Source organism: Punica granatum, chromosome 5 (genome assembly GCF_007655135.1).
Source record: "Punica granatum isolate Tunisia-2019 chromosome 5, ASM765513v2, whole genome shotgun sequence".
NCBI classification, from domain to species: domain Eukaryota; kingdom Viridiplantae; phylum Streptophyta; class Magnoliopsida; order Myrtales; family Lythraceae; genus Punica; species Punica granatum.
Window position 1 is genome coordinate 30287802 of NC_045131.1, and position 143138 is coordinate 30430939.

The 143138-nt window shown below is 37.3% G+C and overlaps 14 protein-coding genes, 2 long non-coding RNA genes and 1 pseudogene across 20 annotated transcripts; 10 read left to right on the forward strand and 7 right to left on the reverse strand.

Moving 5' to 3' along the window:
* The first annotated feature begins 2620 nt into the window (after positions 1 to 2620).
* Positions 2621 to 4593, forward strand: LOC116208855 (mavicyanin-like). The gene is made up of 2 exons (XM_031542419.1): positions 2621 to 2964; positions 3933 to 4593. The coding sequence occupies exons 1-2, from the start codon at positions 2781 to 2783 to the stop codon at positions 4310 to 4312; spliced, it is 564 nt and encodes a 187-aa protein (XP_031398279.1). The 5' UTR covers positions 2621 to 2780; the 3' UTR covers positions 4313 to 4593.
* A 15259-nt stretch (positions 4594 to 19852) lies between these two features.
* LOC116208711 (fumarylacetoacetase) lies at positions 19853 to 23827 on the forward strand. The gene is made up of 14 exons (XM_031542256.1): positions 19853 to 20168; positions 20533 to 20611; positions 20758 to 20816; positions 20895 to 21019; positions 21101 to 21175; positions 21498 to 21573; positions 21946 to 22045; positions 22126 to 22185; positions 22284 to 22354; positions 22455 to 22517; positions 22676 to 22740; positions 23021 to 23117; positions 23223 to 23348; positions 23532 to 23827. The coding sequence occupies exons 1-14, from the start codon at positions 19965 to 19967 to the stop codon at positions 23589 to 23591; spliced, it is 1260 nt and encodes a 419-aa protein (XP_031398116.1). The 5' UTR covers positions 19853 to 19964; the 3' UTR covers positions 23592 to 23827.
* A 522-nt stretch (positions 23828 to 24349) lies between these two features.
* Positions 24350 to 25557, forward strand: LOC116208712 (BAG family molecular chaperone regulator 5, mitochondrial). The gene has a single exon (XM_031542258.1). The coding sequence runs from the start codon at positions 24625 to 24627 to the stop codon at positions 25243 to 25245; it is 621 nt and encodes a 206-aa protein (XP_031398118.1). The 5' UTR covers positions 24350 to 24624; the 3' UTR covers positions 25246 to 25557.
* Positions 25558 to 36198: 10641 nt separating this feature from the next.
* Positions 36199 to 37761, reverse strand: LOC116207271 (acyl-CoA--sterol O-acyltransferase 1-like). The gene is made up of 2 exons (XM_031540175.1): positions 37068 to 37761; positions 36199 to 36866 (listed from the first exon to the last, which is right to left on the reverse strand). The coding sequence occupies exons 1-2, from the start codon at positions 37680 to 37682 to the stop codon at positions 36393 to 36395; spliced, it is 1089 nt and encodes a 362-aa protein (XP_031396035.1). The 5' UTR covers positions 37683 to 37761; the 3' UTR covers positions 36199 to 36392.
* A 620-nt stretch (positions 37762 to 38381) lies between these two features.
* On the reverse strand, positions 38382 to 39528 carry LOC116209153 (annotated as a pseudogene).
* Positions 39529 to 40518: 990 nt separating this feature from the next.
* LOC116208865 (acyl-CoA--sterol O-acyltransferase 1-like) lies at positions 40519 to 41992 on the reverse strand. Its single transcript, XM_031542431.1, has 2 exons — positions 41320 to 41992; positions 40519 to 41111 (listed from the first exon to the last, which is right to left on the reverse strand). The coding sequence occupies exons 1-2, from the start codon at positions 41932 to 41934 to the stop codon at positions 40626 to 40628; spliced, it is 1101 nt and encodes a 366-aa protein (XP_031398291.1). The 5' UTR covers positions 41935 to 41992; the 3' UTR covers positions 40519 to 40625.
* Positions 41993 to 47669: 5677 nt separating this feature from the next.
* Positions 47670 to 48838, reverse strand: LOC116208658. Of its 2 annotated transcripts, none has more exons than XR_004157108.1 (2): positions 48466 to 48838; positions 47670 to 48053 (listed from the first exon to the last, which is right to left on the reverse strand). It is a non-coding gene; the product is annotated as an uncharacterized LOC116208658 (long non-coding RNA). The 2 variants fall into 2 exon arrangements; XR_004157107.1 differs by having other exon boundaries at positions 47670 to 48094.
* Positions 48839 to 49444: 606 nt separating this feature from the next.
* LOC116209468 (rho GDP-dissociation inhibitor 1-like) lies at positions 49445 to 52873 on the reverse strand. The gene is made up of 5 exons (XM_031543112.1): positions 51844 to 52873; positions 51496 to 51562; positions 50740 to 50958; positions 50308 to 50432; positions 49445 to 49805 (listed from the first exon to the last, which is right to left on the reverse strand). Exons 1-5 carry the CDS (start codon positions 52111 to 52113, stop codon positions 49734 to 49736), a joined length of 753 nt encoding a protein of 250 aa, XP_031398972.1. The 5' UTR covers positions 52114 to 52873; the 3' UTR covers positions 49445 to 49733.
* A 12622-nt stretch (positions 52874 to 65495) lies between these two features.
* LOC116207338 lies at positions 65496 to 67414 on the reverse strand. Its single transcript, XM_031540247.1, has 5 exons — positions 66967 to 67414; positions 66746 to 66857; positions 66514 to 66595; positions 66368 to 66419; positions 65496 to 65789 (listed from the first exon to the last, which is right to left on the reverse strand). Exons 1-5 carry the CDS (start codon positions 67345 to 67347, stop codon positions 65655 to 65657), a joined length of 762 nt encoding a protein of 253 aa, XP_031396107.1. The 5' UTR covers positions 67348 to 67414; the 3' UTR covers positions 65496 to 65654.
* A 1001-nt stretch (positions 67415 to 68415) lies between these two features.
* LOC116209515 (ER membrane protein complex subunit 3) lies at positions 68416 to 70972 on the forward strand. The gene is made up of 8 exons (XM_031543169.1): positions 68416 to 68664; positions 68770 to 68863; positions 69378 to 69497; positions 69588 to 69636; positions 69798 to 69897; positions 70006 to 70067; positions 70265 to 70323; positions 70520 to 70972. The coding sequence occupies exons 1-8, from the start codon at positions 68513 to 68515 to the stop codon at positions 70622 to 70624; spliced, it is 741 nt and encodes a 246-aa protein (XP_031399029.1). The 5' UTR covers positions 68416 to 68512; the 3' UTR covers positions 70625 to 70972.
* Positions 70973 to 76442: 5470 nt separating this feature from the next.
* LOC116209194 (cytochrome c1-like) lies at positions 76443 to 77971 on the forward strand. Its single transcript, XM_031542775.1, has 2 exons — positions 76443 to 76607; positions 77257 to 77971. Exons 1-2 carry the CDS (start codon positions 76593 to 76595, stop codon positions 77737 to 77739), a joined length of 498 nt encoding a protein of 165 aa, XP_031398635.1. The 5' UTR covers positions 76443 to 76592; the 3' UTR covers positions 77740 to 77971.
* A 7370-nt stretch (positions 77972 to 85341) lies between these two features.
* Positions 85342 to 86855, forward strand: LOC116206852 (phosphatidylinositol transfer protein sfh5-like). Its single transcript, XM_031539672.1, has 2 exons — positions 85342 to 85493; positions 86144 to 86855. Exons 1-2 carry the CDS (start codon positions 85479 to 85481, stop codon positions 86624 to 86626), a joined length of 498 nt encoding a protein of 165 aa, XP_031395532.1. The 5' UTR covers positions 85342 to 85478; the 3' UTR covers positions 86627 to 86855.
* An 8847-nt stretch (positions 86856 to 95702) lies between these two features.
* LOC116207197 (cytochrome c1-like) lies at positions 95703 to 97183 on the forward strand. The gene is made up of 2 exons (XM_031540084.1): positions 95703 to 95828; positions 96504 to 97183. Exons 1-2 carry the CDS (start codon positions 95814 to 95816, stop codon positions 96990 to 96992), a joined length of 504 nt encoding a protein of 167 aa, XP_031395944.1. The 5' UTR covers positions 95703 to 95813; the 3' UTR covers positions 96993 to 97183.
* A 2680-nt stretch (positions 97184 to 99863) lies between these two features.
* Positions 99864 to 105516, reverse strand: LOC116207470 (E3 ubiquitin-protein ligase UPL5). 3 transcript variants are annotated; one of them, XM_031540426.1, is made up of 4 exons: positions 103339 to 105516; positions 101353 to 101439; positions 100850 to 101214; positions 99864 to 100609 (listed from the first exon to the last, which is right to left on the reverse strand). In XM_031540426.1, the coding sequence occupies exons 1-4, from the start codon at positions 105191 to 105193 to the stop codon at positions 100346 to 100348; spliced, it is 2571 nt and encodes an 856-aa protein (XP_031396286.1). In that variant the 5' UTR covers positions 105194 to 105516; the 3' UTR covers positions 99864 to 100345. The 3 variants fall into 3 exon arrangements, with proteins under 3 accessions (XP_031396286.1, XP_031396287.1, XP_031396285.1); XM_031540427.1 differs by lacking the exon at positions 101353 to 101439; XM_031540425.1 differs by having other exon boundaries at positions 100850 to 101439.
* Positions 105517 to 120453: 14937 nt separating this feature from the next.
* Positions 120454 to 125011, forward strand: LOC116208796 (putative MO25-like protein At5g47540). 2 transcript variants are annotated; one of them, XM_031542358.1, is made up of 12 exons: positions 120754 to 120873; positions 121599 to 121760; positions 121949 to 122067; positions 122411 to 122485; positions 122909 to 123002; positions 123122 to 123181; positions 123535 to 123603; positions 123943 to 124041; positions 124161 to 124205; positions 124288 to 124390; positions 124476 to 124558; positions 124677 to 125011. In XM_031542358.1, exons 1-11 carry the CDS (start codon positions 120754 to 120756, stop codon positions 124541 to 124543), a joined length of 1014 nt encoding a protein of 337 aa, XP_031398218.1. In that variant the 3' UTR covers positions 124544 to 124558; positions 124677 to 125011. The 2 variants fall into 2 exon arrangements, with proteins under 2 accessions (XP_031398217.1, XP_031398218.1); XM_031542357.1 differs by having other exon boundaries at positions 120454 to 120873; positions 124288 to 124558.
* A 10387-nt stretch (positions 125012 to 135398) lies between these two features.
* LOC116209367 (probable LRR receptor-like serine/threonine-protein kinase At3g47570) lies at positions 135399 to 139061 on the forward strand. Its single transcript, XM_031542985.1, has 2 exons — positions 135399 to 138306; positions 138399 to 139061. Exons 1-2 carry the CDS (start codon positions 136488 to 136490, stop codon positions 138821 to 138823), a joined length of 2244 nt encoding a protein of 747 aa, XP_031398845.1. The 5' UTR covers positions 135399 to 136487; the 3' UTR covers positions 138824 to 139061.
* Positions 139062 to 140859: 1798 nt separating this feature from the next.
* On the forward strand, positions 140860 to 142155 carry LOC116209399. The gene is made up of 3 exons (XR_004157216.1): positions 140860 to 141201; positions 141392 to 141511; positions 141980 to 142155. It is a non-coding gene; the product is annotated as an uncharacterized LOC116209399 (long non-coding RNA).
* The last annotated feature ends 983 nt before the right edge of the window (positions 142156 to 143138 follow it).

The window sequence follows — 143138 nt, forward strand, 5'->3', positions numbered from 1 at the left end:
AACATATGGTGCCATAAGTTTAAGGGGTTTTTACCTAAAATGACCCATGGTTTGTCCATTTTGTCAAATCTATCCTATGTTTTTTTTTGTCAAATCTATCCCATGGTTTACTTTTTGCATCAAATCTATTCCGGCATTATCTTTTCCGTCGACATCTAACGGCCGTACTGACGTGGCACGTGGAGAGATAGTGGGTCACACTTGCCACGTAGGCACCACGTCAGCACGTCCGTTAGATGTCGACGGAAAAGATAACGCCGGGATAGATTTGATGCAAAAAGTAAACCATGGGATAAATTTGACAAAAAAAATAGAATAGATTTGACAAAACGGAAAAACCATGGGTCATTTTAGATAAATACCCCTAAGTTTAAATTATATTGAGTTCACAACTGGGTCAACAAGAACTTATCATGTACCTTAAAAGAGATGTAATACACTAATATTGGCCTTTGTCGATAAAATTAAAAATATTTTGAGTTCAATTATCACAAAGATAGCTCTCCATAATCTTTACTAGGTTAGCATATAATTCTCTATATAACCGAAAGAAAAAAGGATGATCCGAGAGGTTCCATTACTGTCGGACCAGTGCCCCTCTTATTATCAATGGGTTCCTTGAAGGAATGATCCGACGGTAATAGGGCTCCTTGAAGGAGCAATCTAGAATGCTTTGAGAGGCAGAATGGGACCTTATCCCACGTTGGTTAAATAAAGAATATATATATATATATATATGTATGTATGTATATGAGACTAGTGTTAAACATAACACCTACTTTAAATTTTTAGGTTGAAAATAAATCTAACATGATATCAATGTAGAGTGGCCCCTGTGTTGAAACATATCACGCGCCTCTATTGGCTCATATCATGACGTCGAGGCAAGTGCAGAAAAAGACTATAAGTTGCTAAATAAGGGCGAGTCTTGAGAGGCAAAATGAGACCTTGTCCCACATCGATAGAAATTTAACAAATGACTGGTTGTTGTCGGATGACAAGCCTTTCTTTTAGATGGGGACCACGTTTTTCCGATCCGAAGGTTTAGAGCCCCTAGGGATTGTAAGGTTAAAGAAAGGGCAAAATTTGTCAGTGTGTTTTCTGATATTCAAAAGTCAAATATGTCTTAACTAATTCAGTTCGAATCAGGTTGATCCACCAATGATGTCATTCGGCCAAGAGGAGCACAAGGGGAATTACTAGCCTGAAATTCTTTGGAGAAAGGGACAAAAAGGCTATGAGAAAATCTTTAACTGAATTATTCCTTACATTAACGATGGTTGTTTTCACCCAGCACAATATCTTGCATACCGACAAATAACTTTGTTATTATCCATGGGTTTGTCGATATTGAGCCAGTGAATGTAGCTCTACACGGTCGTATATGAATGTTAATATATATGGGACTGATGTAGACAAATCCGCGTATGAAGTACACTTCTCGCACTCCCAGTTCGTTACTAGGAAAGTTTTTGGTCCTCTAGGAAAATTTTGGATCCCCCGAAGATAGTGATTAGCAATCCCATGAGCACCCGACATAATATGATTAACAACTTCCACAAAAATTTTGGTATGACAAAATTAATTATAGAACAAATTCTCCATAATTTGTCTGAACTCCCCGTCAATTTTCATACCGTTCTTGCAAAGAGCATCTCTCTCCCATTCGACTGTCATAACTTTCATCTGCCTAGTGCAAAATATTGTTGGCCCCATCCCTGCCTAACGATGGTAGTGGCAGTAAATTGTAGCAAATAGTCGATCAAAACAACACTTGACGTTGAGCCAGATATATATCACCGGGTTATATTCGTTGAACTCGACTTAAGATAACATTTGGAATATTGAATGGAGGCTCGAGAAAGACAGGTTTACCTAAGTTTCAACCAGGCAATTTTTTATTATGCCAAAAAGAACAAGGACAATTATCTTGGACCTCCAGTATTCTTTTTTTTTTCTTGGGGTGAGTAGGCATTCATTCAATTGGAAATGGACAAGTGGCCATTATCGAACTATGAACAGGCCAAAAACGTTGGGATATTATTTTTTACGCCAAAATATGGAAGGCCGCCTCGCTATTGCTGCACCGTAATGTCCGTACCAATGACTCGATTTTCGAACAATACAAAATTTACAAATTATTGAATTGGCCATATTATTGAGAAATGATATAACGCAGTGACGCACGTTCTAATTTGTTAATTTAAAATTCACAAGTTCGATACCTAGTGATACTAACGGTGTTCCTTTATTAATTATTTAGAATTTCTCTTTTATTATACTATGCATTGAACCTCATTTGTAATAGAAAAAAATTGGTTATATTAGTCCTAAAAAATGGACGTGACTGTTTTTTTAACTTTTTTTTACTTTCTCCTTTCTACTGCAAGAGGCGGGACCATTGGAGGAGCTAGTTGGCACGATCGAGACCGTACACCGTACCATCGCCGGACTAGAGATGGCGCCAGAGAAAGAGGCCGCATCCATCCACTATTGGGCCTATGGGCCCGTGGGCTGCCTAACTTCAACCACACAACCACCAATCAAACCTCTGAGAAACCAGTAGGTGTGGCCCACCAAAGGAAGCTACTAGGAAGAAGCCGTCGCCTTCGAGCATTTCTTTCCCTCTCTCTCCGCCTGTGGCATTGAAAAAGATCACAGGGTGTGAGTGTGAGTGACGCTACGTTCGCTCTGCTCCTTCCTCTTTACGTGACCCCTAGAGAGAAAAACCAAAGCAAGAGAGAGAGAGAGCTCCGGTCAGTCGGCGGCGACAAACGAGAATGGCCGCGGGATGGGAGGGGACGGTGGTGGCTGCTCTTCTTTCGGGGATCCTGATGGCGGCACTGGCCTCGCCGGCCGGGGCTCAGGTGCACCACGTTGTCGGAGGCGACGTCGGATGGGACCCCTCCTCCGACATTGCGTCGTGGGCCGCCGGCAGGATCTTCAGTGTCGGCGACAAAATCTGTAAGAAGGCCCTCCTCTTCCTGTCGTAGTTCTCTCTCTTTATCTTTCACTTTATCCCCTTACTTTTCTTTTAATTTTATCGTTAATTTTGGATATCAAAGCTCGGTATTCTACGTGTTGGTTCGGTATGTTATTACGTATCGTTCGACCCGAACTTGAGTTATATTATCAAAAGTTACCAAATAGGGAGAGATGGGAATCTTGTTTGAGTCCTGAAAAATATGAGAAATTTGCTGTTCTATTATCTTTTTACTATTTATAGTAAGTGCTCAGCTCTTCCTTTGCTGGATCTGTTCAATATCTAACTTACAGAATTAGATTCCCATATTTTCAGCTTATTTTTATTATAAAATTTTCAGATCGCTAGAATTTTTTTTATTTTAATTAATCTTTGTTTTTTTCCTTTGTAATATTTTTGCTTTGTTATTTTTGGAGTAGCAATATGATATTGCGGATTTGGTATTTCCAGAGTGGGATATACTCTACCGAACACTCGAATATTTGATGATTTTTTTATTTTTTTATTTTTATAGATAAGATGATAAGACAGTGAGATATACTGTACCTAGTACGGGGTTTTTTCCAAGGTATTTTCTTTTATATGAGATAATCAGCCTATTAATTGATTAAAACTAATTATTTTTTCAGTATCAGCTTGGTATTAAACATGAAGACTGTTTGGTCAATCGTTTCAGATGCACAGAAATTGAACATCATATATATATCTTTTCTTTTTCTTTGGAAACAATATAGGTTTGAGGAATAGAGAATGAAAACAAAATGTACAAAAACTCGATCAATCAGAGAATTGAATCTAGAACTTCATATTAACAACGGGTGTCAACACACTGAAATATCCTTTTGCAAAATCGTACCTTTTTTTTTCATGTGATTGATTATGTACAGCTTAATTAATATATGCGTGCATAAGATAAGTAGTCCTCAAATATTAATTGTCGTAAATGCAGGGTTCGCCTACTCCGCAGCGCAGGAGAGCATAGTGGAGCTGAGGAGCAAGGAGGAGTACGAGTCGTGCGATGTAGCTAACCCTATCAGGATGTACAAGGACGGCATAGATGCGGTCCTCCTCGAGGAAGAAGGGATCAGGTACTTTGCCAGCAGCAGGGCGGAGAACTGCAAGAGTGGGCTGAGGCTCCCTGTGGCGGTGCATCCACCGGGGAAGCACCAGCAGCCAGTGACAATGCAGATCGCCGCGTCCGAGCTCAGAACATTGGCAGGTGCTGCCGAGCCGACCTCGCCATCCGGTTCCCACCAGCCAAGTGGACCGTCGACTCTGTTGCTCTCCTCCTTATTCCTTGGAATTGGGCTTTGGTATTGGGCACTTTAGAGAAAGAGATATATTCCAAGCCCAATTACTATATATTCCTCTCTCTAAATGTGTGTACGTATTGTCTCAATTCCCGGTATGTAGGTAATTTATTTTATGTCTTTGGGAGACCCGGAAAACGAAGAATTTTGTTTTAGCATTGGAACTTCGAGGTGTGCTAAGTTCATTTTTGTTCCGTATTATGTTTGTATTTTTTATATTTATTTTTTTCTGAGTGTTCCGTATTATGTATTAGTATTCAATGGCAATTCCTCTCAGTTCACTTGTTTATTAAAATTTCATTAGGAACGTGTTCATCGTGAGATTGGGAGACTCTAAGATAAATTCGACTATTTTAAGGATAAATGTCGTTGTTTCTCATCGCACCACCTTATCCAACGTTGAATTCCTTCTGTTTACGCATCCAATCAACTAGTGCAATGCAATCGTATGCTTGTCTAATTGATACCACTGCAGCATCATCACCTTGAATTTTTAATAATAAGGTAAGGAATCTTTTGAATTAGGTCTTTTTTGTACTCATGACATTATATCAATCGTGTTTACAATTTCATAGGACATTTCAAATAATATATAACTTTCCACGTTTTAAATTTCAGTAGGCCGTTCTTGAAAAATATATTATTTTTTTTGCCTAGTTCCGTCATTGTTAGTCCCAAACCCTTCTGCTCATTGCAATTCATCAACATAGTAAGGAGGTGAGGTGCGCAAACTATAAAATAAAATATATTATATGATTTTTCCTTGCGGATTTCATTTAGCCCTAATCGTTGGGTAAAATACAATAACCTCCTGTGAGATTTGATAAAATAGTACATAACTCTATTCGTTATAAAAGTACGTATGTAACTCAATTTGACTTATTTGACCAAATCATTAATTTTTATTAAGATGCCAATCCGAGCAGTAACTTTTAGGTTCTTTATTATTAAGTCCACACACACATATATATATTTATATATTATACAGAATAACGGCACTGCATTAATCCCAACCGCCCCTTTTTCTCCGTTTGAAGTTTTCAGTTTTTTTTATGTATTTATAATTTTTTATTTCTTCAATTAAAGAAAATATTTCAAAATAAGAAAGGCCTTATACAAATATTTTATGCAATGTGCCTTATTTAATTACACAGAAAATATATAATAGTAAAAAGATCAAAATTTATGATCCCAATTATATTTTCTTCAAAAAGATTATTTGGTAAAATAAATCAAAAGGGGCTAAGTGTATAATTTTTTCAATGAATGTGGTTTCTTGCCATTTTCTCTAAATTACAAGGGAGGTAACTGTATTTTACTTTTAAACATCATTTTACCATGCTCGCAATATGAAAATCACAAACCAAATTACCTGTCCTTTTTTTAATAATAAGAATGTACATGCCAACTAATGTCACCCGTCATTGTATCACGACATAACCCGCCCTTTTGAAACCGTAATTTCGAAGACCTCCTAATGATAAATGAGACTAATCAATTTCCAAGACAAAAGGCTGGGATTCGAAACGGATTTGAAGTTAAAGCAACCCATTATGCATGTAAAGTCTATTTATTTGTCGAACAATTTTAATTAAAGAAAGTCATTTTACCACCTGTCGATCACAACCCTTGGCATAGTCCCAAGTCAGATTTCGACGGGAAGGTAGTAGAAATATCGCATCGGAGGCCAAGGTTTTGCCACGCTGTGGATGAGTAATTTAATGAGGTCATTAATTAAGTGGTTCATTCGACATCGAACTGGCAGTCTCCTCCTGCAACCTCCATCACACACATATATATATACATCAGAAAACACAACCAGTCACCTCCCACAACTTCTAATAAATATATTGACACGCCACGCCACAGCATTGGCCTTTCCAAAATCCCAAATCACGGCACCGTGGCAACATATCTTCCCATCACCTGCAATAGATAATCAAAATTTGTCCTTTTCTATCACTCTCTACCGCGCTTGGAAACCAAAAAACCACTCTCCATCGAGCCGGATCTGTATCATAAAGACATACTGAAATGTTTCTTTAGTGATCTGGACGACCTCCTTTCTGCGGGAAAAGGAGGTGCCTACTCACACAGGGGAGCACGCCATTAATTATATGCCTTAAAAGTCGATATATGCATTTCGATAATTTCTATTTATGATATTGATATTTATTCTTTTATTCATAAATCATTTATGTTTAATAGACTAAGTACATAAGATACTTGGTAGATGCTTTATTCTCAAATAATTGAGAATATGTGTGACTGAATATTCCGAAACAAGTTTCTTTAAATCGTTCGCGGTCGTAGAAATCTTAGCTGGGGCACTATTATTTTGGATAGACCGTTATCTCTATCTGTATACATGATTAATATATGGATACTAATGAAAATAGAGTAGTGAGTCTTATTCTATTTGATATCCGATATCGAGACAGACATGTGGATATTTATATAGATAATTGAGTCGAATTGTGATGCGCAAATAATATACACGTGGTGCTTTACTGTTGTCAATAAATATTATCTAGACCGTATTAGTACATATAGTCTTTAAACCCGAGTGGCACAATTATCTCATACATGAGTAATTAGGATTTGTTCATGCTTATATAGTGGTAAGCACGTGTATCCGCCAAACGGTGGTCCTAGTTAGTTGTGTATGGAGGTAGGTGTTCAATCGAGATGTGATTCATTAACCTGAGTAAACAGGAAAAGATCCTATGCATTTGAGTTCTAATCTTAATCAGGAAATCATTGGCCAAGGTGGATGGACTTGAGTAGAAAAAAGTTTCTAGTTTAAGTTCTATTATTCTATGAATAGAAGCTCAAAAGTTCCTTATGGTCAGCTATAAGGTTTGACATTAACTATGACCCTGGCTAGATTGGGATCTGCAATGAAAGGACTCGAGTGCATGATCTATATGGTCACAGGTTCATCTGAATGTCCTAATCGCACATTCATCACTAACTGGATTATCATGATATACTGTTAGGCGTTACTCATGATCTTTGGAAACCAATGGCATTTTGGAAAATGTGCTTTTTGTTGTGGAAAGAAGTTTCCAATAATGTCAAAGTGGTTGACATTGTAGTCTCATTGTCATTTAGTAATGAACCTTGTTAGTCACAAACAATAACACGTGTTTGAGTCGAGAACTATTTGATTCTAATTAAGGCAGTTAATTAGTAATCAATTATCAGATTATACTTACAATGTAGTTGTAGGAGTGCTAGCACATCCCGAAGTCGAATCCAACATTGAGGTAGACTTTTGAGGAGTTATTATATTCAATATAATAGTATCATTAAATGAAAAGTTACTATACATATAAAATGTCTATATATTAGTAAGTGCAATACGATTTTTCTCTTTTAGAATCTATGTGAGTAATGAGATAATTCATAGGTGGTTTTACAAACTACCTAAGTCTTTCAAACATATTTATGAATTGTAATTAATTCTAAATTAATTATAATTGCAAAATAACCCTAAGGAATCTTCGGCTCTTAACGAATAATGATAGGTAGGAGGAAGGTTTTTCTTGTGATGACCTAACCCTCGCTGCTTGAAGCGCATTGCGTTAAATGTGCGTATATTGCTCTGCTTTAGCAAATTTGTATACATGTATATCTTAGATATGTGTGTGATATACATACATGGATCGTCGTATCTATGAATCCATTCAAGGCCAGGAGAGAAAACTGGGGGGGAGGTGCACGGGTGAAAAAGGATAGCTCGTGTCCATCATTGCCCAAGTCGAATGAAAGAAATTGTTTCTTCCTTGGTCATCAGTTGCACGTGGAGTTCACTGCCCATTCTACCTATACTGGAGAGCGTGGTCTGATTGCGTGGGCGACCCATGGAGACTAGCTCGAGTCGAGGAGGAACAATCCATTGGCGAAGACGCGTTCGTATGGACAAGCTAAAGGCCGAACACTTGGGCGGCTTCATGCGATTATTCAAGAATGCGATTACTTGGCGATCTTGCAGGGATTTTGCAAACGATGTATTTTTCAATAAACCCTAATAAGATTGTCAAGTTAGCATTGTTTAATCATGGCAAAGTGATACCACGCATTAGGAATAAGATTCCGGATGCCGATCCTGCATGTATTAATGAATGAAATTTTAATTTATTGTTTATTCCATTACATTTTTTATAACGTTTTCTTTCAGTGGTATCAGAAACACCTTTGCCCTCACTGTTTCGTGGCTGCACACGATTGTTGAGCCATTATGTAATGCTGCTCGTGGCTATAGACATCCTTTAAGGATTGTTTGCGGTCACGACTCTAAATCACAAGCCAGGGAGGAGATACCCGAAGTGACCGTGCTGTTGTGGGAGGGAGCGACCTAGTTATGCACGGCCAAAATCAACCTCGGGTCGGCTGTTCTTCATGGCAATATAGAGGCTGGACGGGCGGCGGCAACTCGAGGTTGCTGAGGTCGTGCGATGGTGCTTTCGATATCTTTGAAAAATCTAGAAAATTAATATAGGTAAGAAGCCCAAGAAGGAAAGCCTTGAAGGCGGAGCTCAGTGAGAGCTTGAAGACTGTTAATATACGTAAGCTACCCAAAAAGCTCATACCTAATCCTTGTAGCTAGGATTGGGCCCATAAATAAGCCCATGATTAGACCTTTCATTTTTCTTGTTCATATATATATATATATATATATATTTTGTAGAATAAGAGAATTCATTAAGACTTAAACGTTCATGTGCGTAGCCCTTACAGTTCTAGGAAACGTAAGCCCCATAGCATCTTCAAATAAAAGCTTTCTTAAGGAAGGAGGCGAGTAAGTTAAACTAACAAGGCAATCGGGTAAATCAGCTCCAAGATTAGCTAGGTGATATGCACACTTGTTTGCTTCTCTGTAGGTGTGCTTGGGCAAGATAACATCAAATTGTTGGCATAGAGATCTGCAATCATCAATCAAGTTCGTTAGCACCCTATTGGTTTTGTTTCCCCATACCCAATCGAGGACTAGCTTTGCATCTAGCTCAACAATCAACTTGCTGGCTCCACATTCTGCTGCAATGATTAATCCTTGGCAAAGAGGTTTGAGCTCAGCTATAGGACTGGTGGTGCATCCAAGATTCATCTTGAAACCACTGACCCATCTACCCAAAGAGTCCCGAATGAAACCCCCTGCACCAGCTGAGCCTGGGCTACCTTTCGAACAACCATCGGAGTTAAGTTTGTGAAAGCCATCGGGTGGAGGATTCCAGCAAACTTGTATGGTTAAACTGGGCTTAGCAGTCGTTCTCACTTAGGTAGCATAGAATTCAGCAGCAATCTGGATGGTATACTCTACTAAACTGTGGTGTAGAGGTTTCGAGGAGAATATTAAGGAGTTCCTATTCTTCCAAAGGTGCCAAATAGCGAAAGGAAAGATTATTCCCCATGGGATTTGAAAGTGTGAAGTTTGGGATGATGAAACATTATATATGATCCAGTCCTTGACCGGGGCATTGAAGGAGCTCAACTCTGAAAGAGGGATCCCTATATGTTGCCAGAAAGACCAAGCTGTAAAACAGCTCTGGAGTATATGTTCGACTGATTCCAGCTCTGAGGGGCAGCTTAGACAGTAAGGCGAGATAGGTAGGCCACGCTGAGCAAGGAGGCTAGCAGTAGGAAGCCTCTCCTTATGGCACAGCCAGATGAAGTAATGAATACGTGGGATGGTTGAACACTTCCATAACCAGTCCCATTTGACTTCAGGTGTCTTTTGCTGGTCGCGGAGTAACTGATATGCAGACTTAGTGTTGTATCTGCCATCATGTGAGAGGTCCCATATAATGGAGTCCGGAATTTCATGCTCCAATCCCGTTGGAAGACCCTGAATGGAATCACGGATGTATGGAGGAAGGTCAAAAGGAAGGAGAGAGAAATCCCAAGTTTTGTTAGGGAGAATGATAGACCTAACAAGTCTATTATCTTCTTGGGCAGGAAAAGGGCCGTTGATAATGCTTCTAAGAGGAATTCCTCCCACCCAACGGTCCGACCAAAAGTTGGTTAAGGCTCCGTTGCCAATCAACCATTTTGCTCCTTTTTTCCCACACCTCCATACCTATTTTGATGGCTTTCCAATTGGTGGATGCTCGGCCTAGATCAGTGGGGTTGCGAGTATTGAGCTGAAGTCGCAATAGGCAAGCCCATGGCTCCCGAGAAGTTGATGCTTGAGAGACTAGACTCCCTAGCAGGGCCTTGTTACAAGAATTCATATTCGGAATGCCTAGGCCACCTGAGGCTTTTGGCATGGTTGCAACATCCCAAGAAACAAGGTGGATCTTCTTTTTTGCCGATGTAGTACCCCAGAGAAAGTCCCGGTTAATTCGATCAAGTGTGGAGAGCGTGGATTTAGGAAGATAAGAGCATTGCATGAAGTAAGACGGGATAACAGCACATGTTGTGTTGATGAGAAGGGCCCGACCCGCCATAGACAACATAGAAGCCTTCCATCCCGCAAGTTTTGCTTGAACCTTTTGCACGACAAAATTAAAATCTCGTTCCTTACAAGGGAAAATGCTTATTGGGAATCCAAGATATTACGAGGGAAAATGCTTATTGGGAATCCAAGATATTTCCCAAGGTCCTCGGTCTCACTGATATCAAACAGGGAGCAGGTCCGTTGGCGGTGAACTGACAAGGTGTTTCTGGAGAAGAGTAATTTTGACTTCTCTAGATTTACTCGCATGCCAGACTCTTTGCAGAAGGAGTGAAGAACCGATTTAACAGCATTTACCGTGGCGGTGGAGGTTGTGCCCATTAAGAGGATATCATCGGCAAAGAGAAGGTGAGTCAAGGGGAAACTGGTACGGGTAGGTTTGGTACCCTTCCAGACTTTTAGGTCAACATTGTCCTGAATAAGATTTACCAGATACTCCATGCACATAATGAAGATGTATGGGGATATCGGGTCCCCTTGTCTGATGCCCCGAGAAGGGATGAAAGGCTCAAGGCAATTTCCATTAAGGAGGACGGAGGTCGAGGTAGAAGATACACAGGACATTATCCATTGACTCCACTGTTCCGGCAGTCCAAAGTGATGCAGGACTTTGCGAATAACATTCCATTTGAGGCGATCAAAAGCTTTCTCAAGGTCTAGTTTGAGGACAAAGCTGCGTTGCTTCCCTTTTTGTCTTCGAAAAGAATGGATAATTTCGCGGAGTAAGATGACATTATCAGATGCTCTTCGACCAGGAATGAAGCTGCACTGGAAAGGGGAGATAAGGTCACTGAGGTGGGGCCGTAACCTTCTCACCAAGATCTTTGAAATAATCTTGTAGATGGTATTACAGAGGCTAATAGGACGATACTGGAATATAGTTTCAGGAGAGCTGGTTTTCAGAATGAGTGTGATAAGAGTGTTGTTGGCTCCTTCGGGCAATACGAAGGACTCAAAGAACTGAAGTACGGCCTGTTGGACAGAGGTTCCAATAATGTCCCAGCAGCTTTGATAGAAGCAGGCGTGGAGGCCATCAGGGCCTGGAGATTTATATGGCTTGAGGGTGAAGAACGCATCAGTGATTTCATCAGGTAGGATAGGGTGGAGAAAGGACGCCGATTGTGAGGAATCTAAAGTCCTTCTCCAACTTGAAAAGGAAGGGGGTGCCCGCGAGCATGACGATACCTCGGTGCAGAACAATTGCTGGAAGTGTGCTTGGATCATATTTGAGAATGAGGCCGGGTCAGTGATCCACTCACCAACTGTGTTACGGAGGACCAAGATTTTATTGCGTCGACGGTGGACGATTGTCGACATATGAAAGTACTTGGTATTTCTATCGCCCTCCGTTGACCAGTTTGTTCTTGCTTTGAAAGCCTAGAGCTCCTCTTCTTGCGCTAGTATTGTGGAGTACTCTCCCCGAAGATCCTTTTCTAATTCAACTAGGAATTGATTAGGTCTGAGGGCAAGAGAACGTTGGATCCCAGCAAGCCGCGCCAAGCAAGTCCTTTTTCTTCTAAAGATGTTTCCAAAAGTGTTTTTGTTCCAACGTTGAACTCTCTCTTTAAATACAGGAACCGCAAGGCTGTGATTGAAGCTAGCTTGTTCCCACGAGTGACGAACCGGCCCTTTGAATTCATTGTGGGAAAGCCACATAGTTTCAAAGCGAAAAGGACGGTTTATACGGGGTGACATGGTGGGGTTTAATTGGAGCAGGAGAGGGCAATGATCGGAGTAAGTATGTGGGAGGTGGTGAATTATAGCGTTCGGGAAGAGAAGATGCCAGGTTGGGTTGGCAATTGCCCGGTCAACTCGTTCCATAATGAGGCTTTGAGGTGAGCGTAAATTGGTCCAAGTATATCGAGGACCCGTAAAACCTAGATCTGTGAGGGAACAATGGCTCATCATGTCATTAAAGGCCGATACTCTATTCACATTCACTGCGTGGCCTCTAAACTTTTCTGTACCGCTAGCGACTTCATTAAAGTCTCCCAGTACTATCCAAGGCATATTTACGGATTCAGAAATCGTGCAAAGATTATTCCATAGAGTTGTTTGGAGGGCGGGGACTAGCATAGATAGCAGATAATAGCCAAGGAGTGAAAGGAGAGTGTTGCACCTGGGCCACAGCGTGGATTTCCTGGTTCGTGGAGCCTGGGATATCAAGCTGTACTCGATCGGTCTTCCACATGATTTAGATTCCACCAAAAGGGCCTCTGGTTTCAGTGCAGTAGAATCCATCAAAGGGGAAGGAGGAGGCTGTACGAGCAGCTCTGTCCCCCGAGAAGCGAGTCTCAATAAGGACCACTATATCTGGGTGATGATTGCTAATCAAATCTCGAAGAGCACGCCTAAAGTTTGCATTGCCAGCTCCCCTACAATTCCATGCCAACATATTCATATGATAGAGGTTTGGATGGGTCATGTTCGTGGTGTGATCGTTGCGCGCCTCCATTAGCATGTAAGGAAAACTGTATATGGGATCAGTTACAGGGGTGACTTGGAGGGATGTTTCCACTCCCCCTACATCAATGGCCATGTCGTAGCTGAGATTGGTAGCGTGTGGACATGTTGTCTGGGTAGTATCATCATGATGTTCGCTTCTGTGCTGGAGGTGGCTGTCATGACCGGGACATTGGAGAGTCTCCTGGTGAGCGGGATTAGCTGAGTCTGTGCTATTTCCGTTGGTGCTGGAGTCGGGGTTGCATTCCTTCTGAGTTGGGGGCACTCCAGGTCCAGCATGATTTCCCTCCTTAGAGCTGACCACCAAAGCTGCGATGCATTTTGTCGGAGGAAGCAGTGAGCCGGAGCAGTTACTTGTAGCATGTACTCCACGTGTAGGCGATCTACTTCGACATCTCGTGAGTTTATCCGACGAATCCCCATCCAAGCATCACTCAAGTTGAGGTCCACTGGTCGCCTGCGTCTGTTTGCTTGCCCCGGGACGTACGCGATCAGGTCTTCTTCGACTCTCAACTGGAGGTCTGGTTCTTGCATCCACCATTGTTGCGTCGGCCTCCGAAGTATGCGTTCCCAGTAACTGCGGGGGTTATTCCTCATTCTTTTTAGGGTGTTGTCCCTGCTGTTGTTCATGGGAGTGGCTCTGGTGTTCCTTGGAGAGGCGCTCCTCCTAGTAATCTGTCCTGAATTCCTTTTTGTTGCCATTAATTGTTATGGAGGGGTTTGGCAGCACGCTAGCCAGAGTAAGAGTTATGGGAAGTTGAGGGGAGGGTGAAGGTTGAGTGAGGGTCGTAATAGGGACCTCTACATACCCATAATCCGTACACTGCGTTTGGTCGGAGGAGCTGTCTGGAATATGCTCGACAGAAGGGTCAAAATTGGCAGGACATGCTAACAGGTGCTGGCTGGCAGACAAAATGGAGATTCCATTTTTTGAAACCTTGACCTCTCCTTGAATGACAGGTGTAGGGGTCAATACTATTCCTTTGCCAGTGTCTTTGCTGCTGTCGTACCCTGCATGGTGGCGGGGTATTCGAAGACGGGTCTGTCGGGAGCCGCCCATCGGAGTAGCTTTCCCGGCTAGGTGAGGTTGATTTCCAGCCACCTGTAATGACATGCCCTGTTTTTGAACCTCTTTAGCAAAGGCTCCATTATTCGGTGTTGTAGTGCTGTCCACGTCTGTAGGGTTGTTGGAAGTGGACGCGTGGGAGGGATGAACAAGCTGATTACGAAGGGCGGATGGTGAGGTTCTCTTTTTGCGATTCTGAACCATGAGCCAAGGCCCATAGGCAGACTCTTCAGGAGTAATAGACGGAGCATGTGCAGGTTGCGTTGGGGTGGGATTGGGGGGCATGAGAACTGGACATTTTTGGATAATGTGCCCAACAACACCGCAGTGGAAGCAAAGTTGATTGATGCCTTCGTATTGTAGAGGTTGCTCGAAATCACCAATCCAAATGGTAGTGGGCAGGGGACGAGTGAGGTCAACCTGGACACAAAGGCAGGCATACTTACCTCTTACACCTAGGCATGTTCGACTGTCAATACGGAGCAAAGGCCCTATCCTGTTTCCTATCTTGCTAAGCAGTTTTTCGGAATAAAATTCAATAGGAAGTTTAGGAAGGCGGGCCCAAACAACAACTGCAGAGAAAGAGGCTTTGGATGGCTGGAAGGATGGTTCCCAGAGTCGTATGGTGAGGAACTGACGGCCAACGAACCAGGGGCTATCTCTGATAACCCTTACGAAGTCAGTTCTGGTGTTGAAGGTGATGAGGAAGAAACCATGGCCAAGGTCAACACATTCCATGTTCCCAGATGGGTTCCACAATGATTGGAGCCGCCTGGTAAAGTATTGAAGCTCGAAGGATTTACCAAATAGCTTGACGATAAGAGAAGAGCGCCATGGTTGTCATAAGAGTTGCTTCTCTCCTCTAGTGAAAAGGACGCGAAGTTGGCCTTCTTTAGAGGAGTCCATATCCTCAGCAACATCGTCATCAGTCATCATCATCGAGACCTCGTTCATAGGCTAAAGACGTTTTCATAGGCACCCAGGATGTGGCCTACAAGTTTGGAGAGGTAATATTGAGAGCTGGCTTCTTTAAGAGCAGGGGATCCTCGGAGGAAGACATGGGAGGGTCCTTGGACGGAGGAAGGGCGGAAGGGCGGAAGGCAGAGGGGTCATGCTCTGAAAGACTTAGGGGAAAAGGGCGAGAGAGCTAGAGAGAACCCTCATATTTCCCTCATCACAGGGGAGACTTCACGCTTCATAAAATTAACTTCTCGTGTTCATATATTGAATGCATGTTATGTGTGATATATATCGAATACTGTTGACGAGGTACAGTGTAATTACCGTGTCTTAATTCCAATTTTTTGCTCTATATAAAAAGGATTTACAATCCTACGTACAAATGAGAGTGAATTAATGTCTTATATTTTACTCTTTTGAGATTTTCTATTATTATGCTCTTCGTATTTTCCTAAGGTTGGATATTATTCTCGGGGGAATCGGATGATGAAATAATTGTTCTCGTGAAAGTCACTTGCACATTAGTTGGTTAGTATCCTAAATAGTTTTTTGGAAGTGCTCGAACATTGTTCCAGTTTTGAGTTTCGCTAATTTGTGTTTTCTATCAAATTTGATCTCCAGTCTTGATGCACTATTAACTCATAGCACTAGAATATCTTGTATCAAATTTATTTTCTCGTATTTAGTGTATTCTCCACATGGCCAACAATTCTCCCGACAATATTGCAGGGGTAGTTTATCTGTCCCGATTAACTAGAAGATGTTTGAGATGTGGAGAGCACGAGAGGAATTGTGTTATGAACGGACTCAATGAATTGTTCGAGATGCAGGACTTTCAATTTATGTGTGTGTATATATATAATTGCAAAATACACCTGATTTTTAATCGATTTAGTTCTTCGTGGTAGGGGTCACAATTATGCCTTTTTTTTTTCCAGTTTCATCAGATGTTTCTTTGTCTTTAAAAGGAAAAAAAAAAGGGGTAGCTCTTGAAATTATTTAAAACTCGTTCAAATTGGAAGAGGTGGCACAGTAAGTTCATTCTAATTAGTGTTTTCTTGTATATGATAATTCATCTATGAACATTATATACTCCTTCTTGAGGACAATTCAGGCACGAGAGCAACAGAGAAAGATTTCAAGGGACTTTAAGTTGATTAGAGGACACTGTAAGTTCGGAAGCATAGGGCGTACTGTAAGTTAAGTTCCGCTGAGTTTCCTTAAAGACGGAGCACTGCGACCAAATCGACTAGTGTGGTAACAGACAATATGGAATGAATACGCCCGTGATTTCTTCGACTTGAACAAGGATGGAAGGAAGTGTGCATGATCTTGGCAGAATAATTAGCTATCCCTCTGTACACACACACACACACACACACTCGCACAGTCACACTGAAACTGCCAACAAGCTCGATGTTGTACGCTATTTTTATTAGAGGCAGTTTCCACGATGTAAGAATCTTGTAGTATGTATCGACAGTTCAACTTGTTGTGACGCATTCAATTAGGAGCAGTTACTACATAATGTATAGGCATTATTACAAAATTAAGATTTTGTAATTTGTCCTAAAGCATTCATTAACTGGGTAATCAATTCCGTGTGTCACTTTTGCTTTTTCGTTCATATTGTTTTCTACTATCGTACATCAGACGCAACAATGAGCACTTACGATAAAACATAAAATGAAAATTTCACAATACTGACAGTTCAATTTGCTGTATTGAATTTAATTAGGACGAGTTACCACAAATTATATTGCCATTACAACAAAATCAAAATTCTATGGTAGCAGCAGTTCAATCTGATGCACCTCATACAATTCCCGAGAGTTACAATAAAATGAATTGTCGGTATTACTAAACAAGAGTTTTCTTGGGACGACAATTCAATTTGTTGTAACTTACTAAATTAGCGGGGGAAACCAAAATATATATAATTGCACCACAAAATGAGAATTTTACAGTAACAATAATTCACATTTTTTTCCACCGAAAAAAAAATCACATTTTTAATAGAGCCGATCTAATAGCCGCTATTTTGTTCAACAGAATGTCCAGAAATACTCCGGAGCTTGTGGATTCAGCTAAATTCAATGTGCAAAGAAGGTAAATAACAAAATCAGTCTGGCTTGTTGTTCCTTTCTCGGTCGAATTAGTTCGACATTGAGAAATGTCAAGTTTCTCCAATGTTGATCGAAAGACATTGAGAAAATCCGATATTACTCTGCTTTAATGAAACGGATGACGGTTTTATTATGCGAAAGTATCGGATGCATGCATTTTGATGCATCCAGTGCCGTATAATTCTCATTCATAATCTAGAAGGTTATCCAGTCGAATGCACGAGCTCTTTTATCACTAATTTTACATGATACTTCATGGCAGTTATTGACTCGTGCCATCTTACTCATGCACTCGACGTGAAGGTCGTTGTTGTACAGTCCTGGGGACAATGTCACAAATTCACTGCTTGAAGCTCCCATAGCGGATCGATCGCAAGCTGCTCACTACAAAGATTTGTGCAATGCGTTTGTTTTCGGAGTTAAAGTCACGAATTTGTGATTGTGATTGTGATTATAGAAGAAGACAAAAATATATGGGGCCCACCAATTTGACTTTTGAAATATGAAATGAATGGAAGGTATAGATAATTAATTATAATGGGATTGTATTTTAATAATATATGGGGCCCACCAATTTGACTTTTGAAATGTGTGTTTTGTTGTGTAGTGTTTTGAGTTAAAGTTAAAGTTAAAATCTTAAATCACGACTTTGAAAACAAACGGAGCGGTGAAGTTTTGAATATTGCCACATCAATTGGAAATGGATGCTTTGACCTGAGCTAATTAGGAGGCGTATGTTTTTAAAATCGAATTTTACTCAATTCCACGTTACTGCGTTCTTCTCCACTTCCACGGTCTAGTACAGCAAACCATCTGCCTGGGGCAGAAAACATTAACCTGTGCTCCATGCCTATCACAGCAACGTGGCCCAACTGAGGCCGAATAAAGGCCCAAGTTTTTTTTAAAAAAAAAACAAAATCCCGAAGAAATTTTCCCTCTAATAGTGAAGAAAAAGGGAATCCACCATCAATATGGTAGCCTAGTTGGTAACGAATTTCGTTTTCTAAAGGGAAGGTTAAGGAATCGAAACTCGACTTAAACACGAAAGCACTTGCGTTAGTAGACCATTGTCCTCTATCTTATGATAACTGTTCTGGTCTACTGTGCGTTTTGATGAGGTCATGGTGATTTAGGTGAGCTATGTCTCATGAAGTTCTTTACCCATTCGGACGAATGAAACATGTCATGGCGGCTGTGAAGCCCCTCTGATCTCAGAGAGGATTTGCTACGTTGACCTCCCTCTTCCGGCCTTTTATTTAGTTAAAAAAATAAAAAGGAAAAGAAAAAAGGTATTTCTTTTTCTTTTTTTTTTAATTGAGAACGGGGGGTCTGACATAGGGGCAGCTTTGGCCTGTATTGTACTCTCATATGATAGGATGCAACCTACCACGAGGAAACTGTTATTTAGATAATCTTGTGGTGGACATATCTGCCTTGTGGGCCGCCATGGCTGTGGGACCCACAAGGAACCTGATGACGTCTGTCAGTGCTACCGTTGAATGAGAGGTGGGTACCATCTACCACGGCTCACGGGCTCATGCGTAAGGCCGTAGATCCCAGCTACCCTACCACCACGTAATTAATTTACTTCACTCACAAGTCACAAATCATAAATTACATGAATAATTTAATTACGTGAAACTTTTTATAATTTATTATTAGTACAAATAATACCTATTCAATTTACGTAAATACTCATATTGACCTCGGATTTGAGTTCTGTGAAATAAAAAAAAATCCATAATCACGATTTTCGAATATCAAATAATGCAGACTAAAAAAATAAAAATGCATGTCCTAGAAATTTCAATATTATGAAAGCTAGGGAATAAACTATATTTTAGTAAATTTCATAAAATAATTACCAATTAATTATCTGTTGTTTCCTAATTTTTAATCCTAACTTGTCTCCAGCTTTCCTTTTCTTTCTCCCTCTCTCCTCGCTATATCCAATGTAATTTAGAAATTTATCCGACCTCGACTAATTCAGTTCGAGTCAAGTCGGCTCACTAAGGGATTAAAGTTCTTGCATCGTGAATTTTTTTTCATTCACAAGACTCGAACTCGAGACCTTATTTAAGGGGAATAAACGTCGAACGGTTTGAACCAATCAATGTTGATTCTCCTATGTATTTTTTATTAATCTTAATACGTAAATTTCTTTTCGGTGCAAACTTCGATATCCGAAAGCCCAGTGCATCTCAACTAATTCAGTCGAGTTGGGCTGACCTATTAAATGATAAAACTCTCTCAATCAAGGATTTTTTTTTATTAATGTGTCTCAAATTCAAAATTTTACTTAAAGAAAATAAGTATCGAACCGTTTGAATTAATCTTATATTTTTCAACGCATTTTTTATTAATCTTTACAAGTAAATTTTTTTAATTAAAAAAAAACCGAATCACATGAACAACGATGGACTCTCAAATTGCTCGAGTTATAATGATGACTAGTTAATATAATTACAATTATAATAATTATTATAAGTTATAGAATCCCCCTCTCCTTCTTTATGTCACCATGTTTGGAAGCTTATTAGCTTAGTACAGCAGCCTGCTTCAGCTTCTGAACCCTGCGGAGCCTGCGAAATCCGACGCTATGGCGCTCAAGTCCTTCATCGAAGTCCACCCCGACTCCCACTTCCCCATCCAGAACCTCCCCTTCGGCGTGTTCCGGCCGGACACCGCCTCGCTGGCTCGCCCCGGCGTGGCGATCGGAGACTACGTCCTGGACCTCTCCGCCGTGGCCTCCGCCAGCATCTTCGACGGCCCGATCCTCAAGGACTCCGATTGCTTCCACCAGGTAACCGGCAATCACCTCCTCCCTTCACTGTCCAGAGCTGCTCATTTGACTTAGGTGTCCGGCGTCTTCCGACGGCCGTTACCTCTCGCGGACTCGCCCATCAATTCTTATAATGATTCCTGGCAGTTCAAATTGTTGGCGACTGGTTGGTTTTGCAAGTTCTCCCATTGTCTCCAATCCATGTTCACGTCCGTACTCTGCGTTAATGGATGCTGGCAGTATTACTGTTTGACTTCCTTTTAGCTATCACTGTTTGTTCGTCGAACATGTTGATGAAGATGCTTTGCTCAGCTCAACTATCTTAAGTCTTGTAAGCTTGTTAGTTAGTTTTGTGATTCTCAAGTTGCTTCCTTGCTGTTGGCAGCCAAACCTTAACAAGTTCTTGGCTCTGGGGCGGCCTGCCTGGAAAGAGGCTCGAGCAACTCTGCAAAGAATACTGTCATGTAAGTGGGCATTTGCTGCTGATGTTATTTTCAGTGGAATTCTGCTCTCTCTGTCTCTCTTTCGATCGCAATTCAACTGCATGTGTTAAAAGACGTGACACCTCCTGGAGGAGATTCTTAACGGGTTATCTCGTCTTTGATGGCAGCAACTGAACCGGTTCTGCGTGATAATGCAGCTTTCCGAGAGAAGTCACTTTTTCTGATGGTAAGTAGTATGCTCTGCAGCAGGTGAGCATCACCATGTCGAATTTGCTAATGAGATTGCGAAAATTTGAATTTTCAGAGCAAGGTGGAGATGCTTCTCCCAATTGCAATTGGGGATTACACAGATTTCTTTTCATCGATGCATCATGCTAAGAACTGTGGAACTATATTTCGAGGGCCTCAAAACCCAATGCCACAGAACTGGTATGTATATGTACTGGGATAATCTGTTTCTTTCCCTCTTTTACTTGACAATTTGAACACAAGTAGATGCCCGTTTTGCAGGTTCCATCTTCCAATTGCATATCATGGACGAGCATCATCTGTTGTTATCACTGGAACAGACATTAGTCGACCAAGGTGATTTACAGATTATCCCGAAATAAGGTGTCTTCAAATTCTCGGAGTCTCTATCCAGTCCATATCTCAATTAATGACAGCTAAAAAGTCTATCCAGCAGCTGCTGCTATCGTTTTATGATGTTTCAATTCCTTGATTTTTTTTCTTTTTTGGCATTTCACCTTTACAAGACCGTCTTTTTGAACTAAGACCAATAAGGGATCAACTAAATATGTTGCTAGCTGTTGATTTTTGATGCTACTTTAAGTTAAGATTCTTTCCACCAACCTGAAATTGTCATATATGGGTTGTTATCTTAGAAGCCCTTCCTACTCTCTTGCAGGGGTCAAGGTTATCCTAGTGGCAACTCTCCACCTTATTTCGGCCCGACACAGAAGCTGGACTTTGAGCTAGAAATGGTTAGCTCTCTGCTTATAACTTCTCATATTCTCCTTTCTTTAGAGTTTGCAGCCTGTAGAAACTCGTGTTAAGATGGTAACAAATCAACCTGAAGATTGATCATCTGCACTTTTGTTTAACAGAGAAAAAGAAAAATCAGCAGACGGTAATTCGACTAAAACATTTCAGACAAGTGACAACTGTAAAATTGGTCATCCTATTCTTTCTTTTAATTTAAAGTTGGTAGAAATTTGAATAGAATCTGGAGTTATGGCCAAAGAATGGATAGAATCTGCAAGAATGTAACATTGATGGCTGCCAATGCAAGCAGAGGATTGATTTGGCATCATATATCAAGCACATTACATGACAGACAAGGTTTTTTTCCACAGGCGGCAGTTGTTGGACCTGGAAATGAATTAGGGAAGCCCATCGATGTCAATGATGCTGCAGAGCACATCTTTGGACTCGTGTTAATGAATGACTGGAGTGGTATGGAGTGGCTTGTCTTGCTTTTCCACATTTGTTCATGTTTATTGACTGATTCAATGAGAGTTAATTTGTTATCGCAGCTAGAGATATTCAGGCATGGGAATATGTGCCTCTTGGGCCTTTTCTTGGAAAAAGTTTTGGTATAAATCCCTAGTCTCGTCTTTCTATTGTCCACTTTTCTTTCATGAAATCAAATCTTAAGGCGTGGACGAGCTAATTTTCTGTTGTTCTTGTTTAGGTACCACAATATCACCTTGGATTGTTACTCTAGATGCTCTGGAATCTTTTGCTTGTGCTGCTCCTGAGCAGGTTAATCATTCTTCACTGCCTCAGAAATTTCCCTGTTTCCCCTTTTCATGGTGAATTCTTGCTTATCTCTGATGTATGATATGACTGATGGCTTTGGCAGGATCCTAAACCATTGCCCTATCTGGCAGAAAAAGTATCGAAGAACTATGATATATCTCTGGAGGTACTACCATGTAAATTTGGTGTTTCAACTCTTTAATTGGGGTCTTGCTGTTATCCTTTTGGCTCTAATTTGTTACTCGTTCCATTTTTGTTATTGAAAATCTATACAGAATCCCATATATCCTCACAAATGTAATGCCTTTGCTTTTCTGCTGCCAGGTTCAAATTAAGCCTGATGGTCAAAAAGATTCCTGCGTTGTCACAAGGAGTAATTTCAAGAACTTGTGAGTCTTGTCATTCCTCTATTTCATTTTCACAGCATTTTCTGAAACCCCTTTAAACGATCGTGGCCTCTTTTCCTAGAATGGCTGTCATGCTATAAGTACATCTAATTCAGTCTCCCCCCTTTCTATAAGGCAAACATGTGGACCATATCAGTTCTGTTTATGATGATAACATCAGCTCCTTTGAGATGTCCCTTACGCAAGTTCACAATCGGAGTTTGCACCTTAATTTACTACAGGTTTTATTTAACATGTAGAAACTTCCTATATCTTGGAATAGGTACTGGACATTGACTCAGCAACTGGCACATCATACAATCAATGGCTGCAACTTGAGGCCGGGGGATCTCCTTGGAACTGGGACAATAAGTGGACCTGTGTGTTTTTATGCATTTCTTACTCCTTTAATTAGCATTAGTCCACCAACTTCCCTCAAAGTGAGTTCTAGTGCCCCAAGCTCTAACCCTTCTAACTTTCTCCAGGAGCCGGAATCTATGGGATGCTTGCTGGAGTTAACATGGAACGGGCAGAAGCCACTGTCGTTAAATGGCATAACCCGAAAATTTCTCGAAGATGGAGATGAAGTGACGTTTACTGGTGTTTGCAAGGTTCGATGAATGATCTTTCTAGTGCTTCTTGTTCAATCCTTACCTAGTTGCTGTTAACAGGCATTCAGTTATTTTGAGAATGTTCATTATACTCCTGCTAATGTGCTTTATTTAGTTCACTGTTTTTTGGAATTGTTCAAGTCTGCTGATCAATTGACTCGAATATCAATATATATATTGCAGGGAGATGGGTACAACGTTGGGTTTGGGACATGCTCTGGTAAAGTTGTTCCCTCACCATGATCCCGAGTTCACCCCTCATTGCGGTCTATCAGTTTTGGGGTCAGAGGGCATTATTGGATCTGCCGTTCAATGTAGCATTGATCAGATTTCAGCCCTATATCTCATGATATATTATCGATCATTGTAACTTTGGACCGGTAAAACTCTAATCGTCCCGATATATTCAAGTTATGTTCTGGCTATAACTCTCCCCGTAATAGTTGACGAATGAATATGATTAAGCTTACTTGCATGCATAAGAGACATCAGCCTTGTTTGGTACCGGAGAAGAGCTCTGAATTGATCCCCATTCCCAAATTTTGTTTCATGAAATTATTACAAAATGCCCACTACTATTTCCCACTAGATTTTGAATCATCCCCTCCCCTGTTCACCAAAAAAAAAAAAAAGGCCCCTTCCCTGTCTATCCCACATCCCTCTTTTCTGACTAAATTGTGAACCGGGAAAGGATTAGGCCTCTTTTCAAAACAAAGCACGGGTCGAATTGAAGGTCATGCACAAACTATAGAGGGCGATATGAAATCAACCATTTCTTCGATAGGTAAAATCATACGAGGGCCCGTACACCACAGCAAAGGAGTTGTGTGGGCCCCGCCGGTCAAAAAAGGACAAGGGCCACTTTCCTAACGGAAAAATTCTCCCTCTACTATGTAGACCATCCCTACACCCGGTGCACGATAGCCCTATCAAGCTAGTCCACTGGGCGCTTCTCGTGCGCCCGGTGCACACAGTAGTCTCTCCCTAACGGCTGTTTGCACCGCCGTCCCACACTCAAGTCCCGTCTTTTTTTTTTTATGTCAATATATCCGAATTCAATTACGCTTTCACTGATCAAATCAAATAAAATCGGTCATTAAATGATAAAATTTTTTTATATCTACAAAAATTTGAATAAAAAAAAATATCCAACTATTTGAATCACTTGGTAAGTCCCGTCTTTTTCCTGGTCTTTTTCCTCGGTCCTCAGTCTCCTCGCCATCACCACTTTCCCTTTTCCTTATGCTTCACTCTCACATTTCCTGTCGGCTGAGCCATGAAATCCGCTCGGAAGCTCAGGTTTTCCTCCGCCGCCACCGCCGCCGCCACCGCCGCCGCCGTCACCTATACACTCCCAAATGACAGCCCAGTCTCGGAAACACCTATCACCGTCCAACTCTCGCCGCCTCAATCCCACTCCTCCGCCGCCACGAAGATCCAGTCCACTTACCGGGCCCACCTGCTCCGGTCCCTCTACAAGACGATCTCCGCCGTCGATTCCGAGGCCGGACGGCTCCAGCGCCTGATCCAGCGGCAGGAGACAGTGGACTCCCTCCGCAGCAGCGAGCGGGAGAGGCTGAGGATGAACGAGTCTCTGATGGCGCTACTGCTGAGTCTGGACGCGGTCCCGGGTGGGATCGACCCGGCGGTGAGGGAGGCTCGGAGGAAGGTTAGCCGACGGATCGTGGGGCTGCAGGAGATCGTGGACGGCATCTGCGGGAGCAGCGCCGGCGGTCGGGAGTGCATGAGCATGGAGGGGTACGGGTGGGAGTGGGAGGAGGCGTTGTGGGGAATGGAGGCGGAGGTATGTAGGGAGAGGGGAGGGGAGGAGATGGAGCGGTTCTGCGCTCAGTATTTGGGGTTCCGTTGCCTCGAGAGATTCCTCCGGCAGCCATGAAAGGACAGTGGAAGAAGAAGCCAATGTATGCTTACGTCGATATAATACAATATATACTGCTTGTACTTGTACTAAAGATCTTCTTTTTTTTTTTGTGGCTTGTCTTTTTCTTTTTTTTTTTCCCTTCTTAATTAATGGAAAATGTATATATATGGTAAAGTTCTACTCATATATATGTAATGTGTAATATAAAGGGCATATTATAAATTCCATAGTAATGTAGGTAGCGTTTGGTTTCATAGCAAAATTTTAAAATCAGATTTTGATTTTGATTTTGAGTGGAATAAATGGGGCTCACCCTTTGACTTTGTATGAGTTATGTTATTTTGTTGTGGAAAAAAGTGGTATAAATGGGACTCACTTTTTGACTTTGTATGAGTTATTTTGTTTTGTAGTTGGTAAAGTTAAGTTAGAATTGTGATTTTAAAATAGAATTTTGAAACCAAACAGGCCGTAAATTTCCGATCAAAAAACATATTATTTGTTTATGGGGCAAAAAGGCTAATTAATAATAAAAAGTACGAATTATTGATAAATTTATATGGTAAATTTCTACTCATATATACGTAATGTGTAATATAAAGGACATATTATAAATTCCATAGTAATGTAAATTCCCGATCAAAAGCGTATTAATTTCTTTTCGGGCAAAAAGGCTTATTAATAATAAAAAAAGTATGAATTATTGACAAATTTCCTAATCATAAGGCTTACTTCAAATTTTTTTTTTTAAAAAATACAACATATCAAAACCTTCTTAAATCTAGCATGTCGTCTTCTTCTCCATCATCCACAGTGAAATGCTAACGTGGCTATTAAGTTTGATTAGCTGGCCATTTAATTGCCACGTGCAATCGTTCTATTGGCTGACTCTTTTTTTTCCTCCCCTTAACTATTCACCTCTTTTTCCTTGTCCATGTTCTTCCTCTTCCCCTTTTCTTCCTCATCCTCGCTGCCGCTGCCAACACCACCTTCAATAACACTTCCCCACCCTCCGACGAATTGCGACCTCAAGATCGCAACGGTCTGCCTCCCCAACCCACCTCTCTTTACTTTTCGGTTTCGGAGCTGCCGCCTCCTGCTCTCTCTAGCTCTGGCTATTTGTCTCAAAAGTTATTGTCGGGGAAATGGAAATGACACTCTCTTTAAAAAACATAACCCCCATAACATTCTTTCTCTTATTCACTCGCCAGAGTCAAAATCGCGATTTTGCCTAAAATTGAATTGTGAATTTTAAGATTTTACAAATAATTAAAAAAAAAAGTATATATATATATATCGTACTTTTCTGAACAGAAAAAATCTTTATTCAAATAAAAATCACAAGCCAACCTGCCACCTTCTCACTCATGGTCACATCACTTAATTCCTGCCACCTCGTCACTCACGATTGCATCACATTACGATATTCCTTCATAATTCCTCCAATGAGTTTTAGTTCTTAGATGCCATTATAATTTCCTTTTCTACTAAATCTCAACATAATGTACTGATATGGATATACTTAAATTTGGCCCCTAGGTTCTGCCAATGCTGATTGCAGAAAAGGAGGCTAACCCATCAACGGTTTCTGTTCCTTTCTGCGTAGACCCAGTCCGCACGAAGCTAAACGACAAGATTGATCGACTCCTCAATGAAGAGAATAATCTAATGGAGGATTTGAAAAAAAATTTAGTAAAAGTGGAGAAAACAGAGAGAGTGCCTGCTAGGTATTTTGCAATTACACAGAGGGAAGAACAGAGCAAAATATAATAGAATAGGGAAACGAAATATGTTACTTTTATGAAATTCTTCATGCCCTGGAATGGAGATTTCTGCTGCTTGTTTGTTTACATACACATTTGTTTTTTGTGAAATCTCATGTCTTTTGTTATGTCATGGTTGACTGAATTTGCAACTGCCTGGAGAAAGGTGTATTTGTTTTCGGAATAATGTTTAACTCAATTCAACTCAACTTCACTTATTTTCAATTCAACATCACAATCATTACTTTTTTATTTTTTAAATATTTTTAATCATTCAATTCAATTTTTTATATTAAATTCTTTCAATTATTCATTACTTTTTCACAATTCAACAACACAATCATTACTTAATCATTATTTTATCTCAATTATTTATTACTTTTTCACATTTTTCTCATAATTCAACAATACAATCATTACAAATCAATTAAAATCAAAACTCAACTCAACTCAACTCAACTCTCAATCCAAACACACTCTAAGCACTCGGCGCGACTTTGCCTTCATCCCTCCTTATTCATTTTAATCAAGCCGGTGATGGTTCCTGCCTGCTGCTAGGATTTATCCATGCTTAGTATTATTGACCACTCTAAACTCTGTTGTGCTTTCTACCGATTAAGCTCGGAGAAACCTGCCACCTGGTCGAAGCTCGGACTCAGAGAAGGCACCTCGTTGAAGAAGGAACCTGGTCGAAGAAGGTGTGATTTGGCAGAGGGTGGGGGAGTGTTGGCGGCGGCTGTGTTGGCGAACAACATGGGATGAGGAAGAAGAGGGGAAGAGTTAAAAAGGAAAAAAAAAAGTGTCAGCCAATGGGAGGGTTACAAGTGGCAATAGACGGCCATATGATCAAATTTAACGGTCACATTAGCATTTCATGGTAGGAGATGGACGGAAAGTAATGGCATGCTAAATTTGGAAAATTTTCGAAACATTGTGTTTTTTTAAATTTTTTTTAAGTAGTGCTAGATTAGGAAATTTATCAATAATACGCGCTTTTTTAGGTTAATAATCCTATTAATAATTACTCCTAACAAAAAAACTCAAAAATATTAATTCCCCTAATAAGCGAACTTAAAAATCCTCATTATACGTCCGCATCTAATCTAATAATAATAATTATAATGGATCAATTCCCGTTCAACGGACGGTTTTACCAAACTCAGTTCATAGGGTTATTGTGCACTTCATTTCATGTTCTTCGACTCATAGTTAAATCTGCGTGACCCTTTATAATACAAAAGTAATTAGTATTTTAAATTAGGAAAAAATAAAAAAATATATACTATTAAATATATATACGTGTCATGGAGGTCATGCAAAAAGTTAGATGTGGAAGTGGGGAAAAAAGTACGAGAGAAATGGCACGCAGAGAAAAAGAACAGACGTTGATAGTTATTTTACTGAATTTACTCTCATGTCCTCCTAATGATAATTTTTTTTATATTAAAACACATAAAATATTAGTATGGACATTCGATAAATATTAAAAGTGAGACGAAAGATCCTCATTGGCATTTATAATAGTAGAGATGAACAGAAATGATAGCTAGTAAAAGCAATCATGGTCTTATGAAATTTCCGAGCCATAATTTTCAAAGTCGTTAATTAGATCTCTAACTAGTTACAGTATTTTACATTTTTGGAGACTTTCGTTTCTCATGCTCTACTGAAGCTAGAGCATAAAGTCGTAATCGATGTGCACGGGATAAAATTCTTTCTTAGAAGCACTTCAAAGATATATATAAATTATGAATACTAAAATTACGTGTATTCATTATTGAGTGATGATGTTTGATTTGTAAGAATTGAGTTTGAGTTTCTTAGACAAATTCAATTTGAGTCGGATTGGTTCATTAAGGACAAAATCTCCCAGCATAGATTTTTTTCATTTGTAAGATTCAAACCTGAAATATTATTTAAGAGAAATAATCGCCCAAACACTTGAATCAACCCATGTAACAAACAAATATAAAAATCATGCAGACTAATTAATGCAAATATATAAAGGAGGTGAATTTCCTTTCACCTTCCTAGACATCATACAAAACTCTAGCACCATAAGAAGTCCCCCACCATCTCACTGAATTTCTTCATTTAAATCATATCAAGCAATCTTTATCCTCTATTCTTTCCCTCACAAAACACTCTTATAATTCTTTTACTAATTAATATTTTCCCTCAATTTCCTACTGTAGTGGCTGCTTGAAACAGTCAAAATTATATTAAAAAACCTTAGGCTTCCATTTGGAGCTACGAGGTTATTCAACTTCTTCCTATTTGAAAAGCATCTTCTCAATTAGGAAGCCTTTTGCTAGGAACTGGAGCGTTGATCTTGAGAACTCTGTAGACCCACAAGATGTGAATGACATCTTGACAGAAGGTTGCACTTATATCCTCTTCACATGCTCAAAGGGAGTATATGACGTCTTGCAGGTCTATGTGGTCCTCAAGATCACCCTTAGCTGTTTTTCATCTTGGCTATAGGGGAAACGTGATCCCTGGGCATGCCTGGAGGATAATGGGCACCGGGGGCAAGCTACATCAAGATGTCATTAACATCTTCGAGGATCTATATGGTTCTCAAGATCACCTCTCGAAATCTTGTTGTCCTAGCAAGATATGTCTTAAGAAGCTGGTGTTCTAATTGTTGTATTATAGACCTAAGGAGTTCATCCCCTAGTATAATTCTCATCCCCATCACAAGTAAGTCTCAAGGAGCTTGCTAAGATGGAAGAAGAAATTTGAGGAGGCTATTGAAGATAAGAGAGCTCCATTGATATCATTGCTCCATAATAAACAATTTCGTCTAATACAAAGAATTGTGCTAGAAGAGCTCTTGCGATGTTCAATTGTTGTGAAGGGAACAATGTTAAAATGGCATCGAACAAGGAAGCAAGATCAAGCCATTGCGATGATGGACTCTTCTTATATTGAAATAATTTACTATATATCGTCCCCGTCTAAGAGTCCATCATCACAATGGGTTGATATCGGTTCCCTGTTCAATGCCGTTTCATACCACTCCCTCCACAGCAGTAGAACATTGCAAGAGCTATTCTAGACCAATCTTTTGTATTAAAGAGAATGGTTTATTCCTGATTAGTGATGTCAATGGAATTCTCTTTTATCTTCAATAGCCTCCTCAATTTCCTTCTTCCTTCTTAGCAGGGCAAGAAAATTGCTCGAGACTTATTTTTCACGGGAAGAGAACTATTTTAGGAGATGACCCTTAAAGTCTATAATACAACAAATAGGCCACCGACTTCCATAGGAAGTATCTTGCTAAGAAGAATAGGAACTCCTGAGGCGATCTTGAGAACCATATAAGTCTGCAAGACATCAATGACATCCTGATGTAGCTCGTTGTCGAGGCTCTATCCTCCAAACATGCACAAGGAAGCACGTTTCTCTAATAGGCAAGGTGAAAGCAGCCAAGGCTAATCTTGAGGACCATATAAACATGCAAGATGTCATCCGCTAATTCTGCTCTGCTTTTATGCTTCACTGGCTCAACATACACATTGAAGTAAAAGTGCAAATTGCTTCCTCCTAGAAAAAATGGAAACGTGCTCCTTTGAGCATGTAAAGATGATATTGAGCCCCAGGCGTGACCTTTGTCAAGATGTCATTCACATCTTGCGTGGCTACAAGGTTCTCAAGATTAACTCTCCAGTTCTTATTCTTCTCAACAAAAGACTTCTTAAGAAGATGCAGCCCGGACAGGATGAAGTTGAATCTTAGAACAACTTCATGGCTCAAAATGTAATCCTAAGGGCTAAAATATAATTTTGGGTGTTTCAAGCAGCCATTACAAGAGGAACCTGGGGGAAAATACTAATTAGTAAAATAATTATAAGAGAGATTTGTGAGGGAGAGAAGAGAGGATGAAGATTGCCTTTTTTTTTTTTTTGTTGCCCACAATTGCTTGATAGTTTGAGCGGAGAAACTCAATGAGATGGTGAGGAGCTTCTTATATATAGAATTGGATGATGTCTAGTAAGGTGAAAGGAACTTCACATACCTTGTTGTGTATGTCACCTACCTTATATATTTGCATTAATAAGTTCGCATGATTGTTGCATTTCTTTGTTACTTAAAAGATCGAATATCGTATCTGAACTCAATTCATGCAAGTCAAACTATATTACTTAATAAATAATTACATTTAATTTTAGAATTCACAATTTATATGTTTTGTAGCGCTTATGGGAAAGAATTTTAACTCGTGTAATCCGATTAGGACTTTATGCTTTAGCTTCAATAGTGGGATGATATTAGTTGCAATTTTATTTTATTTTATTTTATCTTATCTTTTATGTATATTTAAAGCGATAAGCATGATCACGTTATGTACTCATCGATTTTGCAGTATGACAATCCTACGTACAAACATCGACCATTACCTGATTACTTTCATGTAAGTCCACTATTATTATTATTATTATTTTTTCCGGTAGGTTGTAAGTCCACCATTTTTAAAATGTACCAACAACAATATTTGTTAGATTTGGAAAGTCACAGGTATCATTTTTTTTTGGTAATAGAAGGCATTAAAGTAATTTGAGTAACTACCGTGGGTAGGTTAAGGTGATTTTACGTTTGCTCTTTTTAACCAAGGTCTTAGGTTCGAGTCTTGTGAACGGTCTACTATGGGAGATACTACATGGTACTTGGGGTGACTCAAAAACGTACCTGGGGCGACCCATGTTTGGATCGCCATAGGTTGGGCGACCCATCTCTCGACCCATTAAAAAGGGTCACCTAAAGTATAGTCGGGATAGACTTGGCGACCCATTTTCAAATGGGTTGCCATAGACCTGACCAAAGGCGACCCATAACGGTGTGAACCCTGATATCCGAAAATTCAATTGGGCCTCCACTAATCCAGTCAAACCGGGTCGGCCCACTAAGGTGTAAAGCTCTCCCAATATGAGTTGATTCAAGTGGTTCCACTCTTGTTTGGTTTAACCAAAGTCTCGAGTTCGAGTCATTGTGAATGTATAAAATCCACGTTGGGAGAGTTTTACTTTTTAGTGGGCCGACCTGACTAGACTGGATTAGTTGGGGCTCAATTGGCCTTCCGGATACAGGTTCACACAAAAAAAAAAGGCAACCTATAACAATGGGTCGGTTAAAGTGATAGTCAGTCCATGTACTGTCTTGAGACGACCCAATATTTTAGGTCACTCAAGGGGAACGTGGGCTGACCCAAAAGTCATGGTTAGAGCCGACGCAAAATTTTGGGTTGCCCAAAGCAAACCTGGACCGCCCAATTTGGGTTGGGAGAGCCTTGATTGGGCCGATCCAATGTTTTGGGTCATGAGATCCTTGTCTTGGTCAACCTTCGAAGGGTCGGCCCAAGCATGATTCATGTTGATTTAGAACGTCCTCTAGCAGCATGTTAATAGTCTGCTGTCAGTCCACGAGCACAAGTAATGGGTGCCACTATTGGCACATTACTAGCATGTTATCAATATTCAGATTCTATCAACAAGTTATGCCATAAATTAACATTTAGATTCTATCAACAAGTTGTTCCATAAATTGCGATATGAAAAAATATATCAACAAATGAATCAAATTGACAACTTGAATAATTATGCCCAAAGTCATTACAAGATAATTTATGAATCATACGATTACACGACCTTACAAAGCCAAGTACATGTGAAATAAATTTACACTTGTTCTGTAGCAACTTCAGCTCGAATTGTTTTTTCACGTAGTTCTTGTACTCTTTGAATTTTGTACTTCATTCCATTCTTGTCCTTCTGTCTCTGAAGTTTTGCAACCAGAACATGTTCTCCTTAATGTTTGTTCCTCATCTTCCCTTTTTTGTAGATAAATTCTCAAGAACATGCATTTAAGTAATACCACAAACTCCCATCTACATCCGATTGCAAAAATCAAAACAAAATCATGAACAACTAGTATTGAGCTAAATGAAATCACATGGAATCAAAGAACGTCCAAATGCCTTATGAACTTGTCTAATTAACCCCAACAATCCACCCTCGAAACATGTTAATGACCTACTTCACTATATTCACCAAATTTTTTTACCAAATAATAGTCATACTATAGAAAACAAGTTGAAATTAAAGTTACAAAAGCAAACCCTAAATTCAAAAAATTGAGTAATTTGAAAAATTGAAGAGGAATTAGTGAAGCAACAAATCACTTAAATTAACCTGAACCAGCCCTTTATGTACACGGCTCCCATGATGGGGACGATAAGAAGGGTTGCCATGAAGAGTGCGAGGCCAAGGTTGATCTTCAAGTAGGCATCAAACTTGTGGTAGTAGAGAAGAGGAGGCAGATGAGGGCGACGAGCATGTAGATGACAACAAGAGATCTTATGAAGGAGCTGATGTTGAGCTGTTGCAGTGCTAGTCGAGGAGGAAGACAAGCTAAGCTCATGAACATCAATCGATTAATGTCAGCAAGTCTAAGACGTCAAAAGGGAAACACATTTTCTAAGTAGAGTTGGAGGTTGAGACGAGGAACCTAATGTGCTGCTGGAAGCAAAGGCAAAGACAAAGAAAGAGGGAAACATAAATGAAGGGAATGTGACACCGAGAACAACACACTTATATTAATTCCAAATTTAAATTCTCAAATTCTAAATTTTTAACATTTCAAATTTTGAAAATTTGAAATTTCCATTTTAGCACTTAATGTTCGGTCTTGGGTGACCCTTACATAAGAGTCAACATATGGGTTGTTTGTCCAACCCTAAAAAGATTGGTCGACTTTGACATGTCTAGGCTGACCCATTATGGGTCATCATAAATCTTGCTCGGCTGATCCAAAAATTTGGGTCAGAATAGACTGCACCTTTATGCTATTTGACAGTCCTTCGATTTCCCTTTTTGTCCTTCGCTCCTATTGGCAACATGTTACTATGTGCTGCCAGTTGTGAATACAAAATATTTGAAATAGAATAGGCTTTTTCCAACCATAAAAAGGTCGCTCCATGTACATTTATGGTGACGTGTCCAATAAGGTCGGGAGAGTAGGAGACATGTAGCGATCTTTACTCTCAACTGTTACCGATGGGTCGCCCTAAGCACCGTGTGTTTCAACCCATTAAGAAAGGGTCGACATATGTAGGGCTGATGCGACTTTTTTTGTTGACTCTTTTGTAAAGGTTGGCTAAAGTACGGTATGGGACGACCCATTTGTAAGAGACGGAATAGACCCGACCTCAGACAACTTACTTGTGCTGACCTTAAATAATGGGTTGGGAAAAATCATATCTATGCCAACCCTTTTTTTGGAAGTCGGCATAGGCTTGCTTATGACTACCATTTTTGCCAACCCATCGGAAAGGGTCGGCCAAAGCCCTGTCTTGGGCAACCAATCGTTTTGGGTCGCCCCAGACCCATTCCACATGACTTTTGGCGACCCATTTTGGTGGGTCGCCAAAAAAAAGTCGTCAAAAGTACATTCTCTTGTAGTGGTAGCTTGAAGTTTGCAAGCCAACCGACAAAGAAACCTATAACTCCAAGGTTGGCTGAATCGATGTTAAGGGGAAGAATGAAGAAGAGAGACACAATCGGGAGGATCATGAGGAGTCTCGATATCCCTTTGGGGACAAACATTCCAATTGTGTAGCAAAAGCTCAGCGATACTACAACCGATGCCCATACCTTGAAGAAACCGTACATCACACCCTCCATTTTGCTTTCTCCGATTAACGATTCAGATCAAACTTTATGCTTAAGAAACCATAAAACATCTAAGTATGGCGTGAGTTGGTAGGAGAAAAATGAGATGAAGAAATGAAGAAGAAAGCTGTTGGAACAAAAAGGGTCTTTATCCTAATTAGTTGGCTGTGTATATAACGGAGATAATTGACTTTTTGGGTCAATAATGGAGATAATTTGTCGGAGGCGTCTTTGTTTAACTTTAAGTTCGTCAACAATTGAATTTTCAAAGATGGAATTCAATTGGGTCGTGGATATTATATTCTATCGTCTAATGTGATTTGATTTGGACTAAAATTATATTATTATTTTCGTACTTATTCAAGGAATAAAATAACTCAACAAAGAAGAAAGAATGTACCAATGAGGCGTCCGTATTTGTTCGATAAACGAGAAGTTTCGGGTTTGATTTCATGGTAAAACTACCTGTGCATTTTATTGGCTTTGTAAAAATTTATTTTATTATATTAAATTTATGAATCTCTTTTATAATAAAAAAATAAATTAATAAAAAGATTTGTATAGGAAAGAAATTAGGGAAGTAGTGATGATGTTTACTTCAATAGAAGCGTGATAATTTTACTCAGAAAAAGGTAATGTATAAATTTACTTATTTTTTTTGAATTTACCAATAATAATGTAATCGATCTTAGTTATTGTTCATGTTAGATCTGATGGGCTGAGCAGAAAAAAAGAGGTTAATCCTGATGGAAAATAAAGAACAAAAATTGTTATACTAACTCTTTGGTTCTCGAATCTGTAATGCGTATATAATATATATCTTCAAAAGTTTTCTAATCCTGTATATGAAATTCAACCATATTATATGTGTTATTACCCACATGCACAAGTGAAACCATGGATTTCAGTGGGTTCAATTATTATTCTTCCTTTTTAGGCGAATTAATGATTTTTTCGGTGAATTTTCAATTATTATATTAATATTGATGACCAAGAATTTTTTTAAAAAAAATTTTAGAAGAAAGGTAATTTTAGTCCTCAGCCATTATCTTTCTTGTGATTTTAGTCCTAAACCTATTTTTGAGTTGATTTTAATCCTCAACCTTCCCTAATTGGTTCACTTTTGGTCTTATTATTAATATCTTAATTATAAATATTGATGTGACGTTTCGTTTTTTAAGATAATTTTTAAATTTTTAAAATTTTTAAAATTTTTAAACAATGTAAGAAAAAAAAGAAGAGAGAAGAATCCCAAATCGAGATGAAAAAGGGGAGGGGCCTTGCTGTTGGCCACCTCTCTCCCATTCTGAGGTCGCTAGTGACATGTACGTTGGCTGGCAACCTCGAAAAGGGAAAGGTGGCCACCGACGAGGGCCCCTCCTCCCCTAATCGGAGATTCCAATTCAGTTCGAGTTGGGGTCTCTCGATTAGGGGAGGACGGGGCCTCTCCAGTGACAACCCTCTCCAGTTGAAGTGTCTAGTATTTTTACCAATGAATTATATCACGTGGATGGAATGGAGAAGTTTTAATAATAATGTATTACAAAGGAAATGAATATATTGCATTGACACAGGCCTTTGTTTGCAATTAAAAGATTACGATTGAATTCTCGTAGGTGGAATTATTTTTGCCCTTTATCTCCCTTTCTTGTCCATTTATTAGGTTTCGTGCAGTCGGAAAGAAAAAGACATAAAAAGGAGAGAATGAAGGGAAAAGAAATGGCAAGCTATCTTAGCAGTTAACCGCGTTGAGGAAGCAGACTGAGACAGTTCGAGCCACGTCTTTTACAAACCGCCCGACAACTCCGTACTCCTCCAGTGTTCTCTTGTCCGCATGGATCCTCAGCAGCGGCGGCAAGAACCACCTCAGCCCGGTTGCAATCACGAACCCAGCAGTCAGCGCTCCAGACAGCAGCTTCGGGAGCTGCCACCTACCAGCGACCAACTTCTTCACTGCCAGCTCTGCAACCACGCAAACGCCGTGGAGGAGGAAGAACCCCGTGACGTCCCACATCGGGGCTGCACGCCGTTTGGCCTCCTGGAGGTAGTAGAACATCACCTCGTGCATCAGTCCCGATACCAGGAATGTCGTCAACACCGCCGGTAGCGGGGCCCACATCCGCCCCGTGGCATCACGGACCGGCACATAAACTGTCGGACGCAGGATGCTGGTGACCATGAGGTTCCAACGTCGGCCCCAAAAGTCCTGCATATGCATCAATATAATCACGAGCTCAACTATCATTCCTAGAAGAACATGCTACCCTTTTAACGTCAATTAATCATCGGTTAAGGCACACATAACATAAAATCTCACCAGCTGGAATATTGAGTCCGTTCAGATCTTGTTCTGGTTTGGTTAAAAAGGCCGGTCTCAATAAAAAAGTTGTCTATACGAAATATATACCTGGAGGGAAGTTGAGAGGTGCGGTTCGTTGAACTGTGGCTCCAGCTCCATCCCAAACGTGGATCGAACGGCAGCTGCTAAGAGGGCTAGAATGATCTCCATGAAGAAGTAAATGTGGAAGCAGTATAGGAAATAGATAACCCTGGGGTGGATTCTGTCGCTATAGTCGTAGACATGGATCATTGCTGCTAAAAGCACTGCCTTCACGGCGTAATTCAGGGATGACCTGTGGCCCTTCTGACGCTTCTCCCCACCCGGGCCCTCGTCCTTGCAGCCACCTTGGGCTCGCTTCTGCCGGACCTTGATGGGCAAGCAGGCAACGACGACGAAACGCGAGAGGGAGCCACATGAGTCCTCTGTCACTAAAGGGCCTTTCCCGAAGGCGAAGAGCAGCAACTTGAAGTTTGCAAGCCAGGCGACAAAGAAGCCTGTCAGGCCGCTGAGATTGATTGAGTCGATGCTGAGGGGAAGGATAAAGAAGAGACACACAACTGGGAGGATCAACAGGAGTCTAGATATCCCTTTCTGGATAAACTTTCCGATTATGTAGCAATAGCTCAACGATACCACGACCGATGCCCACACCTTGAAGAAATTGTACATCACATCCTCCATTCTGCTTCAACCGATACGACGGACTGAATTTTATGCTTGAGGAACAGATCTATATGTGAAATAGAAATATGAGACAAAAGGAGCTTTACCTTTAATCTATTAGCTCGTCAACAATTTAATTTTCATAATTGATCGGAGGTGCGTATATTATTAAACTATTAGCTAGTCAACAATTGAATTTTCAAACATGAGATTCAAATGGGTCATCCATATTATATTCTAATATTGTCTCCTCTGATCTGTATTGAACTAAAATATTTCAGTGCACAGGTAATAGCATGAATTCTGCATCTGGGGACAGAACTCGTAAGCTGTACCTTTGCGTTGTGTCCGAAAAGATCTTCATGCCTTGTAATGTGATTGGTTGGAAAGAGTATCCCAACAAAGGGTTGGGTTGAGGTTTCGAAGAAAATGGATAAACAGCAATTACTTTGCAGCTCTTAGTATCAAGGTATCGAAGAACATCGGAGAATCAGGTAAAACAGAACAACTCTTAGTATCGACAAAAGACCAGAAAAAATTCAGCATCTCTGATCCCAACTTACTTTCCTCATTGCTCATTGTTCTATAGAACATATCAATGTCGAGTCAAATGGCTAGCTAGTGCAGAAGTTATAAGACTTGGAAACAGATCCTTTCTCTTCCTTCCCCCCCCCCCCCCCCCCCCCCCCCCCCCCCCCCCTTTCCTTTTTTATGCATCTTGGAGCTGAATATCTACTGCCAATGTTTCCGAATATCAAAGGTGTGGTTGAGCAATGACGGCACAATTTTAACTGTACGTATATGGATTCATACATTGAAATAGGAAAACAGAAGTCGCATGTTAGCCTTTAACCGCATAGTAGAAGTTCACAGAGACAGTTCTAGCAGCGTCCTTTACAAACGCCACCGCATCTGCATATTCCTCCAGTGCTCTCTCCATGTCAAGCCTCAGAAGCGGCGGCAGGAACTACCTCAGCCTGGTGGCGATCACGAACCTGCTTGTTAGTGCTCCTGACAGCAGCTTTAGAAGCTGTCATTCTTAGAGTGATCACTTTCCTCCACCAGCTCGGCCACCAGGCACATGCCGTGAAGGAGGAAGAACCCGTTGATGTCCCAAGTTGGGGCTGGGAGCTGCTTGGTCCCGTGGATGCAGTTGATTATCACCTCGTGCAGCAACCCTGAGACTAAGAAGGCCGCCAACATGGCTGCTAGCGATCGAGGCCCCACCTCTGCCCTATGATTCGGGTCATGGCATTGCGCACTGGTTCATAAACTGTCGGACACAGGATGCTGCTAACCATGAAATTCCAGCGTCAGCCCCAAAAGTCCTGCATTATACCGAGTCACATGTGTAATTGCTTTCACATCGATTAATAATCGGCTAAGATGCATATAACATAACATTCACTAACTTGGAGAAGTTGAGTCGGTTGCATTACCTGAAGCGAAGTCGTGAGGTGCAGTTCGTTGAACTGCTGCTCTAGCTCCATCCTGAATGTGGCTCGAATTGCAGCAGCCAAGAGGGCTAGGGAGACATTTAGGGTGAAGTAAATGTGGAAGCAATAGAGAAAATAGATAACCTTTGGGTGGATACTATCATTGTACTCCGACATGGATCAGCGCAGCTAAAAGTACCGCCTTCATGGCGTAGTACAGGGGCAATCTAGGGCCTATCCGACACTTTCCCTCACCTGACCTCTCGTCCTTGCAGTCATTTTGGGCTAGCTTTTACTGGACCTTAATTGGCAAGCAGGCAATGGCAACAAAACGGTAGAGGGAGCCCGACGAGTCCTCCGTCACTAAAGGGCCATTCCTGAAGGCCGACAGCAGCAGTTTGAACTGTATTATTCGGTATAGTAACCATAGAATTTTTTCAGCGTGCATCATGGTATCGGAAAGCCCATTGGCTCGACTAATCCAACTCGAGCGGGATAGTCGGCCCACTAAGAGGTAAAACTCTCCCAACGTTGATTTTCTCCATTCACAAGACTTGAACTTGAGACATTGTTTAAGGGAAGAAGCACAATAAGTGCTTAAATCAGCCCACATTGGTTAGTAATCATAGAATTTTTGTCAGAGGTGAAGTATATGAACCAAAAAAAAAATGAAAGTCAAAATAAATTGAAGAGCTGGTAAATTTATTGAGACATTTTATTAATCCATTTCAAATTTCAAGATAGTGAGAACAAATACTCTTATTATTGTAATTTCATTTGTGTGACTTATATTATAAGTATAAAAAATTATAATTTTGAATAAATATACAAATTTATGATTTTTTTAATCTTAAATAGTGCAACAAAAAAATGAAGAAAAAAGAATCTCTAACGACTAGAGAAAAAATATATTAATAATCCTTTTAATTGTACAATTCAAGCAATAAGGAAAGAACTTACGAAAATATACTTTTTAAAGTTTTTCTCTTAGTATATAATATTTTAGAGAAACATAATATCACCTAAAATAGTAAAAACAATAATTCAACCTTATGTTTAAAAAGTAAATTTATTCAGTTATTCCATATTTAACTATTTAAATTCTAAAATTTCAAAATTAATTGTTTTCTTTCATAATTATATAATACTAATATACAAAAAAAATCCATGCAGTGCATGGGTATTAAGCTAGTGAGAAGTATCATAGTTTGGTTGTACCCCGCGTTAAGGTGTTAATTTTGCGAATTAAGTATTCTCCTCCTTTGAAAAAGATAAAATTATTGTACTGAATTAGTCGTGACTCATTGGATTTTTGGATACTAGAATAAGCACAGAGAAAAGATAAATTACACAAATTAATTCTACAATCTGATGGGGAAAAAAGAATTTATTAGTTGCACGTTATAATTGCAATTTTTTTCTTTTTCCCTTTTAGTTTTTACATACATTATTATTAAGAAAAGAAACATAATAAAAAATAGAAGCAAAAAAACAAAAAAAGTGAACATAGAAGTCGCGTGTTATGTCAGACTATAACGGCGTTGAAAATTTTGACGGAGACAGCCTGGGCGGAGTCCTGTACAAACGCCGCCACTGCTCCGAACTCCTCCAGTGCTCTCTTGTCCGCCTCGATCCTAAGCAGCGCCGGTATGAACCACCTCAGCCCGGTGGCAATCACGAACCCGCTAGTGACTGCCCCCGACAGCAGTCTCGGTGGCTGCCACCTCCTCGCGACCACTTTTTTCGCCATAAGCTCTGCCACCAGGCACATGCCGTGGAAGAGGAAGAACCCGGTAATGTCCCACGTTGGGCCTGCACGTTGTGCAGATTCCTGCTGGTAGAAGAACAGCACCTCGTGCATCAGTCCCGAAACTAGGAAGGTCGCCAACACCGCTGGCAGTGGGGCCCACTGCTGACCGATGATTTGCTCCAGGGCCTTGCGGACTGGCTCATAAACTGATGGACGCAGGATGCTGGTGACCATGAGGTTCCATCGTCGGCCCCAAAAGTCCTACATTTAGGCCTGATGCAGATGTCATTCTAGAGGGACACATTGCCCTTTTAGCACCGATTGATTATTGGTTAAGATTCTGTGGAATTAATTATCAGCAAATTTATATGTAACATAACATCCCCAGTAATTTGGACATGTCGATTCGGTTCAGATCATGCTGGTTTGGTAAATCAAGATGGCTGTTAAATATTGAAAGCTCACATACCTGGAGCGAAGTCGAGAGGTACGGTTCATTGAACTGTGGCTCTAGCTCTATCCCGAGTGTGGCTTGAACCACAGCTGCCAAGCTGGCTTGAGTGATCTCCAGGGAGAAGTAAATGTGGATGCAGTACAATAAATAGATGATGGTTGGGTGGATTCTGTCACTATAGTAGTAGACACGGATCATCGCAACTAAAACCACCACCTTCAAGGCGTAATTCAGGGACGATCTATGGCCCTTCTGATGCTTCATCTCCCCTGTGCCCTTGTCCTTGCAACCATTTTGGGACTGCTTTTGCTGGACCTTGATGGGCAAGCAGGCCACGGTGATGAAATGCGGAAGGGAGCCCAAAGAGTCCTCCGTCGCTAAAGGGCCCTTCCCAAATGCGAAGAGCAGTAGCTTGAAGTTCGCAAGCCAAGCGACAAAGAAGCCCGTCATGCCGCTGAGGTTGACCGAATCGATGCTGAGTGGAAGGAGGAAGAAGAGACGCACAATCGGGAGGACCAAGAGGAGTCTTGCTATCCCTTTCGGGACAAACTTTCCAATTGTGTAGCAATAGCCCAGCGATGCTACGACTGATGCCCATACCTTGAAGAAATTGTATATCACGCCCTCCATTCTGCTTCGCTCTTGACCAACGCAGTTCGAACTTTATGCTTAATGAACAGATATATAAGTGAACAGAAAGTTGAGACAAAATTGGACTTTATCTACTCCTGTGTTGAATCTGTATATATATATATATATAGGTGATTGATTGGATGAGTCATTATTATATAGTTTAAGTTCGCTAACAATTGAATTTATAAACATGAAGTTCAAATGGGTCGTCCATACTATATTCTAATACTGTCTCCTCTGATCTGTGTTGGACTAAAATATTTCAGTGCATAGGTGAGTTTGAATTCTGCGTCTGGGAAAGAACTCGTACGTTGTACCTCTGCATCGTGTTTGAAAAGATCTTCGTGCCTCGTAAATTGCAATGTGACTGGCCGGAAGGACTATCCTAACAAAGGGTCGGGATGTGCTTTGCAGCTCCGACTAAGAATCAGGTAAAACAGAACAACTCTCAGTGGCAAAGGACCCGAAAAAAATTCAGCATCTGTCATGCCAATCTGTTTTCTCATTCCCCATAATGTTCACATGAAGGTCCCAAACACGATAGAAGATAACAATATTTCACTGTTTGATGGAACATATCAATATCGAGTCGAATGGCAAGCTAGCATGTAGAATGTTATAAGACTTGGAAGGGTGACCCTTTCTCTTCCTTTCCCTCTGTATGCCTCTGATTCGTCCATCCTGATTCGTCCAATATCGAAGAAACTGGACATCACACCCTCCATGCTGATTCGTCCAATATGGAGACGAATCAAACTTTATGCTTAAGATTGAACTAACAGATCTATATATGGGATAAGCCGGAAGGAGAAAGTCAGATGAATAAATGAAGTAGAAAGGTGTTGACTCAAAAGGGATTTAAATCTGAATGTAATGGAGATAATTGGTTAAAGGCTTATTAACATTTAGAGTGCGTTTAGTTTCAGAGTTAAAGAAACTTTGATTTTGATTTTGATATTGATTGTGGAAAATGACAAATGAGATGGTACTATAAATTTGACTTGGAAAACGTGTATTTTTGTTGTGTAGTGGGTAGAGTTAAAATCAAAATTATGATTCTAAAATCAATAGAAATTTTAAAGGTGAAATTTAAATTGATCGTCGATTTATAGTCTATTGCATCGGATGATTTGAATAGGAATAAAAAAAGTTATTATTTTGTGTCACAAAAAAAAATATCATTAATAAAAAAGAGAGTATAGCGTAGCAGCATATGCCCTTACTTGTTGAACTAAAGGTCGCAGGTTTGATACATAGTTGGACTACTTGTGTCCCTTTATTAATTATTTAGGATTTATCTTTTATTGTACTAGACATTGAACCTCCTTTATAACAGAAAAAATACATGATTATTTTAAGTTTTCCGTAATAATGGAGATAATTGGTTGGAGGCTTATTAAAACATTTAAGTTAGTCAGCTATAGAAGTTTTTAAAGGTGAAATTTAAATTGGTCGTCGATATTATATTCTATTGTATCGTGTGATTTGAATGGGAATAAAATACTGTGTCACACGGAAAAAAAAAACATCATTGTTTCAAATTTTCGCAATAATAGATGCACATGGACACATTACAAGAATATAAAATGAACCGAAATAAAAGGATATATAAGTTCAATGGTGAGAATCAAACCTAAAATGTATTGATTCCAAGTCGGTTCTTTGTACCATTATATTAAGACTCATTATTTATTATTAGTAATCGAGAGGTTCTAGGTTCAATAGTTAGCGAGACTACTCGTGCCCATTTATAGTTATTAGAATTCTTATTTCTTTATATTACACCAATAGCCTCCGCTCTAATAAAAAAAAATATATATATATATATATATATAACAAGAAATTGAATGCATAGGGAGAAGAGAGAGGAAAGCAAAATTCAATAACATAATCTATAAATATATATATATATATATAAATCAGGGCAACACAAAGCAAGATGTCACATAGTACAAGTTTAGGCTATAGTTAAGTGGCTTTTGAGTAAAAATATGAAAATTCGATAAATAGCATAAAATTATGGTGTCACATCATTCGTGAAATTTCAAAAATCCCCTAATTTGTGGAAGTTGAAAAGTCACTTACCCATGCAATTCCTGAAAGCCCTTATTTCATTAGGAAGTTCCTATGTTCATAATTTACGGAAATAAAAAAATGTCCAATTTAGAAAAATCCAAAAATCCTATATATAATAATGAACATATATCTCTCTAGTACATATAAGGGCTAATTTTCTCCATCCACACTTAAATGGCATCCATCATGTCCTCGGGGGAAAGAAGAATCTCCTCTCCATGGCAAATAATGTAGATTCAGGTAATTATACTTTATTTTAAGGAGAAGTAGCATCATAGCAAGCAGGAGGAGAAAGCCTAAGGAGGAGGAGCAAAAAGAACCAGGAGCAGCCAGGAGGAGGAGGTTGAGGAGGAAGATGTCGAGGAGGAGACTCAGGAGGAGGAGGGCGAGGAGCCAGAGCTGAAAAGGACGAGGAGGTTAGGAGGGGAAGAGGCTGAAGGGAAAGCGAAGAAGAACGTTACTTCTCAATTCGTGGTCTCTCTCTTTTCTCTATTTCTCTTTACCCCTACTGCTTTCGGTTCTCCTACTTTACAGCCTAACAACATATTGTGAAAACCTTGACAGCATATTCTTTTTTTAAAAGGAAAAATAGCCTTATATAGCACAGTTTTTACCTTATTTTTACTTCCTAGCACGTTTTTAAAAGTTGTCACGATTTAGCACGAATCATCATTTTATTCCCAAATCTAGCACACCGTTAAACTCCGTCTGAAAACCGTTAAACACAGTTAGACGGAGTTTAACGGTATGCTAGATCCGCGAATAAAATTGTGATTTGTGCTAAATCGTAATAACTTTTAAAAACGTCTTATGAAGTAAAAATAAGGTAAAAACTATGCTATATGAAACTATTTTCTCCTTTTTTTATTTGAAGATTTACCACCCAGAAAAATCTGAAAATTGGTATGGAGCTCTATAATAATATCAAGAACATGGGTTAAAAGTTTAAGCTATTTTTGAGATCGGACGGTTCACAAAAACTATCAAAATCAGAATACGGAAAAAATGGGTAAATATTTTTTATCTGAAGAGTCACAACCTAGAAAAATCTAAAAATCTGTGTGGAGCTTTATAATAATATCAGGAACATTGGGTAAAAGTTTCATCTCGTTTTGAGATTGGACGATTCACAAAAACTATCAAAATCGGAAAACCGAAAAGATAGATAAATATATTTTATCTGAAAATTCACTATCCAGAAAAATATGAAAATCTGTGATGAGCTTTATAATAATGTTAGGAGCATGGAGAAAAAGTTTCATCTTGTTTTGAGATCGGACGGTTCACAAAAACTATCAAAATCAGAGTACCGAAAAGAATGGTAATTATTTTTTATCTGAAAATTCACTCCCCAAAAAAATTTGAAACTTTGTACAGAGCTTTATAATAATATCAGGAACGTGAGGGTAAAATTTTCACTTCGTTTTGAGATCGGACGATTCACAAAATCTATCTAACTCACAACACCGAAAAAAGAGGTTAATATTTTTTATCTGAAGATTCACCACCCATAAAAATCTGAAAATTTTTGTGGAGATTTATAATAACATTAGGAACATGGGGTAAAATTTTCATCTCGTTTTGAGGTCGGGCGATTCACAAAAACTATCAAAATCGAAACATTGAAAAGATGGGTAAATATATTTTATTTGAAGATTCACTGCCCAGAAAAATCTGAAAATCTGTGAGGAGCTTTATAATAATGTTAGAAACATGGAAAAAAATTTCCATCTCGTTTTGAGATTGGACGGTTCATAAAAACTATCAAAATCGGAGTACCGAAAAGAAATGTAATTATTTTTTATTTGAAGATTCACCACCCAGATAAATTTGAAATTTTGTGTGGAGCTTTATAATAATATTAGAAACATGGGGTAAAAGTTTCACCTCATTTTGAGATCAGACGATTTACAAAAGCTATCTAAATCACAACATAAAAAAAAGGTAAATATTTTTTATTTGAAAATTCACCACCCAAAAAAATCTGAAAATTTATGTGGAGCTTTATAATAATATCAGGAACATGGGATAAAAATTTTACCTCATTTTGAGATCGTACGGTTCACAAAACTATCAAAATCAGAACACCGAAAAGAGTAGTAAATATTTTTTTAAGGGAAAATAGCCACATGTAGCACAGTTTTTACCTTATTTTCACTTCATAGCACGTTTTTAAAAGTTTTAACAATCTAGCACACCGTTAGATGGAGTTTAACGGTGTGCTAGATCCGGGAATAAAATGATAATTCGTGCTAGATCATGATAACTTTTAAAAACGTGCTAGGAAATAAAAATAAAGTAAAAATTGTGCTATATGAGACTATTTTCCCTTTTTAAAATTTAAGATGACTTGAGTTGGGGCCTTCAAGCGTCCTTCAAGCTTTTATTTTCTTTTTAATTAATAGGGCTTAAATAGACTATTTCGTCCTTGAGAGTTAGACTTTGCTTCAATTTGGTTCTTTAGTTATTTTATTTTTTTATCAATTGAGTCATCTATTTGAAGATTCCCTCTCCATTGAATCCTTTATATATTAATTTAGTCCTTGTATGTATCAATTTAGTCCTTTACGTATCAATTTCATCCTTTTATGTATCAATTTAGTCCCTAGCTTGAAGTCTAGATAAATTGGATTTTCTCCATCATCTCTCTGGCTCTCGTAATTAACGAGGCCAAACATATAAACATCAAATAAGTCCTTAAGTTTTTTATCCACATTTTGTCCGTTGGACATCTAAATGGGTGTGAGCCCTCCTCTTCCTCTTCATCCTCTCATCTGCTCGACCCCTGAACCCAATTAACACTCCCTCTTGTTCATCCTCTCCTCTACTCAACCCTAGAACTAGAAATAGCACCCCCATTCTCCTTAGCAAAACAAGATTGAGTTCCCATGGCGGTCTAATCTGCCCAAGGTGGTCGATTGTAGCAGCAAGGAGCAAGAGGAAGCTCACTTACGAAATCGAGTCGCAGCATTTGTGCATCAATAAGACATAGAATTTACAGCTCTCAATGGTTCTGCTGTTGTAAAGGGAGGCTTCAATATTTACATTGAGGACTCGTAGAAACAACGGGAGACGGTTTCTTAAGTGTCCATTCTTCGAGGTGATTGTTATGGTTATATCCCTCATTATTGAATTTTTTTCCTATTTTGGTCATAATTTGCTGATAATTCTGTCCTTTTTTTTAATGACCATGATTGTTGAAGAACAAAGCCATAAGTTGTAGATACTTTTGATGGCTAGACGAGGTGCGTGATTTGGATGGGGATGCTGATTCAAATGCTACACACATTGGAGCTGATAAAGTGGTTAATCTGAAGCTGAAGATCGATTGAAGAAGTTGGAAATGACACGCTTAATCCTTGTCTTTGTGATTATATTGATGGTAATTGGATTTGCTATTAGCAAGTACAACTGTTCTTGTTAATTTGTGGCCATTTGATGTTGCACGTCTATATTTGGTAGTTTCTATGATGAATATGTAACTCATTGTAAGTTTTATATATTTCGTACTTTCTATGATCAATACGTAACTCATTGTATGCTAATGAAAGTTTATTATTTTTGTATTACTTTTGCAAGATCTATAAGATTACTTTGCTATCACAAAAGTAAACATACAAAGATAAGAAGAAAACATAATTATCAAAAAGATGGTATAGTCAAACTCAAAAGGAAAAAACACCATCATAAAATGAGTTAACAATTCGTACACCAAATTCTATCATTCACAAAATGTATGCATCCCTCTAAGGTGTGTACCATATCCAGTCAATAACTAATCCAGTCATTCACAAAATGAGTAAATCCATTCACAATACATACAGTCAATAATTCATACCACATCAACTTAATCAATGGAACCAACAGAGTTATAATCATCTGCATTAACAATTTCACAAAAAATTCATAGTTAGCACTTCAAGAACCATCAATTGCATCTTCAGTCTTCAATCATGTTGCAGGAGGAGTCCTTGGAGCAATTTGATTCAAGTAAGTAGCAAATCTCTTAGAAGTTCCACTACTAGCAGCCTTTAGAGTTTCTGCACTCAAGTTTGTCACTCCAGAGAGCCTGAATGCAGGTCTAATAGGAGGAGGCATGAATGCAGATCAAACATGGGGGTTACATGAATGCAAGTCTAACAGGAGGTGACCTAAACTACTAGAGGGGGGCCTGAATGCAAATCCACTAGTAAGGTTCACTGAAGGCATCATGAAACTTGATGAAGAACCACACTAACTTTCTTCCACATGTCCCAGTCAACAAACCTCTCAATTAGGAAAACCCTAGCATCTAACTAACAGTTCATTGAAGCAGTTCGTATGTCCAATGCAGACTTATTAAACTCAATAAAGCCACACAAATTATCCTTGCAACATCTAAAAATCTCTCCTTTGCAATTTACTCCACTCCCAAAACACAACCTCAAAGTCAGAGAGAGATAGGGGAGGTACCTGCTCTTGCGCACAAACCTTTCATCAAACTACATGATGATGAAGGAGATTGGAACACCCCTACACCTTGATCGTACACCCTGATCGTGAGGATTTCCTCTGAACAAACTTCTCGTTTGGCTCTCGCTCTTCAGTTTCTAAGAGAGGGAGAGAGAGAGAGTTTCCCCTCTTCAAAAAGAGGACGAAAGGTTCTATGGGATGGAGGGTTACAAAATAAAAGGACCAATTTGATGTAAACATTCCTTTTCATTAACATTAGACGAATTAATGGACAAATGGACCGTTTTGATGTCTGAACCTAACTTGATGTAAACTCTTAAACGTGGGGGACCTAATCGATCTCTCAAGGACCTAATTGAAACCCAAAACCTAATTAATGACACCAAGGACCCAATTGATAGAAAAAAAATAACTAAAGGATCAAATTGATGCACAGTCCAACTCTCAGGCACGAAATGGGCTATTTACTCATGAATAGGCCTTGGTCGATGATGTTTTTAAAGCATCGGCATAGACCAGAGCTTGGCTGATGATTTCCTCGGCCAAACCTTTTTAAAAAATATATTAAATTATTGGAGACGTGTTAATTAAGAAAACAAAGTGTGTCAAAAATTGAATTTTCAAAGATGAAATCTAAATGGGGGTCAAAAAAATGAAATTTAAATGGGTCGTTATTATTATATTCTATCCTGTCTCCTCTGATCTTAATTGGGTTGAAGTATTGCAGTAGGACGACATTTTATAATTCAAAGTCTAGCGTGATTGTTACTGAGAAGAAATGCCGATTATGTTTAAGAAATCTGACAGAATGCCTACATCATACCTTTGCGTTATGCTCGAAAAAATCTTGATGTTGCATATTGTAACTGGTCAGAAGCGGTATTCGAACAAAGGGTCGGGAAGAGTTTTCGAAGAAATTAAATAATCGTTGTTTTGCAGCTCTTAGTATCAAGGAATAGAAGAACATCGCAGAATCAGGTAAGGAAGAACTACTCTCAGTATCAACGAAGGACGTGTAAAAATTCAGCATCTCTAATCCCAACTTATTATCCTCAGTACCCATTAGTTTCCGATATCCAATCTTAGCTGTTTAGATGAAGATCCCAAACACTGATTGAAGATAACAAAATTACACTGTTCGATGGAAACATATCAGTATCGAGTGGAACGGCAAGCAAGAGCAGAATGTCATAATACTTGGAAGGGAGATGCCCTCTCCTCCTTTCCCTCTCATTTCTTTCTGATGCCTCTCGGATCTGAAAATCAATCTACTGCCAGTCTTTCCGAATATCGAACATGTAGTTGATCTCCAAGTAGCACTTGTTGTCATCATCAACAAACTGAAAATGAGAAGGAGAGGATTAAGTCAGTTAAAGTCGAAAATCAACCAGAAAGTGTGAATAAATTCAGTTTAATGCGATACTCAAAGAGAACCTAGGTTATGTATGGTTGCAATTTTTCCATATAATTTTCTCGGAAGAATGAAAATATAAGGTATGTATGTCTGGATGTACTTCGAAGGACACATTTTTCGAGAAAAGTGTGAAATAATTTTTCTGGTTTTCTAAAAGAACTGTACAAAAACGAAATTTGTACACATTTTTCACAAACAATAATTGAAAACTAGCATAGTTCTCTGAAACCAACTGGCCCTATCATTAAAACAACCTTCTGGTCCAAAGAAGCCAGTTGGTCGAAAAACACTGTATAATCATGTTTGTTACTACATTTTGACGTCCAGATATTCCAATATTTATCGAGCGTTTAGCAGCATGGTAGGAACATATTTGTATCAGGTGGACAAAAAGTGAAGAAAAAGAAAAAGTTTTTGGGATGAAGAACCTTGGTTCGGGCCGAGTATGAGCCTCTAGCAAAAAGGCCAGATGGAGTTGTCTCCTCCGGCATTTCGTGTGTGTAAGCCTCTGCTTGTGGGCTGAAAGTTCCAAGCATCTCCTTCGTGTTCTCCACTGCAGAACAACAACAAATGCCATATAAAGTACAATATCCTAATTTCCTACCAAGGGATCGGGAAGAAGACTCTTAGGTTGTTAAAGAAAGGTCAAAACTTTTGAGTTTCTGTCTCTTGAAAGGTCAAATTAAAGGATGAAAAAAAAGTGAAGATGTTCCATGCAAATAATTAAGGGGGGGGGGGGGGGGGGGGGGGGGGGGGGGGGGGGGGGGGGGGACATAGTACCTGAGCTCCAAACATAAACAGAGCCGAAACACCTGCTGGCTGTTACACATCATGTAGGAAGTAGAGACAGAGGAGTTTACCTTTAATGCCAGATTTCCAGACAGTGTTGGTGTATTTGAGACCGGATACGATGTTGTTGCTGACCTGGAAGGCAAACTTTAGGCTGTACCGACTGCCTTCCTTCAGTGTGAACCATGAGCCTTTTGGCTTCCCGTTCTCAGGGACTGAGAGAAGGATATCAGGTCGGCCCGGGGATTTGATTGCTAGGCTCAAGATCTTGACTTCCGGTTCCAGAGACTCTGCAGTAGGAGATGATTAAGTTCTCAATAAGATTCACCAACAGAAGACTTGAATAGAATCAAACACGACATTATCTATGTCAAAGAATCGAAAAGGCAGACCGCAAATCCTCCAAGTTAACTCAGAAAACATATCGAAACAGAATCAACTACCAATCAAGATGATGGCTCGAAGTCCGAAGCAATATCAGAATAAGCCAAAAGTTAAAGTTTGCAGAGATGTGTCAAAGAGTTTTTCAATCTGGGTGACATCATATTAATGTGTAAACCGATCCGAAACTGGAATTTGCGTAATGGGGTTCAGTAACTTTACTATGGAAGATTTAATGAACCAACGGGCAAAATTCCATAGAATAGCAAGTTCATTTTCATCAAGGCTACTGTTGAAGGATTTCTGTAAGAAAAAAGCTCATCATTGGCTAGTGCACAGCAGGCTTGGTGTGACCGTACAATTCCTTATTCCAAAATGGATCCTAACACTCAAATCAAGAAACAAACATTTTAGCTGATGTTTGGATTGGTAAGCGGTAATCTTACCTCCAATGGATTCAAAGTCCACGCTTCCAAGAAGCTGCTCCTTCCACTTCCTCAGGCTCTCATCATCCTAGAAATTTCACCGACCATCATCATCATCATGAACCAATTTTTCCCCCAGACAATAATAATAATGCGAAGATGACGTAATACGAGTTTAGCACGATTGACCCATTGGCGTTATTCCAAACCGACTTAACATCGATGCTTAAATATGTCATGATTATGACATAATTTCTTTACGAATTAAGTAGCAAGTTATAACTCATCCCATATTTGATTGCTTCAGAACTGCCATGAAAATGACAAGGATTGATGAGGGAGGGAAGGGAGGTGAGGAAGGGCCAAAACCTTATCCTTTTCAAACTGTTCCTTGAGAGTGACCTGAGGGCCGAGGTCGATCTTCTTGGCTTCGTCCTCATCTTCATCATCCTCAGTGGCACCAATGGAGCTCTCGCTGGGGGTTCTGATGATCTTCCCCTCAGTGTCATGGCCATCATCAACCTTCTCTTCCTCATTTGGTGGAGTCTTCAGACCCTTATCGGAGACCTCAGCGGCATTCTTATCCTCATCAAATCCCATGCTTTTGGAACTTGAAGCCACTCCAACGGCCAAAGACATCAACAGGGCATCAAAAGGCAGGGGCAGGAGGACAGAGAAATCACAGCTCAAGAAACCCCAAACTCAACCGATCAATCCCCCAAGAAAGAATGCAATTTGACACAAGCCCTATGGAGGAGACAGCCAAGAAAAACATGAAATCAAAACCCCACAGTTACTCCACTAAGATTTATCCCCGTTTCTGAATGTTGAATTGACGATGAGGAAAGAACAAAAAGTGGGAGGAGCCCAAGAAAACTGAATAAAAATGGGTCGAGAAAGGTTGAGACTTTGGGTCAAAGAGGGAGAATCCGAGAAAAAGGTAAACAGGAAAGAATTAAGAATGCCCCAACAAGCATAACCCTTCAACAAGGAAACGAACAAAAGGGGGCCAAAGAGAGAAGAAGATAAATGTAGAGAGAGAAGAGGGGTTCAGAATACGAGGAAATAGTCCTGTGGTGATCCGAAACTCTGAGCCAATGATAGCCAAAAAAAAAAAAACAGAGCAGAGAGAGAGAGAGAGAGAGATCGTGAGGGGCACTTCCTTCCCAAAAGGGGGTGGGTTGGGGGGTTTTGGCTCCACTCCGAGAGATTCTCGGGAGAGGGGAATTTCTTTCTGTCAATGGCCGCTTCCTAATAACAGAGAGAGAGAGAGAGAGAAGAACAGCACACAATCACGCATGAAACAGAGGAGATGAGCCTCTGCCTGTGTCTTTGGGATACTTTAATTTCCTTTCCATGGCACGGCCCTCTCACCCTTTGACCTTTTCCTTTTCCTTTCTTGCCCATTTCTTCTTCTTCTTCTTCTTCCTCCTCTTCTTATTGGTTATGCTACGCCATGCTAGATCTGTAGTTTGCATTGCAATGGAAAGAAATTATTCATGCAAGTCCGAATCTGCATTCGTGTCGAAATTTACAATCTGAAGTACGACGGTTAATGGAAAAGAAAAATGGTCATTTCAGTCGCATTTTCCTGCCAACAGGAATAATCACTCGTCGTGATACCCAAATTTAGTATAGTATTTCGGTTTTTTTTTTTTTATTAGGAGTAGTTCAGTGATTTTAAACATGCATTCTCTCTTACAGAAAAAAAACTATCATCTTTCCGTTCTTTTATATCAATGAAACTGGTTATGACACAGTGATTTCTGAAATATGATTTTGGGAATTGATTTACATGCTAATTGCAATATTCTTGCATTTCATATACATATTTCAAAGTAGTGAAAATCTTCGGAGATTCCACTACCAAATTATGTCATTAGAAATTAATTCATGTTGCTCGCACTAAAGTGTTTCTGTAAAATTTTCAAGATTTTGAGTGTCTTAACAATGACAAGCAATTTTTTTTTATTAAAAAAGAGGTCATTGAATTTAGTACAATGAAATAAAACTCATTAAAAAGGAGGTCATTAAGTTTAGTACAATAAAATAGAACTCGTATATGGCTAATAAAGAAGTACGTGTGATCCCACTACCTATATTGTGGGTAACACTACTTGCTTGAAAATTTGTTTGTTACTGAGCCACATCCACAATATTAAAGAGCTAGCCCCCTATTTACTTCTTGGAGTTTGATGCCATGAATGAAAATTTATGGCACCCCATCTTGAAGTTATAAAAACCCCATATTTGAAACATAGTTTCGTTGGAAGCTTTTGCCTTTGAAATTCAAACACATTCCCTCTTCTTTAAGTTTGCCCGAAAACTTAATCACAGCTTGAATTTCCAATTTCATGACTCAATCTATACTCGTTATAGCATGTCAAGCATCAAATTTTGCATATAATCTGACCAGAACTCTATTAAATTAATAGTCATATGCATGTTCTATAATCAAATGACAATTGGGTTGTAAACTTTGTATATATTCCCTTCATCAATGGATGATGCACGAGTTGACAGTCACTATCATCCTTGAATTTTCAATTTGCCACCACATTTGTCCCTAAATTATTATTTCCACCAAAATGCCTAAATGTTAAACTTTCGTACACCACATTTGTCCTTTCGTTAAATCACGTAATGAAAATGTGACGTGGCAATCGGACGGCGTTAAAAATATATTATTTTAATTATAGTTTACCAAAACGGCATCATTTTTATATTTTTTCAAAAATTAATTTTTTTTTCCATTTCTTTTTTTTTCTCATTGGAAAACTGACATTCAGGCCCTTCTCGTCCCTATCTGTTCATGGCCAAGGAGGCAGACTGGAGGAGGGCTCCCACCGCTGGCCATCGCCCCCTTCAGCGAGGTCCCGTACTCCAGTGACCTCGCCCGAGGGGGCCATGGCTGGTGATGCCCTCCTTGGTTTGCCCCCTTCCCTCTCTCTCTTTCTCGAAACCCTTGCCTTTTGATCTAAGGAACCAATTAGGGTTTCTTGGCCTCGTTAGAAAGGATCATGTCGCTAACCGGCAAAATTCGAGTTTGTTTATTGAGCTTTATCACGGCCAACGGTGGTAATCAAGAATTCATTGATGATCGCGTTGATCAGTCTGACACGGGAAAATTGGAAGAACTTCCATTCACGGTTGGATCTAGTGTCAGCTCACGGCGGGGGATTGGGTCGGTGGAGCGGTTGACCGAGGCTCCGACTGCAGTAGAGCAATCGCAAGGACAGGGTTCTGTAGTGGCTACAGGCATTTGCAGGTTATCGGTGCATGTTGTGTTGATGAGAGGTTGAAGCCCTTGTTGAAGCTCAATGCGTCGAGCGGTATAGCTGAGGATTGGCTTTTGACTCACCTAAGTTAGTTATCTGTCGGATAAATGAAGAAACTTTCATCCGGTGTTTAATTGTTGAATGGTGGTTTTCTGGAGAAAAACGTGCATCCTTTGTGGATAATTGCAAGACAAGTCGCTGATAAATTCTTGATTTATTTTGGAGCTTTTTGTTTGGGAATTAGTTGTTTGTGGATGATATCAATTTGATCATTATGAATTTGGCCTCCGATGTAGGAATAACTTCGTTTTGACGTAGGACGGAGCCTCAGATATACGACGGAAAGCCGATGAAGCTCACAGCGGAGCCGAGAGGGGGCAAAGGAGGAAGAAGTTGTGTTAGATGAAGCTGACAGCGGAAGCATTACCAGAGATGGAGGATCACTGACGATGTGCCGCCTGAGATGGTAGTGTGCGCCACTGGTGATTGAGGGTGAAAGGCTCACACTGGCCGATGGAGCCCCCTTCCTTTCCCCAGTCAGTTTTCCCATGAAAAAAGCGGAAACTTTTTTCGGGAAAAACACCAAAAGGACATCGTTTTGGTAAACTATAAGTAAAATAATATATTTTCAACTTCGTCCGGTTGCCACGTCATATTTTCATTACGTCATCTAACGGAAGGACAAATATGGTGTACAAGAGTATAACGTTTGGGCATTTTTTGCGGCAAAAATAATTCAAGGGCAAATGTGTTGACAAATAGAAAATTCAAATATAAAAGTGACTATCAACTCATGTTGCACCAGCTATCACAAAAGAAAACATTTAAAAAGTAAGTTTGTCTAATAAATCTCTACACTAAATATATATCATTAAATTCATCTAATATTTAGGCCATTAAATAAATCACAATGCATAGGAATATAGTCAGTAGTAGTCGAACTTAATAAAATATTATTGTTTAAAGTTTGAAATTGATTACCTAAAATTTTTATTTTTCTTAAACATGTATCTATTTTCTAAAAATATGAGTAAGTATCATGAGAAATGATATAAATGTTTGAAAATGAATACATAAAATGCAACTGATAGAAATACTAAAAGAATAATTAAGTGATGATATATGTATTTCCAGATATATAACCACAAAACAATAATCTTTTAAATTTATGGTCAAATTAAAGAAAAGGATATTATGAACTTATGACATAAATATAAAAGAATTAATATTCTCAATCTGCTCTTTTGTTGTAAATAGCAAATTGAGGGCTCTTGGATGTGTGGTAGTAAACCTTGTATATATTCCTTTTATTAACGAAAGTTGCACCATTTATCCCAAAAAAAAAGAAATGTTTGTATTCGTAACAATGATGTGATGAGATCTGTTTCAAGAAAATGATAAAAAAAAAGAAATTTTTGATATGATATTTGAAATTACCTAATAAATATGCATTAACAATTAAATACAATCTATTGTCCATATTAAATGAGGTAAATTGCACTAGTAATCCAAAAAATTTTGTAAATGTTACAATATGGTGCAAAAAGTTTTTTTTGCTACTAAATAGTACACAAGTTTTCAAAGTTGTTTTAGTATAGTTCATTCCGTCATCTCGCGAGTGATGCCGTCAGCTCGACGCTGACTTGGCTTATTACGTGTCAACACTTTCCTGGCGTGGCACAAACACAAAATTAATGTGGCTAGGGTGGGAAAATATGGGTGCTGACGAAGATAGGAATAAAAAAAATAAAAGAAAAAACTTGAAATATAGCAGACAAAGATAGAAAGCAGAGAACTAAGACAGAGCACTGAGGGAGATAGGAGAAGACCGATCGTATCTCTCACTAAGCTCTCTCTTTTACATTTCAAAATCGGATTTTGAGTGCGATTGAAGGTTTTAGGGTGATCAAATACCAGTGTGAGGGTTATTAAGTGCAATCCCTTTGTTCCCGAAGGCGACTAAGTGAAAGAATAGAGAACTGAGACAAAGTGTTGAGGGAGAAAGAAGAAAACCCATCATCTCTCTGGCCAAGCTCTCTCTTTTACATCTCAAAATCTGATTTTGAGTGCGATCAAAATTTCAAGGTGGTCAAAGAGCATTGTGAAGGTTGTCAAGTGCCATGGCATTCGTTCCCGAAGATGAAGGTCGATTTCGAAATGAATGGGATGTTGGTCCCTTGTATGGTAAGCCATTTGCTTTCGATCTATGTGGATGATTTGTTCTCTCTTTAAATTTTGGCCTTAGAAAGGACATGGACAACCCTTGTCACATTTATGAAGTGAAACTAAGAGTAACGATCTTACTTGAAATAATTTCGGGATTTTTTATTTGGAGAAAGTCCTAACCTTTTTTTTTTCTTGCTAGTGTATATGAAATGTTTGAAGGACATTATGCAGTATAATTGATTTGATTCTTACTTGTTTTTGACAGTTGAAGGTTCTCGATATTTTACAATCAAATGTCATCATAGGGGCAAGTTGGAACATGGTAGGACACATACTGTTTATGTTGGGAGTGAACTATATTTTGTGGATTTTGTATATGTTGAATGCATATCCCTACTAAAGATTAATGCTCATGTTAAGAAGTTAGGAATAAAGGGATTTGCATATTACTTTTGGATAACTGATGTGGAGAATTTGGTGAATAGTTTGAAGAAGCTTCAAATTGTTAAGGATGCATTGAAGATGGTAAATCAAGCTTTAAGGGAAGAGGATTATGTGCATATATACATTATTACTAAATCAACACAAGAGTTGCTACAGGAGTATATCAAAGAGGATATAGCAAGGAAAGTTTCCACTAATGTTATGATCGAGGAGTTGGATGATGAAAACCTCTCCATGCCAGTGCAAAGGCCTAGAAACATTAAAAGCAGAACAAGATCCCTTGTTATTGCTTGGCATGCAGATGATGGAGGTTTGGCTGATGAAATTAGGGATGAGGAGCATAGAATAGAGGCAAACAGAGATGTTGATGAGCCTGCAAAAGAGAGAATAGAGGATATTAGAGATGTTGATTCTATGGCTGATCCTGTGGTTGTTTCTATAGAGGATAGGAGTGGGGAAGACACATTGGAGGCATTTAGAGTAGATGTTAAGGCTGTAGTTGAGCCTGTTATTGGGTCTGCAGAAGTTAATGGTGGGGAAATAGAGTGGAGGCATCAAGAAATATTGGTGGGACTGTTGGAGATGCATGTTAGGGAACTGACGTGTTTTTAGATATTGATTGAGATGATCTTAACTTGGAAGAGATTGATAAGCTTACATCTTCTATAACAGTGAACTCCAATGTAACCTATGTTGTTAATGAGCTTCCCAATGCTATGAAGGGGCAAGAAAGAACTGAGAGAGAATTAGTGGAAGATGTTGTCGGTGACTTCAATGATAGTGATTGTGATATTACTGATGATGTGGAACATGTTGAAGCTAATGTTGTAATGGCAAAAGGAATTCAACATGAGAGAATTGATAAAGCAAATCATGAAGCACAAGGTATAGAGGCAAAACATGAAAAAGCAACATGTGGAAAGGCAGAACATGAAGAAGCTGAAGGTCCCACTGATCTGGAAGGCGCATAGGAGGCAGGTGACCATGGTGATGAATATGATGGCTTCCAAAGCATACATTTCGATGATGAAGATGGGACTAGACAAAGGCTACCATAATTTGGGCCAAAAAGGGATGTGAAAAATCCCAAATTTCAAAGAGGTATGTTATTTACAGCTACAAAGGTCACTAAGCAAGCAATCATATATTATGCTATATTGAATAAGGTGAATGTGGTCTTTGAGAAAAACCACAAGAATAGAGTGAATGCGAAGTGCAAAAATTGTCACTGGATTCTAAGGACATCACTCAATAAAAAGTACGATGCCATTCAAATAAAGAAGTTTTAAGGTGAGTATACGTGTGAGAAGGAGATGCCAACTTATTTTGTCTCATATAAGTGGTTAAGTCAACAGTATAAGAATCACACTAGAGCTGACCCAACATGGTCAAACAAGTCCTTTACCCATCAGTTAGACCAGGATTATAAGGTGAAATGCAATCGAGTGAAGCTGTGGAGGGCAAGAAACCATGCCCTGAAGATATTAAGGATCTCTTATATCAAACAGTATGCTAAGTTTAGGGACTATGCTAGAGAACTTAAGAAGACCAATCCTTGAACCACTGTCTACTATTAGGTGAGACCAGATGATTTTTCAAAACATGTATATATGTCTTGATGCTTGCAAGAGGGGTTTCTTAAGTGGTTGCAGACCATTAATTGGGTTGGATGGTTGTTGGTTGAAAGGCACATATGAGAAGCAACTTCTTGTAGCAGTTGGGATTGATGCAAATGATTGCATCTATCATATGGCATATGGAGTGGTGGATATTGAATGTGGAGAAACATGATCTTGGTTTTTAAGAAATCTAGCTCAAGACTTGAATATTCAGAATTCTAGACCTTGGATCTCCATGGGAGACCAGAAAAAGGTAAAACTCTGAGTTCATTTATATGTAGATGAATGCATAGTTATTAGGCCATATTGTTAGTTGCTTTAACTGCTTTTTTCTTCCTCTATTATTTAGGAACTGGTACAATCCCTTCAGGACTTGTTTCCTAACACGGAGAAAAGGTTTTGCACACACCATCTATGGAAGAACTTATGCACAATACAGACTATCAAGAAAGGCAAATAGCTTAAAGATCTTTTCTGGGCAGCTGCTAAAGTCGCTTACCCAGCTAAATTCTTTAGAACCATGGAAGTGTTGAAGAGATAGGTTAAAAAGGCTTGGCAGTGGTTCCAAGATAAGGACCCATCATAGTGGTCTAAGTCTCATTTTAGATCGTACTCAAAGTGGCATGTCATGTTGAACAACCATTGTGAATTCTTCAACAAGTAACTGATATATTTAAGCATATAAGTGAAAAACATAACTAATAACTTAAAAGTGTGTGTTGATACTTAATTCATTTCCTTTCTTCTGTAGGTGGATTTTAGAAGCAAGGGATAAGCCTATTCTTTCCTTATTGAAGACTATTAGAACGCAACTGATGAAGAGGATCGTCCCTAAAAGGAAAACAGCTGAGAAGTATACAGGAAGTATTGTCTAAAGACCTTGAAAGAGCTTGAAGAATAAAAGTCACTTGCTTCTTGTTGTTGGCCAATAGAGTTTGGTGCTCAAAAGTATAGTGTATCTATTGGTGAAAAACTATATTTAGTAGATCTAGGAGAAAATCTTACAGTTGTAAGAGGTGGCGGCTATTTGGTATCCCTTGTCAACATGCATTTCATGTCTTTTGGAAGAAAGGAAAAAACCTGAGGATTTCATTCATAAGAGCTACATTGTTGATCAATTTAAATCATCATATGGGTCAATCATATATCCATTAATGAATATAGATAACTATGAACCTATTGGTTTACTACACCCCCACCCTACCTCATGAAACCTCCTCCTATTAAGGCCCAAAAGGGGTAGAACCAAAATTATCAGGAAAAATGGTGCTGATGCGCATAACATAAGAGCCGAGAAAGATGGTACTCAAATTATGGGAAATAAATGATGCATTATCAACAAGTGCCGTAACTGTAATGGCTAGGGCCATAACAAGTGGACCTGTAAGAAAAGAGGCAGTGCTACAAGTGTTGAAGTTGGTTCTTTTAACCCACAACATGATGAAGTGCCTGTCACTGAAGACAATACTAGCAGAGCAAGTTTATGTTATCCACTAGTTTGTGCTTTACATTGGTGCTCCACATTTCTATTACACATTGAATGCTAAGTTGCAATTATAGGCAAAAAGGATGAGAGCAACTAATAGTGTTCTCCCCCACCCCCGATAACACTATACTCATGCCAGATAGCATTCCAATGAGATCATAATTTATTATGACAAATCATACACAGGGATATTTATCAATTACACATACTGAAATCAAGGATATTATGTAGATCAATTGATGAGTTTTTTGGATACTTAGGTTGCACCTAAACCCTTTGCCCCATGTACAGTGCCACAATCAGAGTTCATTAAAAGCTCCCAGCCACCTGCTGCATCTGCTTCAACATCCAATGGGAGTAGCACAGGGATATAGAAAGGGAGAGGGATAGGGAAAGGGAGAGGAAAGGGAGGCAGAACTGGTGCAACTACTCCGAGATCTATGAGTCAGCAACAAACTACAAGAAGGAGAAGATATTCTAAACATGGGTATGGATCTGGTCTTTTAAGCTAGCCTGCATCACCCGATGACAATTAAAGCAACCAATAACATAGATATGCACTAGTACTAGTAATTCTAGTTATTTTAGTATATTTTGACAGTTGGTTGGAATCATAATAGTGGTTGTCTTGATGTTTTGCTTTTATTTTGTGGCCAGCCCTAAACACTATTGGTTATTTATGTTTTCATTTTGGGTTGTGTCTGACCTCAAACAATGGATGCGTTAACTTTTGTGTTGTTTACTAGCCTAATTGGCCAGTTGCCCTTTTTGCTCATATGTGTAATCTCTATTTGAGAGCATGTTGTTGTTTTGGAGGCAAATTTACTTTCCCTTTAATGGTTTACTGAGCTAGTCCTCAGCTGTCACAATTTGCCTCTAATTTGATCTCATTGTGAACCCTTAAGTTACTTAAAGAAACATTTTGCATCATTAAGTTACTTATGTAAAACATTATGGATTGTTAAGTTACAATTTCATAAAAGTTTGCACCATCATTATACGTTCAACCAAAAATAGATAATAGTCATCCTTTTTCCATGTCTCGGTGTATAGCTTTGTTCCTGAGCATGTGAGTTTTCAGAAAGGGAAAAAAATGAACTCAGAGCCAGCTTTCACAAAAAAACGACATTGCCATTTCCTTTGCAAGATTTGATCAGTGTGAGGGTTTCTCCCAACCATTACAACGATCGCATCATAACCATTACATCTCCTTCTTGGTCTCACTACTTCAGCCCAACAATGATGGCCCTTCATCTTGGATCCATAGCCGAGGAATTGTCGGCCTGAGTTTGCCTCCGTCCATGATGTCCTCATTGTACCAGCATCTCCACATTTGCATAATAGGAGAACCTTCTGTGAGTTCATCAAAATGGTAAACTCTGAAATTCGATTTTGATTTCACTGGTTTTGGAGCCTTTTTATGGTTTTGTCTTTTAATTTTTTTTAATTCCAGTCCTCATTAGCACCCATATTTTCCCGCCCCAACCACATTAGTTTAGTGTTTGTGTCTCTTCAGGAAAGTGCTGACACATAATAAGCCACGTCAGCATCGAGCTGACGGCATCAATCGCGAGATGACGGGATGAACTATACGGAAACAACTTTGAAAGATTGTGTATTAATCGGTAGCAAAAAAAATTACACCATATTGTGACATTTATAAAACTTTTTGTACCACCGGTACAATTTACCCTATTAAATAAGATAATCAGTTGCTAAATTATTATTATTAAATTATTTAAATATATTCCAAATTTTGTACAGAAAAATAATAAAAATTTATTGAAGGTTGCTGTTAAAATTTTTAAATTAATAATTGATAAATATATGATTACTCTTAATTATAAAATTTATCTTTTAAAATATTTATAATTAAAAAAATTATTATCTATATATATAGTAAAATTGACTTGTGAGAACAATAAATATGTTTTAATTAATGCCACAAAAAAGTACTATTTTTAAAAAAATTTAAAATAATAATATAATTAAAAAATAATGAAATATTAATTGGAAAAGACAATACCTTTTTTTTATCAAAAGTAATTAATTGTAAACCATTAAAGTTATAGAATGATTAAAACTTTACCAAGATAACATATAATATACAAAATAAAATATATTATTAAAAATGGAAATAATTATTATATTATTAAATTTGGAGGAGGATAGAGTGGAGTTGAGTAAAGTTGGATTATAATTTAAAAACCAAACAATGCCCGCCGAAAAGTATTGGTCAAACGCGAAATACAGAACATTCATGCCTAAGTAGATCGATAATTTCTATAACAAAACATATATGAATATTGTACTATATATGTTTAGTGGGGCAAAAATTAGAAAAGATTGCTTTGGTACGTACAGATCCAGGACAGGGGATGACTACATGAGAAGATTGAACATGGCTGAGAAAATTGCAATTGTCATGACCACCTACTTATATTGTATTTGCGTCAAAGTTGCCTAATGCTGCTCAGATAAGCCTGATAATCTACAAGGCAAAAAGGTTGAAGCCTGGCTAGGTTACCATATAGCTGGGGGATGTTTTCTTGGAGATTTGGAAACGAGGGTATCGATCGATGGTTTTAATTATTTCTCAATATCTCAATATTGTGCTGCCTATAGCATGTGAACATTGAGCGTGCGATAATTCAGGTGCAAGTTTTGCCTAGATGCTCCTATATATTAGTTAACGGGATCCTGTGGTCTAAAAAGTCGGAGCACAAATTCAGTTTCTGGATGGTAGGATAAGGTTCGAGAGCTATTGCTTTATAGAATGGGACTTTGATCCATTGCATTGGATTGTCAGAGTTGTCGAAAGATGGTAATGCTTTTTGAATAAGTGCATTCTACAATCGACATGCACACCTTGAGTTTTCTCAAGTGAATTGATTGTTGTATTTGTTTGATGTCCAGTGGTTAGCTAAAATTTTCCTTCTGCAACCAACATAGATTGAAGTTGTTCAACGATTATTCATCTTAAACAACATTTCGAATTTGAGTTATGTGCATGAAGAAAATTCACACTGTGAGAGCTTTGCTCCTTATTTGGCTGACTCGGCTCGACTGAATTAGTTAAGACCCATTGACCTTCTGGATACCATAGTGCACGCTGAGAAAATTTTGCCTTATGCATGTTGTAATTACATCTCCACCCCTTGACCACCTTTGGATGGAAAATCTAAGATTCATGATCTCAAGAACTCCACCAAAACTATTCTTTCATTTTTTTTTCGATCACAAAAGAGTCCCAAGAGTCTAACACAAGAAAATATAAATATTCTAAATACTAAATAAATGGAAATTGGTAGTCTCACTGGTTAGAATCGGACTTGAAATCTCTTAGTTCCTAAAGAAGGGCGTGTATAATGGCATTACACCCCCTTTACTTAAAATACTAGTGCTTTATCCCGTGCTTTGCAAGGGTTATTTCATATATTAATTATTATGTTATTTGAAATAATCACATTTAAAAAGATCAATTTCTTATTTAGAATACTAATATTTTTCATTACTAAATGTGATTCGCAATAATTTTTTTAATAAAGTAGAATAACTTTTTGTGTAAAAATTTGAGTAATTTTTAATTACAAGTAGAGTAAGTTTTACGATTCAATAATAATTTTGCAACTCATTGTCCCGTGCAATGCACATGCTTATTTTAATTATATATATTTATGTATTTTGTATTGTATTTAAGCATTTATAAAGTTCAATATAATAAGTTATAGATATTATTAATTTCAATTTTCTAACATGATCATCAATTTTGTATATAAAATGCAAGTTAATCTAACAAAATTAAAGTATCCAATATAGTTTTGTTTTATTTTATTTTTTCCAAACATTTTATTCATATATTTCATTTTTTAATATTATATATATTTTTGGTAAAATTTTAAAATTTTTATTAACTTTAATGATTCATTTTTGCTTACTTTCGTTAAAAAAATGTATTATATTTTGTATTAATATTCCAATGTTTTGAAATTATATTATTTTTATTCAGTATTTTCGAATTATATTATTGTTTAAATTTTAAAATAATGTTTATTTATTTTTTTGTTTATAAGGAGGTCTACGGGCCTAATATAATAAAATAGAAATTCTAATAACTAATAAAAAAACATGGGTAACCTCACCGAATATCAAATCTGGAAACTCATAGTTACCAGGCCAAAGAGTATGCCACTGTGCTACACATACCCTCTTTTGATAATAATATTTATCTTTTATACTTTTTAAATGCATTAATTTAAGGGCAATTATTGCATTTCAATTTAATTTTACTAATAAACTACCAAAAAAGTTAATTTTACTAATATAATAATATAGATAGATATAGATTCTTCTTTTCAATTACAAAGGAGGCCTAAAGTACAGTACAATGAAAGAAAAATCATAAATAACTAATAAAATGGCACGAGTAGTCCCTCAAAATATTGACCCTGCGACATCTAGGTCAACAGGCGATGGCGTACACCATTACGCTACACCTTCTTTTGATTGTAAATTCTTCTTTAAATCTGCACTAATAAGTGTGATGGTCTCGCTCACATATTTATTGGATTCTTCATGTCTCATCTTTGACTCCTTCAATCTATTTATCTGGCTAGCATTCTTAGGATTTCTTTGAAAAGGGATGCCTACTTTTACTTGATTTGACTGCCCTTTGACTTTGAACAGTGCCGAAGCCGCTACAGTGACACAGTGTCACTGTGACACACGGTTGTCCCGTGTTGGACACACGTGGGGTTAGTTGGGTACTGTGGCAACCAATGGTGGGGAGTGTATGTCACGGTAACACAGTATCGTATTAGAATTTTCCGAGCAATTAATGCGTCAAAACATATCAAATAGTGTTTATGCTGATGATGGGATCATGATTATCTAAGCATTCATCCTCTAAAAGGGGCTTCCTCATAAACAGCCAAGCCGGAGTCTAATGCCGTTTGATACGTACGTTCTTATTCTCTTATTGAGAGTGAACCCTATTGATTGATGGTATTATACATGTGTCTTTCCTCATCAAAGAACTAGGAGGCGGGATCGAGCCCTTTATATACGGATATCATCTATATAAATGTACACATTGTGGACGCAGGAAAGATAGAGAACTTGAATGGAGAGGGAGGATGAGAAAGGCTTAATCCTGCCATGCAGTACTACAAAAATATATGATCTGAACTATGAAAAGAACAGAAGAGAAGCCCCTAAAAGCAAAGCAAGTAGACTGTATATAGCCCGCTTTGATATTTTACCCTCTACAAATACAAAGGAACTTTTTTTCTCCATTAGCCTTATCATAGAAGCCACCAATTTCTGCCCAGGCAAAAGGAAAAATTACTATATCAATTATAATATACAAAAATTGAGAAGTGCAACGAGGAAGTACCCACATAAGCTATTTTTTTGATATTCTTGACTCGAGCATCTTTTTGATTATTCGGTCATAATAATCATAAATTCTAATATTAAAAAATGAAACAAACTTATAGATTCTCATGTAAATATTGATATTTTCTTGGAAAAAAAAAATTCTATCTCAAATAAATATAAAAAACAATCTTCAAAAGAAGGTTTTTAGATAAATTTAATAAAATGTTTTATACCCAATTGGAAGTCACCAATTTCTGCCGAAATAAATCAAAACAAAAAAAAAACCGATTGTTAATTTTTTTTCATTTTTCTTGATCATAATAAGAGAGGCTAATAGTCTAATACAATGAATAAAGCAAAATAAAAGGGAATGTATGTCCCCATAAAAATCAAATTCAAGACCCCTTAATTTTGAATCACCTTATACCACTGTACTAACACTCATTCCTCAAAAGTTACTATATTCAGCATAAAGACAAAAAGGGATAGAGAGAGAGAGAGCTGGAATTATTAAAGATTACCAGTACAATTTCTTCTGTACGGAGTAGTGATTCCATGAACATCTCCACGTTGCTGAACCATTTAACATATCCGTACCATCACATGGATGGCTGAAGGAAAAGAAGATCAAACCAATTTCAAGAAGACGGAAATCCGAGATGCTGACCTTATCAAAACCTTTCCTTGGTATACTTGACATATGTGGAAGCTGAAACCCTTTCCAAGAGGCACTCTTTTCTTGTTCCACTCTGCCCAGCAATTTCACCAATCCTTTTCAGCATTAAAATTCCAAGCATACAGATATATATAATTTACATCATTGGTGGCCTTTTTATTTAAAGATCCCAAATAGAAAATTATACATGTATGACGTATGTATGCATGCATGGATACCTTACCTAATCTCCAAGAAACTCCCACGTTCATACCATCTTGCAGGGTGGGTTGAACTACAAACTCTATGTTGCTTCCTAAACTTCTCATCAAGTAAGAGAAAAAGGCCAAAACTTGCTGCCAAAAAACATGCACAAATTTAGCTATTTGATATGCAATTATATAGTTTCTTAACTATGATCGAGCTCTTAGTATCCCATGGATATAGTTATGCCATATTACGTACCTTCTTCCCTCGGAATGATCGGAAGAACGGGATAAAATTGCAGCCACATTGACAATCATCCCCGAAAACTTCAGACAGTTCCATAATGTTTCTGTTCTTTATTGAGTCGTAGAGCTTGAGGACGGCTTGAAGAGCTCCATTATTGTCTTCCTCTTCCTCAGTATGTGTCGGCGAATCATCCTTGCGGCATTTCTCTATAAACAAGCCCTTCCTGTTCATCGAAATGAACCGAGTCGGAATCTGTGACCTCAATGGAAAGGTAGGGCGGAAGGTTTGAAAATAATTTGTATGTTTTTCCTGAGCATTGAGAAGATGAGAGGGGATTAATGGAATTGAGACCAAAGCTTTGGTTTTGGGAGAGAAGGAAAGCAAAATCATCATGAAATGAATGCTTTGGAAGTTCAATTAAGATATGAAAGATGCATAGATGATATACACAACATATATAAAAGAAGAGTGCCTCTCATTAAATAAATATATACATAGTCATAGGGAATATATGTAAGAAAAGAACTGGGCCATGAGATGCTTCATTTGACAAGCTAAGGATATTCCTTTACATTTCTTGAAACCGCAAAAATGTTTGCCCGTTATATTCCCGATGAGTGCTGGATCATAAAAACTTTTAGCCAATCGACTCGCCTTGCGTATCACAATCGGTTCACATACAATCCTCAAGCCTTTTTTTTTTCCTACTGAGACTTTATTATTATTGTAATTATCATATCATATTCATAATAATTTTCACCCCACAGAATACATACAAACTTATTTTTTAGTTTAAAAAATTAATATTAGTCTTCACCCGAAAGAGAAAAAAAATTTACTTTCTTGAGTAAACTAGCAATTTCGTCCTTGAGATAGTCGATTTGTATCAATCATGTCCTTTGCATGAAATCTGCATCAATATAGTCCTTTATGACATCAATTTGGTCCCTTATAATATCAATTTGGTCATTTCGTAACATCAAATCATTCCCCTGAAACATAAATTTCGTCCCCTATTGATGTAAATTAGGGACCTTATTGATATTATAAGGGACCAAATTGATATTACAAAAGGATCAAATTGATATTGTAAGGGACCAATTGATGCTCATGGACTAAATTGATGTTCTAAGGGACTAAATTGATGTTTCAATGGACCAAATTGATGTTGATAGGACTACTTTGATGCAGGTTTCATGCCAGGGACCCGATTGATGCAAATTGACTATCTCAGGGACGAAATTGCTAATTTACTCTACTTTCTTTAGATGAAACACCTAAAATTATATTTTAGTGAGCGGGCCGTGTGCCGTCTTGACTTTCGTTAGCTCGGCCCAGTTATTACTTCAGAGCCCATTGGGAGGAAGCGGCTGTTTGACGGAAAGACATTATTGCCCTCCATCGTTGGTCTTATTCACCCTTACGCCATGTCCTTTTCATCGTCTTGCTCGCCTGATTCAGATCGATGATTTTGATTCATCAATAGAAAGGCAAGCAATCCCTAGAGAGAGAGAGAGAGAGAGAGAGAGAGAGAGAAGCTCCGGTACTATCGACAACAATGGCGGAGGAGCTAGTGTTGGACACGGCGATCAGAGACTGGGTGTTGATACCGTTGTCGGTGGTGATGGTCCTCATCGGGATTCTCCGCTACTTCGTCAGTAAGCTGATGCGATCCTCTCAAGTCCCCGACGTTAAGATCGTCAAGGAAGGGTCAGTCTTCGGCTTCGATCGCTCCTTAACTGCTCATAGTACCTGTTCGAGCTTACAATTCCGAATTTTGATGTGTTTGATTTCGGTTTTGTTTCTCGTTTACAGGCAAGTGATTGTTCGGGCGAGGAACTTGCGGGCGGCTGCTAATTTCATCCCTGCCAAGTCGTTTCGTGCTCGCAGGTTCTATTACAGCAACGAGGTCTGCTTTCCTGTCCCTGTCCTTTGTCCCTGCTTTCCTTAATAGCAGAATCGTCAATTGTTGTATGAACTTGCAGTAGATTCGGTGCCAAAGCAGTAATTGAGACAAACTGAGCTTCAATCATCGACCTGTTGAGTCGATGGTTATTTCCACTGTTCATGAAAGAAATTTAATTAGCAGATGATACGGTGATTGAAATTGCATTCGCGTAGTGCTTTATCAGTACTGGGAATATATTTCTTTCATGGCTATAACAACCTTCACCAACAATACTACACGTATAAAGTACATGTCTTGGAGCTGATATTGACTTTTTAGTTATTGGGATTATCTAGTTGAATACCCAAAACTGGCAGTGTTTTCATTTACGTGAAGCTTTTGTTCTTCTTTGATTAATATGAATTTTGGTTGCTATGGGCTTTAATGGGGTGAATTTCTGGTTTTTTGGTAGCTTTTCTCATCGATTAGGAGATTAGTTTTGCAGCCTTACTCTAGTGTTTTGTTGAACTGGCAGGAGAATGGGCTACTCTTTGTGCCAAAGGGTCAATCTCAGAATGCACAAGCCCAAATGTTCTCTGACCCAAATATGGCTATGGATATGATGAAAAAGAACCTCTCCATGATCATTCCACAGGTACTGCAAATTGATATCAGCTGATTAGTTAGTTCGTTATGCATTGGTCAGCTCAATATGCAATTGTCTTAATGCTTCCTTTGTTTCCAGACTCTGACTTTTGCCTGGGTCAACTTCTTCTTTTCGGGATTTGTTGCAGGTTCTCGCCTCCCCCATCTCTGTTCACCATATTCTCCTATTAAAATTATTGTAATTGTGATTAGCTATTTTACTGTTTAATCCATGATGCCTTATTGTGATGTTTTATATATCAGTTTTATGATATTCTATTACTGAAGTGACTCTTATTTCTTTTGGTAGCTAAAATCCCGTTTCCGCTTACTCAGAGGTTCAGGTCAATGTTGCAGAATGGCATTGATTTAAGCACTGTCGATGTTAGTTATGTCAGCAGTCGCTCGTGGTATGTTTGAATTTTGTGACAAGGACTATTTTCTTTTAGACGAAAAGCTACATTTTATGCATTTCTTTCATGATCTCTGATTCTTGACTTTACATTTCACTTTATCAGGTACTTCCTCAATCTTTTTGGGTTGAGAGGTTTATTTAGTCTCATTCTGGGAGAAGAAAATGGTTAGTATGAAGCATTCCGGGATTTTTCTTTTTTCTTTTATTATTATTATTATTATTATTTATTTTTAATTATGAGAAGCACGCTGATGTTAATTTGTGATTTGCTATGGTCTTGTGCATTTGTTTCTCCAAACATCTTGTTCAGTCTTTTCTTCATCTTGTTACCTCTTCATTTAATATCATTACATATGTCGCAGCTACTGACGATACACAGCGTATGATGCAAATGAGCGGCTTTGGCGTTGATCCCACAAAGGTAGAAACCTCTAAAGAACTCTTGATCCCTTCAATGATGGATGTTTCATTAAAGACGCGGTCAAGAAAACGATAACTTTTCATGCACATGATTTACTTGAGTGGCAATCTCTCCATGTCTGCTTATGTTGCATGTACATACTTATACATGGGGTGGCATTCGTCCCGAATCTATGATGCTCTTGTTCCTTTGCTAGAGCTTGGGTGCCGAGAAGGATGGTCTTGACATTGTTCAACATGATTGGGCCTTGCCAAAATTCGAGCAACGAGCGGAGTCAGTACTGCGGAAGCTTGTCCACTGAGCAGTACCAAAGCAATCGTGGTTTACCCTTCATTAGACCAGTCTCATATGGATGTAGCAGATTTTTATCAGCCGGGGCATTCACAGTGGTTCGAAGAATTGTTAGAGGAGCATGGGAAACTGATATCTATAATCTTTTCTAAGCTTTTCAATCTAAATTTTGAGAAATTAACAAAGAAATTACTCCACTGTCTCAAATGTTGTAGAAGAGTGTCTGAGCTATAAATTATTGGGCCTCTCTTTTCTTTTTATTGCCAGACCTATTCCTCATTGCTGCAGTGTAATGTGAATTTGACCTTTTCGTCAATCATTTGAGTTTATACGCGGGGCAGGAAGTGATGACATGTCATTTTAATTATTTCGAAGGACAGGTTTTGTGAGGAACTTTGGGTGCGAAGTGTATTCGAGCATATTGCACTGCGAAGTTTCGCATCTTACCTCTTTGCACTCTTATGTATTAGATCTCGAGAGCTTCAAGTTAAGAAAACATTGCAGCCTGAGAATTCAAACCTTGCGGTGGAAAATAGTGGCATCAAGGGAATAGATGGTTGAAACTCGAACCTATAAGTGTTGCGTGCATTCTTCGTTTATTTTTGCCCTCCCTCCTCTGTCTAGTCGCTCCGTTTTTTCTGTCTCATCGGTACTGACTGGTGAGACAACAGTACAAGGAATTCAGGGACCGAATTGCGGGCTTTTCCACTTTTCCTTCACTTTGATTTGACGCTGTAAAACTCGGGTGTGGCCTGGAAAGGAACTTGCGAGATCATTAATAGAACATTTGGTTAAACAATCACTGTTCATGGCATGGGGAGGAGGGACAAGCATTCGAAATTGAATTCCCCCATGTAAGGATTGAATCTCAAACAATGTTCTTCCATCAAAACTGTTTGGAATCAGAACCGCAACTGGACCCAACCATGTTGGCAGCAGCCTATTGGGCCACGTCACCACATCCTAAATGATATCAGACACATGTGGACCCGGGCCCAGCAGAACTTTCCTTAAAAGAATCAGAAGCAAAACGCCGAAGGGACCAACCGCGAAAGGGTCAATTAGACCCTTATGGGCAGCTCTTGTCTGCCCATTGAGAAAATATTAACCGCAAACAAACATGCTTAGATCTGTTTTTTTTGGTAAAAGCAAAAGGGGTTAATGTCTTAATGATGCCCTAATGGCCCAAATTACCATCATAATTAGAAAAAGGGCCGAACGTGGGGCCCGCACTCCACCGCCCAACTTTTCTCTTTAATGCCACTTTACAGTGTGGCGTGGGGTGGTGTGATAAGGTGTAGGCATGGCCTTAAGTGAAGAGGATGGCCCCTTCTGATGCCACTTCTTAATTTACCTAAATGAGATAACCCCAAATGGAAAGGGGCAAAGGTGTTAGATGGGTAAGTGATGAATAAGGCTCTTCATTATTGAATTCGTTGGAACGTCAAGTTTGCCGTACCGCGAAATTGATTCCTTCTGCTGACACGACCATTCCATATGCTATCGCTTCACATACAGTACTATGATACTAGCAAAAATCAATATACACATGCTTTTATATGCTCGATAATGCCATAAATTTAGCATAATGCTGGCACCCGAGCAATCAGTTTCACTGTCAAGTTTATCGTGCGTGGACTGAATTGTATCGACGTAGTTTCTTCATCTGTTATCACTTGAAATAGCACGATGTTGGCAAAATTCAACATATAATATATATATACATATGTGTGGGCGCGCGCGTACGCATGCTTGATAATGTGATAGGTTTAGCATAATAGCATCATGAGCGACATGTTTATCTGTCCAGCATAAACTTTTCATGTTATGCAGATCGATAACATGGTTAAGCAGTAATTTCATATGCAAAATCATTCTCGCATGTGAACTCTTTTACTGTATCGCGATCCGACAAGAAAAAAGAATCAAGCCTTCCTTAAAACACGCAAGTTGAGACATTCTTTATAATATGAGACTAATAATAGTGATGAGGGGGAATTACGGAGATCCACAGAACAAAGCATACTATGAAATTCAAGGTGCGTCATTTTGAGCATTTATTGTTTTTCAGCCTCAAGTCCCTACCGTTTGATTGCCTGCACACACTTAATTATTTTAATCTGGCGAATACAAAAGAAAGTTACCTTTCGACCTGTCTATGTATGTGTGTGAGTATATAATATGTATAACTCAAGGAGGGAGGAAGATTTAGTGAATCCGGTGCATGCACCCTTGGCTCCATTATCTACGATCTACTATTTACATATCGGGATACGTACATGTGAGTGAATATAGTACGAGCTAGCCAGAAGAGCGTGGAAGTCGGTGTAACATTATTTTGTCGACTTTACCCTATCAAAATAACATAATTAATTCACCAAAAAAAATGATTAATTACCACCCGCTGGATGAGAATAAAATTGAGTAACTTTGTTTACCCTTTTTTTTTTCTTTTTTACGGATGAGGCCCATGAACATAATACAAAGAATTAGAAATTTAGATAAAATGATACAAGTGGTTCCATTAACAAGAACCGAACATAAAACATTTTGATTCCTAGACAAGAACATTTACTATAGAGCTACTATGCTCCTTTTTCTAAATTCATAAACTCTTTAATTGCTAAATAACTACTATTTTCACATAGCCGGATCACTCTCTGGGACTATTATATAGGGAGATGGAGTTAGTTGGAAGTAGAGCTATAATATGGCCGGTTTGGGAGCTTCATAATGCACGGATTGCTCAAACAGCTTGAACTTCTTATTTTGGTTCTGTTGATATTTTGATGAATTATTTTCTAGCAACAGTTAAAAAGGAGATTTATCATTCGTCAATTCTTTCTGATAATTATAATGACTCGTCAGTTAACCCTAAGTAGTTTCTTTTTTACCGTAATATCTATTGCTAATTTAATTTTTATTTCCCTTTTTCTATATAGTGAATATGGAACTATCTCCCCCTCGAGCCATCGGTACAACTTTGGAGCATATGAACACCCATGGTGCTACTCTTTGAGTTTTGTTTCAGGCAATGCGACATGAAACGTCATGATAAGGTATTTAATACTATACGTGGTGTGCAGTCACGATTCAAAATCATTATAGAAAGCAAATTTTCATCGTACACCACTAATATGCTGTATGATACAATAAATTTAATATTATCCTCGATATATTCACAACTGTAAGTGTTGCTTAAAATGCCGAATCGGTAATAAAAGAGGATGGCGTATATGCAAGCGGAGCGAACCAATGACTGAGATCTGGGGTGGCAGATCAGACGGCTGGTAAATGGGCCCACACTCACGAGAGGCCTACCTGGAAGGCATCCGATGGTGGGCCCCCCAAAGTTTGCATCTTTAGAAAGGGCGGTTCCCAAAGCTAAGATCATGTTTGAGTCAAGAAAAGGTGTAAAAAAGCTTTGCATCCCACCTTCTTTTTTCGAATTAATGTTAAAGTTCGCGTCTCAATCTTCGATCACCCCTAGAACCCGACGGAGTCGGGGTCACATTCGCCAGACCTTCGGGTGGGGTCTAAGTAACCATCAGCTATGACAGATACATACAATTACCATACTGATCTTTTAGTAATTAGTCGATTCGAGAATTATTTTTTGTAATAAGTACCTTCAGAATCAATAAAGAATGAGTAGGAACAGATTGTCCATGTGAGTCTGGTCAGTAAATATGTGAAAGTAACAGTGGGCAGTACTATACCTCGGGCAATCTGCTCGTGTAATTCGAAATTTTTTTCTTGCTCGGAGTTTGTCATCGAAGAAGAAGAAAACGAAAAATTTGTATGGGTCCCTTATAAGAGAGTGGAAAGGTTGTTTGGGGGGTGAAAATGATAGAAATAGTTGATAGAGGGTCCAGACAAATGGGGCACCGCCCTTTCCCTGTGTGTTTGCTTTTGCTTGCTTGGCTCATTCCACGAACATAATGTAATGCAGCTCTCCCATCCTACCCGTTATTATTCATTCCATTCAAATTAAAAAGAGAATTCAACAAAAAAAAAAGAAAGAAAGAAAAAAAGAAAAAAGAGAAGAGGAAGGGAAAGGGAAAGGGAAAAAAAGAAAAAATAAGGTGAAACAACCTTAAAAATATGATTGTGATTTGACCCCAACAGTAAATTAATGAGCAACTTTCCTAGTTTTTTTTCTCCTGAGATGTCTCGAATTTTTAAATTTGTACATTTTTTTTATCACTGTTGGTGTGCAGAAAAATCAGTTATATAGCTATGATGCTCTCAGCAGATCCATTATTCATGAAAAGTTATGCACTCATCATTTTCCTTAACCGAACTAGAATAACTGTTCAGTATGTTAGCCACGACTCCTTCATATATGTATTTTATCAACATATACATGTATAATAATATATATTTATATATTATCGATATTTCAACATGAAATATAACACCCATAGATTTAGAGGACGTGAACAGTAACTTTATTTTTTTAAAAAAATAAAATTGCATAGGAGAAGAAATTTATTGACACTAGTGGTAAAATTTTCAATATATTAATGTTGAAAATCCATTGAGCTTATATGGATTTGGGCCCATTTTTATTTTTTTTTGTATAAATAAACATATATAATGTAAATACAATAAGAAAAAAATTATTAGACATTCTTAAGTCCTTGTAGATTTACTGACCTCGTTGAAAAATAATAGTATGCACCTATCCTATATCAGTAGAAAGCTAATGGCAATCATAGATGATATATGTGCGTATATAATATATATGTATATGGAACATGGAACGATGACAAAAGAGTAATTAGCTCCCTACAAGCATTACTGAACAAAACACACACAGTAATGAGAAAGCCGCTTACCAGAAAAGGCCATGATGCTGATATGAGAAATGCCCACCACAATGTACTGGCCTTTCCATTTCGATGTTTCCTACTCATAAATGATCGACAGTAACGTCGGACATGATGAAATAGATCGTTTATAAATATATCACGCTTCACTTGATAAGCATATTTTATATTATTTATATATCTAAGTGGAAGGAGATATTTTCTTATATATCTTGTTTAAATTGAAACCGTTTATTCCGAACATAAAAGAACAATTTATGTGTGGAAGGCGGATTGCATTGGAGTTCCTTATCTTACTCACATACGGAACAACCATATTTGATAATACAATGAAACCTCGAGATTATATGTGTACTTCTGTCTCAACCAAAATATGACGGATATCACCCATCAACAACATACTTTATATATATATATCCCTTTTTCCTCAGTGGAATGCAATATTTCCTTAATTACACGTTCGAGCTAGTAACAATTTACTTGAAATTACATCTACTTTGTCCACCGAGGAAAAAAAAATGTATGCATCTACTTTTACTATTTCAGTAATAGATAGTGACGGATTAATATATAAGACACGTATAGTCCGACATAAATAAGTCTATGTATAACTTTTTATCTCAATGAAACGTAATACTTTCTCATACATTATTTTCTTATAGGTTCAAGCTAACTTGCAGTCGGTTTTACCTGCATACGAATGGAAGGCTTCTCCATATGCAAGAAATGGATCGGAGTTCCTCATAGATCATGTATGATAAAATAAAATAAAATAAAACCTTATTAAACCAAAACTTTAGGTGGTGGAAAGGAAAACATTTACAACTAGACATGCTAGTATGTCCATTTATATGTGTCAGTAACATGATGTGTACGTATTATATCATATCATATCAATTTGTCCAAGATTCCCTTTCCCCACTCTCTCTCTCTGATTTTCCACAATTATTTTATCTCGGAATTGTGCAACTTAAGCCACTATATATAGGCCTCATAGCATGATGATCTCCTCACTAGCAACTGATCTCTCTCCCTCATTTCCTCTGTTTCCACTGCTCTAATCCCTCTCTCTCTCTCTCTCTTCCCCCTTCCTCCCTCTTTCCCCTGCTCTCTTTCTTTAAAAAGCTTCCCCTTCAGCTTACTGAGATGGCCACAGTTGAGGTATAAACCTATAAACCATTTTTCATCAGCTTCTGTTGTTCTCTTATGCTTCTGGCTCTTGGCTTGATCATTTTTAACGATTTTGGTACATTGACTCAGCGTCAATACATGTGAATATATAGATCAAGGCAGTTTGAGTGTTTCTTAACCGTTTGTAACACGATCGTCTTTAAGTTTTTAACATATGATATATGGTAGATAGTTGATGATCCTTGTTTTTGAACATCGAGAAAAGAACAGGACAAGCTGCATCTGATCTGCTCATAGATCAAAACCCATCAACTCGATACTTGATCATATGTCTGAAAAATCAAACTCTGATTCTGATTTCGTGAAGACTAACTCCCCTGAAAAGTTCTTTTTTACAATTTAAGGTGGCAAAACAAATACCCATCACATGATCAGATTTTGATCGAATGTGTCATATAGTCGGGATCGGTGATCTAAACAACAAGCGTGATCACTGACCAACGGGAAGAAGCTGACAAAACTCCTGATTTATCGATCAATAAAATCACATCAACTCCGTAACTGCTGTTGTATATATGGAGAAAAACCTTTGATCCAGTACTAAGATTCTTTTTCTTCACCCCAAACTTCGATTTCATGAAGAAATAACAAAGGCACCGATCTGTTTGGATTGTCATAGGTTGCTGCAGCTACTGCACCATTGGCCGAGAATGAGGCCCAGGCTGCTGAGATGGTAGAGACCAAGGAGCCAGCAGCAGCTGAAGAGGTGGCTGCACCAGCAGCTCCGACAGCTGAGCCTGAGGCAGCTGCCAAAGAGCCCAAGGAAGAAGCCACCACCGAGGCCCCCATAGCCAAGGCTGCTGAGCCTGAGGCCACCCCAGCAGAAACAGAAGCCGAAGCCCCAGCAGAGGTCAAGACCAAGGAAGTCGTAGTGGAGACTAAGGTTGACACTGAGGAGGCGGCTTCAAAGGAAGAGGCGCAAGAGGAAGTGAAGACAGAGAAAGCTGCTCCGGCTGAGGAAGCCAAGGAAGAGGCTGTTGAGAGTACACCAGCAGCAGCAGAGGAGGCGGTTCCAGCCGAGGATGACAAGAAGCCAGTTGCCGAGGAGAAGCCAGAGGTGGCCGCAGCCCCACAAGTCGCTGCAGAGAAAGCCGAGGAGTAGAGAGAGCATGCATTACTTACATGATCATCTTGGGGAGGGGAGAGAAGAACAGAGTTAGACTGCTTGAACAAATGCATGTTTGGTATGATGTTCTTAATTTAGTGATTTCGGAGAGGTTGAGGTTTTGCTATGGTGGTATGGTGTGTTTATTTATGAGTATGTTACCTGATCATATTTTAGACATTATATGATATGATATGATCAATAAAAAACTACATCTCCTTTGTTCTTTTGACTTGAGTGCTCGTATTCATCAATATAAATCTCGAAACTGATACTGCCCGCAATATGTTTTTTCAATGGGAGAGAACGCATAGGCTATTTGGGTATAGTTTCCAGAACCGGAGATCTCTAATATATTCTTTTAAGAACATCCGTGTTTCTAAGAGCATGTGTTTTGGTAAAATCAAATATACATAACATTTGGTAACAAAGTTAAGTTTGATTTAATTTGATTTGGAGACAAAAGTAGTTGGAAAAAGTACGATAGAGAATTTGAAAAAAAAAGATAAAAAAGTAATGATTGTGTTTTTGAATTAAAGAAATAATATTAAAATAGAGAAAAATATTAAATAATTCAAAGAATTTAGTTTTATAAAATTAATTATAATAATATATAATAAAAAAAATGAGAGAGAATTTGAAGAAAAAAATCAAAAAGTAATGATTATTTTGTTGAATTAATGAAAAAGTAAAATTAAATTAAGTTAAGTAAAATTTATTTTTGTAAACAAACAAATCGAGACTGCACCCCATTTCTGGGCAAATGTTTTTTCGTAAACTAGTTTTGCAAAACACTGTCTCCTCTCCCTGCGTGTTTGCTTTTGCTCTGCTTGGCTCATTCCACACGCATAATGTAATGTAGAATGTAACTCTCTCGTCCTACCTCTTATTTCTCATTCAAAAGAGGGGAAGAGAAAAACTAAAAAAAATGAAAAGAGAAAACAACCTTAAAAATATTATTGAATATTATTGAGATGATTGATTTTTTTCATTTACAAAAGAGACTTATTAATTTAATATTATGAATAAAAAAATTTATAAAAAGACACGAATAATCTAATTATGAAAATCGAACTTAGAACCTCTATATTACCATACGATAGCATCCGCCACTGCACCACATTTCTTTTCCCATGTGATTGAGATCTTGACCCTAATGGTAGATTAATGAGTAATTCCTTAATTTTTCCTCTCATCATAATATACTAGATGAATCTAATTTTCTAATCTACCCACATCTGTTATTTACTTTTTTCCCGTAGAAATATCAATTATAACTCATATTCTCAATAGATTCACTGTGTGAGAAAAGTTCAGACAAATTTAGATTAAATTGAGAGTGTAGCGTGGTGACACGCACCCTCGCCGGATAACTTAAAGGTTTCAAAATTGATACTTCGTGGAATTAACTCTGCCCCTTTATTAGATACTTAGAATTTCTATCTTGTTGAACTAGACCCATGAGCCTCCCTTATACCCAAAAAAATTGTGCACTCATCATTTTCCTTTAGCGAGAGCTGTAAGTGTTACATGATGTTTGCAATGAGTCATCCTTATGTGCATGCTAGGTTTTTAGAAAAATTCATAACTTGTAGAAGTTTAAACTTACTTTTAAAAAATTAGAAATTAAATTCCATAACAATATTGCAAATTTTAAACTTTTGGCAAAAAATAATTATTCGAGAGACATTAAAAATAAATATAAAACATAAGAAAGAAAACTATTCATTAATCTTGTATTGTGAATAAATTTATTATATAATTTTAGTGAAAAAATGTGAAAAATTAAAATTCCAGTAAAGTTCAAAATATGGTAAGAGTATGTATAATTAGGCTTCACCATGGGAGAAATACATGATTCGATGCCTATGGTCAATGAGCACATGAGCTCCAAATTCAACTTATACTTATATTTTCATGCAATTAAAAAAATTTAGAATTTAATGGTAATAATGATACCATTAATTTTAGTTCTTATAACATATATTATTCTTTTCATTTAAGGGAAAATAGCCCCATATAGCACAATTTTTACCTTATTTTCACTTCCTAGCACGTTTTTAAAAGTTGTCACGATCTAACATGAATTACCATTTTATTCCCAGATCTAGCACACCGTTAAACTTCGTCTAAAAATCGTTAAACACCGTTAAATACAGTTAGACGGAGTTTAACGGTGTGCTAGATCCGAGAATAAAATGGTGATTCGTGGTAGATCGTAACAACTTTAAAAACGTGCTATTAAATGAAAATAAGGTAAAAACTGTGATACATGGGGCTATTTTCTCAAAAAAATATTTACCCCTCTTTTCAGTGTTCTGATTTTGATAGTTTTTGTGAACCGTACGATCTCAAAATGAGGTAAAACTTTTACCCCATGTTCCTGATGTTATTATAAAGCTCCACACAAATTTTTAGATTTTTCTGGATGGTGAATCTTCAGATAAAAAATATTTATCTCCTTTTCGGTGTTGTGATTTAGATAGCTTTTGTGAATCGTCCAATCTCAAAATGGGGTGAAACTTTTACCCCTTGTTCCTGATATTATTATAAAGCTCCTCATAAATTTTCATATTTTTTTGGGCGGTGAATCTTCAGATAAAATATATTTACCTACCTTTTCGGTGTTATGATTATGATAGTTTTGTGAATTTCCAGATCTCAAAACGAGATGAAAATTTTACCCCATGTTCCTGCTATTATTATAAAGCTCAACACAAATTTTCAGATTTTTCTGGATGGTAAATCTTCAAATAAAAAATATTTATCTTCTTTTTCGGTGTTGTGATTTAGATAGCTTTTGTGAATCGTCCGATCTCAAAACGAGGTAAAACTTTTATCCCACGTTCCTAATATTATTATAAAACTCCACACAAAATTTCAAATTTTTCTAGACAGTGAATCTTCAGATTAAAAATAACCATCCTTCTTTTCGGTGCTCTGATTTTGATAGTTTTTGTGAACCGTTCGATCTCAAAACAAGATGAAACTTTTTCCCAATGTTCCTAACATTATTATAATAGCTCCTCATATATTTTCATATTTTTCTGGGTAGTGAATCTTCAGATAAAATATATTTACCTATCTTTTCGGTGTTATGATTTTGATAGTTTTTGTGAATCGCCCGATCTCAAAACGAGATGAAACTTTTACCCCATATTCCTGATATTATTATAAAGCTCCACACAGATTTTCAGATTGTTCTGGGTAGTAAATCTTCAGATAAAAATATTTACCCATTTTTCGGTATTCTAATTTGGGCAAATTACACAAAAAAACCTAAATTTTGTAAAATATCTCAGTTTTATCCAAAATTTTGTTTTGTAACAAAACAAACCATAATTTTTCTAAATTGTCTAAAAAATGATATCCGTTATAAATTCCGTCAATTTTGCATACGTGAACTGTTAACTTCAGACATATATCGATAAACAAATAAGATAGGTTAAATAAAAAAAATTCAAATTTTCAAAAAAGTCTCAATTTCATCATAAATTTGGTTTGTAATGAAAAAAATCATATGTTTTTGCTCCTAAAGTCAGCCCTGGCTAGCATCTCCTCTCACGGACCATTTCTGAGAAATTTTTAAAATATGTATTTTTTTAAATTACAAATTAAAATTTGGAACAAAACTGAGACTTTTCTAAAAATTTAGGTTATTTTTGTAAAGAAAAGAGAAGATGATCAAATGATGTGTAAATTTTGTGGGTCCCGTGAAGTTCACGTAGGCAAATAGACGGCAAACTTAATAGAATGGTAACGGGAGGTCAAATCTGAGACGATTCTCAAAACATGTGGTTTTTTTGTTACAAAACAAAATTTATGACAAAACTGAGATGTTTTACAAAATTTAGGTTTTTTGTGTAATTTTCCCTTCTAATTTTGATAGTTTTTGTGAACCGTCCAATCTAAAAAATACTTGAAACTTTTAACCAATGTTCCTGATATTATTATAAAACTCCACACTAATTTTTAGATTTTTCTGGACGGCGAATCTTCAAATAAAAAAAGGAAAAATAACCTCATATAACACAGTTCTTACTGTATTTTCACTTCCTAGCACATTTTTAAAAGTTGTCACGATCTAGTACAAATCACCATTTGATTCTCGGATCTAGCACACCGTTAAACTTTGTCTGACGGTGTTTAACGGTTTTTAGACGGAGTTTAACGGTGTGCTAGATCTGGGAATAAAATGGTGATTCGTGCTAGATCGTGACAACTTTTAAAAACGTGCTAGGAAATGAAAATAAGGTAAAAACTGTGTTATATTGGACTATTTTCCCTTTCATTAACTGCATTGATGTAAAATTTATGTCGGACTAATATCAATTGGAAGGTAATATTTATGTATAATTTATTGCAGGATGTTTTAGAAATTTTTAAGTCACAATGATAATTAATTTGAAATTAGTCCGACTTCTAATTTAAATTTGAATATTGCAAAATATTATTATTCTAAATTTTAAATGATCTTTATTTTTCACATCGATTAATACCTACTAGTTATACATATATATATATATATAATAAATTTTTATCATATATGATGAACTTTTGTTTCAAGAATATCAAAATAGTTTTTATTTATGATAATCTTTTTGCTCCTAATTTTGTGTCTGTTTTATGACCAAGGAATTTTTACCATATATGATCTGCTTTTGCTTAAAGATATTATTAAAAAAATAAAATAAATATTTATTATATTTTTTACGTCCTTTATGACAATTTGTTGTTCATACTTTAAATTATATAATTTTAAAATTAAAAGTAAATATTTTTTAACAGATTTAATAGCTTTGAATTTATTTATTTCTAATTATTATCATAATAAGATTATGTAGAATAAAAAATTCAATTGAGTATTAATCAATTCATGTTAAATTATTATTAATCTTATAGAAATTATAAGAAGTTAGTGCTTAATTATGTGTAGTTTGATATTGTAGGTTTTTGAGGACTTGGATGGAATTACGAGAAATATTGAGGAGTTTTGTGCAATTTGGAGCTAGTCTATATCTTTCGGAAATCTTTCTTTATTTTGGATATAAAATATTCCTCATGACAAGTTTTGGAAGGCCATTATTTTTAGCTATATTTTACCATTCTTTTAACCTAGAGAGTCTTAGAGAGAGTCCGGGGGAGAGAGTCTTGTTCTTGAGCCGTTACCTTGATCAATGAATTGGAAGAAAAGCATCGTGGAAGAGACTACTCTGAAGGAATTGTTGGGTTTTTGTTTTAAGATTCAATATCTTGAGTTTACTGCTAAATATGAATTTTATTGCAATGACTCTTTTGAATTATAATTATGTTTTTAATTCCATGATGTTCTAAGCTTCTCTTGTGGGAATATGATGAAACCCTAGGTAGCTAATATGATCATTGTAACCATGTTATAGGATCAATAGATGTGTGGATGATTCATGATTGCAAATCCTATAATTTCAATTATAATTCTTAATTGGTTATAATTGTTAGAAATACGGGAGTTGATATAGGGTTTGTTAGGAATTCTTGATTAGACTAATTAGTTAAATGCTGAAGCTGCGTTAATTAGTTTAAGGGTAAATTGCACCGGTGGTCCAAAAGGTTTCGTGAATGTTTCAAGTTAGTCTAAAATATTTTTTTAGTAACTTGTTGGTACAAAAAGTTTCAAAACCGTTTCAATATAGTACATTCCGTCAATTGCCCCTGATGCCATTAACATTTTGCTGACGTGGCACGTCCTATGGGTCACTTTTGTTACGTGGAACCAATCACAGTGCGCTACGTCATTTAAAAGAAAATAAAATTTGAAAAATTCCAATAAAAATACAAAAAAAGTAAAAATTAAGAAAAAAATAAAAAAAAATTTATTTTAAAAAATTTTAAAATTTTAAATTATTTTTAAAATTATTTTAACTTTTTTAAAAATTTAAATTATTTTTAATTTAATATTTAAATTATTTTTATTTAATATTTAAATTATTTTTAATTTAATATTTAAATTATTTTTAATTTAATATTTAAATTATTTTTAATTTAATATTTAAAATAATAAAAAATATTTTAAAATTTAAATTTAAATTTAAATTTAAAAGTTTAAAATTAATTATTTTTTCCTAAATTTTTACTATTTTATTATTATTTTTTTATTTTTATTGGACTTTTTCAAATTTTATTTTCTCTTTAAATGATGTAGCGCACTCTGATTGGTTCCACGTAACAAAAGTGACACATAGGACACGTCATGTTAGCAAAATATTAACGATGTTAGGTACAATTGACGGAATGTACTATATTGAAACAGTTTTGAAACTTTTTGTACTAATAAGTTACAAAAAAAATATTTTATAACAACTTAAAACATTCATGAAACCTTTTGGACCACCCGGTGCAATTAACCCTTAGTTTAATTAGAGATTATCCATGGATTAATGCAATGTTTCTAGTTAGTTATTCGCTAAGACATTAGATATAATTAATTTAGGGCATTAGGCGATTATAGCACTGGAAGGTGTATGATTGTAAATTAGAGTCCACTATTAATTAGAGATGCGGTAGTTGATTAATTAATTAGGGGTTTAAAACTTTAATTTTAAAGGCTTGATAAACTCACCTGAATGAGCACATAACTATTAATTTATATAACATGATAGCAATCTGATTAGTGAAACTATGGTGGATTCTATTTTTCCCACTTCCAATTGATATATTTTAATACAATTCTCTTTCTTCACTTTGTGACGATTTAAGTTAGTTAGTAGTTAATTAGTTAATTCTCTCAATTTGATTGCCGAGATAATAATAGAATCTAATATAGGTTTAGTACTTAATTAATCCTCGTGGGATCGACACTCTATTCATCACTATATTATTTGATTTGACCTAGTGCACTTGCTGGTAGAATTCGCGCTTAACTTGCAGTCGGTTTTACTTGAATATGAATGGAAGGCTTCTCCATATGCAATAAAATTCATATTCAGCTATTGAATCCTAAAACAAAAACCCAACAATTCCTTCAAGGAGCAGTCTCTTCCATGATGCTTTTCTTCCAATCCATTGATTAAGGTAACGACTCAAGAACAAGACTCTCTCCAAGACTCTCTAGGTGAAAAGAATGGTAAAAGATAGCTAAAAATAATGGTCCTTCCAAAACTTGTCATAAGGAATATTTTACATCCAAAACAAAAAAAGATTTCCAAAAGATATAGGCCGGCTCCAAATTGCGCAAAACTCCTCAATATTGCTCGTAATTCCATCCAAGTCCTCAAAGACCTGCAATATCAAACTACACATAATTAAGCACAAACTTCTTATAATTTATATAAAATTAATAATAATTTAACATGAATTGCACAATAAAATATGAATATAATATGTCATTATGAGTTCCTCATAGATCATGTATGATAAAATAAAAAACCTTATCAAACCAAAACTTTAGGTGGTGGAAAGGAAAAACATTTACAACTAGACATGCTAGTATGTCCATTTATATGTGTCAGTAACATGATGTGTATGTATTATATCATATCATATCAATTTGTCCAAGATTCCCTTTCCCTTCTCTCTCTCTCTCAGATTTTTCACAATTATTTTATCTCGGAATTATGCAACTTAAGCCACTATATATAGGCCTCATAGCATGATGATCTCCTCACTAACAACTGAACTCTCCCCCTCATTTCCTCTGTTTCCTCTGCCCTAATCCCTCTCTCTCTCTCTTTCAAAAGCTTCCCCTTCAGCTTACTCAGATGGCCACAGTTGAGGTATAAACATATAAACCATTTTTCATCAGCTTCTGTTGTTCTCTTATGCTTCTGTCTCTTAGCTTGATCAGTTTTAATGGCTTTAGTAAATTGACTCAGTGTCGAAGCGTGTGAATAGATAGATCAAGGCAGTTCGAGTGTTTCTTAACCGTTGTAACACGATCATCTTTAATTTTTTAACATATGATATATGGTAGAGAGTTGATGATCCTTGTTTCTGAGCATCAAAAAAAGAACTGGACAAGCTTCATCTGATCTGCTCATAGATCAAAACCCATCAACTCGATACTTGATCATATGTCTGAAAAATCAAATTCTGATTCTGATTTTGCGGGGACTAACTCCCCCAAAAAGTTCTTTTTTACTAGTTAAGGTGGCAAAACAACTACCCATCACATGATTGAATTTCGATCTAATGTGTCATATAGTCAGGATCGATGATCTAAACAATAAGTGTGATCATAGACCGAAGGGAAGAAGCTGACTAAACTCCTGATTTATTGATCAATCAAAACATATCAACTCCGTAACTGATGCTGTCTGTGTGGAGAAAAACCTTTGATCCAGTATTAAGATTCTTTTTCACTTCATACCAAACTTCGATTTCATCGAGATATAACGGAGGCACCGATCTGTTTGTATTGTCATAGGTTGCTGCAGCTACTGCACCATTGGCCGAGAATGAGGCCCCGGCTGCTGAGGTGGTAGAGACCAAGGAGCCAGCGGCAGCTGATGAGGTGGCTGCACCAGCAGCTCCGACAGCCGAGCCTGAGGCAGCTGCCAAAGAGCACAAGGAAGAAGCCACCACCGAGGCCCCCATAGCCAAGGCTGCTGAGCCTGAGGCCACCCCAGCAGAAGCAGAAGCCGAAGCTCGAGCAGAGGTCAAGACCAAGGAAGTCGTAGGGGAGACAAAGGTTGAGACCAAGGAGGCGGCTTCAAAGGAAGAGGCGCAAGAGGAAGTGAAGACAGAGAAAGCTGCTCTGGCTGAGGAAGCCAAGGAAGAGGCTGTTGAGAGTACACCAGCAGCAGCAGAGGAGGCGGTTCCAGCCGAGGATGACAAGAAGCCAGTTGCCGAGGAGAAGCCAGAGAAGGCCGCAGCCCCAGAAGTTGCAGCAGAGAAAGCCCAGGAGTAGAGAGAGCATGCATTACTAACATGATCATCTTGGGGAGGGGAGAGAAGAACAGAGTTAGACTGCTTGAAATGCATGTTTGGTATGATGCTCCTAATTTTGTGATTTCGGAGAGGTTGAGTTTTTGCTATGGTGATATGGTGTGTTTATTTATGACTATGTTATTTGATCATATTTTAGATATTATATGATATGATATGATAAAAAAAAAACTACATCTCCTTTGTTCTTTCGACTTGAGTGCTCGAATTTATCAATATAAATCTCAAAATAGATTTTACCCATAATATGTTTTTTCAATGGAATAGAAGGCATAGGCTATTTGGGCATAGTTTTGAGAACCGGGGATCTGTAGTATATTCTTTTAAGAACATTCGTGTTTCTAAGAACATGTTTTTCGGTAAAATCAAATATACATAGCATTTGATAACGAAGTTAAGTTTGATTTAATTTGATTTGAGGAGATAAAAACAAAAGTAATTGGAAAAAGTACGTGAGGGAATTTGAAAAAGAAGATAAAAAAAAAGTAATAATTGTATTGTTGAATTGAAAAAAAAAGTATCGAAATTGAGGCAAAACGTTAAATAATTAAGAGAATTTAGTATTAAAAAATTAATTGTAATAATAGATAAGAAAAGTATGAGAGCGAATTTAAAAAAATAAAAAAGGTATGATTGTTTTATTGAATTAATGGAAAATTAAAATAAAATTAAGTTAAGTAAAATTTATTTTTATAAACAAACAAACCGAAACTGCACCACATTTCCGGGAAAATGTTTTTTCGTAAACAAGTTTTGCAAAATACCGTCTCCTCTCCCTGTGTGTTAGCTTTTGCTTTGCTTGGCTCATTCCACACGCATAATGTAATGTAGAATGTAACTCTCCCATCCTACCTCTTATTTCTCATTCAAACGAGGGGAAGAGAAAAAAGATAGAAAGTAAAAAAAAAAATGAAACGAGAAAACAACCTTAAAAATATTATTGAATATTATTGAGATTATTAAGATTTTTTCGTTTACAAAAGAGACTTATGAGCTTAATATTAGGAATAAAAAATTTAATAAAGTGATACGAATTATCTAATTATGATAATCGAACTTAGAATCTCTATATTACCATACGAGAGCATCTGCCACTGCACCGTATTTCTTTTCCCATAGGATTGAGATCTTGACCCTAATGGTAGATTAATGAGTAATTCCTTAATTTTCCCTCTCATCATAATATACTAGATGAATCTAATTTTCTAATCTACCCACATCTTTTATTTACTTTTTTCCCGCAGAAATATCAATTATAACTCTTATTCTCAATAGATTCACTGTGCGAGAAAAGTTCAGACAAATTTAGATTAAATTGAGAGCGTAGCGCAGTGATACACGCTCTCGCCGGGTAACCTAGATGTTCTAGATTTGATACTTAGTGGAACTAACTATGCCCCTTTATTAGATACTTAGGATTTCTATCTTATTGGACTAGACCCATGTGCCTCCCTTATAACCGAAAAAAATTATGCACTCATCATTTTCCTTTAGCGAGAGCTGTAAGTGTTACGGTATGTTTGCAATGAGTCATCCTTATATGCATGCTAGGTTTTTAGAAAAATTCATACTTTGTAGAAATTTAAACTTACTTTTAAAAAAATTAGAAATTAAATTCCATAACAATATTGCAAATTTTAAACTTTTGACAAAAAATAATTATTCGAGAGACACGAAAAATAAATATAAAACATAAGAAAGAAACTATTCATTAATCTTGTATTGTGAATAAATTTATATTATTTAGATAATTGTAGTGAAAAACTGTGAAAAATTAAAATTCTAGTATAGTTCAAAATATGGTAAGAGTATGTATAATTAGACTTCACCATGGGAGAAATACATGATTCGATGCCTATGGTCAATTAGCACATGAGCTCCAAATCCAACTTATACATATATTTTCTTGCAATTAAAACAATTTAGAATTTGATGATAATAATGATAGCATTAATTTTAGTTCTTATAACTTATATTATTCATTTTATTAACTGCATTGATGTAAAATTTATGTCGGACTAATATCAATTGGAAGATAATATTTATGTATAATTTATTGCTGAAAGTTTTAGAAATTTTTAAGTCACAATGATAATTAATTTGAAATTGGCCAGACTTCTAATTTAATTTTGAATATTGCAAAATATTATTATTCTAAATTTTAAATGATCTTTATTTTTCACATCTATTAATACCTACTGGTTATATATATATATATATATATAATAAATTTTTATCATATATAATGAACTTTTGTTTCAAAAGTATTAAAATAGTTTTTTTTATTTATGATAATCTTTTTGTGCCTAATTTTGTGTATGTTTTATGACTAAAGAATTTTTACCATATATGATCTGCTTTTGTTTTAATATTTATTTATGATATTTTTTACATCCTTTATGACAATTGTTTGTTCATACTTTAAATTATATAATTTAAAAATTGAAAGAAATCTTTTTTAACCGATTTAATAGCTTTGAATTTATTTATTTCTAATTATTATCATAATAAAATTATGTATAATAAAGAATTCAATTCAGTATTAAGCAAAAAAGTTACCAATTTAGCCCTATTAATTGGATGAACATAACTTTATACAGACAATTTTTTATGTTATTCTTTGTCATGTTGATTTAAAAGTATGCATTTATATTGAGATTTATATATACGTGAATATAATATTATTAATCTCATAAACGAAAAAATTTTATGCTAACCATTACAAATGTGATATGATGTTAGTAATAGTGAATAAATCTTATGCTAATTCATCATTTGAGAGAAGTGACCATTTTCACCAAATTTTTTTATCAAGATTTTTCTCTGAGATATATATTTATTGAATATAAGTAAAATAAAATATATAAAATTTATGCTCTATGTTAATTAATATTATACATATATTTTCTATTTTTAATTAATTTATGAAGTATTTATAATTAATTCAAATTAAAAACATTTATTTTTTTTCAAAGAATATATAAGAAATGATATAGCAATTATTTGTATAAAAATTAATAGTTTCCTCTATTTATTATAGCACAGTCAATTCTATATAATAGATAGATTATCATAATTTCATGATACACACATGCAAAGAAAGAATATGAAAACAATATCAATATATTTTTGCTTCTGATCTTCGCAATCTTTGGCTCCCTATTGTAAGCAAAAAAAAAAAAAGATATCTAAACATTCATGAACCATGATTCCTATGGGATAGAGGGTCGACCCAATGGACTTATAAGCAGATGAACCATAACCGTGCCTTTTTTTTTTTCAGTCGCAAGGAAGATCCTTTAACCTAATACATTGAAATCTAAAAAGGGGACGCGGATGGTCCCACCATAAAAATGGAACATTAAACTTCCAGATTATCGAGCAAGGGTAAAAAAGAAATTCATCACCGTGAATGTTAGAATTTTCCATTTAATAATTATCTAGTTTCGTGTGTATGTTTGTACCATATAATTATGTTCTAAATAAAGTTGAAAATTCCACGTAATGAAATTTTGTTTTATTCAGACTTTCGAATCTAAGTACATTGCACAGATTGTATTATTTATGCATAATATATTTTAACTACTGAAAGCAGACGTATATGTTATGCCTGTCTTGCTTTTTGATAAACATTCTATATAACAAGCTAAGTATAGAATTATCTGTGGATATGCTTGTTCTTGATTATTGATGATTGGCATACATTAGATTTTGATTAAGACTGAATTGAAGTATAGTCGAGGTTTCATTGTATTGTCGTGTACAATTGTTACATAATATGAGTATGATAAGGTACTCCATTAATCCGCTTTTTACACAATTGTCCGTTCATATTTAGAGTAAACAGTTTCAGTTTGAACAAGTTAAGAATATGCTTATTGAGTGAAGTGTGATGACATATATATATCTCAATCTATTTCCCCATCAAGGTGATCCCGATCGAGTATACTGTCAATGACTTATGCACAGGAAACATCGGAATGGAAAGGCCATATATTATGGTGGGCATTTCTCATATAAGATTTTCCATTAGCTTTCTACACTGTTAGGTTAGACTATTCTTTCACTACTATTACTGCAAGGAAAGTATCCCTATTGTTATCTTCTAGACGATATATTATAATATATTGTGCATAAATAATACAATCTGTGCAATGTACTTAGATTCGAAAGTCTCTATAAAAAAAATTTTAACACGTAGCCCACCAAAAAAATCAACTTAATTAAATAAGCACTTATTCCTTTAAGCATTTAAATTTTCAACACTTAAAAATAAGTCGAAACAAACACATGCTTATCGTTAGAAACAGACAAGATCATCCGTACATATACCTTTTATTTCAATGGTACGCAATATTTTTTTATAGGTTCAAATACGATATTTTCTTACCGGTTCGAGCTAGTAGTCGGGTTTTACCTGAATGAGAATGAAAGGCTTATCCATATGCAAGAAATACATTGGAGTTCCTTTCTAATCCATGCATTGGGGAGATCATGTGTGATAACATAAAAAGCCTCATCAAAGCAAAGCTTTAGGTGGCCGAAAGGAAAAACATTTACTACTAGCCATGTTAATATGTCCATTCATTTGTGTCAGTAACATGATGTGTATCATATGATATCAATTTGCCTAAAGATTCATTCTGCCCTCTCTCTCTCTGATTTTCATCATTTATCTTATTTTAGAATTATGCAACTTAGGCCCACTATATATAGGCCTCATGATATGATCATCTCTTCACTAACATCTTTCTCCCTTATTTCCTCTGTTTCCTCTGCCCTAATCGCTCTCTCTCATTCTCTCCCTCTCTCTCAAAACCTTCCTTCGGCTCGCCGAGATGGCCACAGTTGAGGTACAAACATATAGACCATTATTCATTTAGCTTCTATTTTCAATCAGCTTTATTTTTTTTACCGGTTACTAGAGAGGCCCGTGGACCTAGTGCAATGAAATAGAAATCCTAATATCTAATAAAGGGGTACGGGAAGTCCTACTGGATATCGAACCTAGAACATCTTGATTATCAGGCGATAGCATGCGCTTCTACAATTACACCCTCTTTCGAGTCTATCGGCTTTTATTATTACATGTCCTATCCTATGCATTTGTCTCTAAACTAGCAGTTTCAGGATCAGTTTCATGGCGTTTAATGAATCGACTCAATGTTGATGCAAGTGAATATGTTAGATCGAGGCGGTTCAAATGTTTCTTAATCATAATGCGATCATCTTTATCATATGATGATACGGTATATAGTTTATGTTCCTTTTTTTGAACATTGAGAAAAGAGAAGAAGGGCAAACTTTATCTGATCTGCTCATATATCAAAACCCATCAACTCAATGCTTGATTATTTGTCTGAAACAACGAACTCTGGCTCTGATTTCACTTTTTATTAGTTATAAGGTGGCAAAAAAAGCATACATCACATGGTCAAAGTTCGATCTAGTGTGACAAAGACACTGATCTATTTGGATCGTCACAGGTAGCAGTAGCTACTGCACCATTGGCCAAGAATGAGGCCCCAGCTGCTGAGGTGGCAGAGACCAAGGAGCCGGCGGCAGCTGAAGAGGTGGTGACACCGGCAGCTCCAACAGCTCAGCCTGAGGCAGCCATGGAATAGCCCAAGGAAGAAGCCATGACCGTGGCTCCCAAAGCCGGGGCAACTGAGCCTCAGGCCAACCCAGCAGAAGGCGAAGCTCCAGCAGAAGTCGAGACCTAGGAAGTCGTGGACGAGACTAAGGTTGAGAGCGAGGAGGCTGCTGCAATGGAAGAGACACAAGTGGAAGGGAAGACAGAGGAAGCTGCTACGGAGTACACCGGCAGCAGCAGAGCAGGCAGTTCCAGCTGAGGAGGAGAAGCCAGCTGCCGAGGAGAAGCCAGAGAAGGCCACTGCTCGGGAAGTTCCTGCAGAGAAAGCTGATGATTAGAAAGAGCTTACTTACATTATCATATTGGAGAGGGGAAGAAAAGAGTTAAGACTGCTTGAAAGGCATGTTTGGTATAATGTTCTCTATTTAGTGATTTCTGAGAGGTTGAGGCTTTGGTATTGTTGTATGGTGTGTTAATTACGAGTATGTTATCTGATCTTATTTTAGACATTAAATGATGATATGATACCATATGATTACTAAAAAACGATATCTTCTTTGTTCTTTGTTCTTTTGATTGGATTGCTCGTATTTATCTGTATAGACTTCGAAACTGATATTGCATGTAACATTCTTATCGGAAGAGAACACAAAAACCTGTTTGGATATAGTTTGACGTGTTTATAAGAACATGTACTTAGGTAAAATCAAATCAATAGGGTGTCTAGTTTTTTGTACCACTAGCAAACTATTTCTAAGAAAATTCATAAACCAGTTTTGCAAAACATTTGCCTCCTTTCCCTGTGTGTTTGCTTTGTTTGCTTGGCTCATTCCACAAGCATAGTAATGTAAAGTAACTCTCCCATCCTACCAATTCTTTTTCATTCAAAAGAGGGGAAGAGAAAAAAGAAAAAATGAGAAAAGAAAATGAAAAGAGGAACCAACCTTAAAAAAATGATTGACATTTTTTCGATAACAATGGAGGTACCGTAGGCCTAATATATGAAATAAAAATTCAATAAATATACATAGATAGTATCATCATGAACTTCATACCATTATATTATCAGATGAGAATATCTACAATTGCACTACAATCCCTTTCTTATATGATTGAGATTTTGACCCTAGTAGTAGATTAATCAGTAACTCCTTAATTTTCTCCCTCTCATCATCATATACAAGATGAATCTAATTTTCTAATCTTCTCATATATTTTGTTCTACTGCTTTCGTGCTGAAATATCATTTGTAACTATTACCCTTAACAGATTCACCAAAAATGGTAAATCCCCCTAATTATTGTGCCTAAAAATTCTCATAATTCAAAATATCACTCACATCTATTGAATAGTCGTTGAATATAGTGTAAACTACAACTCATGCCATTGTGAGTAGAATTTTTAATTATGAGGATTTTTTGAGTTGATTATTAGAAGATATGACAACACTCTGAATTCACTCAAGATAAGATTAAGATAAAATTTAGATTGTACACTCATCATTTTCCTTTACTCGAGAATGATAACTGTCATGGTATGTTTGCATCATAGAGTCATCCATATATATATATATTATCATAATATATACTTACAATAAAAGAATATTAAAATAATATCGATATTTCAGCTTTTTTTTTGGGGGGGGGGGGGGGGGGGGGGGGGGGCGAGTTAAGCAGATGAATAATAACTTTGGCTTCGGCTATTCTTTTTTTTTATTAATATAGGCCGAAGAAATTTATCAAAATTAATATTGGAGTTTTCCATTTAAATAATTATCTAGTTTTGTGTGTATTTTGTAACCAAAATTCTTTTCTAGATGAGATTGAAAACTCCACGCAATAAATATTGTATTATCGAAATTTCGAATCTAACTACATTGCACAAATTGTATTATTTATTGTATGTATGTAATATAGGATGTCATATAGAAGGAAAACTATAGGGAGACACTTTCAATTCCTCGTAGATTTACTGACCTAGTAGTAAAAGAACAGTAAGCAACTGATTACCCAAAAAAAAGAACAGTAAGCGACTAACTTTTTTTTTTTGTTATAATTTTGGTCCATGGATCTAATACAACGAAATAGAAATCTTAATAGTTAATAAATGAGTACAGGTAATCCCACAACGAGTATCGAACTTAGAGCATTTTTATTATTAGGTGAAAACGTGTGTCGCTGTGTTACACTCTCTTTGATTAGTAAGGACCTAACTTAGCAGTGTAGAAATTAAGCTAATTAATGGAAAGCTTATATGTATGTAGATGTTATATATGTATATGGAACACGAAAGCATGATAAAAAGTAATATAGTTCCCTACAAACACTATAACAAAACACACATAGTAAGGCCATGATGTTGATATCAGAAACGCCCAACACAATATATGGCCCTTCCATTTCGATGTTTCCTACGCATGATTCAATGACATGCAATTAAGTCGAACAAGATTGACTTTACGGTGATATTAATAGATTGAGATATATATTTCATCACACCTTCACTCGATAAGCATATTCTATATATATCTCGGTGGGATGAGAAATTTTCTTATCTAATATAAACTGAAACTCTTTACAGTAAATATCGTGTGGGAAGCGGGTGAGTTCCCTATAATACTCATATATGTAACAATCGTACACGATAAGCCTTGGCAATATTTCGGGCAAAAAAAAAAAGAAAACGAAAGAAACCTAGACTATACTTTAGTCCCAATCAAAATATGATGTATGCCCACCAATGATCAACAACAAGACTATCCACAGACAATTCTATTTGTGTCTTGTTGTATGGAATGTTTATCAGAAAATACACAGACATAACGTACATATACACCTACTTTCAGTAGTTAATAGTTATGAATACTCTAAGATGTGTACGTTTTGGACATCGAGTTCAGGTCAGATCGGTTTGTACATATAGGTATCATTTTTCTCAATATGGAATGCAATAATATCTTCTTATGCATTCAAGCTAGTAACAGTCTACTCGAAAGTAAATGTATGCATCTACTTTTATTCTTTCAGTAATAGGCAAACTAAATAAGATACTTAGACAAAAACAAAATCATCAACAGGTATATCTTTTTATTTCAATGGAACAATATTTTCATTTTTTTGTTTTTTGGGGGTAGAAGGTAACACAATATTTTTCTTATGGATCCAAATACAGTATTTCCTTACAGAGAATGGAAGGCTTCTCCATATGCAAGAATTGGATTGGAGTTCCTCATCTAATCAATGTATTGGGAGAGATCATTTATGATAACATAAAAAACCTTATCAAAGCAAAACTTTAGGTAGCGGAAAAGGGAAAACATTTACAACTAGCCATGTTAATTTGATGCGTATCATATCATATCATATCAATTTGCCCAAAGATTCCCTCCCCCACTTTATTTGAAGTTTAGAATTATGCAGCTTAGCCCCACTATATGTAGGCCTCACGGCATGATCACTTCACTAACAATTGATCTGTCTCCGTCATTTCCTCTGTTTCCTCTGCCCTAATCACTCTTCTTCTCTCCCAAAAGTTTCCCCTTCAGTTAACTGAGATCATGGCCTCAATTGAGGTATAAACATATAAACAATTATTCATTAGCTTCTGCTGGTTTTCTTGTGTTTCTGTCTCTTTAACTAGCAGTTTCATGATCAGTTTTCTGGTTTTTAGTAAATTGACTCCACGTCAATGTAAGTGAATACATTAGATCATGGCAGTTCAAGTGTTTCTTAATCATAAAAGGACCACCTTTGATTCTTGACATATGATACGGTATATAGTTGATGCTCCTTGTTTTTGAACATCGCTAAAATAAAAGTACGACAAAACTTTTTCTGATCTACTCATAGATCAAACCCCATCAACTCCATACTTGAATACTTGTCTTCAAAAACGAACTCTGATTCTAATTACCACAAAGAACTCCCCTTGGATGTTCCTTAAATTTAGTAGTTAAGGTGGCAAGACAAGTATACATCACATGATCGAAGTTCGATCTAGTGTGTCACGTTAGCAACAAGTGTGATCATAGACCAAAGAAAAAAATAAAAAAGGAAAAAGAAAAAAAAGAGACAAAGCAAAGCTCCCTGATATTTACTGATCGATCCAAACCCATCTACACCGTACTCGATGTTGTATATATGTAGACAAACTTCGATCCAGTACAAAAAGATTCTTTTTCCCTTCGTACCAAACTTTGATCATATGAAGAGATAACAAAGGCACTGATCTGTTTGTATTGTCATAGGTTGCTGCAGCTACTGCACCACTGGCCGAGAATGAGGCCCCGGCTGCTGAGGTGGCAGAGACCAAGGAGCCTGCGGCAGCTGAAGAGGTGGCAGCACCAGTAGCTCCAACAGCTGAGCCTGAGGCAGCCGTCGAAGAGCCCAAGGAAGACTTCGCCACCAAGGCTCCCGTAGCCGAGGCAGGTGAGCCTGAGGCCACCCCAGTAGAAGTAGAAGCAGAAGCCAAAGCTCCAGCAGAAGTCCAGATGAAGGAAGTTGTGGAGGAGACTAAAGTAGAGACCGAGGAGGCTGCTGCAGTGCAAGAGGCGCAAGAGGAAGTGAAGACAGAGGAAGCTGCCACGGCGCAGGAGGCCAAGGAAGAGGCTGTTGAGAGTGCGCCGGCAGCAGCAGAGGAGGCAATTCCAGCTGAGGAGGACAAGAAGCCAGCTGCTGAGGAAAAGCCACAAGAGGCCGCTGCCCCAGAAATTGCCGCAGAGAAATCTGAGAAGTAGAAAGACCTTACTTACATGATCATCTTGGAGTGAGGAAAGAACAGACTTACACCTGCTTGAAAGCCATGCTTTGGATGATGATTTTAATTTAGTGATATCCGAGAGGTTGAGGTTTCGTTACGGTGGTATGGTGGGTTTAACTAAGAGTATGTTATCTGATCTTATTTTAAACATCATATGATATGATCAATAAAAAACGAAATGTCCTTTGCTCCTTCGATTGGATTGCTTGTATTTATCTGTATAGATCTTGAAACTGATACTCTCTGTAATATGTTTTCTCATCGGGAAAGATCCCAGAGGCAATCTGGATATAATTTTGAGAACCAAGAATTTGCAGTATACGTTGTTAAGAACATCTAAAAGTGCTTCTAAGTAAGAAACGTGTGTTTTTCCATAAACAAGCTATGCAAAACACCGTCTCCATGTTTCTAAATCGGAAACGGTTGGAAATCGACTCAACAATTGAAGAAAATGATGCGGAAGCGAGAAGAAATTGCATACAAGATATACGTGGTAAACCCTCAAATGCGGTAAAAATGTTTGAAGGAAAATCCACAAGCGAGTGAAGCTCAGCGGTGACTTTTCATTGAGCAACATGCATCCCTCACAGACACAATGGCCGATCACAATGTCGACCACAAACGAGGAACCCTAACCCACGAAGAGATATCTCATCGTAGGAATATTCTCACTCCCTAAACGCTCTCCCGCACTTTACATCAATGCTCTCGATACATATATATATAGGCCCCGATTCTCTCTCAATGTAATATTCCCTATATCTCTATCAATAATATCCCAAAATACGATATTCTCAACATATTACCTAATTAAAAGATAAAGATTTGATTCTATAAAACAGGTTACAAAATCGATTAAATCTCAAGACACAAATCTCCACCTTGTCTTGAATTCTCCAAAGCTTTGAGAGGAATACAAAACACTGCCTATCTCAATGGTCAATTCTTCAACCAACCAAGACAGCCGGAAAAATCTTCGCATCCTAGTTGTCTTCTCCAAAAATCCAAAACTTGAATCTAGTGTTGCCCTAGAACTTCTCGATGTCAAACTTCATTGTAACCACTTGAATTGAGTCGATCTGTGGAAATGCCAAAATCTTAGCTCTGATATTAGTTTGTTGGAGATCGACCCAACAATCGACGAAGATAGGGCAGTACCCTCAAACGCGATGGAAACATTTGAAGGAAATGTCCATGAGCAAAGAAGGCTCGGCAGTGTCTTCTCATTGATCAACAATCATGGAGTGGAGTACAATACGAGTATGTCCCTCACAGGCACAATGGCCTACCACAAACGAGGAATCCTAACCCTTGAAGAGATATCCCATCTCAGGAATATTCCCACTCTCTAAACGCTATCCCACACTTTACATCAAAGCTCTAAATACATATATATAGACCCTGATTCTCTCTCAACATAATATTCTCTATAATCTTTATCAATAATATCCCAAAATACGATATTCTCAAGATATTACCTAACATTTTGGTTAGAGATTTGATTCTACAAAATATGAAACAAAATTGAGTCAAAATTCAAGACACAATTCTCAACAAGAACAAGCTCTGGCCACAAATTTCCCGTCAAATGAAATACACTATTCATACAAACGAGATGCGGGTCTCCGAATCGTAGAGAGTAAGCAGAGATGATCAACGAAGGTGAGCTTTCTCAGTCTTTTCATCAACGCGAGAAGTGAAACTTCAATAAGAATTTTCCTCCTTTGAAAACCGGAAAAACACTTTCTGAATTGTTTCCGCTTTTTATAGATAGTAATCGTTGGGAAAACAACTTCTTATGGCACTTTTGATAGTAAGGAATAAAATTGATGGGGAACGAAATTTATAGAGAAATGAATTGATAAAGAGTAGATATTTTTCTATAATATGGTAGTGCAGAATAAATGTATGAATAAGTGGACAATGAAAGATTATTGAGTTAATATTTTTCTATGATTTGGTAGCAAGGAATGAATGTACAAAAGATAATTGAATCAACAATTATTGGTCTAAACGGTTCGGCGTTTCGAGAATTGTGAATGGTAAAAAAAATCATTAGTCGAGAAAAATTTGCTCTTTAATAGACCGACCCGTCTCGAATTAGATTAGTCAGAGTCCATTGGACTTTTAAATATTATGGTACACATGGAAATATAATTGAAGTCCAAAAGACCAAAACACCCTTCAATCATCAATATTATTAATTTTAAAAGATATTCAAGTAATTAATCAATTAAAAATATCAGAAGGCCTTTCTAGAGTGCTGCTACTACTAGTATGATTCTATCACATTTTTTATTTTAAAATATATTTGTGCAATAATTAGAAAAAATAATTTAAAAAAAGGGTGAATTCTACCAACAGCTCTAGCATTTGGAAAAATAAAAAATAGACAATGACACCCTCTACTTTTGAAATGGACATTTGCTACCCGGCCCCAGAGAGAGCGAAAAAATATATAAAAAATTTAAAAAAATCTCAAAGATAGTACTTTTTTTAAGTTTGAAATATCGTATTTTCTGAAATAAAAATTTAACTAAGAAACGCATATTCCACTCATGCGGATCCATTTAATGCTTAGTAAGCTGCCAGGTCAGTGAAAACATCGTTAATTGTCTATCTTTTAAAAGTGGAGAGAGTCATCGTCTTTCCATGCAAAATCGGTAATCCCAATTGACCCACCCGTTACGATCAGACAGGACCGGTAGAGCAAAGTGACTTGTCAACCAATGAAGACTCCGTTTTAATGCCCCGGTCAGATTTGAAAACATTGTACCAAACAAGACACCAGTGTTCGAGAGAGAGAGAGAGAGATTTTAATTTCTGACAGATAAATAAGCACACCTGCTCCACCGCCAAATAAGCAACTCCAATTACGTGGCACACCAATCAACGACAATTCCCAACATCAACCGCCAGATTCCGGCAGCCAATGCCAGTTTACAGGATCTTATAAGGAAGCATTGCTGATTATGAACCAAAATGACATGAAATGAAGGTCACATATTCCCAGTCTGGAGCTTTATTTATATATAAGCAGCATCTAGATCAGCCTGCTAAGACTTCAAAAGACATGACAAAAGAAGGCGCAAAATGCGACAGAAGACGACAGCAATTTTACCATTGAGAGAGCACTGCAGAATTCCACGATGCCGATACCCTATATGCACCTTTCTGACAACGAAAAGAGACTGGGATAATTGTCTTCTGCCCTATACTCTGTACAGAAGCTACCACTCGAATCATCTTTCTTCTATGTGCAGTTAACTAAGATCACATCTAACCTGACTCATGCAGCCAAACTTTCTCCTTCTCAATCTTTTTCCCTTTCTAAAAAGTTCCGAAGCTGGAGCCCACATGCCCTTGGGTAATGATGAGCAAGCGAGCTTGCATCACAGACAAGCAAGGATAAGCGGGAAAGCAGAGGCGATAGAAGCAAGTATGAGAGGTCGGGAGGTGAGCGATGGGCTCCAAGGACCTGTAAATGTGGAGACGAGAAGCCAAGCCTCGAAAGCCCTCTACGGGAAGATGCTTCACTGAAGTCCAGAAGAAGAGCAGCTCCCTTCTCTGCTGAGTTGTCAACTCGCTCACAATCTGCACCACATTCTAATACATATAAATGAACTGAAGCAGAAGAAAAATATGAGGACTCGAAATTCAGATACATTTTCCGCCATTTGATCCCATGTGAGAAAGCTTTACGTTCTGAAAGTCTGTTCTCAGTTTCCAGTACTCTTTCTGTTTCTGTCATCTTGAAAAACCACTAGACTGAGAGATAATATATCCTTTACAGCTCCCAAAAAAAAATAAAAATGAAGAGGCTAATTAACATACCTTCCAGAACCAAACTATCTGAGGGTCAGTCTCTTTATAACCATTGTATTCAGTATGTGCCTTCCAATCTTGGACAGATATGTCATCTGCGCTTCCTCGTAACATAAAATCAAGATCTTCAAGCTCTAAGCTCCGAAAGAAAACCTTTATCGTTCGGGAGCTGGAAAAAATATCGGCAAACCCTTGTGCAAAATGAGCTACTTGCTCGGAGATGGAAGTCACAAACTGATGCTTCACGAGAAGATTAACGTAGTCACTCCGGTTTTTGCTGTTCACAACAAGGTTTGCTCCCCCAGGGAGAAGCTCAATGACTTTTTTCAACCCCAGTTCTTCGACTTCCCTCACAAATGTTAGTCCTAGGGCATCTGCATCAATAAATTCAGGATCCATTTCAAGAATCTGTTTGCAGCTACTATAGAGACAAGGATCTGCTTCTTTTATATCTTCCAAAGAAACTTGGAACCCAGCCAATTGTAAGAAGAATATGCGGTCCAAAACGACACCTATTTGCACTTTGTGCATCAAAGCCAAGGCTATCATACGACCAGCAAACTTGAAGTACTTGAGGTGCAAGGGATCAACTTTGGAAGCTGCCACATGAAATAAAAGAAGACAAACTTTAAAAGATTAAACAATCTGAGTTTAATAAGCAATAATTCAGTCTCCATCATTGAACCAAGTAACTTATTGTAGGAAATCTTATAAGTCCAGTGTTCATTGATTATAGTACGTGACTGCAAAGAAGCCACCACATGAACCAAAAACCTAAGTGGAAAGACATTCTGCATGAAGGGACACTTCACAGGCACTTTAAAATGATAATGCTACAACAAATAATGAACAGCATAGAGACTTGCACAGTACTTCTCAATGATAAAAAGTGACAATCGCTAATTTTCCAAGATAAAGGGTCTAGTGTGCATCTGATCACACCCCCCTAACTTACCCTAAGACATCACACGAAAGAGAAAAAAGAACCAAAAACTCCCCCCACCTCTTTAATCCTTGACAGCACCAACAAACCCTTCAGTGGCTGTCAGCTCCTTCCAATTTTAGTGTATTTCCTCATCTCATCCTTTTGACATCTCTATAAAACAAATTTGTGTCCCTCAACATCCTTCAGCTAAAGATCCCGAAACATCACCAGCTAAGCCACTTGAGGGACCTCTCCAGGACTATCCTTACAAGAAAATGTGGCACAGATAAGCAAGAACACCCCAACATAGTCTCTCCATATCATCCATCTCCTATCTCAAACAGCTTAGCTAGGAAGCAAGAGGTCAATAGTCTTTACTTTGCACTGCATTCTATACCATGCCTTTAGCTTATTCAAATGCCGATTTAATGATCTATCTTCTCAGCCACAAAACCATCCTTTCATCAGGTGGCAATGGCTTTTAATGAGACCAGAGACAAAATTTTCTCTAATCTCTAACATCTGGAGAAACAGCTGAAAGGAAGTTAATGCATCAAAAATGGTGTAGCTTTAGAAAAGGAGATCTTCTTTTCAAATAATTAAGGTAAATAAGTAGCTATAGTAGTTGGTTTCGAGTACAGCCAATTATTCAACATTTCCTTTTCTTTTTTTTTTTTGGAATGTAATTATTGAACATATTTTATTAGTTAGTAGAATTGTAGTTGCAATAAAACCGACGACCTTTTTGACCCCTAGATGTCTAGGTTAACTAAAGCTCTTCTATGCAAATACGAATTCTGGAGTACATAATTAATAACTTCGATACATTCATCTTCATTCTAAGCTTCAAAAATGTTGCTCCCTGGTCTAAAGTGGAAAAAATACCTATGTGCCCCATAATTTCTAACCTCCAAAAAAAAAAATCTCAGAAAGGACCTGAAACAGAAGGGAATGTACTTGACTCAAGCTGCTATTAAACATGAACTAAGCTTGCTCAACAACCTACAGGCAAGGCTAACTTAGCCCTTCGTGATTTCTAGCCTTCACAAACAACAAAGACATCCCAACCTAAAACTCTGCTAAAAGAAAGTAATGTCTTGGAGGATCAAGCTGCTGCTTGCCAGGACGGGGGGAAAAAACATACAGAACATGAACCAAGAGCCAGTCCTACAACACTTAACATACAGCACAATAAAAACGACAACCTTTTTGAGCCCAAGATGCCTGGTTAACTAAAGCTCTTCTATGCAAATACTAATCCTTGACTACATAATTATTAACTTCACTATATTCATCCTCATTCTCAGCTTCAAAAATGTTGCTCCCTTGTCTAAAGTGTAAACATACCTGTGTGGCCCATAATATCTAACCTCCACAGGAATAAGTTGCAAAATTTCACGACATATACCAACATCATGCCCAAGAGCCAACAAAAGTATGCAGCAGCATAGCAATTCACACGAAGATTGGAGCCACATATTTTACAGTTCACCTATTCTGCCTCACAATATGAATTTTAAAGAGCAAGGGAATTATTAAGGGATGTTGTGTGCTTATACCAAGACAAGCTTACCAGGATTAGGATAGAACCTAGAGCAGTCGTTTGGGCAAGCAACGAAAAGAGCATTCTCTTGATTGAAAATAGCTTGGCAGACCAGGAAAAACCACTCTCGCACCACTCCAGGACCAGTGGCTTCCTCATTTTTGAATTCCATGAACAAGTTGCCGTGTAGAGATTCTGGGTCTGCCTCAGACACATAGTTGAAAGATTCTGCCAGTAGCTGTGACCTGTCAATAAGCATCTCATGTTGCTCATCATAATCGTCTTTCACTTCGGGGAACAGCATCATCATCATATGCCTCCTTGCTTCAAAATCAGTAACATCCTTATGCTCTAGAAGCCACTGATTATCATCGGTTCGCTTCACATACTTGAGAATTAAAGCACACAGAGCACGTTTTCTTAGCCTCATTTTAGTCCAAAAATGTTCTTCGGAACCCACGTAGAGTTTGGAGATAGCATTCAGCTCTTTCAGTATAGCAAGATACTGAGACGGTCCTTGAAAAAATATATCACTTTCCCCACTCGATGTCGATTTTGAAGCCAAGTGCTTCTCCATCTCCAGAAGACAACAATCCATTCTCCGCAACATGCCCATAAAAATCTCATAAAGATGCACAATTATATCAACAAACTTTGGATCATCACAGCCCTTCTCCGGCGGAGGCACTGGAATCGGGCACCTGAACCCCAAGTGCTCGCGAATGGCAGTACGGATATGGGGTAAGAACATAGCAAAGTCATTGACATCGCTCTGCAATGGCCCTAAGCCTGCAGTGGAAGCAATATTAGAATCCAAACCTCCATACAAACTATCCGCTAGCTCACTAACAAAAGGGAATATCTCTTCCACCGAAATTACTCTCTCTACACTGTCTAAATTCTTGGAAGTCTGTGAAAGCCCAATTGTCTCCAGCAATGAGCCGATGCAAGTCCGACAAGAGGAGTAAAGTGGCAGCAGCTCATATTGAGGAACCTCCCTGAGCAGCTTACAAAATTTCAGCACTATCGGCGCACAGAGAGAATGAGAAGCCTTCGGCAATGCAGTTTTTGTCAAATACAAGAAATGCCGAATGGCTTCCTCGCCAATCTTCTTGTTTCCCTTAACGGGGGAGATACAAAGCATTATAAGAGCCAAGGGGGCCGAAGAGGACATGAATATCTGAAGATGTCCCGGAGATGTGTTGTAGTCATCCTTTGGAGTTATAGACAAATATTCAGATATGCGAGTCTTTATAATTTTCAGAGCGTATGGAACAGCTTCACCTTTACATAGACGGCGGACAATGGAGATCATATCGTCGATATACTGCCAAGCTTGTGGATGCTCCGTGCTACGCATTCGACCCACCAACTGGAGGCTAGCATCCTTTTCAATGGCACACTGAGCTAGGGATTGCTCCCACTGAAGCTGCTTCCCCCTATAAATCAGTCTCTGCTCACTGACGGGAATCCCGGTGAGCTTGTGGATCTTCTCGTGAACCGACTTCACGGTATCCATGCAAGTCGCCTGGATCACCAGGGTCTTGCCTTCAGACATCATCCTCACGAAGAATTGAAGCTGAGACGGAGAGGCCGACCGGACATACCGGAACGGTGAGGACTGAGACGGAGACGCCCACGAGGAAGAGGAGGCAGCGGCAACAGCGGCGGCGACGGCTGAGCAGTGGACGGCCTCGAACTCCTCCTTCCGCATCCTTACGGTGACTAAATCGGCCGCGAAATCAGCTGCTTCGTCACCCTCAGGGACCGCCGAGGCATAATCGTCCAGTTTCCGCTTCGCAGAGGTGATGGCGGAGGACGTGGACGAGGAGCGTCGGCGGTCGGCCGAGTTAGTGGTACCGGCGCGGTTGTCGGTGATAGACATTTAACGGCGAGGCTGATCACCCCACCCGCCGCCACAGACGGTGGGGATAACGTCAACCGAATGAGAGAGCCGCCGGTAGCGCCGACTGCTCGGGCATGGAAAAGGAGCCGGGAAGAACCCGCCCAAACCCTCCGGCGATTTCAACGAATAATTATCAAATTAAATTAAATAGACATAGAGCAAACAGTCAGAATTACACAGACCGGTGGATTATCTCCGGCGAGGAAGACGATCGGAATTCCGTCATTGACGATTTGGAGACTGAACGGAGCTGGCTTCGTTCTTTGCCTTGGAGCAGCCGTCGAAGAAGAAGAGGAAGAAGACTGTCATATTACGCTAATTAATAATATATTCTTCGCTATATATATATATATATAAAGAAAACTACCACCTTCGTCCCTTTACTTTTACATTGCCGCCGCTTTAGTCCCTCTTCAATTTTTGTCATAAGTTTGACTTAAACGTTGGGGTTCCGTCGATCAATTTGTTCCCTGCCATCAATGCCACTAACAGATGTCTGACGTGGCTGTCTTATTGGACAAAACGATATCAAAAAAATAATTTTTTTAATCTGACTTTCCAAAACTACCACTATCATCCTTTTACTTTTCTCGAGTCACTACTTTAGTCCCCCCTCAATTTTTGTAACCAATTTAACTCAAACGTTGGGATTTTGTCTGTTAATTTCATCATCGCCGTCAATGTCGCTAACGGATGTCTGATGTAACTTCCTTATTGGACAAAACGACGTCAAAAAATTATTTTTAATCAGAGTTTCCAAAACGAAGTCGCTTTTGATAATTTTTTCGAAAAATTATTTATTTATTTATTTTAACGGATGAATGGTAGACCCGCCAGGACTTCCCCAGACCAAGAGGCAACGGTCAACCGGGGAGGCCCCGGTCGGTCTCCCCTCCTTCCTGAATCCCTCCGTTTAACTCTTTCGGTAAAGGTGATGTTGCTGATCGAAAGAAGAGATGCATTAGCTCATTGGAGAAAAGGAGGCTACTCGGAAGAGCCCATGGTTGAGCTACTACGATGGAGAAACACCGAGAATGGATTGAAGAGGCGACATGAAGCTCGTTATAGCTCTCGGGAAAGGGAAATTGAGGCTAGTCGTTAGAACTGGACGCGAGGTTGAATTAAGAATAACTCTGGAGCTCCTGATACTAGTAATTCGTCTCCTTATCCAATTAGTAGTATCAGGAGCTCCAAAGTCACTCTTAGTTTAGTCTCGTGTCCAACTTTAACGACTAGCCTCAATTTCCCTTACCTAAGAGCTATAGCAAGCTTCAGGTCGCCTTTTCAATCCCTTTCCGGTGTTCCTCCATCGTAGCAACTTAGCTACGGGCCCCTCCGAACAGCCTCCCTCTTCTCCAACGAGCTGATGATTCTCTTCCTTCGATCAGCAGCATCACCCTCACTGAAAGAGTAAAATAGAAAGATTCGGAAAAGAGGGGAAACCAATTAAGGCCTCCCCGGCCGGTCGCTACCCCCTTGGTTTGGGGAGATCTCGCTAGTCTACCCCTTCATCCGTTAAAGTAATATATATATATATATATATATATATATATATATTCAAAAAATTGCCAAAAGCGACTTCATTTTGGAAACTCTGATTAAAAATAATATTTTGATGTTGTTTTCCCCAACAAGGCAGCTACGTCAGACATCCATTAGCGACATTGACAGCGATGACGAATTTAATAGACGAAACCTCAATGTTTGAGTTAAATTGGTGGCAAAAATTGAGGATGGACTAAAGGGGTGGCTCGAAAAAAGTAAAAAGATGATAGTGATAGTTTTGGAAAGTCATATTAAAAAATTATTTTTTGACACCGTTTTGTCCAACAAGGCAGTCACGTCAGACATCCGTTAGTGGCATTGACAGCAGGAATCAAATTGATCAACGGAACCCAAACGTTTAAGCCAATTTGATGGCAAAAATTAATGAGGGGATTAAGTGGTGACAAAGTGAAAGTAAATGGATAACAGTAATAATTTTCTATATATTTTTGCTAAGTTAACAAATTGGGATGGTGGAGAATTGATTCAGTGTGAGACGACACACGAACTTTGTATGAGCCTCCCCAAATCGGGCCGTTGAAGATGTTGAATCTTCAGATTTTCAACTCGACCAGTAATTCCTCTTCTTTCGGGAAATTAATTTTCGCATTTCATTAAATATTTTTCCATATATGTCGAGTGCAGATGGTAATTTGCATGGAAACCCTCTCAATTGCAAATATAGCTTGCATGGAATTCACATAAAAGTCGTAAATCTATTCAGTACCTTCGTTAAAGTCGAGGTGGATCACCGAAGAATGTTCAAAACTGTAAAAACGCTACTTCCAATAAGCGGTTATTTTCTCTTGCTGGAAAAGGGTGACGTATCTATTTTAATTGGAACCCCAAGAATGAAAAATCATGAGAAGAAAGTTATATTTTTGATAAACTTTTAAGTATATGAAGGATGCTAGACCGATCTGATAGTTGATATGATGTAGCAGCATATAAATGAACACTTACAAGAACTTCTCAATTAGTGTGCCATAATCGAACCTAATAGGGTTGGTCTAGTGGTTTAATGGTGTCCTTTCCATGAAAAAGTCCTAAATTCGAGTCACTCATCCGAAAACCATGCAGGAGAATACTCATTGTTGGGCCGTCTACAAGGTCTGTAGTCGGACTGAAAAGTCTCGAGGACTTGCAAGGGTGTTCACATGGTACCTTTCTAATTCGGAGTTGAAACCTGCAAGGTATTGCAATAGGTTAGATTAACGGAGTCTCACATGGAAACCTAGGGGCAGGACCGGAGCAGGGGGAGTGATTGAATGTGGAAGTGCATTCGGAGGTTGTTCTCAAGATGGTTCCGCACTAGGAGGCTACTGCTCCTCATACTCAATCACTAGTGAACGTGGTCGGGTTCGCGTCGAGAAGGGGGGTAAAGGATGAAGGTCGCTCGCATTTATCAGGAGGATAAATAATTGTATCGACTGATTCACCTTGGTCAGCTCTACGATTGTCGTTAGGTTCTCATTACCCTATATAGTCCCTGTTGGTATAAAAGCTTTTCTCTTTGGTGATATATTAGTTCAACATATAAATAAATAAATAGCATCTTTATCTAACAAGATTAATTCTTTAGAGCAAAAGGTCGTGATGGTCATCTCATTAATTTTTCTTGATGACTTGGCTGTGGTATCTAATCTTTTGATGCCTCATTGGGTACCACGCAAATTGTTGGATTTACCCCATATAATGAAATACTAGGGCACGACACTTGTGTCTTACTGCAGGCCGAAACGGGTCATTCGATCAATAATTAGAATGAGAATATTTTTAATTAAATTTTATCAATTGTTCGTATACTTAACACAGTTATACAATGAATATATCAGAATCCAAAACATAATTGATCTGTCAACAATAATAAACGATTTATGATTAAAATCTTAGTATCTGTGAAAATATATGTAGTTAAAATTATAATGAGGAGTAAACATGTAAACAAATGAATATCATTTGATTAAATTATATTATATTTCTAACTTAACCGATATTATTATTCCTTTAACATTTCATTTGTCTTCTTGTATTTGAAAAATTGCATATAGTTTCATTATATTTGAGACTATTATAACCGTTTCTATGTATCACAGAATTTTTACTAGCATTATTTTTAATCAACTTATCATTTATCTTATTTATTTTATGTCATACTTCAAGGTAGGCTACATTCGTATTATTTAAGGTTCAGTCAGTACATAAACAAAAATAATTCTACGAATATATTTTAACATAAGTGATAAATTCAAAATTCTTCGCCACAAAGTCTGGGTCCTCCACCTAGGATTATTAAAATACCATACCTAAGAGGCAAGACCATTCATGATTTTAGAGGGCTTTATTATAGAACGAGAAAAGAAATTGAGACTTTAAAAGTTAATTTACATGATTAATAATGGGATACATATTCATTTATAATATAAAAATAATATGAATGTTGATGTAATTTTTCTTAGTCAATATTAATATTGTGGAAGTGATTTTATTTAGTAATTTTCAACAAAGCTGACATATTTATTGTATTATGTGTTATCATCTTTCATAATTATTTTCATAAATAACACTTGACCTATGGTTTTAGTTGGCCAAAATTTAATCCACTTAATTTTTTCTAAGTATGTAAAATGTCGTTCATGAAGAAAAGGAATGATGAAGGGATTTAATTATTTTTTTAAGAGGAAAAAAATGGGGGAAGAATAAGGATAAGATCGGGCCTAGCGGTTCAAACATGGGACCTTTTTAGCTGGATAAAAACACGGGATCTGACTTTAATAGGTTTTGGCCTTTCCACTGCATCAATGCCAAACTCATCTTCATATCTCTCCTTTCAATGTATTTTATCGGTCTTTTATAACAATAAAAAAAGAGAAAATTTGATGACGCGGCATGCGTCCATATCAAGAAAAAAAGAGACTTGTTTTAATTTATTTACCTATATATAAAGTTGGATCTCGAACAATAAATAGAATTAGAAAAGTAAATGTTAATATTACATAGGATTATAAATGTAAATATCTAAATAAGATTTATTGTATCATTTATAAGAAAAATAAGTACAATTCTTGTATTAAATGTATAACAAATCGTAAAACAATTAAAAACTATCTACTAACTATTTTCAGTCATTGTTAGCAAAAAATATATTATATATTTATTTATAATATGAATTTATAAAAAGTTATGTAATCTTTTTAGAAAAGTATCTTTCCATTTTTTTATACTACTAAAATACCATGCATTTTTTATATGTACATATTATTTAGAGTTAAAAAAATTAATATAACGATATTTAATATATTTGTCGCAAATCTATATACATATAGTAAAAGAGAATCTAATTAATCAAATCTATATACATTTATTACGCATTAAATATTTTAGTGCAACTAATTAATCAATTTTATTTTTATTTTCAATAAAATTCTTCAATATCTGATAACTTTTCTATCATGATAATCATTTTTCCTTATAATTTTAAGCAGATTTGGTATTTAATGAGAGTTTTTGAAATCACGGTTGATGTCGAAATTACGAATGCAAAAGTGATTTTTTCAAATGGGTTAATAGGCGCTTATAAAATTTACTTCTGTTTGTTCTATTTCAAGTATTAATAATTGACTTTCTTATTTTTTCAGCAATTTTAAATTAGTTTCTTCTAAACACTTTAACTTATTTTAAAATCAGTACTTATTTTCTAGTAATTTCGTTTCAATACTTCTCTATCAGCAGCAAAACTCCCAAATCAAGCCTAAGTATATTATCACCCGCACTGGACTTACTACATGACCATGGGACTTTCAAATAATGATAATGATAATAATTAACCACTTCTCCACATTATTGCTGTTCCTGTTGGATATTATAATATTTCTCGAACACTTACCGCTCGATATTCTGTTATCTTTAGAATGTCTATTAAGCAAATAAATCTACTTGAAATTACAACTAAAGATCAAAGGGGTTTCTGACTTCAAGTTATTTAATCTCTCTACTTTATATAAATACTTAAGAAGCTATACTTGCTTGACATGTATTGGAATTAATTCTCGTATCTCATCGCTAGATTTGTTCCGTACATGTTAAGCTTGGATGGGAATCTGCATAAAAACCCCTCTTAATGGCAGTTATAGCTTACAAGGTATCTCTTAATAAATTAAAACTGTTGTTCAGCTTGACAATTGTCAAGCTTACATGTTTTTTGCCTTTAAAAAAAATAAAATACTTTTCTTTTGCTTTTCACAGGGGGATATATATGAATTTTTCCTGGTAGTTGCGGGAAATTATATTTCATTTGTGCGGATTAGCTCCCACTCTTACGGCAGAGAGGCCCAAGAGTTCGATTCTTTCGACTTCCACAAATAACTTTTTTTTTTCAAGCTCTTCTAATTAAGCCACATGCCCTACGTTTTCACTTTTCACTTATTTACGCCAGAGCTTGTTTTATTTTAATTTCAATATTTTCAAGAAATTTCTCCAGTTTTTCTTTTCATTCTTTGTAAATCATCTATATAGACATATTTACATTACTATATTGATCCATGCTTTTCTAATTAAGTTACGTGTCCCACTTTTCACTTAATCGCCAAGAACTTTTTATATTCAATAATTTCAAGAAACTTCTCGAATTTTTCTTTTTAAGTCATATTATATCATAAAGTATTTCCATTACTACATTGAAAACGGTTACTTAGCTATATGGGATGTCTTGTGTCATGTCATGAATTTTTAATCTTTTTACTTTTAACTTAAATTTCTATTTATAATATTTTTAAAGAAAACTAAAATTGAACAGAAAAAGAAAAGAATTATTTTGCAGAAATATGTGAGGATCTTTCATTGATCCAATTATATGAAATTTCATTATTATGAAATATGTAAGAAGAAAAGTGTATATACTTTCTTGAGTTTGTTACTCTAATAAATAACCAAAATATCTTTTGACAAGTTACCGATTAGTTGATTTATTTTTTATTTCATTAATATTGTTATTTCGATTTATTTTCTTCCACATGGGCGCTTATTATCATTTAATAGTTTATAATTTAATATATAGTTCTACTATACAGACAACCAAAAATGTTGGCTGCATCATGCTTCTATTTTCAAATATTGTTTACTATTAAAGTTGGAATCTAATTTTTTATATTACATTACCACACTGTATTAACATTAAAAATAATTATATAAAAAAAAGCTGTTTTTTTTTTCATTCTCACAACGAAGTACAAGCACTGCCCTAGTAGTTACATAAAAGTCCTTAACTCCTAAGGCTATTTAGTACCTTCGTTAAAACCTGTATTCATGTGGTTTTCCAACAAGGGTCAGCAGACCCCTATATTCTGGTGTTGGAAACGGTGATATATCTATTCTAATCGGGCTCCACATGTATGACAAAATATGAGAAAATTACATTGTCATTGAACTTTAAATATCTAGAAAATGCTAAACCAATCTGCTAGTTGATATGATGTGTCAGCATATACACCTGCTAGTTTAAATCGAATTCTCCGATTTTTGATATTTTAATTTTTCATAATTTTTAATAAAACTAATTTTTAAAAGATATTTTGTGATGAAATTCAAGAAAAACATAATATCTTCTAATTTTGTAATAAGATATTAATGATTACATAATGTTTAATTTAATAAATCATGAACTTTGGATTTTTAAAATAAAATGAATATTTTTTAATAAGATATCGATATAAAATTAATATGTTTAAAACTTTTTAAGAATATTTTATTATCTATATGATATAATATAATCATGAAATTTCTTGTTTAGGATAAAAATAATATTGGATCACATAAATATGAATATTAAAATAAGTATATATTAATATATAATATAAAATGTTATTAACGAATTTTTGAATTTTTAAAACCGGATGAATGATTTTATTAAATATTGATATAATAGGATATTTTTGAAAAATTATCATTATATTTAATCATCTACATAATATTTGATAATTTTGAATTTTTTATTTAAAATGAAATTAATATCTAAACAGATCAGTATAGACATTAAAATAGATATATATTTATACATATTATAAAAACTATATATATTTATAATCAGATCTAACGTTAATATATATATATATAGATGCATATAATAAAAAACTGTATATTTTTACTTATTTTATTGGTGAAATTCAATTAATATCAGTCATATATATCTATTGTAAAACATTTTTGTTAATTGCAAATTACAATTTATAATATATTTTTATGATATACAATAAAATTGAGAAAAAGAAAAAATATATCATGTTCTACTCCGTGCAACACAAAGATTTCAAGACTAGTATATATATTTCAAAAATTAAAATAGATTCGTGAAAATCTTATAACGTTGCGTGTCCTTCTTTATTAATTTGTATTTCTAACCTTTCTTTTCCAATTTTTTAGCATTTGCCTACGAACTTTGATTGTTTTTTATTTGTACCCCTTCTTTGTATTCCTTCTTACATCCTTCAAAATATTATCAAAAAATGACAGGTCTTAACTATTTATGCACTGAAATACTAAAAAATATCAAAACCTGCCCATTAAAATCTCATACTGCCACGTGTCATTCTTAATTGATTTCCATTTCGTTTCTAACGTCTCCTATTTTTTAGCATTTTCCTACGAACTAGAATTGTTTTTCGTCCGTGCCCCTTCTTTATATTTCTTCTTAGATCCTTCAAAAAATGTATCCTTAACTATCTATGCAATTAAATATGTAGCAAACGAAGTATATATATATATATATATATATATTTCTCTCCTATTGTAAAAACTATTTAATCACTATATTTTAAATTTATATAAATTTTGCATTTTTATACTTATCATATCTATTAATTAAGTTTCTTTTTTCTTTTCCCTCCAATCTATATGTTCACCAAATTAAAACAGTTTAATGTTTCACTTTCTAATATTAGTAATATTTTTTCTCATACTTTGATCATATGAAAATTTTATCAAAAAATATTTTGGGACCCGCATTCAGGAACCAATGGCATATAAGGCAGGGTCTAGTAAACACTAAATTGAAAGAATTAAATGAGTGCAAGAATTCCCATTGGTGAGAATATAATTTAAAATTTCTTATTTGACAGATAAAAGAGTGCGTTAGTGCATATTATATCCTCTCATACTTTTTCCTTTGGGTGAATTATTTCTCAAATTCCAATATGAAGTTAATGCTAATATTTTGTCTTTCACTTATTTATTATAGACCATTCAATCCCCAGCCAAGCCCCTCTGACCTCTTTCTTGTTTCACTAGTTTAATATCCGTGCGATGCGGAGGTTTTATTTCTTAACAGTAATTGCAACAATTTTCAAGTACTATCTTAATTTTAATCTTATGTACTTTTGTCTTTTCATTGTCTGATTAATTTTATTAGTATAAAGCATGTAAGTATGTAAAGTAATTATACGGCTATCTAATACTTCAATTCTAATAAAGATTTTATTCCATTAAAGCAATTTCTATTTCATTTTATAGTAGTAAATTTTCAAGTAAGTTGGTTTACAAACATCTAAGTTCGTATTAAGTCATTTTATTTGAAATAAATGTGTTGTATTTGGGTGAAAAATAAAACTTCATATAATTTGTACAATAGCCTTTAAAATTTAGAAATTACTCTTTAACTCATCAATATTAAATATAATAAATAATTCATAATATTTTCCTTTATACTGTGCATGTATGATGACTTCTAGGTACAATAATATTACATCATATTTTATGTGAATTGTAAAATTCTATAATATGTTTACCCATATATTAAAATTAATTTATATTTTTATCCCTATTAATGCACGGTTTTTCTGAAAGCTTAACAAAATAAATATTTTGCCTATCAGGAAAAAATATAAGTAATATTTTTATTTTTTCATTCTAATTATCCAATTATTTTTATAAGTAACGCATAAAAATGTGTTAAATTAAATATAATAATATATAATTCTTTATATTTGTCTATACATTCAAATTCTTTTTTACTTGTGTGTGTGTGTATATATATATATATTAGATGTAAAATCTGTTGAATTTATTCCCTTTAATCTTTTTATCTTCCCACTTACAATTAAAAGGGAAAATAAAATTCTTTTGCCTGCAAATATTGCAGAATTTTTTTTCGGTGGAAATATTTAAGGAATATAATATGCAGATTGCAGGCCTCGATTAGGGCTTCTTTTTTTGTTTTCCCTCCTTCGGACTCAATGGATTCATGTCGTTTAGATGGGCTTTTTGTTGCCATCCCATTCTATGTATAGCATCCCCAATTGAAATGGCTCATGAGATCATAATCGATTGTGATACATCTTTTAGTCTGACAGAAGAAAAGAGTAGTAATTGCCATCCGCTTACGGCAAAGAGAAGTCTGAGATTAGGTCAGGTAGATAGTTACAGATCTCTACATCGTAACTTTAGACTAACATCATCCTCTATATATACATATACATATACATATATATATGTGTGTGTGTGTGTGTCCTAGTGCTGGTCCCAACTCCCAAGCTCATTTTGTTTGAGCTTTTTATGAGTTCTTAATATATGTTGCTTACCAAATGAAAATGCAAAATAGAAAATTATTTAAATTAGAGTTCAACGCTTTCACAAAAGTAACTCCATGTAGTAATCGATTGATCATGATCGATTAGTAATATATATATTAGGGATTAGATTGTCAAAAGACCAGGTATTTTACGAGATAATTCTCCAGAACTTCCATGAAGTTCACAATTGACTATATAATATAACTAACTAATCCAAGGTTAAAATTTGGTACATTTGTTTTTGGTGTGAGCTTGTTGTGAATAATATTATTTTGTTACACTTAACAATTGTTTATACACAATTAACAATTACTGGCTACAATACGCTTACAACTGTCATATCCTGTCATAATATATTTTTTAGTAGAAGTTCCTTCTTTTTTTTGGCTTTTGGGATGAAAACCAAATTGTGGATTGGATTGGGAAAGAAAGACCGGATTTCTTTATATAAAATACTAGACGCTTAACCACACTATATGCGGAGTTATTGAATAAATAATATTTTTATTAATTGATGGAGTTAATGAATGAATTTCATAAATTGATTAAATTATTTTTGTTCTAATTAATTATCTTAAATAAAAGGAAAAAGAATGTACAATTCTTTTAATAAAAGCTATTTTCTAATTAAAATATAATATAAATAAATAATAGAAGTGACAAAATAAATAAATTGACTGAAAAAGAAAAAAATATTGGTAGAAATGGCAGTTTATCCAAGAGAGAGAAGAAAATGAGAGAGAGGATAGAAATATGGAATGTGAAATAGTGAAAAAAGTGTTAGAGGGTAATTATTTTTTTAATTTACAATTATATTTCAAGAAATTTTTCGATCAAGTCACAAGAGATTCAACTGGGGCTTCCTCCCATTGGAACTTCCAAAAAGTGAAGGAAGAAGATCCAACGGTAAAAATCCAATGGTCTGGAGGCGTGACTTGACCTCTCATGACTTGACCGAAATATTTCCCTTATATCCTTCAATCTAATGGTCTAATAAATCAACATATAAGTAATATATATATATAGATATTATGACATTACTCTCGTTATTTCGGAGATGAAATATTATATTACTCCACCTCTTAATAGGTGGCTTTCCGATTCATAACTTGTATTTTTCTCTTTATAAGAATTGATAGTACTTACCTCCAAATCAGTAATTTGTCGGCTATTATATCATATCATATTTTTAATTCGAACATAGCAGCTTTTCAAGAACCAACCAATCACTACCCTACTGATGATAAATGCATATGGATGGCACACATTATCACGAACGGGGAAAAAGAGAAAAGAATTGGTGAAATGACAAAAAAGCGAGGGAGAAGAAAGCATGCAATAAATGAATGAGAGGTCTATGAGGCATGTGAAGGTTGGAAAAGGAAGCTTCCGGATGGTAGCTCTGAGGGATGCCAAAGGGACGACCAAATTTAAGGCGAAGTCTGACTTTATGCATATGCCTTGTCAAGTGTATGTTGCCCCCTTTTTTTTCTTCTTGATTATAAAGAATGCTATTGTGCTTAGTACCATTGTTATTAGAATCGAATCAGAACGGCCGGTTTGACTGGTCGGACCGAGAACCGACACCATGTCAAATCCGATCTATTTAAAATCTCAAATTGCATATTTAATGACTTGTTTGGTTTGCAAATGTGATTTTAAAATCACAACTTTAACTTAATTCTATCAACAACAAAACAAAATAACTCATAAAAAGTCAAAGAGTGAGCCCTATTTATACTACTCTTTTTCAAAATCAAAATCTGATTTTAAAATTCTATTTTGAAACCAAACGCAACATAAACCGACCGATTCTATTAATTTTATATTGATAATCCTAAATCCCAAATCTTCCCTTATCTCTGTCCCCCACTTCACCTTTCATCTTTCACCTTTCACCTTTCACCTTTCACCATCACCTGCACACATCGCCAACAACCACAGCCATCACCGCCGACAACCACCCGCCATTGTCATCTGCCACTGTTGTCGCCGTTCTTTTCACACCATCATCGACGCCCTAATTTTATTTTCTTCTTCTTTGTCACCTCTCCCAATCAAGGCACGGAGCTTCGAATGAAAACTATGAGAAAGAGTAACTTATTTGGAAAAAATAAAAAACTAAAAACAAAGGAACTAATTAAAAAAACTAAAGAAATAGGTGCTAAATTAGAACCTTTCCATTTTAACATATTAAATTATTAAAACCTCACCAAAAATATTCATGAGAGTAAAAAAAAAACTCTTTATTCTCCACCAGAGTTCCATTTTGGAACTTTACTTGAGCCTTATGTATAGATACATGCTCCAAAAATATAATAAATACTTATGCTCCATTTGGAAATGAAGTTAAGTTTAGCTTAATTTAACTTCACTTTACTTTTCATTCAATTCAAAAACACAATTATCAGGGAAGTATATCCCTGTGAGTTTGCAGGTCACCATAATTGCTCCCGGGTTGTCAATCATACTCAGATAATACAACGAAGAAATGTCACTCACAACTGCTTTTCCCTTCTCGTCAGCCATGGCGTTGGCTCCTCGACACTCCTTACGAACCCTAAACCATCACTGCTATGATACCAAATCAAGTTTGGAGAAGAAATATGTATTCTCACTCTCAAAATCTGTCAAAGTACTAAGTGTCCCATATATACATCGATATACAATCAGCAGACTAAGGAAAGTAATAAAGAGAGAATAGAGAGAATGTACACCAGGCTAATTACATTGAAGTAAACTAGAAATCAGGGATATATTTCCCTAATAACAATATTTTCCTTCAATTATTTAGCAAAAAAATATTTTTCTTCAATTTAATAATAAATTCTCTCATATACTTTTTTTATCTATTATTATAATTAATTTTTTAATACTAAATTCTCTCAACTATTTATTACTTTTCTCCCAATTCAACAACAAAATCATTACTTTTTTTTAATCTTTTTCTTCAATTTAACAATAAAATTTCACAACTACTTTTGTCTTTATCTCGTGAAATCAAATAAAATCACAATCATACTCCGTTACTGAATGCACTATTTAATTTTTTCTTTATATCCAGTATAAAGATAGTTTTCACTAAAATCCATTAAAGCAGAAATAATCAATAAATATGAGAAATACAAGAAAATATTTACGAAATACTTCAAATATCTTTAACTTTAAAGATGGAGAACTTGAGATACAAGGATTGCCCATATGGTACTCACAATAGAAGAGATGCTCTATTAGAAAAATTCTTGTTGGAGTTTTTGGCCGATGCCTTCCCCCTTCGACTAGGTCCTATTTGTCGCAATACAAAATGATAACACACGTGAATGGACTAAAATAAAAGATATACATTAATTGTACCAAAAAGAATCTTCAGTTTTTCTTCACATGAGTATTTTCAATTTTTCTTCACATAAGTATTTTAAACTTTTCTTCATATGGCATTGCAGAGAGAATCTAGCTCTCCTCCATGCTTTATGCGAGTGCGCGATTACTTTTGTATTTTTATACAATTTTAATTTTGATATTCGAGAAAAATCTTAGATTTATGGAAATTATGATTTATCTTTGTGAATATTTTGTAACCGTATCTAGTTAAGTAAAGGTGGATAGTTTTAAAGAAAGTGTCTTAATTTTTTTATTTTTTTATTAAAATAGGAGAATAAATAGGAACGTGGTTTTACAATAAGATCAAACTATAGAAAATATAAAAGTGGTTACATACAATAAACAAGAAATAATAGTATAAGGTATTAAAGAGGGAATTTTTTTCCCCATCAGAGCTTATCTTCACATGATCTTGTAAAGAATCTGAAAGCTTTTTTGCATATATATAATTTAATTTTTTTTATAAATGAATTCTTTAAACAATAAATAAAAAGCATATGGTTCGATTACGATATTACTTCATCAAATAGTCGCTTGGTATATTCAAGTTTCGAGAAGTAAGGAATCAAAGAAGAAGCCAACCCATGTCGTTCTTGCTTAGTGCAAATCACGACCTTCCATTTTTGGCTGAGTAAGTATATGTCGTCCGTTGCTTGTCACATCACCTAAAAGAATGGTTAGATACATCCACGTAAATTACAAAATAATAAATTTTCTTAATTTCATTAGAAAACAGAGTAGATGAATAACAATATATGCAAAAATATATGACTATAATAAGGGCTTTTGTACAGACAACTAGTAATTTTCACTAACAATATCATGACGACATCTCGACCGGTTGAATAACAAAAACAACGAGAATAATAATTTTTATCACAATAAGACAACAACGCACAGTGTACAGGAAAGCATTGCGGGGTGGTGTTTCAAGACTGCAAACTTAACAAGAAGTCGAGTTCGGACTTCAACCGAGACTCACATAGAAGCCCTGAGCACGTTTTTCATCATCAGATATTCTCGTGCCCCTTTATTTCTCTTTTCGTACCTCTCTCTCCATGCCATGCCTTTCATATATGTAATAACCTAACCTGACAAATACATGGTAACGTCTAAACTTACTAACTAGGCTGCTCAATCAACGCATGCCGCGTGTTCCTTATGATGCACCTTCACGCACTGGATCATATCCTTGGCCGGCATTTGACCCTACAGATTTAACGGTCAAACCGCTTCGCTGCGGAACCCGAAGCTGAGCGGTTGGATGTGATCTTATATTTTTATTTTTTAAGAAAATAAATAAATTTAATAAAATGGATTAAAAAAAACACAAACTTTTCACATTAAATTCTAATACGAATTTTTCCCTTAATCTAAAAATACACAAACTTTCGATTTGATAACAATTTTAATACGGAGTAATAGTTGAAAATGAGGTCCCCACCCCCGGAATCGAGAGAATGAGGGTTCTCTCAATTTCAGGGGAAAGGGCCTCGATTCCAATCACTACTTCTGATTAAGGTTGCTAGCGCCCTCTCTCCTATTGAAGTTATTGGCGCCCTCTGTAATCTCAATTTTGTTCAAATTAACGAAAAATTTCACGTCATATTAGAATTATTATTAAATTAAAAGTTTATATATGGTTAAAGAAAAAAAAATTATGCCAGAATCATTTAAATGCGAAAAAGTTTATGTTTTTTTTTATTAACATTAAAAAATAACGAAAAATGAAGAGATATATATCTCTTCTTAAACATACCATGCGGAGGAAGGGGTTGAAGTACAGCGAAGAAGTAGAGTTATGGAAATCGAAGATCCTAAGATCTCTCTCCGTCACCCTCCGCGCAGATCGGGATCGGAACCAGAATCCTAAGACCAGGGGGAACCCAAACCCTTTGTGGCGAGAGAGACAACTCAAGATCTGCTGCGAACGGCGGGAACGATTTGGCGGTTCTGAGGTGCTGCGGTTCGGAAATTCGGAGTTGAGGTGAGGTCAGGTTAGAGGAGCTTCATCGTGCGTTGCTGTGGAGGCAGCTTTGGGAGATCTCGGAGATGAAGAGCCTCTTCAAGTCGAAGCCGCGGACGCCTGTCGAGGTTGTGCGGCAGACACGCGAGCTGCTTGTCTTCGTCGACAGCAATCCGGAAGTTCGCGAAAGCAAGCGCGAGGAAAAGGTCCTCCCTTTCTACCCTGACTTAAGATTCTAGCTATCCTTCTTGTCACCCATTAATCTGAATCTGCGTTGGGGCGATGGACTGGCTTGGATTGCATCGAGCATTGTGTGCTTGAATAGAGTATGAATTATTATCCTTCTGGACGAGCTTGAAGGTTGCCGCTTCCGAGCAGCTGAATTTACTTCCTCTTTAGCCTATTGTATTGGTTCTTTATGTTTCTGGATCTTCGGGAGACGATCTCGATTCTCTAATCGCATCTAGATAGTTTTTTGCGCCAAATACTTTCGGTATGAAATTGAATTTGAATGCGTTATGAATGCAGTTTACCAATTACCGTGACTGGGGAGTGTTTCTCTGAGCTGAGGTCATTGGCTTTATATAGAAAGTTTAGCTTTTGGTTTGGGGATAATTTTCTCTGAGATTCTAGTTTCAGCTATATCTTAGAGTTACAGGAATTCAGATTGTCTGCATCTGGACTATCCCGATTTGAACAACCTCTCTTGGAGGGTTTTTACCAATCCGTTCAAATCCAGAAAAAGGCCTTTCCACGATGATTTACGAATAGTAGCTAGTAATATGAATCTGACCCATTTTATTCTTCGCTCCACTACTCCATGGTTAACCTATGATCTCATTTTGATTATGCTCTGTTAACACCTGAGCTGCGCATCTATTGACTCTTGCTTGAAGGGGACTTTGACCCTGCGCTTATATGTCATGCACAGATGGCAGATCTGTACAAGAACCTAAGGGAGATGAAGTCAATTCTTTATGGCAATAGTGAATCTGAGCCACTATCAGAACCTTGTGCGCAGTTGACTCAAGAATTTTTCAGAGAGAACACGCTGAGACTTTTGATAATATGTCTTCCAAAGTTGAACTTGGAGGTAAGCTCAGACATCCTCATTCACCATGCTTCCCTGTAATCATTATACTTTTGCTTTTAGTAATATCTGGGAAGGAAGCTAGAAAATGAACTACACTTCCTGATGCAAAATTTATAATATATGCTGTCAGTAATTTCTGTAAGGATCATATTATGCTGCCTTTAATGTGTGAAAATCACCTTTTGCAGGCTAGAAAAGATGCCACACAAATTGTTGCAAATTTGCAACGGCAACAAGTTCATTCACGGCTGATTGCATCCGATTACTTGGAAAAGAACTTCGATCTCATTGACATATTGGTAGCTGGGTAAGAACATTGTTCTCACAGCTTAATTTTTTACCTATCCCAGAAAGGAACAATCTTTATGCAAATTAATTTGCTTTCGTGCTTTTTCAAAAGGATAAATTAATGCCTGTTAACCTATTTGTAAATTAATTTTTATATATGATGTCACAATGTAAAAGCAATTACTTTTCTCTGATGTGTATGCAAGGTGGACCGGTAAGGGGTTATAGACTAGGTAATTCTTGACAGTTTTAATTTTCCAGAATGATTGAAAATGAACTTACTTGCTCTCATGGTTATGGTAGATTAGTTTCTTGTTACTTTGTTTTTTGGAAGTTACAGATTTGTAATTTTTTTTTTTCAGTTATGAAAACACAGACATGGCTTTGCACTATGGCGCTATGCTAAGGGATTGCATACGTCACCAGAGTGTTGCAAGGTGAGCTTAGTGATCTGGGGATATTCTTTTTTAAGCTGAAACACCAGGTGTTGACAATCAGTTTATTGCTTATGACAATCAATTTCTATAGATTATATATGTGGACATGCTTGTGCTTAATAGTTCTTGAAGAATACAGAGTTGCTTCAATTTGCAATCTAGAATATGTTTCACTTCACTTTTCAGATATTCTGTATAATCTTCTTTGTGGCTTCTCGCTGTTCAACACTTTTTAGTTCAGATGTTGAGGTCGACAGTTTATCTTCTTGGAAGCTGTTCAGACAATGTCTATCCAGTTCTCATCGAATATAATTTATTGCCCGTTTTGGTCAATTGCAGGGCTGTTTCCAGCTTTTTTATCTGATGATTCTTGTTGCATGTATTTGATTATATTTAATTTACTGAAGTGATTTCAATTCCCAGGTATGTTTTGGAAGCAGCACATGTGAAGAAGTTTTTCGATTATATACAACTTCCAAACTTTGACATTGCTGCAGATGCTGCTGCAACTTTTAAGGTCGAGTTCTCTCTAGTTTCTCTATTTTCTGTTTCCTATATACGTAGTTTATATATGACTTGTGGACCTCCAGTAGATATAATGAAATTTTTTTGTTTTCCCTGGGCATTTGGTTGCAGGAACTTATGACTAGGCATAAATCGACAGTAGCAGAATTCCTGTCCAGAAACTATGACTGGGTAAGCATTCAATTACTAAATTAGTACTTGAGTTCAGTATACCATTAATCTGATTATGTAGCCAGCTTGAGATGAAGTTGCTCATCTTTGATGCTCTATAGTAAGTTGGGAATGATGATATCTCGTCCGTACTTGTAATAAATTTTTATCCACCTTATCAATTAAGAAGTTCTTCGAGTGGTTCTGCAAGTTAATATGTTACATTCGATATCAATATTAACGGTCATGGTCAATTCCAGTGCGTTGTTTTTCGAGTGGGTACTTCGATGTTGGAATGACTATGCTTCTGGTTAGTCATTGATTTGTTAGTACTTGATTGTTATCTAATTTTTATTTTTATTTTTTTTCTGCAGTTTTTTGCCGAATATAACTCGAAGCTTTTGGAATCTAGCAACTACATTACCAGAAGACAAGCTACTAAGGTGAAAAAAAAAATTGCTTATATACTTGTGTGGCTAAGTAGATTATCCTCCCCTGCAATAATTTTGCATTTGGAAGGTTCATAATGGTTTTTTTCTATTTTCTTTATTTTGGGGGAGGGGTGGATTTTGTATTCTCTAGGTTTCGCCTGCAGATGATTTTATGGCCATTGAGCTAGCTAAATATTGATCGGGAGCTATGACCTCATTTACTGATTCTTCCATAACTTGCCATTCTGGAACTGTTGCTGTTGTTGTCTAGTTCGTTACAGTATTGTTTGCTGGAGTGATCTTCGAATAATATAATTACCTGCAGTGCTGATTGATGTCTCATCTCCCCAGCTTCTCGGTGATATTCTGCTGGACCGGTCGAATTCTAGCGTGATGATGCGCTATGTGAGCTCAAAAGATAATTTGAGAATCCTCATGAATCTCCTGAGGGTATAACTTTATCCTTGCCAGGGCACTATGTAGAAGTCTTAAATGTTGACTTTTTCGTATTTCAACCTATATAATTTTTTTTTTGTTTAATTAAGCGGCTAATATTTTCTGCGCTGCAGGAGTCGAGTAAGAGCATTCAAATGGAAGCTTTCCATGTTTTCAAGGTAACATATATTCTTTGAGGTTTTAGTTTTTGAGATATTGTTTCGAAAGAGCTGCTGATGAGGTTTCTCTCTATGTTTACAGCTGTTTGCTGCTAATCAGAACAAACCTGCTGACATCGTCAAATTACTCGTTACCAACAGAAGCAAGCTCCTTCGATTCCTCACGGACTTCAAATCTGAAAAAGGTTGGAATTATAAACTTCCCTCGTCATCAATCCAGATCCGAAGGTCTGTGCTTTTAGTGATAAAGTGCTGCCCCTGTTCTTTCAGAGGACGAGCAGTTCGAAGCAGACAAAGCCCAAGTTATGAAAGAGATTGCATCTCTCGAGCCGAGGTGACAAATGCGATCCAGAGTACGACTCTTGAACTCAATCCTGTAATTATTAACTAACAGCAGTCACTGTGCTATGTTTTTCCGGTTGAGGTCTCGATCTCGGGGTTCTCAATTGCTTTTTGGTTTCTTCCTTGTAGATTCCGAGCTTCTATTCTGTACTGAAATGATGCTGCAGCTGTAAGTTTAATTAGGCGAACAATAAATCTTTGAAATGTAATTTCGTTTAATACTTGGGAGGTACTGGTGCAGCTGGAACTCTCTTTTTTTTTTACCACCAGCTGGAACTCTATCAACTAACGGTTTGTCTTAAAATAACTGTCCATCTACAGATTCTACGCATTGTCGGTATTATAGGAGAAATTATTGATTGGATAGTCCAGTTCAATAATTTCAACTCCAGTGCCAGAGCTTTGTGCACTTAAAAAATACTACTCGGATACTCAGATATTATATATATTTTTCTTGGCCGGAATTCGGGTACTATGCCAGCCCATCCAGTTGCATACCCCCAACGGGAGGAACAGCGGCTGTCATAAGATCACGGTCGAGTAGCTCCTCTCATTTCCTCTACAGCTCCTCTCTCTGTCTCTCAAAAACAAAAATCTGAATTAATCTAAAGGTTGACTATATTATCGGCCAGTTAAAGCCACAATATCCCGTGGCGGGAGACACTCGGGCCGTTTCTTGCATTGTTGTTGAAATTGCGGAGATTGATATGATTGAGATATTGCGAGAGAGTGCAAGTGAGATGAGTCCGATCGGCAGTTGTAACTGTGGAAGGAGGTCGAGGAGTAGCAGGTTGGGTTGGCGTCAGACAATAACGAGGGTGGGATAGGTTTTGTGGCATCCGCGTTAGCTTGGGGAAGGATGCCCGGAAGAGAGGGAAAAAAAAAAAAAAAGAGGTGAAAGAGAGAATGTCGTCTTTTTGTGCGGAAAAATTTATATTCATTCGAGGAAAAATGGGCGGCAGAAATTCCCTAATTGATAATAGCATTATTTGACAGTTAAATGGAGTTTATGACTGTAAGGACCATATTGACATGTATGATAAGTAGAGAGGCACATTAATGATGAAATGACCAAATTGGTGTATGCGAGGAACCAAATTAGTGAATTGACGATTTGATGGTTTTCAATTTCGTTCCCGGCAATATCATTATGAGACTAGTATACAGCGGAGATCGAGTGGCTCACGTTATTAGAACGAAAAAATGGGTCATAATTAATTGAAAGTCGATTCCTATTGACCCCACTTACGACTTCAATACAATGCTCTTGATTAGGACGTCAAAGTAGACAGCAGAGATGATTACTCAATTTGTACCTTATTGGATATCCTAGGGGATTGTGATTTTACCACGTGAATTCCATTACATATAACTGTTACATATAAGACTTCATACTTTTAGATAACATCAAGGCACGTGTTGAATCCCATTTGTGAGAGAGCACAAATTTGATTTCTTTTTTTCCTTTTTTTTTATTCGGTGTACAAATAGGAGCCGAAGCTCAAGAGAGGCTCAGAGTGTTGATAGTGCGGGAAAAATTCCTTGAATGATACAAATCCTTTTAAGTCGTAACGCGGATGGTACAAAATCTTTTTTTTTTTGTAACAATTTGATACAAAACGTATCAAATTGACGGATTGTACTTGATTGAAACAATTTGATACGTTTTGTATCAAATTGTTACAAAAAAAAAGATTTTGTGCCATCCGTATTATTACTTAAAAGGTTTTTTTTTTTGTATCATTCAACTAATTTTTGCATCAGGACTCCCCCATTTATGGGGCGAGCAAAATCATGCATGCTCAACCAACATCCTTGGTTCTCAAACCCCATAATATCCAAAAACCGACACCCGAAAATACTAAAGTCCACTGCCCATCAAGATCAGCTCTACATCGTCTTAAATTCAACACTAACCAACACACGAAAATACTAAGTCCACTGCCCATCAAGATCAGCTCTATATCGTCTTAAATTCAACACTAACCAATCATGTAGCAGTAAAGAAAAGAAAGCAGCTTGCAAATTAGACGGAACCACATTCAACCACAGAACCTTAGCTCGCCAGCAATCCCCGCAAAAAAAACATCATGCAACTCCCCCCCCCCCCCCCCCCCAGAGCAAAGTGTACATAAAGTAGAAGATGCAATGTGGCACCTTTACCCGATGGGAATTCGTAAGCAGCCTGTCATGCCCCCCCAAGCCACCAAAAAAAATAAAGCGATGATTTATAAGACTTACTGTTAATTTTGGTAATTTAATTGACTCTCACTAGTCGCTCACCGCATCATGATATTCATTAAGAGGATATAATTAAGAGGTTTTTTTTTTTCGGTTGAAAGGGAGATTCGTGAATTTAATACAATAAAATAGAATCATAATAGCTAATAAAGAGGCACGGGTAGTCTCACTGAATATTTGATTACCAAGGGAGGGCATGCTTCATTGATTGTGCTACACTCTCTTTTGTGATTAAGGGGTTCATTTTCATCATGACGAGGTTCATTTTGCTCTGATTCTCTGTACTTGCGAGTTCACTTGGAAGAGGTTTCCGAGAAACTTAAATAAATCTTACAACTACTTATCGGTGAATAAGCTCTTAAGGTGAATCCCTGTGGTTATACTCCTCGACCTTAAGCTGCTCAGCTATTGGGGTAACGTTGAGGTTTTTTCTGCAGTGTCAATAGTGTTGGGAATTGGTGTATGCCCTAAATGCAATCTATCATCAGTTCTGTAATATGACATGTATTTCATTATATTACGAGGCATATCTGTTATTGTGTAGATTGCGCTAAATATGATTTTACACAATAATGTCCTTGGAATAGTAGGTTCAATAGGCATCAAGTGTGACTTGATTGTGAGATCCTATAATTACTGAACATTATTCCTAAATGTCCATAGTCAAAGTATTATCGTTAATTAGGACAACGATAATACGGTTAGACTAGTGTAAGTGTTGATTGATGACCAAATCTCATAGGTCATGGATATGGAGATATCAAATCACACCACATGTATACATTAAGAGTAATGTGTATAGGACTGATCCGCCATGAGATTGCTACATGGGTTGTTACGTGACTGTCATTAGCATATCTCAAAGTGACTATAGTGTAATGGTCATTTGACTTGAGGTCACCATAGATTCCTACATGTAATGTCATATACTTTGATACTGTCAAACGCCACTGTAACAGGATGGTTATAAAGACAGTTATTGGGTATACCACAGAGCATGGAAAGGAATGTGAGTGATCAAGATAGAATTTGTCCCTCCTACGAAACGGGAGCGATATCTCACGGCCACTTGGTGGTTAAGTCTAAAAGTGTATGCATACCCAAATGAGTCGATATAACGATATCGAGCTCATTTGTTCTGATAGACTTACCCGGTAAACCAAGAAAGAGAGATATTGAGCCATACAAGGATGTTATCGACCATGCCTTGGGCTCAATAGAGATATAGAGGACAATAGATTATATTACACGGTAATATAGGTCACGAGGTTCGTCGAGAAATTGACTTTTCGATTACTTGAGTAACAGTGATGCATTGCTAGATGCCGCTCACTGTTTGTAATATTGAAATAGAGATTTTGATATTACTGTCAACGTAATTGGGAACCTACAGGGTCACACACGACGACTAAATCGACGGGATATTTTGAAACAATAAAATCGTCTAATAAAGATTAGATGATTTATGGTGCGACCGATTAATCGGATATTTAATGAGATTAAATTTGTCGATTAATTGTATTCGATTTATTAGATTAATGGACATCATTGATACACGATACAATGTGTATGTATGTAAAATATATAGAGATATATAGATCGGTGGAGTTTACGTTTTCGTCACCGCTCTTTCTCTTATAAAAAGGGGGGCAATGAATGACAGACTATATATATATACATACACAATTGGGATCCTTATTTCACTTTGTCCCACATCGGTCAGGGACATGAAATTCGTCCCCCCCAAGCTCTATATATATAGATATATATAGCTCAAAGGTTTTAAGATATATATGTGACAGTGTGTGGATATATATATATGTGATATATATATGCATGCATAAGCATATACGTATATACATGTGTGTATGCTTTATTTTAATATAAATAATTTGAATTGAATTGTTCAATTCAAATTAGGTCCATTAGTCTGAAAATTTCGGGTGTCGCATCGGTGTTTCTTTCGAGTGTTGGCCGCTAGCATCGCCGATCTCGAAGACTCGTCGACAAAGTCGGTGTGGATTCCAGTAGAGGCGTCACGCGTGGGACGCTCGGTCGACAATTTTAAATTTTCCAGGTACGCTTTTATTTACTCTTATTCTTCTAGTAGGTCTTGGAATTAGTTTCACGGGTATGAAATTTTGAATTTCTGTTCCTTTTAAGCTTCCGTTGCGCCCCGTGGAACTAGCAATTGGTATCAGAGCCTAGCTAGTTAGAATCTGAGTAGATAATAGTATAAAATATGATTTTATGCTTGGTACTGGTATGATTATGTTTGATATTTGCGGTGCATGACTGTTAGACATGGACTAGGTCCTAGTTGTGTTAGTATAATAGTTATACGTGTGGACTATTATGTAATTGTTACATAATAGTGTATGGTGAGATCGATTAAATGTTAATAAAATCCCTCAAAATATTAAGTCCATATCCTTCCACCGTGTAACGCTCGTCAAGACCAAGATCGATGAGTGTGTAGACCTTGCCTTCGCAGGATGCCCTCATCTATCCTAGTAAGACGTGGTGTTTACCAATGGGTCGAACTTAACTGAGCAAGCCTAATAGGATTAGAGTTCAGAGGCATGTAGTTGGGCATCGATCTACAAGATAAATTTGAATAAGGAGTTATTCACCCAACTAATCAAGAGTTGCATGTGATGCAATTGGGAAAGTGAGTTCCCTACCTAAATAGCCAGTTCTGGGTGAATCAGCCCTCGCTGACTCAGAGTTTTGTGAGATATGGATCTTGAGCTACTATGAGAATGATATTCTCTGAATCAATGGTGAGGGTCATTGATTTGATATAAATAGTGGGAGCAATATTTAATAAAGTCTTCATTAAATATTGTTGTGTCGTAATACTTATTTTGCATATTTCTGTGGTAGTTACCATGGCAGGGAGCACTTCTAGTATTTTCTGTTTGCGATCCGTCCTTGATAAGGACAAACTGTCAGGGAATAATTTCCTTGGTTGGTATCGAAACTTGAGAATTGTTCTCACCCAAGAAAAGAAACTATATGTCTTAGAGCAACCTCTTCTTGAGTCACCACCTGACGATGCCCCCCAAGCTGAGAAAGATGCTTATAGTAAGCATCATGATGATGCCGTAAACGTCAGATGTCTCATGTTAGTCACCATGGACTCGGAATTTCAGAAGCAACACGAGAACATGATGGCGTACGATATGATCGTGCATCTCAGGCAACTCTATCAAGAGCAGGCCCGACATGAGAGATTCGAGATCTCTAAAGCACTTTTTCAGGCAAGGTTGACTGAGGGTAGCCCAGTGGGTCTTCATGTACTCAAGATGATTGGGTACGTCGAGACTCTGGGAAGACTGGGATTTCCTCTGGGTCAAGAGTTGGCCACAGATTTAGTCCTACAGTCACTGCCCAGCAGTTATAGTCAGTTCATTATGAGCTATAATATGAATGACTATAATAAACCATTGCCTGAATTGCTTAACATGTTGAGAACAGCTGAGCATGATATCAGTAAGGGGATGTCCGTTCTAATGGTCCAGGGGACCAAAAGAAAGGGCAAGGGCAAGAATAAAGGCAAGAGGGCTAAAGGTGCATCCAAGTATGACTTGGGTACGTTGAAGCCTAAAGCCAAGGTGGCGAAGAATGATTACTGCTTCCATTGTGGCAACACTGGACATTGGAAGCGGAATTGTAAGGTATACCTAGAGGAGTTGAAGAAGAAGAAGGGAAGTGAGACTTCTACTTCAGGTATCCATGTTATAGAGATCAATGTATCTACTACTTCTACATCTTGGGTATTAGATACCGGGTGTGGTGCTCATATTTGTGGAAATATGCAGGACCTAAAGAACAGTAGATCGTTGGCAAAGGGCGAGGTGGACCTACGAGTTGGAAATGGAGCAAGAGTTGCTACATTAACTGTAGGGACTTATCACCTAGTTTTGCCTACTGGGCTAGTATTAGATCTTAACGACTGTTATTATGTAACTGCTATTAGTAGAAACATAATATCTGTTTCTTGTTTGGACAAGAAGGGATTTTGTTTCACTATCAAGAACAAGTGTTGTTCTAAGTACATGAATGATGTATATTATGGCAGTGCACATTTAAGTAATGGTCTGTATGTTCTTGATCTAAATACGCCTATTTATAATGTGGAAACCAAACGGCTCAAATCTAATGATTCGAACCCGACTTACCTCTGGCATTGTCGTTTAGGCCATATTAGCGAGAATCGCATCTCTAGACTCCATAAGGATGGATTATTGGACTCGTTTGATTTAGAATCGATCGAGACATGCGAACCTTGCTTAATGGGGAAAATGACTAAGGCCCCTTTTACCGGAAAAGGTGAGCGAGCTAGTGATCATCTGGCTCTCATACATACTGATGTATGTGGACCAGTGAACAAGCTTGCTAGAGGTGGGTATCTCTACTTCATTACATTTACTGATGATTTCAGTAGATTTGGATATGTGTATTTGATGAAACACAAATCTGAATCCTTTGAAAAGTTCAAAGAATTTAAGAATGAAGTGGAGAATCAGTTGGGTAAGAGCATTAAAGTTCTTCGATCAGATCGAGGAGGTGAATATTTGAGCTATGAGTTCGCTGACTATCTTAAACAGTGTGGGATTTTATCTCAACTGACTCCACCTGGAACACCACAGTGGAATGGTGTAGCTGAAAGGAGGAATCGAACTTTATTAGATATGGTTCGATCTTTGATGAGTCATGCAAACTTACCTGACTCCTTCTGGGGATATGCTCTACAGACAGCTGCTCTCATATTAAACAATGCTCCGTCGAAATCAGTTGAAAGGACACCATATGAGATGTGGTATGGGAAGCGTCCCAAGATGTCTTTTCTAAAGATATGGGGTTGCGAAGCTTATGTGAAGAGATTGTCTTCGGATAAGCTTGGCCCTAAATCGGACAAATGTTACTTTGTGGGGTATCCTAAGGAAACTCGAGGATACTATTTCTATAATCCCATCGAGGGCAAAGTGTTTGTCGCTCGAACTGCGGTATTCCTTGAGCAAGAGTTTCTCTCCAAAGGAACTAGTGGGAGGAAATTAGAACTTGGGGAAGTTCTACCACAAAATGACATTGACCAATCGACGGGCGATGTTACAGAACAAGTACCACAAGTTGTTGTGGCACAATCTTCTACACAAGTGACACAGGAGCCTCGTAGGTCTAGTAGGATACATCATGAGCCCGAGAGATATGGATTTCTCGTGACTCAAGACAATGACGTATTGCTCATAGATAATGATGAGCCTACAACCTATGCGGAAGCCGTAATAGGCCATGACTCTGAGAAATGGCTGGAGGCCATGAGATCTGAGATGGAGTCCATGTACACTAACCAAGTATGGACTTTGGTTGATCCACCTGAAGGGGCAAAACCCATTGGGTGTAAGTGGGTCTTCAAGAAGAAGACTGATATGGACGGTAATGTGATTACCTTTAAGGGCCGACTTGTGGCAAAAGGTTTCAGACAAGTTCATGGTGTTGACTATGACGAAACTTTTTCCCCGGTGGCTATGCTTAAATCCATAAGGATCTTGCTTGCAATTGCAGCTTATTATGATTATGAGATCTGGCAAATGGATGTCAAAACTGCTTTCCTAAACGGGAATCTCCTCGAGGATGTGTATATGACGCAACCTGAGGGTTTTGTCGATCCACATAGTGCCGAAAAGATTTGTAAGCTACAACGGTCTATTTATGGGCTGAAGCAAGCTTCTAGGAGCTAGAATCTTCGTTTTGATGATGCAATCAAAGAGTTTGGTTTCATCAAGAATGAAGACGAACCCTGTGTTTACAAGAAGGTTAGTGGGAGCATAGTAATCTTCCTGGTATTATATGTAGATGACATACTTCTGATAGGGAATGACATTCCTTCCCTACAGTCTGTAAAGACTTGGTTGGGAAGGTGTTTCTCTATGAAGGACTTAGGCGAAGCTACCTACGTGCTAGGTATTAGGATCTATAGAGATAGATCCAGGAGACTGCTTGGCCTAAGTCAGAGTGCATACATAGATAAAGTGCTTCGGCGTTTTAGCATGCATGATTCTAAGAAAGGGTCGCTGCCTATGTTACATGGCATAAGCCTTTCAAAGGCTCAAAGTCCTTCTACTCGAGAGGAGAGGGACCGCATGAATAGGATTCCATATGCGTCAGCTATTGGATCCATCATGTATGCTATGTTATGCACTCGATCAGATGTCTCGTATGCTTTGAGTATGACGAGTCGATACCAATCAGATCCAGGTGAAAGACACTGGATTGCAGTAAAGAACATCCTTAAGTACTTACGAAGGACTAAGGAGATGTTTTTGGTATATGGAGGCGAAGAAGAGCTCGTTGTAAGAGGTTACACCGATGCTAGTTTCCAGACCGATAAGGACGACAGTAGATCGCAATCAGGGTATGTGTTCTGCCTGAATGGAGGTGCTGTGAGTTGGAAGAGTTCCAAACAGGAGACAGTAGCCGATTCTACCACAGAGGCCGAGTATATTGCTGCCTCTAACGCTGCAAAAGAGGCCGTTTGGATCAAGAAGTTCGTGACAGAACTTGTTGTGGTTCCTAGCATCGCAGACCCAGTGGATCTCTATTGTGACAACAATGGAGCCATTGCGCAAGCTAAGGAACCCAGGTCTCACCAGCGATCCAAACATATACTCAGGCGCTTCCATCTCATTCGCGAGATCATCGACAGAGGAGATGTGAAGATATGCAGAATACCAACAGATGAGAATCTCGCAGATCCACTTACGAAGCCTCTTGTGCAGCGCAAGCACGAGGCTCACACTAGATCTATTGGCATTAGACAGATGCCAGATTGGCTCTAGTGCAAGTGGGAGATTGTTGGGAATTGGTGTATGCCCTAGATGCAATCTATCATCAGTTCTGTAATATGACATGTATTTCATTATATTACGAGGCATATCTGTTATTGTGTAGATTGCGCTAAATATGATTTTACACAATAATGTCCTTGGAATAGTAGGTTCAATAGGCATCAAGTGTGACTTGATTGTGAGATCCTATAATTACTGAACATTATTCCTAAATGTCCATAGTCAAAGTATTATCGTTAATTAGGACAACGATAATACGGTTAGACTAGTGTAAGTGTTGATTGATGACCAAATCTCATAGGTCATGGATATGGAGATATCAAATCACACCACATGTATACATTAAGAGTAATGTGTATAGGACTGATCCGCCATGAGATTGCTACATGGGTTGTTACGTGACTGTCATTAGCATATCTCAAAGTGACTATAGTGTAATGGTCATTTGACTTGAGGTCACCATAGATTCCTACATGTAATGTCATATACTTTGATACTGTCAAACGCCACTGTAACAAGATGGTTATAAAGACAGTTATTGGGTATACCACAGAGCATGGAGAGGAATGTGAGTGATCAAGATAGAATTTGTCCCTCCTACGAAATGGGAGCGATATCTCACGGCCACTTGGTGGTTAAGTCTAAAAGTGTATGCATACCCAAATGAGTCGATATAACGATATCGAGCTCATTTGTTCTGATAGATTTACCCGGTAAACCAAGAAAGAGAGATATTGAGCCATACAAGGATGTCATCGACCATGCCTTGGGCTCAATAGAGATATAGAGGACAATGGATTATATTACACGGTAATATAGGTCACGAGGTTCGTCGAGAAATTGACTTTTAGATTACTTGAGTAACAGTGATGCATTGCTAGATGCCGCTCACTGTTTGTAATATTGAAATAGAGATTTTGATATTACTGTCAACGTAATTGGGAACTTACAGGGTCACACACGACGACTAAATCGACGGGATATTTTGAAACAATAAAATCGTCTAATAAAGATTAGATGATTTATGGTGCGACCGATTAATCGGATATTTAATGAGATTAAATTTGTCGATTAATTGTATTCGATTTATTAGATTAATGGACATCATTGATACACGATACAATGTGTATGTATGTAAAATATATAGAGATATATAGATCGGTGGAGTTTACGTTTTCGTCACCGCTCTTTCTCTTATAAAAAAGGGGGCAATGAATGACAGACTATATATATATACATACACAATTGGGATCCTTATTTCACTTTGTCCCACACCGGTCAGGAACATGAAATTCGTCCCCCCCCCCAAGCTCTATATATATAGATATATATAGCTCAAAGGTTTAAAGATATATATGTGACAGTGTGTGGATATATATATATGTGATATATATATGCATGCATAAGCATATACGTATATACATGTGTGTATGCTTTATTTTAATATAAATAATTTGAATTGAATTGTTCAATTCAAATTAGGTCCATTAGTCTGAAAATTTCGGGTGTCGCATCGGTGTTTCTTTCGAGTGTTGGCCGCTAGCATCGCCGATCTCGAAGACTCGTCGACAAAGTCGGTGTGGATTCCAGTAGAGGCGTCACGCGTGGAACGCACGGTCAACAATTTTAAATATTCCAGGTACGCTTTTATTTACTCTTATTCTTCTAGTAGGTCTTGGAATTAGTTTCACGGGTAGGAAATTTTGAATTTCTGTTCCTTTTACGCTTCCGTTGCGCCCCGTGGAATTAGCAAATAGTGACCCTCTGATTTGAACTGCTGGGAAATATTTTTCTCGAACTTTCAGATGAGAAAATTTCTTCAATGAAAGCTCCAACCCCATTACTGGCTGGAAGCCTATTTATGGAAGTAGTTCCTATACATTACAGAGCGAAGAACACCACCTCGTCTTTCCCTTCACTTCAAAGTTTCAAACATCCTCGGCATCATGTTCTCTCTTTTTTGTCCAAGAATGGTTCCATCATTATCTTCCCTTTATATGAGCTCCATTCTTCTCTTTTCGATCATTGGCCTCTCTAGTTGCTTGATGAGAGGAAATGAGACCGACAGACTTTCCTTGCTTGCATTCAAATCCCTCATAAGAGATGACCCATTGGGGGCTCTCCGTTCCTGGAACGACACTCTTCACTTTTGCAAGTGGCAAGGGATCACTTGCGGCAGAAGGCACCGGAGAGTCACTGTTCTTGATCTCTCGTCCGTCCAGCTCATCGGTTCAATTGCACCTCACGTGGGGAATTATCCTTCCTCAGGGAGGTTTATCTAGGAGATAACAAGTTTACCGGCAAAATCCCACCTGAGATCGGCTATTTGAAGAGGCTACAGATATTAGTGCTGCATAATAACTCGCTAAATGGTGAGATACCTCCCAACTTATCTAACTGCTCTGACCTTACCCTCATCCAGTTTGGTCATAATCAGCTTGCGGGAGAGATCCCGAACGAGTTAGGCTCTTTAACCAAGCTTCACCACCTCGCCATTCATGAAAACCATCTCATTGGACAAATACCTGCTTCCATTGGCAATTTGTCTTCGTTGAAGAGGCTCTCTGCAAAATACAATGGTCTGTCCGGTAGCATCCCATATTCCCTTGGTCAGCTCAAGAATATCAAATTCCTTGCACTAGGCTTAAACCATTTGTCCGGTATAATTCCTCTCTCAATTTTCAATTTGTCGACTCTGACCGTCCTTCAATTCACTGAAAATAATGGACTCAAAGGAAGACTTCCTTCTGACCTGTTCGACGCCCTCCCAAATCTCCAACACTTAGGCCTTGCTGTTAATCTTTTCTCTGGGCCAATCCCAGTTTCGATATCAAACGCATCAAATATGCTGCGGTTTGAAGCTTCAGCGAACCACTTCTCAGGGACGGTGCCTTCCTTTGCAAACTTGCATAAGCTTCAAAAATTGATTATAGGGGTCAACAGTCTGGGAACCGGGGGAGATAAGGACCTAACCTTTCTCTCTTCATTAGTCAATGCAACGGGACTGCAAGTTGTCCATGCACGCAGCAATTATTTAGGAGGATCACTACCAAAGACCATCAGCAACTTTTCTATGAATTTCAGATATTTAAGTATCGGAGACAATCAGATAACTGGGGAGATCCCCACCGGAATTGGAGACCTTTTCAATTTGGAATTTTTTGTTCTAGAAAACAATCAAATTGTGGGTACAATTCCTGGGAGCATAGGCAAACTCCAAAAGCTCACTAAGTGGGGCATGCACAACAATCGACTGGTCGGTCAAATTCCGTCTTCCATTGGAAATTTGACCCAACTGACTCATTTGGGTCTAGATCTCAACTTCTTGGAGGGGAAAGTACCCCCGAGTCTAGGCAATCTACGGAGTGTAATTGCTTTGGATCTTTCAAAAAACAACCTTACAGGTCATGTACCGATTGAGATCTTCAGCCTTTCATCGCTGTCAATGGCCTTGGACCTTTCTGGAAATAATTTGGTGGGTGTTCTGCCCAGTGAAGTTGGAAACCTGAAAAATTTGGCCTACCTTGATGTCTCAGACAACCAGTTTTCCGGTAATATTCCTGCCACTTTAGGAACTTGTGTAACATTGGAGCATCTATCCTTGCGGGGGAATAAATTGCAAGGGACTATTCCAGAGTCGATAGGTTCATTGAGGGGTTTACAAGAATTGGATCTTTCTCGCAACAATCTTTCAGGTGAGATCCCAAGATTCTTAGAAAACCTGGTCCTCCTAAAGGTAGTGAACCTGTCCTATAACCATCTCCAAGGCATGGTACCAGTCAATGGGGTTTTCAAGAATGCAAGCGCAGTTTTTATCATGGGAAATAACAAGCTTTGTGGGGGATCAGTTGAGTTGCATCTGCCCAAATGCGCCCTGCACGAGTCCAAGAGGGGAAATCGAAAGAACCTGACCTTCAGGTTAGTCATCTCGATCATATCCGCATTCTTGGGAGTGTCACTGTTGGCACTCGTTGTTTTCCTCTGCTGTTTCAAGAGGAAAAGGAGAGTCCCTCCCTCCAGCGGCTCCAATGATAAGTCCCTTTTATCTGTGTCATATCATAGCCTTCTAAAAGCTACCGACAACTTCTCAGTTGAAAGGTTAATCGGTGTTGGTGCATTTGGTTCTGTGTATAAAGGAATTATTGGTGATGGTGAGGACCAAAAGATTGTTGCAGTAAAAGTGCTGAACATGTCGAAGAGGGGAGCAATCAAGAGCTTCTTGGCTGAGTGTGAGGCCCTGAGAAACATCAGACACCGCAATCTCGTCAAAGTACTCACAGCCTGTTCGGGGATCGATGGCAGTGGTAATGATTTCAAGGCCCTCATTTACGAATTCATGGTCAATGGTAGTCTAGATAATTGGCTACATTCTGCCCACCTCAAAGAAAATGGGGCAAACGAAACACGGAGGAACCTAAGTCTGCTGCAGAGGCTGAACATCGCAATTGACACTGCTTGGTCGTTGGATTATCTTCATCATCAGTGTGAATGCCCGATGGTTCACTGTGATCTGAAGCCAAGCAATATTCTTCTCGATGAGGAAATGGTTGCGCATGTCGGTGATTTTGGCCTCGCAAGGTTTACTTCAAGACCCACCGATGAACTCTGCACCAATCAGTCAAGTTCTCTGGGTGTTAGGGGTTCCACGGGTTATGTTGCACCAGGTAACTAACATTCTCTTTTTGTTTGTTTCTCTTGTTTTCATTATGAGCCCATTTAATGTGGTTATCTTTTCCCCCGAAATCACATGCTCCAGAGTATGGATTGGGAAGTGAAGTGTCGACACGGGGTGATGTCTACAGTTACGGCATCGTCTTGCTAGAGATGTTTACAGCAAAGAGACCGACTGATGAGATGTTCAGTGAAAATTTGAACCTTCACAAATATGTGAAGAAAGCTTTGTCTGGTGGTGTTGAAGGGATTGTAGACCCAGTCCTTCTTGAGGAAGGGCAAGCAGCAGAGCAGAGAGTGAAGCACAATGCCCGAGCTTCAAGAAGCAGTGGAAATGACAGAGTCATCGAGTGCTTGATTTCAATACTTCGAGTCGGAGTCGCTTGTTCTAATGAAGAGCCAAAGGAACGAACGGATATCAGAGATGTGGTGGCTGAACTGAACTCAATCAGAAAAAAAGCTCGTTTCCAAGAGAGATCGGGCTTGATTGAGAAAGAGGTTTCTTCATAGATGGAATTTGAATTTACAGGGAGCGTGTGGTACTCTTCTTTAAGCCTAATTTGTATGGAGTGAATAAGAGCTGGAACTCTTCTTTGTCGGGATGTAATGTTCGGGCTGAATGTTACTGCTTTCTTCTTGTTATAAACAGCTTGTCTCCTGCGTGTTTCCAATTTGAAAGTTCAGGTTCAACAATGTGCAAACTGTAAGGATAAGAGTTGATTTCTATAGTACAGCTGTACGACTGGAAGAGATCCACTGATGAAGATGCTCCGTAAAAATTTGAAGTCATGACCTTCCAGTTTTGCGGAGACTACTTGTTGGGTCATGTCGAGTGAAAGATACGCCAGACCCGATATATCTCGAGGAAAGTTCTGGGACTAAATATTTCAATACGAAGAAAACAACTGAGGTGTTGCAGCTGAGTTAAAATAAACAATGGACAGGCTTGTTGGAAGTGAGCTCATTTCTAACCGAAGAAAGGGAAATTCTACAAATGACCAAACCAAAGGAAGGTTTATTTATTTTATTAGATGGAAAGTTTCAGAATGATTTTAGCGAAGTCAAATTGGTAAGTTCTTGGGGAAAAGGATAACGTGATTAATTCTATTCTAACATCCAATTTTAACATCTTACTGGTTTATCGGCGCTTTGATGGTGATATAGCAACTTCTGAAAGGGGTCAGATTGACTGAGTTAGAGTCGATATATACTCCCTAAAACAAGTTAGAATGGATTTGGAATTTCGTCCAAAGTGGCTGAACAATCTTCTTGATCGCCATTTCCTCACATACCCAAGATATTCTCGATTATTGATGTGAACATTATTTGTTTCTTGAGGGGTTAAAAAATGTTAATTATAATTATTCCTGACCAACCATTTCATCAAGGGGGTGAGCACTTCGGAAGAACCAGAATCCCATGGATTTTGTGTTCGAGGTGAATGATACCGGGAAAGAAAAGGATTGCCAGAGAGGAATGGAATCTGCGTTTGCGAATTATATATGCATGGGTTAAGGACACGGCTCAGGGACAAGGATGCACAGACTTGGCTATGAAAGGATTGGATGCGGAAACACAAACTTGGAGTAGTGCTTTATTTTCCATTCTGATCACAAAAGGGAAAATCAAGACAAAAGAGTTTCAGATCAGAGAAGACAAAATGGTTTTTTCGAGGATGGCAAGAAAACGAAGATTTGAGAGAGAACAATTTGTTGGAACTTCTCAAGATGTTCTGGAAATCTGGTCTTCGTCTGCTGTGACATGAAGTTTACTAGTCTTGCAACTGAAAATTGATTACCACAATCCCTCCCTTACTAGGCCGATAACGGCAGGGAACATATGATTTACAGACATTTTTGTCGAAGTCTAGATTCCAAACTTTCATGGTGTTTAAATGCTTTAAGGTATAGTAGCTCGCTTGGCTGCAGCTCATTTAGATGGAAATCTAATTTCACTTTTTAGCAGATGTCGATAGCGAGTACTTATGATGCGATAGACATTTTTTTTCCGTTCGAGTCTTGTGAATGGAAAAAATCCACACTGAAAGAGTTTTACCCGTTAATGGGTCAATCCCGCTCGACTGGATTAGTCGGGGCCCAATTGGGCTCCCGCATACCATGTTTCACACCGAAAAAATCCTCTCAAGAAAGAGAGACTCATCGAAGTGCTCCAAGAGATGAGAACAAACAAACTTGAGTTTCAATTTCAAGTCATGATTTTTACGATCTGCTTGTGGAAATGTTTATATTGGAAACTCTTTATATGTCTGACCTAGCAGGATTACACAAGTACAAAATCAACAACCACTGTGAAGCCCTCAATTCTCCGGGATCTTTCTTTGTTGATTCAACTTCACTTTCCAGCATGAGTCTTAATGACCAGAATTCTGCACTTAACAGCATGGGGAGAATTTTCTCTGAGATTCAGATTGTCTGCATCTGATTTTGCTTCACTTAGGACTATCCTGGTTTAAACCACCTCTCTTGGAGGGTTTTACCGGGCCGTAAAAATCCAGAAAAGGACATTGCCACGATGATTTAGAAAGCCGTAGCTAGTATATGAATGAATCTGGCCCATTTATTCTTTAAGCGGATAAGTAGATTGTCCACTACTCCATGGTTAACCTATGATCCCATTTTGATTATGTTCCATTAACACCTGAGCCGAGCATCTATTGACTCTTGCTTGAAGGGGACCTTGACCCTGCGCTTGTATGTCATGCAATGATGGCAGATCTGTACAAGAACATAAGAGAGGTGAAGTCAATTCTTTATGGCAATAGTGAATCTGAGCCACTTTCAGAACCTCGTGCCCAGATGACTCGGGAATTTCTTAGAGAAAACACACTGAGACTTTTGATAATATGTCTTCCGAAGTTGAACTTGGAGGTAAGCTCTGAGGTCCTTATTCACCAATGCTTCCCTGTAATCGTTATACTTTTGCCTTTAACAATATCAGGGAAGGAAGCTAGAAAATGAACTACGCTTCGAGATGCAAAATTTTATAGTATATGCTGCCAGCAATTTCTGTAAGGATCATATTATGCTCCCTTTAATGGGTGAAAATCACCTTTTGCAGGCTAGAAAAGATGCCGCACAAATCGTTGCAAATTTGAAATTGGCAACAAGTTCATTCACGGTTGATTGCATCCGATTACTTGGAAAAGAACTTTGATCTCATCGACATATTGGTAGCCGGGTAAGAACATCATTAGTCTCATACCTTTATTTTTTATTTTTTGGGATCAAATCCATCGATGCTCTTATTGATAACTCAAATATAAGCTCCGAACACACCTTAATGTTTTACCTACCCCATTAAGGAACAATCTTTATGCAATTAATTGACTTTCGTGCTTTTTCAAAAGTATAAATTAGTGCTTGTTAACCTTTACTGGGAATTAATTTTTACATATGACATCAAAATGTAAAAGCAATTAATTTTCTCTAATGTGTATGCAAGGTGGACCGATAAGAGGTTATAGGCTAGGTAATTCTTGACATCATTAACTTTTTAGAATAATGGAAGCTGAACTTACTTGTTCTTATATGGGCCAATTGCGGCATAGAACTCGGGATTCCATGGTTTGGATCCATAGTACGACTGTTGAACTCGATCCCGTAATTGTTAACTAACAGCATTCAATGTGCTATGTTTTCAATCCAGAGCCCGGTTGAGGTCTCGATCTCGTGGTTTTCAATTGCTTTTTCGTTTCTTCCCTATGGATTCCGAGCTTCTATTCTGTACTGAGATGCCAGTGCAGCTGTAACTTTAATTAGACGAACAATAAATCTTTGAAATGTAATAACGTTTAATTCGTGGGAGCTCTATCAACTAACGGTTGTCTTAAAATAACTGTCCATCTACAGATTCTACACATTTTCCGTATTACAAGAGAAATTATTGCATAGTCTCAGTTCAATAATTTCAACTCCGGTGCCAGAGTTTTGTACACTTAAAAAGTTATTACGAGATATTGGGATTTTGTATAATTGTGTATAATATATTTCCATGTATGTTTGGGTAGATTAGGAAGATAGTGTATTTGTATAGGAATCCCGTTTATCCCATAGTAATGGAACTAAGTTTGGTTGTTCCAAAGTTATCATAGTAATGGAATTAAGTTTGGGCTCTCCATGGCTATCCGGGAGACCAGGGAAATAGGCCGGGCTAATGGAAGCAAGGGGGAGGCCTAGGCAAATCCCAGACCCAGCAACAGAGAGGTGGACCGGACCGCACCAATACAGCCCAAGGAGGACAGGGCAGCCGAGCGGAACAAATTGAGGCATTTGTCTGATTCTCAATTTCAGAAAATTTTTTGGGCATGCTCGACAACAACAACAACAACAACGATCCTGACTGTCTATCCGGTAACAAATTGAATTTAGTGAAATTAAAGGATGAATGGTTATTGGATACGAGTCCGTCGGGGCATATGACCGGGTGTCTCGATCTTTTGATGGATCCTTTGCCCGTAAAAAAATTTTGTCCGATTTATTATGTTCCCAATGGAGCAAAATCCAACACCACTAGAGCTGGAAAAGTGGAGACCGCAGGCTTATTGACATTATCAGATGTTTTATGTGTCCCCTCATTTAAATGTAACTTGATTTCCATTGATGATTATCTGAGAAGATGAATTGTCTAAGTGATTTTTGCTCAAATTTTTGTGTTATTTAGGACCGCATTTCGAGGAAGACAATTAAAGTGGGTGAGTTTCGAGGGAGGTCTACTATCTGAGTCGTGTGACATCTCCTTCAGCCACATGTCAAGCGGTTACTACTGGATCGGTGCATATTTGATATCAGAGACTTGGACACCTGTC

Coding starts and splice junctions, on each gene's coding strand:
- LOC116208711 (XM_031542256.1), top strand. CDS start 19,965: ATGGCGCTCAAGTCCTTCATCGAAGTCCACCCCGACTCCCACTTCCCC. Junction 21,176..21,497: donor ACAGACATTAGTCGACCAAG/GTGATTTACAGA, acceptor ACTCTCTTGCAG/GGGTCAAGGTTATCCTAGTG. Junction 22,741..23,020: donor AGGAGTAATTTCAAGAACTT/GTGAGTCTTGTC, acceptor ATCTTGGAATAG/GTACTGGACATTGACTCAGC.
- LOC116207338 (XM_031540247.1), bottom strand. CDS start 67,347: ATGATGATTTTGCTTTCCTTCTCTCCCAAAACCAAAGCTTTGGTCTCA. Junction 66,596..66,745: donor GGGAGTTTCTTGGAGATTAG/GTAAGGTATCCA, acceptor ATTGCTGGGCAG/AGTGGAACAAGAAAAGAGTG. Junction 65,790..66,367: donor GTACAGAAGAAATTGTACTG/GTAATCTTTAAT, acceptor TTGCCTGGGCAG/AAATTGGTGGCTTCTATGAT.
- LOC116209515 (XM_031543169.1), top strand. CDS start 68,513: ATGGCGGAGGAGCTAGTGTTGGACACGGCGATCAGAGACTGGGTGTTG. Junction 69,498..69,587: donor TCTCCATGATCATTCCACAG/GTACTGCAAATT, acceptor CTTTGTTTCCAG/ACTCTGACTTTTGCCTGGGT. Junction 69,898..70,005: donor TATGTCAGCAGTCGCTCGTG/GTATGTTTGAAT, acceptor TCACTTTATCAG/GTACTTCCTCAATCTTTTTG.
- LOC116208796 (XM_031542357.1), top strand. CDS start 120,754: ATGAAGAGCCTCTTCAAGTCGAAGCCGCGGACGCCTGTCGAGGTTGTG. Junction 121,761..121,948: donor TTCCAAAGTTGAACTTGGAG/GTAAGCTCAGAC, acceptor CACCTTTTGCAG/GCTAGAAAAGATGCCACACA. Junction 122,068..122,410: donor ATTGACATATTGGTAGCTGG/GTAAGAACATTG, acceptor TTTTTTTTTCAG/TTATGAAAACACAGACATGG.
- LOC116208865 (XM_031542431.1), bottom strand. CDS start 41,934: ATGGAGGGCGTGATATACAATTTCTTCAAGGTATGGGCATCAGTCGTA. Junction 41,112..41,319: donor ACCTCTCGACTTCGCTCCAG/GTATGTGAGCTT, acceptor GCCTAAATGTAG/GACTTTTGGGGCCGACGATG.
- LOC116208712 (XM_031542258.1), top strand. CDS start 24,625: ATGAAATCCGCTCGGAAGCTCAGGTTTTCCTCCGCCGCCACCGCCGCC.
- LOC116207470 (XM_031540425.1), bottom strand. CDS start 105,193: ATGTCTATCACCGACAACCGCGCCGGTACCACTAACTCGGCCGACCGC. Junction 101,440..103,338: donor TAGGTTCTATCCTAATCCTG/GTAAGCTTGTCT, acceptor TTCATGTGGCAG/CTTCCAAAGTTGATCCCTTG. Junction 100,610..100,849: donor AGATAGTTTGGTTCTGGAAG/GTATGTTAATTA, acceptor AATGTGGTGCAG/ATTGTGAGCGAGTTGACAAC.
- LOC116209468 (XM_031543112.1), bottom strand. CDS start 52,113: ATGTCTTTGGCCGTTGGAGTGGCTTCAAGTTCCAAAAGCATGGGATTT. Junction 51,563..51,843: donor AACAGTTTGAAAAGGATAAG/GTTTTGGCCCTT, acceptor TGAAATTTCTAG/GATGATGAGAGCCTGAGGAA. Junction 50,433..50,739: donor CTGGAAATCTGGCATTAAAG/GTAAACTCCTCT, acceptor GTTGTTCTGCAG/TGGAGAACACGAAGGAGATG.
- LOC116208855 (XM_031542419.1), top strand. CDS start 2,781: ATGGCCGCGGGATGGGAGGGGACGGTGGTGGCTGCTCTTCTTTCGGGG. Junction 2,965..3,932: donor CAGTGTCGGCGACAAAATCT/GTAAGAAGGCCC, acceptor TCGTAAATGCAG/GGTTCGCCTACTCCGCAGCG.
- LOC116207271 (XM_031540175.1), bottom strand. CDS start 37,682: ATGGAGGATGTGATGTACAATTTCTTCAAGGTGTGGGCATCGGTCGTG. Junction 36,867..37,067: donor ACCTCTCAACTTCCCTCCAG/GTATATATTTCG, acceptor ATGCATATGCAG/GACTTTTGGGGCCGACGTTG.
- LOC116209367 (XM_031542985.1), top strand. CDS start 136,488: ATGCTGCGGTTTGAAGCTTCAGCGAACCACTTCTCAGGGACGGTGCCT. Junction 138,307..138,398: donor CACGGGTTATGTTGCACCAG/GTAACTAACATT, acceptor CACATGCTCCAG/AGTATGGATTGGGAAGTGAA.